General features: G+C 35.2%; 12 protein-coding genes and 3 pseudogenes across 14 annotated transcripts; 9 read left to right on the plus strand and 6 right to left on the minus strand.

Annotated features, from left to right (window-relative positions):
- The first annotated feature begins 277 nt into the window (after positions 1-277).
- Positions 278-4,132, plus strand: LOC140809300 (probable fatty acyl-CoA reductase 4). Its single transcript, XM_073166885.1, has 10 exons — positions 278-473; positions 590-693; positions 851-1,050; positions 1,677-1,777; positions 1,975-2,173; positions 2,273-2,434; positions 2,686-2,767; positions 2,975-3,259; positions 3,584-3,711; positions 3,817-4,132. Exons 1-10 carry the CDS (start codon positions 395-397, stop codon positions 3,968-3,970), a joined length of 1,494 nt encoding a protein of 497 aa, XP_073022986.1. The 5' UTR covers positions 278-394; the 3' UTR covers positions 3,971-4,132.
- Positions 4,133-25,175: 21,043 nt separating this feature from the next.
- Positions 25,176-26,889, plus strand: LOC140810678 (cytochrome P450 94C1-like). The gene has a single exon (XM_073168548.1). It carries the CDS (start codon positions 25,275-25,277, stop codon positions 26,769-26,771), a length of 1,497 nt encoding a protein of 498 aa, XP_073024649.1. The 5' UTR covers positions 25,176-25,274; the 3' UTR covers positions 26,772-26,889.
- Positions 26,890-31,666: 4,777 nt separating this feature from the next.
- LOC140810430 (tRNA-specific adenosine deaminase TAD3-like) lies at positions 31,667-35,583 on the plus strand (annotated as a pseudogene).
- Positions 35,584-38,290: 2,707 nt separating this feature from the next.
- On the plus strand, positions 38,291-55,314 carry LOC140810431 (DNA polymerase epsilon catalytic subunit A-like). Its single transcript, XM_073168291.1, has 36 exons — positions 38,291-38,521; positions 38,617-38,682; positions 38,772-38,831; positions 38,912-39,007; positions 39,201-39,361; positions 39,509-39,597; positions 39,704-39,921; positions 40,985-41,071; positions 41,144-41,278; positions 41,909-42,031; positions 42,524-42,607; positions 43,777-43,941; positions 44,331-44,507; positions 45,045-45,158; positions 46,685-46,789; positions 47,499-47,617; positions 47,715-47,856; positions 47,941-48,035; positions 48,196-48,301; positions 48,390-48,469; positions 48,560-48,736; positions 48,963-49,047; positions 49,198-49,278; positions 49,421-49,564; positions 49,904-49,999; positions 50,438-50,638; positions 51,792-51,846; positions 51,954-52,096; positions 52,174-52,628; positions 52,924-53,047; positions 53,158-53,355; positions 53,449-53,523; positions 54,393-54,583; positions 54,740-54,923; positions 55,004-55,068; positions 55,260-55,314. Exons 1-36 carry the CDS (start codon positions 38,360-38,362, stop codon positions 55,312-55,314), a joined length of 4,713 nt encoding a protein of 1,570 aa, XP_073024392.1. The 5' UTR covers positions 38,291-38,359.
- A 661-nt stretch (positions 55,315-55,975) lies between these two features.
- LOC140810433 (uncharacterized) lies at positions 55,976-57,347 on the minus strand. The gene is made up of 3 exons (XM_073168292.1): positions 56,893-57,347; positions 56,498-56,685; positions 55,976-56,406 (listed from the first exon to the last, which is right to left on the minus strand). The coding sequence occupies exons 1-3, from the start codon at positions 57,345-57,347 to the stop codon at positions 55,976-55,978; spliced, it is 1,074 nt and encodes a 357-aa protein (XP_073024393.1).
- An 8,112-nt stretch (positions 57,348-65,459) lies between these two features.
- On the plus strand, positions 65,460-71,781 carry LOC140810434 (DNA polymerase epsilon catalytic subunit A-like; annotated as a pseudogene).
- A 1,682-nt stretch (positions 71,782-73,463) lies between these two features.
- Positions 73,464-75,277, minus strand: LOC140809285 (uncharacterized). The gene is made up of 6 exons (XM_073166864.1): positions 75,149-75,277; positions 74,748-74,897; positions 74,550-74,623; positions 74,329-74,447; positions 73,989-74,072; positions 73,464-73,814 (listed from the first exon to the last, which is right to left on the minus strand). The coding sequence occupies exons 1-6, from the start codon at positions 75,153-75,155 to the stop codon at positions 73,718-73,720; spliced, it is 531 nt and encodes a 176-aa protein (XP_073022965.1). The 5' UTR covers positions 75,156-75,277; the 3' UTR covers positions 73,464-73,717.
- Positions 75,278-75,394: 117 nt separating this feature from the next.
- Positions 75,395-76,994, plus strand: LOC140809286 (large ribosomal subunit protein P2-like). Its single transcript, XM_073166865.1, has 4 exons — positions 75,395-75,486; positions 75,584-75,671; positions 76,460-76,695; positions 76,792-76,994. The coding sequence occupies exons 2-4, from the start codon at positions 75,584-75,586 to the stop codon at positions 76,816-76,818; spliced, it is 351 nt and encodes a 116-aa protein (XP_073022966.1). The 5' UTR covers positions 75,395-75,486; the 3' UTR covers positions 76,819-76,994.
- Positions 76,995-92,542: 15,548 nt separating this feature from the next.
- LOC140810150 (serine/threonine-protein kinase D6PK-like) lies at positions 92,543-96,712 on the plus strand (annotated as a pseudogene).
- A 267-nt stretch (positions 96,713-96,979) lies between these two features.
- Positions 96,980-104,551, plus strand: LOC140810152 (uncharacterized). 2 transcript variants are annotated; one of them, XM_073167995.1, is made up of 5 exons: positions 96,982-97,455; positions 97,653-97,788; positions 97,934-98,001; positions 103,619-103,705; positions 104,267-104,551. In XM_073167995.1, the coding sequence occupies exons 1-5, from the start codon at positions 97,090-97,092 to the stop codon at positions 104,336-104,338; spliced, it is 729 nt and encodes a 242-aa protein (XP_073024096.1). In that variant the 5' UTR covers positions 96,982-97,089; the 3' UTR covers positions 104,339-104,551. The 2 variants fall into 2 exon arrangements, with proteins under 2 accessions (XP_073024098.1, XP_073024096.1); XM_073167997.1 differs by lacking the exon at positions 103,619-103,705 and having other exon boundaries at positions 96,980-97,455.
- Positions 104,552-104,627: 76 nt separating this feature from the next.
- Positions 104,628-110,254, minus strand: LOC140810151 (neutral/alkaline invertase 3, chloroplastic-like). Its single transcript, XM_073167994.1, has 7 exons — positions 110,036-110,254; positions 108,808-109,516; positions 108,163-108,328; positions 107,875-108,086; positions 105,787-106,280; positions 105,650-105,698; positions 104,628-105,213 (listed from the first exon to the last, which is right to left on the minus strand). Exons 2-7 carry the CDS (start codon positions 109,459-109,461, stop codon positions 104,890-104,892), a joined length of 1,899 nt encoding a protein of 632 aa, XP_073024095.1. The 5' UTR covers positions 109,462-109,516; positions 110,036-110,254; the 3' UTR covers positions 104,628-104,889.
- Positions 110,255-110,861: 607 nt separating this feature from the next.
- Positions 110,862-113,492, minus strand: LOC140810153 (uncharacterized). Of its 2 annotated transcripts, none has more exons than XM_073167999.1 (3): positions 113,365-113,492; positions 111,227-111,363; positions 110,862-111,117 (listed from the first exon to the last, which is right to left on the minus strand). In XM_073167999.1, the coding sequence occupies exons 1-3, from the start codon at positions 113,487-113,489 to the stop codon at positions 111,101-111,103; spliced, it is 279 nt and encodes a 92-aa protein (XP_073024100.1). In that variant the 5' UTR covers positions 113,490-113,492; the 3' UTR covers positions 110,862-111,100. The 2 variants fall into 2 exon arrangements, with proteins under 2 accessions (XP_073024100.1, XP_073024099.1); XM_073167998.1 differs by having other exon boundaries at positions 111,207-111,363.
- A 4,675-nt stretch (positions 113,493-118,167) lies between these two features.
- LOC140809837 (uncharacterized) lies at positions 118,168-119,279 on the plus strand. The gene is made up of 4 exons (XM_073167585.1): positions 118,168-118,518; positions 118,674-118,784; positions 118,870-118,950; positions 119,039-119,279. Exons 1-4 carry the CDS (start codon positions 118,264-118,266, stop codon positions 119,111-119,113), a joined length of 522 nt encoding a protein of 173 aa, XP_073023686.1. The 5' UTR covers positions 118,168-118,263; the 3' UTR covers positions 119,114-119,279.
- Positions 119,280-119,709: 430 nt separating this feature from the next.
- LOC140810435 (UDP-glucosyltransferase 29-like) lies at positions 119,710-121,205 on the minus strand. The gene is made up of 2 exons (XM_073168293.1): positions 120,575-121,205; positions 119,710-120,542 (listed from the first exon to the last, which is right to left on the minus strand). Exons 1-2 carry the CDS (start codon positions 121,100-121,102, stop codon positions 119,781-119,783), a joined length of 1,290 nt encoding a protein of 429 aa, XP_073024394.1. The 5' UTR covers positions 121,103-121,205; the 3' UTR covers positions 119,710-119,780.
- A 4,733-nt stretch (positions 121,206-125,938) lies between these two features.
- LOC140810436 (toMV susceptible protein tm-1(GCR26)-like) lies at positions 125,939-127,401 on the minus strand. Its single transcript, XM_073168295.1, has 2 exons — positions 127,201-127,401; positions 125,939-127,117 (listed from the first exon to the last, which is right to left on the minus strand). Exons 1-2 carry the CDS (start codon positions 127,399-127,401, stop codon positions 125,939-125,941), a joined length of 1,380 nt encoding a protein of 459 aa, XP_073024396.1.
- Between the last annotated feature and the right edge of the window lie 827 nt (positions 127,402-128,228).

Below are 128,228 nucleotides of genomic sequence, written 5' to 3' on the forward strand. Positions count from 1 at the left end.
TTTTTTATTGGTAGGTCAACTAGAAGCATCGCTCGCCATAAATATTATTGTTCGTTCCAGTAATAATAATAATCTAATATTATATTATACTATACTATACTAAAGGATGAAATTTTATTTATATACGTGTGAATATTCTCTCTTTATATATATATATATATATATATATATATATATATATATATATATATATATATATATATATATATATATATATATATATATATATATATATAAACAATAAAACATGAATTAGCCAGCCAACCTTCCAACCAAAACGTCAATATGTGTTGCATCTAACTTGTATATAACAAGGCATAAGTGCACATCGAAATTAATAAAATTTGTGCATTCTAATTACCATTTTTGTGCATGCAATTCTCTTTAATTTGCAATGGAAGAGATTGAAATTGTCCAATATTTTGAGGGCAAGACCATTTTCATCACTGGTGCCACTGGCTTTCTTGCAAAGAGTTAGATTCCTTTGCCATCAATTTCCAAACACGAGATTTATTTTATTTTTATTTTTGTATAGTTTGGGGGTGATGCCCTTTATTTTTAACCCTTTTTCGATAATTTGTTTGCGCAGTTTTCTTGGAAAAAATTCTTCGTGTGCAGCCAAACGTGAAGAAATTGTTTCTTCTAATTCGGGCGACATCCGAAAAATCTATTGAACAACGCCTACATGAAGAGGTACTACAAGTTATTGAGATATCGACTCATGTCGATATAATAGCCAGATATAACACAACTTGAATTTATCATATATACATACATACACACACACACACACTCACACACAACTCCTCTTTATATGAAAACATACTCAATTATATTGTTGTGTTCCTAGATCATCGGCATCGATTTGTTTCGTGTTCTACGAGAAGGGATGAGAGACGACCTGAGCTCTTTGCTGGAAAAAGTTATCCCAATCTCGGGTGACATTGCTAATGACAACTTAGGAATTCTCGACTCGGAGTTGAGACATAATATGTTACAAGAGATTGACATTATTGTGAACTCAGCTGCAACCACCAATTTTGATGAGAGGTACGATAAGATGGGGCTCATTCTTTTGTTCCTACCAGAAATTTCGAGACAAAGTATAATATCTGAAAATAGTCAAAATTTGCTTGAGAAAAAATTATCAACCCTTTATGATTTTCAATATTTAAGATGACGATGGAGCAACTATATAATATGGTGTACCTAGAAGTATAAGCTAGTGTTACAAATGTTCTTCTCGATTTTATATTAGATATGGCTTATAAACTTTAAGAATATTACGTTGCGTCTTTTGGATTGACACTCTTATGGATTTATAACTTAATATTAGTGCTCTTGTTGAGAGTCTGTATAGTGGAAGGGGCGACATAGAAAAATGTTACCATCAGAAAATGTGAGTGAAAGCCGTCTATAATGGGTCACCGCGGACGTCGGTTTCTCAAAAGGTCGACAATGTTATAAATGTCTGACGTTGATATATTAAACTAATAAAGAATTACTTATAAACTCTAGAATATTACTCTACCTAATATGCAAATCTTTTGGGATGGTACCATTGTGGAATTCATAACCTAACAGCTAGTTTCAAAGCATAATCAAAATTGTTGGATGCCTCTAATTTATTGAATACCTCTAATTTCTTGAATAGAAAACTTCTAGTATGTATGCAGATATGATGTAGCGTTGGCGATTAATGCTTTGGGAGCCATGCACGTGGAAAACTTCGCAAGAAAATGTTCAAAATTAGAGACACTACTCCATGTCTCCACGGGTTAGTAATACCATATTCAAGCTTTTAATTGATTTGAAAATTTGAAACATATGAATAGGCTTTATTTTACCAGTACTCTGGTAAAATATTAAGGCTGAAAGCCAAAAAAATCGAAGTTAATACACCAAAATCAAACTTTGAAACTTAGCAGACCAAATAATAACAGCTTGCCTTTTTTTTTTTATTACCATGAATAGCATATGTGCATGGAAATGGTGTTGGACTCTTACCAGAGAGAGCATTTCATAAGGGAGACACCCTTGATGGAGCTAAGATATCTTATTTAGACATTAACACGGAGACGAAGATCGCGAAGGAAAGGTTGAGGGAACTTCAAACACAGAATGCAACAGAAAAAGAAATCACAAGGGCTATGAAGGATTTAGGCATTGAAAGGTTGTAGCCATTTCATATTTGAGTGTGGATGGGATATAAAAATTTTGATGAATCGAAACTTCTTAATTATACAAATTTTGGGATTTTTGAATTAATCAGAGCAATGCTACATGGATGGCCGAATACGTACGTGTTTACAAAGGCAATGGGAGAGATGGCTTTGGAGAATTTCAAGGAAAAGGCCAATCTTATTATATTACGTCCAACTATAATAACAAGCACCATAACAGAACCATTCTCTGGTTGGATTGAAGGTTTGAGGTAGTAATTTTTCTCATATTGTCGCGTTTATTGCATCGATGGATTTGATTTTCGGAATAAATTTCAAATTACGTACGTGCTACAATTATTAATGAAATTGTTTAACTAGATATAAAGTGGATTTTAAAATTTAGCCGGATTTTCTTCATTCAAAAAAGCATATGAATTTGAAACCCTAAAACTATTTATTTTTATAATTAATTTGCAAACAATTCACGATTTTTAATTGTTAATTAATTTGTTGATGACAGAACTTTGGACAGCATCTTTGTTGCCTACGGAAAAGGGAAACTGAAATTTTTCGTAGGTGATCCTGGGTCAACACTTGACATGGTAAGTTGGTCTACCTATATATCTAACGTATTATATTTATAATTTTAAGAAACATTGCATGGTTCCTCAAAAGCATCGATTTATTATAAAGGAGAAATTTTCTAAATATGTTATAGTATTTTCAACATTATTAGGACATAATTTTGGCAAATATTTAAGAATTTTATATAGTTCGATTTTGTGTGTAACTGAAACAAAATTTAACAGATACCAGGAGACATGGTGGTAAATTGTATGATTACAGCAATGGCAGTAGCAGCCGCGCCACTTCCAAAAAGTGATGAATCAAGATTATCCATATATCATATTGGTTCATCGAAGTGTAATCCTCTAAAATTTGCAGACATAAAGTGGCTGATGTATCGGTTTCTAAGTGAGAACCCATTGTCGGATGGCAGAGGAAAACCTATAAAAGTAGGCCAACCTACAACATTAAATACCATGGCAAGCTTTCACAGATATATTACAACTCATTACTTACCATTTGTCAAGGTTAGTATCTATGTACTTTATAGCCCAAAAATATTTCTTATTGTTTATGCAAATTTTTTATAGGAAAAATGGTATGTTAACTCTTTGAAGAACCAAAATTTCGCGATTCACCACTGGTATTTTGGTTCAGTGCAGCCATATGTCTGAAAAATGAGACAGATCTCGACTTCGAGAACCTGTAAACCTCATGTTATTAGTTGTGTTTTCGTTTACTTTTTTCCTTCTTGTTTACATATGCTATATGATGAACAAATATATACCACTCCTATGTTCTTACAATTATTGTATTATATATGTTTATTTATATATTTGATTTTGCTGCAGGCATTGCAATGTGTGAACGTGATATGTTGCAACCATTTTGAAAGTGCATACACCAGTGCCAAACGACGTATCAGTCATGCTATGCGTCTAGCAGAGCTCTACAAACCTTACATATTCTTCCAGGGAATGTAGGTTTTCTTAACCTTGTTCTTTCTTACATACTAATTAGGTCAAGTTTTCAAATTTTTTTGTCCCCGAGCATAAAGGGTATTATTTGATGTTCTTGTTTTCAGATTCGACGACGCTAACACTAAAAATTTGCGAATGAAAATAAAGAGCTCGCAAGCGAGTATGAACTTGTTGAATTTTGATCCGAAGTATGTTCAATGGGATGAGTACTTTTTGAAAACTCATTTTGTTGGAATCACCAAGTATGCATTGAAGTGATCTACTCTCTCCAGCAATATTTTATTCTTGTTGTAATTGCTGAAAAATGTGACAATTAAGTGTTATTACTCTCCACGAGTTTGTTTGTAAACTGTAATTGATCGATATTTTATATTCTTCCTTCCACGACTAGTTTTTGTTTAAAGAAAAACCAAATGCATCTGATCCTAAGAACATCTCCAACTGTGCCATTTTGGTACATGGAGATGTTCTCCAATAGCACAGCCCCATTTCCTCTGCGCGCGCCAATTTGACGCCTTCTATTTATTTGTTTAAATTTTTAAATTTTTTTGTTATTATTTATTATAAATATTTGTATTAAAGATTATAAATATTATTTAAATAATAGTTTAATATTTATTTTATTATTTTAATAATTAGATATTTAATCATAAAAGTATAATGTATAATCGAATAAATTTATAAATTGATTTTTAAATTGGGTGGTTTGCAAGTTAAGAATTATGAAACAAAAGATTTCTTGGAATGTGTTAATTCTGTTGATTTAACGGACCTGTGTTACATTGGATGCTTCTATACGTGGCTTAGTCCGCTTGTTCGTAGCAAGTTAGATCGGGTGCTTGTGAATAATCATTGGTATAATTCGAATGTTATGGGCTTGGCAGAATTTGTGGCACCGGGGTGTGTCTCGGATCACACTCTATCTGTTGTTTCTTTACTTGAAGAAATGAAACCAAAGAAAAAACCGTTCAAAATTTTCAATATGTGGACTTTATGTGAGAACTTTGAATTATTGGTAAGGAGTAAGTGGAAGTGCAGAGATAGGGGATCAGAGCAGTTCAGATTAAAGCAAATGTTCAAAAATTTAAAGAAGCCACTTCTAGTGCTAAACCGTAATCAGTTTAGCCATATCTCGGCCCGAGCGAGTCAAGCAAAAGATGAGCTTGTTGCATTGCAGGAAACTTTATTGATCACTGATACTATGAATGATGAGTACAAGGCTGTTAAAAGGAAAGCAGAAAGATTGTTGGAAGCCGAGCGATTGTTCATTGCTCAGAAAGCAAAAATCACGTACACGCAGCAAGGGGATCGTTGTACAAAATTCTTCTATGATCTAATTAAGAGAAACAACAAGCGTAATGCTATTGTGGCTCTTACTAATTCTGATGGGTGTATTTCCACTGATAAGACTGAAATTGCAAATGAGTTCATTATCTATTACAAGAATCTATTGGGTACCAATGTTGATACAGCTCCTTTCCTCTCCGGAAATCTGTTAGATGGGCCGAAAGTTCATATGGATGATTGGCAGAATCTAGTAAAAATTCCATCTCGGACAGAAGTTGATGATGCATTATTTGATATTGACGACGACAAAGCTCCGGGTTCCGATGGGTTTGGTGCTTTTTTCTTCAAAAAAACTTGGCACATAATCGGTTCAGATGTTACTAAGGCTGTGTTAGAGTTCTTCCATAATGGCAGACTTTTGAAACAGTGGAATCACTCTATCATCTCTCTGATTCCGAAACTGACAACTTCCTCGACAGTTCATGAATACCGTCCTATTTCATGTTGCACGGTGTTTTACAAGATCATCTCCAAGATTCTTGTCAAAAGACTAAGGCAAGTGATTGGTACTCTTGTTGATAATGCGCAGGCGGGGTTTATTGAAGGAAGATCGATTGGGGATACCATTCATTTAGCACAAGAATTATTACGGAAGTATACTAGGAAACGTGGATCTCCGAGGTGTATACTTAAAGTTGATCTACAAAAGGCTTATGACTCGGTAAGTTGGAGCTTCTTGAAAGATGTTTTAAAATACATGAACTTTCCGAATACTTTTATTGAATGGCTTATGGAGTGTGTATCGACTACCTCTTACTCGATTGTCATCAATGGTCTTTTCCACGGCCACTTCGAAGGCAAAAGAGGGCTGCGCCAAGGTGATCCGCTTTCCCCTTACTTATTCACTTTGTGTGTTGAGGTGTTGGCACGTGATTTAAAGCAAATGGCTCGAGATACTGCTTTCGTATTCCACCCGAAATGCAGGAACTTGGGTATCACACATTTAGCTTATGCTGATGATCTATTGTTGCTTTCTCGAGGTGATGTCTGTAGTGTATCTATGATTTTGCGATGTATGAATGACTTCGGTGATATGTCGGGTCTGCGGGTTAACTTGTTAAAATCAAATGTGTACATTGCAAGTGTCTCTGATAGTGTTAGACAGGAGATCATTCGAATTTCTGGCTTCACTCCGGGCACTTTGCCATTTCGTTACTTGGGAGTGCCACTTGCGGCAAGAAAGCTTACAGCTGCGGATTACAGTTTGTTGGTGGATGCAATCTCTAACAAAATCAATTCTTGGCCGAGAAGCACATTGTCAAATGCAGGAAAGCTTGAGCTTATACGATCAGTGGTGTAAGGTATTGAGTGTTATTGGTTATCTATTTTACCTCTCCCTATGTGTATTATCGACAAAATTTATTCTCTGTGTCGTAAGTTTGTGTGGCCTACTAAGCATCCACCTATCGCTTGGGAGGTACTTTGCAAACCACTTGATGCGGGAGGTTGGGGCCTAAAGAATTTAAAAGCTTGGAACAAGGCATTATGTGCGAAGAATCTGTGGAATATTCATAAGAAGAAGGATAGTTTATGGATAAAGTGGGTGAACCATGAATACATCCATTCAGATGTTTGGAGTTGGGACTGGAACAAAGAACAATCACCTCTTATAAAGCAAATCATTGCTGTGAGAGATGAGTTGATTTCAGCACATGGGTCGAAGAATGCAGTGATTTCGGTGATGAATAATTGGTTCGGGGAAAGTAAAGGAGTGACAAATGCTTATGATTTCTTTGTTTGTAGGTGGACTAGATGGCCGTGGAAACCTCTGCTTGCAAAAAACTGCATTTTACCGAAACATAAGTTCACTTTGTGGCTAATGGCTCACGGTAAGTTGCTAACTAGAGATAGGTTGGGTTATCTTGATGATAGATCGTGTGTTCTGTGCAACGGTGCTAATGAATCGATTAACCACTTGTTCTTTGATTGTCCTTTTACTCGTGGAATTTGGGGTTGTATTCGAGATTGGCTTGGAATGCGGAAACTCATGGGATCTCCAAATGCTATGCTAGCGGCATTTCGAGGTGTGTACAGAGGAAGTTCGGCCCTCAACAAGATGCGCTGTGTTGCTCTTGCATCGACGGTGTACCAAATATGTACTATCAGAAATAGGAAAATTTTCGAGAATGAGGAACCGGAGATCGAAGGAGTGATAGTGAAGATCAAGATTCATGTCCTAAGAAGTGTGCCAAATGCTATTCATATGATTTAATTTCGGTAGTGGTATTTGAGTTGTTCAAATTGTAATATTGATTGTCTTTTTCTTAGATTGTCCCTGGGGATGTCCAGTGTATTTGTATCCGTATAAACTTTTACCTACTTTTTAATGAATTTAACATTAAAAAAAAAAAAGTAATATTATAATAAATGGTAAACTTAATGCTTTTTATATCTACAAGCTAAATCAAATGAGTACTTTCAAAATTTATGTTATTTGATTTGAGATGTCCAATGGGCCAAGCAAATTGCCTAAGGATATAGGCAGAGACCGATATTGGCTTGGGCTCGGGCTCGGGCTCTGAGTATGGATAATTATATTTAAAATACAATTTTATTTTATTTGAATAGGTTAAAATCTTAAACTTATGTGAGACGACTGATCGTATTTTATGAGATATATCTCTTATTTGGGTTATCCATGAAAAATTATTACTTTTTATGTTAAGAATATTACTTTTTATTGTGAATATCGGTAGGATCGACCCGTCTCACAAGAGATCTACTCAAAATATTTGTACGCATAAATTCAAAGATTTATCTTTTAAATATTAAATTAACAATAAATATATTGTAAATTAATATTTTAAAAAAATTCCCAACTTTTTTTTTAACTTTTGTAATCAAACATGACATTTTTAAATTTTTCTAAAAAATGAATAAATAATAATTTTAACCCACGAACGGGCTCTACATATTTCTTCTGAGACAGTTAAAAACATGGTGTGATGTACCAAATCTTGGAGACCGACGTACACGATAAGGTAAACACGTTTAAGGTTGTATTGCGGCAGTTGCCAACCAATAAAAGACAATCTGGTAACTCATAAAATTTCTTTCATAAAAGCGACAATGGTCGACACCTCGACCCATATTTTTTTTTTTTTTTTTGACGCACCTCGACCAATACTTAAACGTGCAAAATGTGTTCTTTCGTATCCTATATTTTTAACGTGGAGTAAGGAAAAAATATTGAATTTCGGTATATCAAGGTTATCGTACAGAAAAATATTGAATTTATCGAAATTTTCGGTATAATAACGATATGAAATTTGAAAATTTGTATATATATATATCGAAATATTGAAATAATATATATACATTTAAAAATATATGTTTTTTAAATAATAAAGTTAAAATTTTAAAAAATATAAAGTAATTTTTCGATATAAAATTACATATATCGATATCGTACCAAAGTCTCAGTGGTAAATATTTTTTTAATGATACATTATATGTATTTTTTGATATTGTAGGATATATCACCACTATTAAGCCTCAACCTCTACCTAGTACCTAGTACGCTTTTCAATTTTTTTCTGACGCGTTGTGAATTTGTGATGTCCAAATCAAAGTTATATCATCGAATTCTTTTATTAAATATTTTATAAATTTTAAATGAATTTTGGAAAATTGTTTAAAACTTATTGAAAATAATATGAAAATGCTCTTTCATTTGCAAAGTAGAAATTTATCGTACATCAGATTTAAGTACATACTTTCCCACATATATTCTTTTAAATTTTCAATTATATATTATTGTCCAAAAAACCCAAACACATTTTTTTTAAAAAATTCAAAGAAACATCAAATCAATTTTGGAAAAAAAAAAAGGGTAAATTGTGTATCAGTACATTTTGAAAACCAACTTTGGTTTAGGTACCTGGAGAGAGAAAATAAGTTTCAAAATGCCAAAATTGCCCTTCTTTTCCTATTAAGTTTAATTGATTTAATTGATCCCCGCGCTCCCGAAAATGGTATCAGAGCATGGTTAATTTATTTCAAACACAAAAATTTTATTATTACTAGCAACTAAATGTATGAGAAGGAGAATTTCGAAAATTATGAATCCGAACTTTAGTTCGAGAAAAATAATTTACAAGAACTATTCCAATATTTTGGAATATACACAAGTTTATCTAACTATTGTTAGAGATCAGAAACGGGGGAACAGAAAACCTCATCTCCTGACAAAAGAAAGCAATGTTTGCAAAACGTTGCATACACAAAAGGTAGACTCTTACAGGCCAAAAAGACCAGATCTTCATTGATCTGTTAAATATGCCAGGAACTACCATCCAGTTCGAAATTGAACTTATTTCGCTAAAAATAATTCAATTAGAACAAGAATTACAGCGAAGTACATGCTTCACTGAACTCAGCACAAAAGGTATGCGTTTACAAGGTCTAAAGAACCGTAAAAACATACTTCAAAATCTACTCAGAAGAAATTCTTCAGAGAACAATGGATCTGTATAGACAGCAGATTTACGAAGCGAAGCTACTGCACCCTCAGGTAAAATCCCAGGTAAACTTATGATACAAAATAATAAGTTTCTGGAGATAGTCCCAGACTCCTCTAAGCTCTCTTTAGATCTTAGAGAAATTCAAAAGACAGTCCAAAATTATGGCAATATGCTGTATCTTGTACCACAACGAGTTGAGAAAATCCTTGAAACCCAAGAAGAAATTCTGGGATTAATAAAGGATATTCAAACAAGAATTCAGAAACTAGAACAACAACCAAGTTCTAGTAGAAGAACTTCCGGAGGATGGTTACCACCATCTTTTGGCACTGAACCTTTGTTACATCAACAAGGGAAGGCCAGAGTGGTGTCAAAACCTTTGACTGAAGAAGAAAAGATGATCAATCTAATCAAGGCTGTCTCAGAAAAGAAATTCATCTGATGACAACTTTAGAAAGGATTGGTTTGGAGGATCTAAAAGAACTTGCGGAATCTTTCGCAAATCTCAAGGTAGTAGATCTAAAGATGAACACAGCAGTAGGTGAAACACCACCTGCAATAACCTGGTCATCTTCTCAGGAACCAAGGGAAAGTATGGGATCTCATAATGTAAATATGAGAGAATCTCAAACTGATTTCCAAACTGGTGGAGGATCACACCCAGCAGGGACAAGGGTAAGGAGAAGTCAAATTCCCTTGCACCAAACACCCTATGGAAAAACTGTTTTAGATCCTATACATCCTTACGGGGTTATGCTTAACCTTGATGTATTAGACTTCAAAAACAGAGAAGACCTCATAGACGATTGGACATCTGCTATGAGAATTGCAGCAGGAACACTTGATCTCAACAAAGAAGGATTCATTAAACTTTTGGAAATGAGTCTTATGGGATCAGTGAAAATTGCTTGGGACATGACTTCATCAGACATGAAAGAGTCAGTCCTAGTTGGAGAATCTCTTAGTGAGATCGCAGGAAAAATGGCTACCCTATTTAAAGCACACTTTATAGGGGTAGACTATTTCAACAGTCAAGATACAGAGAAGAAGAAGAAATACACTCAAGCTCTGTATAGTCTTGAATTACATGACATATGTTTGGTGGATGAATACATTATGTTATTCACTAAATACAGATGGAATTCAGGAGTCGAAGAGGATATAGCTATGCAGCTTTTCTTCGCAAAAATGCCGAGCCCTTGGAGAGAAATGCTCATAAGGGAATACGTACCTGGTAATCCAGATACGTTGGCAAGAAGAGCCTCTTTCCTTAAAGGAAAATTGGCAGAATGGTGCCATATGGCAGCATTACAAAAGAATTACAAACGCTTAAGGGGTATCAACAAAAGAACTCCTTTATGTTGTAAGGAAAATGATCTTCCAACAATTATTGGAAGTAAACCACAGAAGCATAAAAGGAAAAGCTTTAAGACTCATCCTTATGCACGAAGTGGGAGAAGTTCTTGGAAACCAAGAACCGTATGGTCTAGATAGAAAGCCAGATCTTATAAATCTGGACAAAGAAGCGGACCATCGAGAAGTAGGATATCATCCCAAGCATCGAGTTCAACTCGAAGCACAGGAAGAACACCTACAAAGAAAACTTTCAGAAGAGCTCATACTAGAGCCAATGAAAGTTTCAAGGATTGTAATTGCTGGACATGTGGAGCAAGAGGTCATATATCGACCAACTGTCCAGAAAATGAAAAAAGAGGTATTAAACGCTTCGACCCAACTTCGGATATAGAAGATGCAGTTTATTACCAAGATCTCATTCAAGTATACCGATTTGAGGACATTGCCTCAGATGAAAGTATATATGAAGAAGAGGAAGTCTTAAGTCAGGAAGAATCTGATGGAACAGAATCGGAATCTGACTGAAGACGAGGTGTTTCGACACGAAACACATGAAGATTTGTCGGGGTTTTTCAGCCAGACAACTATATCTCATAACATGGTTCAAAGAATCATGAGAGAAAATCCAAGTCTACAGAGATATCAAGGTTTCTCCGCAGGACAGGTAGAAAAGTTCTTAGGAAGTCTTGGCCTAAGAAACAGAAAGCATCATCTAATCTATAAAGTTTCTAGAAGGGAAATGGCAATCCCAATGGAACTTACAGGAAATAGAATGGAGATGCAGTTAATTCCTTCCGAAGAAATTAAGGAGGAATTACAAAAACTAAAGATAGAAGTAGCAAGGACTATGTCCTGGATTCATATCGGAGCAATCCAGATTATGATAAAGGCTACTTTCAAAGAAGGAATAGATTCACCAATTGATATTGCTATATGCGATAAAAGAATGGGGAATCTACAAGATTCAGTACTGGGAACAATCTCAGGAAATCTCTGTGCAGGAAAGATTGTAGGAGTAATCTATCCAAGGATAGCCTACAACCTGGCAGATCGAGATTTCAGCCGAGCCTTGACATTGCATCAAAACTTTAAGGAAAAAAGGCTGATGAAAGAAGGTAATAGGCCATATTCTATTACCTATCAAATTTCATATGCTCTATCTAATACACATCATTCTGAACTGTTTATTAGAAATGAGTTTATTGAAATCCCTGAGATATTTGGAAAAGTTGCTCAGGCAATTTATCCAGAAAGAGTCGAGTTTCCTTTAATACAGGAAACAGATATCCAGATCCAAGACAAACCGATTCTACTAAGGAATCAAAATCTCAGATTGGAATCGAGAAGACTATCTTTTCAAGGAGATAGAATTACAAGTTACAGGTGGGGAAAAACACCTGTCATAGAAACCCAACAGGAGCCAAAAAGTTTTTCTACAATAGGAAAACTTAGATGCTCAGAAGGTTGGAAGGAAATAGAAATAGTATTTGATATTACAAAACAAAGGAATCAATTTCCTTGTAATACCATATACTATTTGGAACAACCTACGATAGGAACTTACCAAGGATTGATTAATATCGGAGAATTGGAAGTCCATATCCAAGGGATTCCAGGGAAAAAATCAGATCGACTGATTCTTGGACTAGAGTTTCTTGAGGAACACAAACCTTGGAAACGTCTAGAGTATGGAATGGAGTTTATGGCAGAAGAAAAGATGTGGAAAATCCAATGACCACAAGTCCATTCTCCATATACATTCCAGTAGGAATGTTGTATGAACAATATAAGACAGAATATTTTGCTGCTTATATTGATTCAGGTGCTGGAATATGTACAGCAAAACGAGGAGTTTTTCCAAGTAATTTGGAAGAAGAGTTACCCAAGATTGCTGGAAGAGACTTTTCCAGGAGAATCTTAATCCTATGTAAAGGTATTAAGATGACTGAAATTATGATTGGCGGTGCGGGACAAACACCTTGGTACAAGGTAAAGACACCACCAATTTATTTTCATGATACAGGAGCTGACATATTGTTAGGAAATAATTTCCTACAAATGTTCAAGTCCTATACACAAGAAAATGAGACTAGAAGATTAGTGTTCACAACACCATGTGCTCACAAGATCATAGTCCAGCGACTTCGAGAGGCGTTTTACAGAAAATTGCCGATCCAGTTTCGCAGCAAGCGTGGTGATTCAGGAAAACTTCTGAACCCAAAAATGAAGGATTCAAGACGGTTTGGAGAGACAATGCTCCAGTTGAGAGCAGATAAAGAACTCCAACCAGAAGATATAGAATGCCTTAAGATAACTCTACAAACAAATGAAATAGAGTTCGAGTCTAAGGTATCATTGGAAGATGTCAAGAAGAGGATCAAAGAAAATTACAACGAAGATCCCTTGGCATGGTGGGACAGAAATCAACTCAGGACTTGCCTTAAGATTAAGGAAGGCAAAGAGTATGAATTTGTCCGTTGTAAACCCATCCCAATGAACATCATTGATCAGAGGGATATGCAGATTATAATCAAGGAACATTTGGACCTTGGATTGATCAAAGCAGAAATGTCACCATATAGCAGTCCAGGTTTTCTGGTAAGAAATCATGGTGAGATTAAACGAGGGAAACCCAGATTGGTTATTAATTATCAAGAAATTAATAAGATTCTGGAGTTTGATGGATATTTTATACCTAGTAGAGAACACTTGATTAGTTGCATACGCAACGCCAAGATATTCTCTAAGTTTGATTGCAAGTCCGGATTCTATCAGATTCGGATGCAGGAAGAAAGCAAGAAATTCACAGCTTTCTCCACACCACAAGGACATTATATCTGGGAGGTATTACCAATGGGATTGGCTAATTCACCACAGATATTCCAAAGAAAATGGATAATCTTTTTAAAGATTATTTTAAGTTTATGTTTGTTTACATCGACGATGTTTTGATAGCATCTAAAGATATGAATGAACATGTTAAACATTTGGAGATTTTCTCTAATGTTTGTAAAAAAGAAGGACTGGTTTTATCGGAAAAGAAAGCAGTCATTGCTACAAGAAAGATTGAATTCCTCGGAATTGAAATCGATGAGTCAGGAATAATTCTGCAAGAACACATAGTGGAAAAGGTGCAGAATTTTCGAGAGAATCTCAAAGACAAGAAGCAACTTCAAAGTTTTTTAGGGGTTGTTAATTTTGCTGGGATGTTTATCAAAAACCTAGCAAAACACAGGAAAGTGTTCAGTCCATTGTTGAAAAAAGATGCTAGATTTATATGGACAGAAGAACACACAAAAGGACTTATCCATTTAAAGAAGGTTTGCAAAAATCTTCCAAAGATGGCTATTCCTCAAGACGAGGATGATCTGGTATTATATACCGATGCCAGTGATCATTGGTGGGCTGCAGTACTAACCAAGCTCACACCAGATGGAGAACAACCATGCAGATATTGTAGTGGGTTATTCTCAGATGCAGAAGCTATAAGATGGCATATCAACGAAAAAGAATTCTATGCAGTAAAAAAGGCTTTTGAAAAATGGCCGTTATTTTTACTTGCAAAGAAATTCACTTTGAAAGTTGATAACACTCAAGTTAAAGCCTTTTTGAGGAATATAATTGAGTCTAAACCCGAGAAGGCTAGATTATTACGATGGCAAGCTTTATGTCAAAATTATATTTTTGATATTATGATAATAAAATCTCATGAAAATATTCTTGCAGATTTTTTAACAAGAGATGGACAGCATTGACATTGATGCTATTATCAATATGCAGAGGCATTTGAGGGAACACCTTGAAATGCTTCAAACCGAGTTCAACAAGTTAGCTGTTAACGCAGAAGTTGCGGGAAGGCTACAACAAGCTGATAAGAGAATTGTCTCTGATCGAATTACAGGATGTTTACAGGCATATACTCAGTTATGGTCTGTAACGCAAAGGCCTATCCTCCAGGGCATTGAGAGACCACTGGTTTCTCAAATGTAGAGTTTTCGAGTACAGGACTCTATACCTGTAGCGGGGGATTCAAATACCCAATCCCCCTTGCACAAGTGTTAAGTCGGGATCATCACCAGATGAGTCGACTGAAACAAAAATTGAGACTCCTGATCCTTATCTTGAGTCTTCAAGTCAACCCTTCACCTCGGGGATTGAAGAGGGAGAGATTAACCTTAGGCCTCGTATTGACAAAGGCAAAACTAAGGTTGATACTAATGAAAGTGTAATTTCTCCATTTCAGGTTTATCAGCAGAATTGGGAGAAATTAAAAACACGAATTGGCATTAACCCAGCTACAAACAGGGTTGATGTTTCAGGAAAATATCCAAGGGTATGGATGAAACAAAATTCATATCCAAAGGAAGTTAAAGCATGATATGAATTTGGGGCTCTTGCCTCAGTTTATACTACATCACCCAGCTTTCCAGAAATTTCAGGTCTACCAAAATGGATCCAGGAAGCTGTTCACGAAACTTGGGCGAATAATGATTATTTGTCCAGAGGAGATGTTTTGGAGCTATACTTTTTTAGTACAGCACCAGAACCAGCAGGGAAGGGTTCTCACGAAGCCTTTCATTTCATCAAGCTAAGGAGGCCAGATTCAAATATCCAGAAATTTTTCAAGGACCCTCCGACAGAAGAAACACCCCTAGTATCTTCAATTACTGAAGATGACATTTCTACCAGAAGAGCTTGGGGTATTTGGGTCTGTCTCACTGAGATGGACAAAGTCCAGTTTCCGTTCAAATTCTACAATCATTCAGTGAACGGATCATTCCTGTTAAATACCATGACAGGAAAAACAACAAGTTTTGCAGAAGATCTATTTGAAAAGAAAAGAAATCTTTTGTGGAATAGCAAGCTGCCGGCAAGTAAAGAAACTCGTCGGAAATTCTGTAATATGGCACATGTAGGAAGATGGTCTGAAAACATCTGTCCAGAATGCCAAAACCAGAAGGAACCGGAATTTGGTAAAGGATTCAAGCCGAGATCTGATCGGAAACACTTTACCGATACCAGTACAAGTGGGGATGAACCACATTCACGTTTTCCTCGAGGAAGCCGAAAGCCGAAGATTCCTCGACAAAATTAAAAGGGACAGGTGACCCCCCATTACAAAAGCAGGACCACTACCATGTGAGTGGTAGAAACAAGACAACCACTAATTAGTGGAAAAGGACAAAAGGAACCACCAATAATAGATGGTGGATGACACATTGGATACCACAAAAGGAATCCAATGAATAAAATAAAAAATAACTGGTCCCGAAAATTCATCTATAAATAAAGATAGAATGGAAACCAGTTAACACACCAGAATCAAAACTTAAAAATGTACCGGGTATATTTGAAAGTTTTGAAAAGAAGATTAAAATACAAGAGAAAAGAGGCAGAAGCTCTTAAATGGTTAGTAAATCATTTCCAAGAATATGAAAAGGATGAAATTACTGCCGATATATTGGAAACTCATCGTCAATGGTATCTGAAAGAGATAAAAGAGGATGAGAAGTTGATGTCAAGATTAATAATCTAGACAGGGACCCCTCAACCACCAAATGGTCCCCAATGCAAGCTGTAAAGGCTTATGAAGATTTGAAATCCGAAGTTCAAATCCGAAGAAGCCTTCTATAAATAAGGCAGGAAGAAGGAAGTGAAGATCATCAAATATTTTCTCCATTTCTTTCATACAAGGTTGTAATATTTTCTTTTAAGTTTTATGAGTATCAAGAGTTCAGCTACGATAAGTAGCTAAACAAGTTTCTCCTCCTCTACAGGAGGTTACTATGTAATAAATAAATGTTTGTGTTTGAATAAAAGAGATCTTTGCTCTAAGCCCCTCTCATGTATTATTTTCAAAATTTTATTTTATACCGTACACTCTAAGGTAGGAAACGAATTAGAGTTGTGCCAAGTGCTGCTGAAGGAATCTACGTCTGTAACCATCGGTTGCGATCGTGTGGTTGAACTGTGAGGAGCAGTTCGTAAAATACGGTGGATATAACCCGGTGGTACTCCGGTCAAAGAGGTATAAGATTTTATTTTATTTTACGGAAGCATGATGGGCCTTTATTTATAAAAGAAAAATCAATTATTTAAAAAAGTAAAGGATGAAGGGTATTATGGGAAGCTAGGTACTAAATTTAAAGTTTGAAAGATTCTTGTACTGATACATAAGTTGCCCAAAAAAAAAACTAAACACGTTTTTAAATAAAAGTTAATTTGGATATTTTTGAAATGACATTAAAAAAATCCAAACATATGTGACATTAACTTTTGCCCTCTAGACAAAAACTTGTGTGAGACGGTCTCACGAGTCTTATTTGTGAGACGAATCTCTTATTTGGGTCATCCACGAAAAAGTATTATTTTTTATGCTTAGAGTATTACTTTTTATTGTGAATATGGGTAGGGTTGACCCGCCTCACAGATTAAGATCCGTGAGATGGTCTTACATAAAACCCACTCTTTGCCTCTAATCTTTAACATCTTACGCATGCTTTTTTTAAAACTAGTTTCCTTAAATAAAAAAAATCCACATCTACGGTCACGTTACAAGTTCTTACATTAATTTCAGCCGACATCGGCCACTGGGACGATGAATTTGGCTCATGTGCAATTAGTTAATTACAAGTTTTAAAAAGAGTTACGAATAAAGCAAGAGTTCGCAATTAACTTCCTTGTTCTTAGTATATTTGACGTTTATTTCTTTTACAAAAATTATTTATATTATATTATTAAATTTGAGATCTCGTACTAACTAACTACGATATGTCAATGTTATATCAAAATTTATTTACGGTTTTACTTTTTATAATAGTTGTTAACTAACTTTGATGATATAATTTTAGAGTAGGTCTCATGTGAGACCGTCTCACGGATCTCAATCTGTGAGACGGGTCAACCCTACTCATATTCAGCATAAAAAGTAGTACTCTTAGCATAAAAAGCAATATTATTTCATAGATTACCCATATAAAGATCCGTCTCACAAAATTTGACCCGTGAGACCGTCTCACACAAGTTTTTGCCATAATTTTATTAGTAATTATTGTGCATCTTGTTATCTTTTTTCGATTTTGTTCGACATCATCAAACTTAATGTGTTATCAGTAGGTCTCTTGTGAGACGGTCTCACGAATTTTTATCTGTGAAACGGGTCAACCTTACCGATATTCACAATAAAAAGTAATACTCTTAGCATAAAAAGTAATATTTTTTCATGGATAACCCAAATAAGAGATCCGCCTCACAAAATACGACTCATGACCATCTCACACAAATTTGTGTCATGTACCATTCGTCTCATTAAGTGCCTCACTAATAATTGAAAGTAAAGACTAGATTGCTCCAATTTGGGCTAATTTCATATGTTAAAATAGATAATAAGCAATTCAATCCATTTGTCAGAGAAAGTGTTTGACACCTAAAAAGGCAATAAAGGAAAATTGGCCATAGTTTAAATATCCACGAACTACCACACTACCAATCTTTATATAATTCGTTCATGTCAATGTTATAATTTATTATTAATATTATACTTTTGAATAACTCGATATTTTGGCAGTTCAACTATATTTATGAAGAAAATATTTAGCCACCCCATGTATTACTTTTATATATTTTAACTACCCAATTTTTTTAAAAAAAATTTAGATCATATTGTTTATATATATATATATATATATATATATATATATATATATATATATAATGATTGTGCTTTTTTAAGTAAATGATGCTATTTAATTGTGTTTTATATATATATATAAATCAGATATGATCTAATTTTTTTTTAAATATTCAAAATGAAATTGCATGTGCTTTTTTAAGTAAATGATGCTATAAACATATATATATATAAAATGATATTGCATGTGCTTTTTTAAGTAAATGATGCTATTTAATTGTGTTTTATATATATATATATATATATATATATATATATATATATATATATATATATATATATATATAACACAATTAAATAGCATCATTTACTTAAAAAAGCACATGCAATATCATTTTTATATATATATATATATATATATATATATATATATATATATATATATATATATATATATATATATATATATATACACAAAAGGTTAGAATAATACAAATTCATTTTCCCGATGATTTAACTATATGATCATCAAACCACGTACACTCCATTTCAAATATTATTATATTTTATATCGTATATTTTAGATGACTAACATCTATCTATTTTGAAATAAAGTCGAAATATATTCTATAATTATTTTTATTGTTAATCTCGATTAATATTGCATGTTTGCACTTGACATAGTCAAAAAATAAAATAACTAAATAACGCTCATATAAATTGGACGTTTTTTGAATTGATTATTTTTAAGTTAAATACAAATGTCTGAAACTAGGGGTGTGTATGATTTCGGTCAAACCGAATTAACTGACCGAACCGAACCAATTCGGAAATTCGGTTTTCAAATTAAAAAAATTCGGTTATATCAGTTAATTTGGTTCGGTTACGGTTTTCAAAATTTTGAAATTTGTTAACCGAATTAACCGGTATAATAAATATTATTATTTAATAAATTTTTTATTTATCAATTTTTATAAATATTTTAATTTTAAATCGATATAATATGTATTAATTTTGTTCAAATAAAACTTATACATTTGTGATGTGTGTGATTTTATGTTTTTATTCATTTGTGTAAACTATAGTGTTAAAAAAAATTACATATATAATTAAAATTAAATCCCAATTTTTTTTTAAACTTATCGGTTAATTCGGTCGGTTAATTTGGTTCGGTTTTCATCGGTTATGAAAATTAATTCGGTCGGTTCGGTTATGACTAAATATTTTGGTTCGGTCGGTAACCTAATTAACCGAATGCTCACCCCTATCTGAAACAAGGTTCAAATGATAGCAAGATTCATTTTTTGTGTTGTTTGAGTTGTTACTAAGAGTTTCGATCTAGGCAGTGATAAGTTCTAATAGAAGTGAGTTTATTCAAGAGTTGTATAAATCAAATTCTTTTAGTAGTTTCCTTCCTAAATAGAATAAGTCACTTAGGAGTTGCTAATCTCCGAATATCCGTAAATATCGTGTCTTATTTATTTACACTTTATATTTGTCTTTTTCATTATTATAATCTAGACATTTAGTTAAACACTTGCTTATATTGATTATATATTGTGTCACTAGTCTAGCTAGATCATTTCAACACTCAAAATATTTTAAGTAGTCTAGTTAATTTTAGCCGAATTCATGGGTTTAACAGCCCGAGTCATTAGCATTCAAGTAGGTGCACTATACACTGTCATGAATATAATAAAGTTGTACTTTGATTAACAACTATGACAAGTACTTGATCTTAATAATTGATATCAGAGCACTTCGCTCACTTTTTACCACTTCAAGGAACAAGCTCTCAAGGTATATCAATTGTATGCTAGCTAGAATCCAATATTTCTTATTTATAGCTTCCTATTTTACAATAAATCATATTTAAGGGACGACATTCCCTAGATATTTAGGGGGCGTTTGGTAGGGGTGATTAGGTGGGTTTATTTTTTTTAACCCACCTAGTCACATGTTTGGTACGGATGATTATTTAACCAAGTCTATCCCTCCTATGAATGATTAGGTTATATTAGGTAGGTTAAAATAATACCTCCTCACCCCCTAAGATTATTTATCAACCTCTTAATCCTTCCTATTTTTCAATTTTACCCTTCTCCTATATCCAAACTCACCACCACTTCCCACCACGGCCGCCGCCGCCGTCGCCGGACCGCCGCCGCCGCCCGCCCCCCGTCGCCTACCCGCCCCGTCGCCGGACCGCCGCCGCCGCCGCCGCCCGCCCGGACCGCCGCTGCCACCGACTGCCGCCATCGCCGCCGGAGTGGAAAAAGAAAAAAAATAAGAAAGGGCAATTTTGTCCTTTCATCAAAAATTCAAAATTATCCTACACTTAAAAATCATACCAAACATAACACCATATATTGCATTCCTACAACAATCATTTTCTTTATCATTTACTTACTAATCATTAGTTTATTTTATTATTCAAACCAAACGCAGCCTTAAGGGAGCGTTTGGTTCGAACGATAAAGTGGGATAGATTATTTTATCTCATTTTATCCGGCGTTTGGTACGCGTGATTATTTAACCAAGTCAATCCCTCCTATGAATTATTAGGTTATATTAGGTAGGTTAAAATAATACCTCCTCACCCCCTAGGATTATTTATCCTACTCTTAATCCATCCTATTTTTCCAATTTTACCCTTCTCCTAAATTCAAACTCACCACCACTTCCCGCCACCAACCGCCGCCGCCACCACGACCGCCGAGCATCGGCCGACCGCCGGCGCCAGTCGAAATTTCCGGCCGCCGCCCCCCGCTGGCCGTTTCCGGTCGACCATTTCCGGCCGGCCGCCGTCGCCGAGAAGGGGAAGGGCAATTTTGTCTTTTCATCAAAAAATTCAAAATTATCCTACACTTAAAAATCTTACCAAACATAATATTATTTTACACCATATATTACAATCCTACCACAATCATTTTCTTTATCATTTATATACTAATCATTAGTTTATCCTATCCTTCCAACCAAACTTAGCCTTAAGATTGTTTGGTTCAACATTTTGAATATGTAATTAGCTTTTAAATATTAACAAATTTACTATCATACCCTTACTAAGTTTACTTATTTGTTGTACACATCTCGAAACAATACATAATATTAGATAATAATAATGTTAATAATAAATATATTTATAATCTTTGAATTAATAAGTGTAAATATCATAAAATTAATATGATAAAAATAAAAATATTATTGATAAGCATAACCAATATTAAAATTTAGTTTTTATTATTTTATTAAAATATATACAAATAAATTATTATTTTTCAAAATAATAATATATCTTTATATTTTTTAAAGTGTGAATCAAATTAAATAATAATGATATATATTAAATATATGATCGACATCTAACGTACAACATTCTAAAATAAACTTTTTATTCAATAAATAACATTAACACTTTAAGAAATAAGAGGAGAAAAATGTAATTTATTGAGTTTTGATAGTGTATCTCACTTGATTTGTTAGATTAATAATCAAATAGTTCTCCACAAAATTGGATCTTAAACTGAGTCAAAATAATTATTAAAACATTTTAAAATTTTAACCAAACATTGGATAAGTGTTTAACTATTAATCTATCATTATTTAATTCACTCAACCAAACATACATATATATAAACATTATCCAAAACAAAACTATTATTTAAAACAATATATCAAACACATATATTTTTCTGAAGTGCTTTGCTAGTATTTTTGGTGTTACACTTTCCTCCTCTATCTCCTTACAATCATGTTCAACGTGCAGAGGCTTGTCAAGTACAACCCGAATATCTCTGGGCTCTACAAGTCTGACATCGTGCTTCACGGTAGGTCGTAGGTCATTCAAGAAATGTCTCAACTTCTCTTGTGACCTCTCTCCAAGCAATGGGACGAAGTAACACCCAATGAGAGTCATATGTCCATCTTTCAACGTCAAGAGCTAAGGAGTCAATATGGATCAGGCATCTTCAGTAAAATATTTGATATAGAACACTCTCTTGAAATCATCCCAATTAAGGATAGCCAGATCCAGAGTCAGTTTGGCGCCTTCCCTCCAGATCCTAGCATCATCCCTCAACACATATATAGCACATCACACTTTTTCAATATCTGCCAGTTGCATGTATTCGAATATAACCGCCAATGACTTGATCCAACCTTCGGCCTCAAGTGGATCAGCGGTTCCTGCAAACTCCTTCGGCTGATTGTGCCTGAAGCACTCCTGAATCGTGTCAGGGATCGCACCCATGCTTGCTTTCTGTCAACTACATTCAGTTGCTTGGCTCACTAACTATTGAAGCAATGTTATTCAACTCAGTTCTCGCTCGTACGTTTGTACACTAGCCAAGTAATTCCCATTGCAAATCGGGCATTTGATTTGCACCCCCTAAGTGGGCGTACACGAGACATAGATTCTTGACTAATCATTCTTAAAATTTTATAAAGTGCAACTTAATATAAGCTCACTCATGCTAAACTTATTTTCTTATGTCGAGTAATACTATACGTCAAGTTAAGTTTACTGAATGTGTTCATTATAAGAAAAGAGAGAGTTTTATATTGTTTAAATTTTTATATGATTGCAACTTTTGAAGATTATGGAATTTTTTAAGTCAAGTGGGTTTACTCGATAACTGAATATATATAGCCTCATATTTATAGATCTTTCAACCGAACTAACATTAAAATCTTGATGTTCTAGTGTTATTTTGTTACCATTTACGTACACTACATTTCATAAACAAATTAAAATTGAAAACGACAGACGATACACATTTTTTCAAGTTAAAAAAATATTTTAATAGATATATTGTATATCTACAAAAAGAGAGAGTTACGCGGTGACACAACAGGACTTTTTCAATGATATATATATATATATATATATATATATATATATATATATATATATATATATATATATATATTGAATTAGATTTTATTTCATAATTATATATTTGGTTTTATGGAATTTCATAATCATATATATTCAAACGCTAAAATTGAGAGAACATTTCAACCGTGACTTTTCCAATGAAATGAATGGAAGTGTCGCCACGTTGTCGTTACACTTCTATTACGTACGCCGCAAGAGTTATATATATCTACTTTGTCTTAACTCTAGAACATCGACGCACACGTGCAAAGAATTCAAAGGCTTTTGCGCACGCGTTACTTATGCTCATTTAGACTTAATGGACAGCACGTGTTTAAATGAAAATACGCGCGCGCGCGTATAAACTCGAAACCACTGTGTAGAGCCAAACTGTGATTTCCCCACTACAACAAAATGTAACAGCTAACTAATCTCTGTATCAATCAAATATCAATATCCACTTTCTTTATAAAAAAAAAGTATTGTTTTCATGTAGGTCATCGTTGGCCCAAAAACTTTCGTTTTTATACGAGGTCAAGCGTGAATTTCACGTGTTTAGTTTGATTGTGATGGTTGAATGTGCGGTCGAGATAACGACTAATCTTTCTAGTATCTCGGAATTAACACTAATAAAATATGCATACGTATTACACGCGTTATTATTATTTTTAATTTTAACAAATAAATAACAAGAAATTCTTTTCAAATTTAGAAAAGTGGTTCGATTTAAAAAATAAGTTTTGTTTAGATTTTTTTCTGTTTAAAATGTGAAGTGATTTGAGAAGGATTTTAGTAGAGTAAGAAAGATAATTATGAAATTAAATATTTTGGTGTACTCTAAGATAATTACTCTAAGGATCTCAAACTTAATAATATAATATATATGAAGTTGTATTTGTATGTAATAGGTTAAAATAAAGTAATATGATGTAACGATCGTATATGAAAAAACTTAAATAATACATATTTAATGAATGATATAAAAAGATAAGAGGAATATGGTTATTATGTTAAAATTCTGCACTCTAGAAGCCAAACAAACATAGCTATGATGTTTTTACTTTCTTATACATTATCTTCTTCTTCTATTTTTTTTTTATTTTAAAAAAAGACTTTTCCGAAAGAACCTTCTCCTTGAAAACGTGAATGTAATTTCCATCTTAACGATCATAATTTATCATCACTATTTTTAAACAAAAATGATAAATAACAAAAAAATCAATTTTCGACTACAGCTTATTTATTCTCTCACTCCTTAGCACTCCATTTATAATATGATTCTATTTCCATTAAATGAACAACATTAAATATATTTTAAAAAATTCCTTAGGACACATTTCGTTGTTATTCTCCATTCGTATTAGGTACTTGCATTTAACGATTGAGTTCATGTTATTTACATGAATAGTATATCAGTTGATAAATAACGTCCATTCATATAACTATATTGTATAGATGCGTGATCATGATTCATTACTCAACACATATATTATATATTAATTATATAAAAACACTGTATATTTTAATAACATCTATCAAACCAGATATTTACCATTGTCGACTAGGAAAAAAAATTGATTATTTTCCTCTCACATACATAGAATAAAATGTTAAATGTCATAATCTCATGCCATAAAAATCCAAATTGAAATTTTAATGTGTCGATTCCCTTCAATAAAAAAATAAAATTGTGCCGACTAGAAAAAAAATTTATGTTCCCCACACGCTTCTTTGTTAATTACGAAAAAGTACAGTCGATCGATCCGTATAAATGAGAGCCCCACTCTCATTCTTCTAACAGTCATCTTTAATTTCCTCTTCTTTTCTATGATCCTAATTGTCTCTCTATTCTATCTTGTTTCTCTTTAATATTCCACAAACATATTAATGGCTTTTGAATCTTCTTGCACATCTCCATTACAGATGATTCTGGGTTTCATCTTCTTCATTTTCACCACCCTTTTCTTCGTCTTCTCCGTTTTCAGTTTCATTTTGAGGCTGAAACCATGGTGTAGCTGTGAAATTTGCCAGAGTTTTCTGACTTCAAGCTGGTCTTCGCAGTTCAATAATCTCTGCGATTGGTACTCTCATCTTCTTGCAATTTCTCCGACTGGAACAATTCATGTTCATGTCCTGAATAATGTTATTACAGCTAATACTGAGAACGTGGAGCATATGCTGAAAACAAAGTTCCACAACTACCCGAAAGGGAAACCCTTTTCGGCCATACTCGGTGATCTTTTGGGCAGAGGGATTTTCAACGTTGATGGTGATTTGTGGAAGTTCCAGAGGAAAATGGCGAGTCTTGAACTGGGCAGCTTTTCTGTAAGATCGTACGCTTTCCAGATAGTCACTTCTGAAATCCAGTCCAAACTCATTCCTTTGCTATCTGTTCAAGCAAACAAAGCTGATTTACTCGATTTGCAAGACGTTTTCCGACGATTTTCGTTCGAATCAATATGTAGATTTTCGTTCGGATTAGATCTTGGTTGCTTGAATTTATCTCTACCCATCTCGGAATTCGAATCGGCCTTTGATCTGGCGTCGAGACTCTCGGCAGAAAGGGCCATATCTGCATCTCCATTAGTTTGGAGAATCAAGAGGTTTTTCAATTTGGGGAAGGAGAAGCAACTCAAACAGGCCATTGAATCAGTCAACGACCTGGCAAAAGAGGTGATAAAGTATAAAAGAAATCACCAAGAAATCTCATCGCAAAATGATCTTTTGTCCAGATTCATGGCTACCGTTGATGACGACGAATTTCTCCGCGACATAGTCATAAGCTTTCTTATAGCGGGACGCGACACGGTGTCCTCGTCTTTAACCAGTTTCTTCTGGTTATTAAGCAAGAACCCGAGTGTAATCCAATCCATAATTGAGGAATCAGACCGGATAATGGGGTCTGCGACTCAAAAATGCCCCACTTTTAACCAGTTGCGAGAAATGCATTACTTGCAGGCGGCGGTACACGAAAGCTTGCGGCTTTTTCCGCCGGTACAATTCGACTCGAAGTTTTCCGATGCTGATGACGTTCTGCCAGACGGCACGATTGTCTCGGGAGGCACTCGGGTAACTTATCACCCCTATGCAATGGGGAGGATGGAAAGTATTTGGGGCCATGATTGTGCAGAATTTAAGCCCGAAAGATGGTTGGAGAATGGGGTTTTCAAGCAGGCGAATCCATTCAAGTATCCCGTTTTCCAGGCCGGGCCAAGGGTTTGTTTGGGCAAGGAAATAGCACTTGTGGAGATGAAAACGGTGGCTTTGTCTTTGATCAGGAAGTTTGATATCCAAGTAGCTATGGCGGATCGGTCTCTGAAATTCGGGCCGGGCATCACGGCCACGATCAGAGGAGGATTACCCGTCGTAGTTCGGGAAAGATGACACACACATACGGTGAATTCATCAATTAGAATATAGTATTTTGCACATTTTGTATGTATCTATTATCTGGCCAAGCTAGATCAATTCCAAGGAATATATTTGAATGATTAACCTGTAATTTCATTTCGTTCCGGGCGATCGAAGAGATGTATGTTAAATGAATCCGCAAAAAAAAAAAGGTTGAAATTTCATGTACAGTTATGCATCGTAATCGTAAAGTCTTCTTGTGTTCGTTGAGCTGAAGAACAAATCAAGAATGTCGTTCATGACTTTTCAATAAATCTAGAATCCTCATCTGCTGCTGTATATCAATTTCAACCGACACTTTTGATTTTTCAATATTTTAGTTTGCCCTACTCTCACAATCATATAATGGGTCTAATGTGAAACCGTCTCACGGATGGTTTCACACGGATCATAATCTGTGAGACGGGTCAAGCCTACCCATATTCACAATAAAAAGTAATATTTTTAGCATAAAAAGTAATACTTTTTCATGGGTGACCCAAATAAGAGATCTGTTTCACAAATACGACCCGTGAGACCGTCTCACACAAATTTTTGTCATTATATATATATTAACAGTAAAAGGATTTGTTAAAGATTTATCAAAGAAATTAAACATCAGAGGATTTTACTGAAGTCTTTAGAAACATAAATTCATAAAAATCACTCATAAATGCCTTAAACGAGATCTCTAAACAGATTGAAGAGATACAACGTGGATTTATTATTTTTTTATTAAACTCGAATTTTATGTTCACCATTTCTTGGTCACATGTTTAGGATGGATGTTGAATCCAGGGCCGGTCTTAGACTTCAAAGGGCCTGGTGCAAAAAAAAAAAAAAGTCCTTTGTATTTATATAAAACTAATACTAAAATCAAGAATATAAAGAAAATTTCATTATTTGATTACATAAACTAATATCTATAATAAAAAAACATTATATTCCACATTGTTAATAATCAGTATCGTTACTCTATTTTGGTGGTTCTTTTTAGATGTAAGGATCAACATGAAAATTTGAAGTGTCCGATTGATAAACACACTACCCACTATTAAATTTTAAAATATTTGATTTTAAAAAATTTGAAGATAAAATCCAAAGTCCAAATATTCAACCTAATATACTCATAACCCCAATTTAATTGGGCCCTATTCAGTCCATTCCAGCTGAGGGCCCTGTGCGGTGGCCCCATGTTGATCACCCCAGAGCCGCCCCTGGTTGAATCCATGGTAATCACAATTGCAGTGAAATAAATTCATCCATACATCAATCATTTGAAATTATAGCTTCAACATTACAAAAAATATTGGTGTTAGTCAAACGTGCATTTACTATATATATATATATCCTTTTTGACATTTTGGTGTCAATTATATCTGTCTGCATGTATGACTTGTCACAAAAATTAATTAGACAAGTGACCATCTTGATATTATGTTCTAACTTGCAAAAAACAAATTATGACAATCATTCTTAATTAAATCACGAAAACTCTTGTGAGATAATTTCGGTATAGATTTTGTGAAACAAATATTTTATTTGGGGTACTCATAAAAAAATATTAATTTTTTATATTAAAATTATTGTTTTTTATTATAAATATGAGTAAAAAGTTGACTCGTCTTACGTATAAAAAAATAAATATACTATAATTAAATTAAAACCATACTGAAGAAACCAGCTACGCGAGTTAGGTGACATGGAGTAATTTAGGACACGATTATTCTAGTTGTTGCAAACGAACCCAACATAAGGAGAGAGAGACTTCAAATATATATATATATAATAATAATAATAATAATAATAATAATAATAATAATAATAATTATATATATGTGTCTCGAATATATATATTAGAAGGCCGATGGTATTAAGAGAAACGTGGGGCGGTACTGGATCGACATACTTTATCAACCTAGGAACTCGCAACTAATTTTGTTTTGTTTTTATTATTAAAAAAATATGATTATATAATGAGATGGTAATATCTACGTGTATGAGAAAATATAAATTCGAAGCAAGTGCCTTCGCACGTGTTCCTCTTTCCAATGCATGGATTTAATTTAATATTTAAACAAGTGAGTAACACATAAAGTTCAAATTAAACGATTTGTAATATTATTTTGGTTTTAAGATGGAGAGAGGAAAGCTTTATATCATAAAATTTGCACTTTGCACATATATATTGCTTTACTCCAAACTCCACCATCGGCCAATTATAAGGTTCACTGATGAAGTTATTTAAAGTCGAAGAAAAAACTGATGAAGTTATTTAAAGTCGAAGAAAAAACGACTTGCGATGGATTTCAAATGACATATATTTTAATAGTGATCAATAAATAAGTTAAAGAAAAGGAAATAATTTTAGATTCAAGAGTGCTCGAACATGTATAATGAATTTATTTATATGATTTTCCACATTAAAAAATTAACAATTATGTGATTTTTTTTTTCAACCCAAATATAATATAACAAATCATCCGTCCAAATTCTCGAGTGCGGAATGCATATATGAGTTGATGAGACCAATAACGAAATAAATGTTCATCGAGTGTACTGTCGGACTCAATCCACTCAAGCGTCAGCGCCTCCCTCAATCTCATCCTCACCTGTAATCATCCAAACCTAATGAATTTAATGATTCAGCAAGTTCTAACCATGAGTAACAAATAATACATATACCGACACATGCATAAAAATCATACTTTTATTTAAAATAGCTAGCATAAATTTGTAAGCATAAATAAATTATAAATTGTTAAATCGTAAACCTTTCCATCATCGTATGTCATTTTTGGGTGAAGTTTGATCCTTGAAAGTGACTAGCTGTAATCGTATCATCATGTGGTCGACTGATCGGTCTTAGCTCACATTGCGCATGGGAATGGGTACTAGGCTTCGTCGTAAGTGGAAATACGATCGTCGGGCTCTCTCTGGGGCCTTCTGCTATAAACGGGCTTCCTCTTAGGCCTTCTCCCTCACGATATTCCCAATTATATCATATCATATTTGTCACAGTCAATTCACATATTTCAAAATATTTTCTTTCCTTTTTATTCATAAAATATCGTGTACTTCAAAATTAGTAAAATAGCATTTTTTCAGGAAAAATCGTACAGCTTTAGCATATATCATAAAATTCCATATTTTCATCATAAACGTTTTAAAATATCATTTAGCTTGTATTATGATTCTTCGGGACAATGTCAGACCTTTCGTACCCCGTGAACCACGGTTCGAACTCTTCTTATTTCCTAAGCCTCATCCGAGCCCTAATCTTAAACTAGTCACGTTCCTTCCCACATTCTCGAACCACCCTCAAGCCACCCTGGACCTAACCCCGACCAGAGCCTCTTGGACCTTTCCCAACCTAGCCTAGACTAGTGCATCAGCATCAGCCCCAACCCTAAGCCAAGCCACGCGCACCCATGCGTGTAAACTCTTTGACCGCGGCCTCCTATCTTTGAGCCATCTTATCCCAGCCGCCTAGGAACCCAACTAGGACTCTATTAGACCTTGCTTGACCAGCCCTAACCTGGCCTCACCGAGCCGCACTCCTCTCCTTCCAAAACAAGCCACGCGCACAGCCCTAGCTACCCAAGTTGGCCGCGGCTCCTCTTCCATGCACGTCCAAGAGTCCAGCGTGCTAGGACTCCTTCTAGCCCTTACACGCAGCCATCACAAGACCGTGACCACGCTTGGTGGAGCCCTGGTGAAGCCTCCCTCATAGCCGAGTCCTTATGTCCCAAGAAAACCCTAGAAACCCTAGGTTCACCCTCCTTCCTTAGCCACCTCGGTTCTGGCTTCCGTGTTGTCCCCTAACGACTCTTTTCCTAGACCTTTAACGTCTTATATTGATAGCATGTCCCTTAGAATTCATAACGTTCTCAAACAAATCGTAAAATCTTCAAAATATGAAAATAATCATCCAAATGTTAAACGATCTGTACTCAAATATTTTTCATGCTAAAATATATAAAACATGCATGATACGATTTGAATAGAGCAAAAAATGTTTAGTAGCGTGTCTTTGTGTTTAAAATGCTCGAATATTCGATCGTTGGCGTGGGTTGTGAAGAGAGACGAAAGGACGACGAAAATCCTTGAATTTTTGCTCTCAAAATTTTGAAATCTTGTGTGTGTTTTGTGTGAAGTGTGCGGCTGGTATGTCTCTCAAGAACCCTAGTTTTCTATTTTATAATTTTCGAAATTTGGGTGTTAATGGGTTAAGGTTTTGGGCTTTTTAGTTTAGGAATAATTCGACTCACTAATCTTAGGTAAATTATGTCCATTAAGACCTATTTAATTTAAAAAATAAATGTTTACAAAATTTGTTTTCAAAAATAATAATTTTTGGGCTTTTAAAAGTCTTTCGTTTGACCAAAACCGACTTTTCGGATAAAATTGAGCTCGTCTCGTTGAATAATTTGGGCTCCAACATTTTTATAAAATTTTAATCATATTTAATCATTTTATCAAGCCTCAAAAACATTTAACAAATTGTTTTTTATTTTGGTCGTCATCGGTCTCTTTTCCCCAGCCTATTATCGAATATTCAGATAAAATATTTAATTTTTATGAAATCATGCACTTAGACTTTCAATCATATACTATGTATCATTTAAACATTTAAAATCAATTAAATAAAACATTTAAGCAATTTAACTAATTTGTATGCATGTGGTTTATGTGGACTGATATTTGGACGTTACACTAATATCAGTCCAGTAGATTTTGAACTTTGTGACGAAGACTCCAGTCTTACCTTTAACCTTCAAGTAATTTCAGTGTGAGTTTATGCGGCTCAAAATTACTCTTTACGTACTGCTTCATGTTCTAACTTACCTTGAGTTGTTGCGGTTTCACTTTTAAGACTACTACTCAGAATGTTAAATTTTTCTCAGCTAAACTCAGTTGATCCTTATTCAGGCGCAACTCTGTATGTGCATCACCATTTCTACATTGGTTTTTTGTTACGCAGTATCTCATTATAATATATGATTTTATTTTTTTGATTGACTGCTGCAATTTTTGTTAGTTATTATTTTATTTATCAACCAATTCTTTTTGGCAGGTTGTCAATGCTGTAGTTATAGTGGATCCTTCAACTTGCCAGGTTATTGCTTCCGCATGTGACCAGGTCCAATCTCGCAATGCTACTTTAAACTTCACTAGCAAGAAAGCTAGCACTGCAGAACAGCTTGAAGCAGCTACCATGCATGAGACCGCTGAAATTAAAAATAATCCATTATTTCTTGTCAAATGCTCATCTGATGAATTAAACCTAAAATATGACAATGTTTCTTGTTTAAATCCTTTGGCTTGGATTGAGCCCCAATTTCATTCAAGCTCTGATTCTTGTCACCCTTTACATCATGCTGCCCTTATGGCAATTGAGAAAGCTGCTGCAAGGGACGTGCATCTTTTTCCTTTAAATGGACATTCTGCATATTTCAGTAGCAAGGATCATGAGGTGTCTTCTCCGACAGGGTCTCCTTTGAAAAGATCGAAGACGGATACAAATGTAAGATCCTCAATTGCTCATTGGTGACAAGCATTAGCTTTATGTATGGTATTCGAAAATCTGTATGTAATGCGAGCTGATCTTTATTGTCCTGAAAGCTTTCAACTAAAGCCTTAACTATGGTAACTTCAATACACTTGTGTGTAGAATCTTTCCATCTAATTTGTTGAATATGATTGTGCTACAATGTATCATTCAGGTTAAGGATGAGGTGGACATGAATGAGCACGCCGATGGGTTTGATTGTGATGCGACGAGGCCTTATTTATGCACCGGCTATGACATATATTTTGTGTGGGAACCATGCATCATGTAAGTTTACTTTATCTAGATTACTGGCACCGTGTATGCACCATGTCTATGTTGGATCTCGGTTTTTTACGTGCCCAAAAACGCAGCGGAAGTTTAAAATTTTTATTTTATTTTGAAAAACAAAATAATTTTGGACACTCGTATAGTTGTAACAAATACATAAACATGCATAAGATGTTAGAAATTGTTATACCTTTGGTGAATATAAATCACCGGGCTCCAACTATTCCGGGGTTAGCGGAGATAGCTCTTCGTGAATCCCCTACGAACGGTCTTCGATCTACTAATCAGGTCCACGACCAGAATATATGTTCCTCTTCTAACTTGCACTAGAAAGTGTAGAAGATTTTGTAATTGAGATAGAACACAATTTTGAGAGCACACCGAAAAATTAATTGGAGGAGCCGAAAGTTATGTTTTCTGATAAGGAGAAATTTTTGGGTGCCTTATTTCTCAATTCCCTTTCCTTAAAAATCCACCGAATGCATGCAATCAATTTTAAGAATTAATAAAATCCTTTTTCCATACTAATCATTCCTTTACTTAATTAATTGGATTAATTAAGTTAATGAAAGATTCTTATTGCATTTCCAAAATTGGTGATTCTCGAAATTGGCACAACTCAATTTAGTGGAGACTATGATTTTAGGTCAAGATTTTTATTTATTTAAAATTCCATGATCTAATAATCATAATTAACATTAATGGGCTTGATTAATTAATTGGACTAGTCCAACTTGTTTAATTAATTAATCAAAGTCCATTAAGAACTTTAATTATTTAGTATGTTGGACTTGTACCCCTACAAGGCCATTAAACATACTTCCCACTATATTTAATTTAATATTTAATAAACTCAACTTTTGAGTTTAATAAATTAAATTCTTAAACTTTACAAATTCAACTCCTTGAATTTATTATCTCCAAATTTCATAAATTCAACTTCTTGAATTTACTATCTCATAAAATTCAATTCCTCGAATTTATTTTTTCAAAATTTAATTATCATAAATTCAACTATTTGAATTTACTATATCATAATTTAAATTCAACTTCTTGAATTTATTATCTCAACGGGAACAAATAATCCAGTACTTGTGTGACCCTCAATGGTTCAGGGATACAGCTAGCCGTGGGTTCACAACTCTTTGTGATTCAGGACATAATCCTTTATTCGGGCTTACCCCAGTTAGCCCCATTCTTTTCATCAACACCTTGATCAAGAATGTCAGAACTCATTTCTGATTGCACCCATCGGATCAATATGGTAAGAGCGTCCAGTAGCATCGCCCCATGATCCCCTAGGTATCACTGATAGTGCCTGCAAGAACCAGTCGATTATGATTAATGTACAATACGGTCCCTTCATCTCATATATCCCGATCGAATCATCAACCATTGGTTCATCGAGGATTGCATATTAATTCGATAACTATGTGATAACTATAATAGTGGCACCGCGTGTACTATTTGAGAACTCCTTCTCCAACGTACATCTTATACTCTGGCCAGAGATTCCATGCACTATTATTACATTAGGTCACATAGGATATCCACACCCGTAGGTGAACGGTGAATTCCCGACTACAATGCACTGGCTCCTATATGTGTCGTAACTGTACCCAACCTCGCCACCTGATGACTCTCCTGGAGCCGGTAAACGAGTCAAAGCACAGCCTTCGCATGTAGAGCCTCAGTGTTGTCCCGGGTCGTAAAGACTAATGATGTACAATCATAACCACGGACTTATCCTCTCGATGAATGATAACCACTTGGAAAGTCCGAGGGAGGGTTGTTCGGTATAATCATCATATGACTACCCATCTGCATGTTTGGACATCTCTATGCCCTTACCAAGAAACGCAGTACACAACATCACAGATACTAGTCTCAAGCTCAAGTGACCTTTATCCATGTTTTAGGCGGCTGAATCGACTAGGAACGAATTTAGATTATATAGTGTTTACAAACGAGTTTCAACATCGAATTACGATTAATTTGTATTAAAGTATAATCAAGGTCTTTATCTATGTTTGATAACATGGGTATACAGATAAAGAGATAACAAACCATAAAATAATGAATTATATTAAAATAAAGATTATTCTTTACAACTGAGTCAATAAAATCCCTAGCCACCAGTTGGCTTGCAGGGCATCTACTCTAACAGTCTAGCCCTTCTCTCTCCCTCCGATCCTCATGTCTTGAGTGTGCTTGCAAATGGAGCTTTAACGAGTGTTTGTCACGGAGTTAGGATCCTAGGTAATATCGTTTTCAATGGTCATCCAGGGTTCAAAATGAGTGTCGCAAGATCCTATCAAATTCATGAATGTAGGCCTGCAATGCAACTTTTTTATGAATATTGCACGCTTACATATCATATAACAATAAAATATATCATCATTTCAATCTACATGCACTATAAAAGGGAGTTTAACTAACATATTTTCCCATGTCTTTCCCGGCAATCTTACCTAGGTCATGAACTACATCTCAATTTTACATTCCTTCGAGGACATAATCATCTCCTTGACTCTGTGATTTAGGTGTGCAATGGCCGTTGTCCATCAAATAATCAAACGTGTATTTTATGCGTTCCCGAATCCAAAGGAAGGAGGGTGCTCTGGGCAGCGTACACAGGTTGCAAGGGGAGAAAAGCTTGAATCACCACTATGCAGTTTTCAGAGTCTTGCTGTCTGAACAGATCCTTAAAGACGATACATATGCGGCATTAACAAAATCTCCACAACATCAATCTATTTCTACTTAGTTTTAGAAGATATTATATAATTGATCCGAGGAAATCAAAATGTATCATTTATATTTCGAAAATTAAGATTTCTTGGTTGAAAGTATCGCATTGGTTGTTGGGGTTATTTGGGAGTAAAAAAGAAGGACCTTGCAGGGGTTGTTGCCTCATTCTGATGTAAATTACTTGAATTGCATATAGCTTTGAAATTAGCTCGAATACAATTATTTTTCATCGACGTTTACATCAATTTATTAAAAATTATGTACAATGTGTTCACGAAGAGTTTAACCACCAGAAGTTTGATTCTCTTATCAACATTTTTTTATGTGAGTATGTTGCACAAGAATTGTCTAATATGGTTTATCAGTTTAATTAATTTTTGTGACAAGTCATGCATGCAGACAGAAATAATTGACATCAAAATGTCAAAGGATATATGTATATAGTAAATGCACGTCCTGTTGACTATCGATTTATCATTATTAATATGACCAAATATATATATAAAAAAAAGAGTTCCAAGTACTCTGTGCAGCAACATCCGGGGGCAGGCCCAAGTGCCAAGATTGCAACCGTTAAAATCGTATAATTTATATTTTAAATAGGACAAAGTCGGACATTGTTTCATTATTCCACCCACAGACCACCCAAATGTCTACTCGTGTATACTACATATTATTATTATTATTATTATTATTATTAATTAGTCGGGCGTATGAAATTTTCGAACAACTGATTTAAAACATTTTTATATTGTGGGGTAATTAATATAGTTGTATATGTGTATATACCTACACCACAATTAAAATGGATTGATTCCTTTATTAAATAAACTAACTGGTGATCGATGCATTATGTAGTCTGTGGAAATTATATGTAGTATGCATGTTTACGTTCACTGACTGACTTGTTGTAAATCGCGTTTAATTAGTAGGAGGTTGGTTACTAACATGGTTCGCCGGAACGGCCGTTATGCGACCGGAACGGGAACGGTGACCACCGTTCCAAAGTTCCAGGGCAAAACGGTGATTGTTTTGTAGCGCTGTTCTTCGACGTTTTATCGGCGATTTAACGGGAAAGCGGAACGGAACGGGAAAACGGAACGGTTTGGTGTTTAAAAAATATGATTATGAGATATTTATTGTTCATTACGGTGTATGGTAATGGTTGTTATAGATGATTATTATTTATGGTTTATTTATGGTTATGGTTATGGATTGGGGGGATATCGACAAATTCAAATGACCGATAATTATGGATCGATGAGTTACAATTGGGACTCTCAGCATGTTTGGTATGATCCGACTGGATATCAATCAGGTGGATATAGATATCAGGGTAATTATAATTCTACACACGAATATTTTGATAGATCATTTGATTTTTCAACATCTGGTACACATGGAATTAGACATCGTGAATTTGATTATGGGTCGTCTCAGTATATTGGTGATAGATATAATGAATCTTCATCATCTATATAGCGTCGTGTTGGACGTCATGGTCCCGAGTATAGATCTTCAAGTACAGCTGATAGTTCTACTGTGTATCGTGGATTCAGATACTATAATCGTCGTGACGAAACACTATTACAAAATTAGTCATCCCATTCTAATGATCTTTCGTCATCTCAATCTAATCAATATCCCTATGAACAATCACGTCAATATCCAAATGTTCGAAATCAATTTAATCTACGTGATAATGATGAAGAATATAACAATGATCTCGCTCCTCCGCGTCACACTTCATGGTATTAGCTTTGGTATGTTATAATTTTTAGTGTGTATTTCTTATTGTGCTATTATTGTAAAATAGTTTTGTATTGATATATTAATTTGTAATAACTTCATATATTTTATTTTTTAGTATGATGTAATTTATATTTAAATTTTTTTACCAATTTTTTTGAATTTATTAATTTTTTTATACAACCATTTCGCAACCGTTCTGCAACATAACATTGGAACTGGAACGGTCGTTGCCGTTCCAAGCACCGCAACCGTTCCGGCGAACCATGGTGACTAATGTTAATAAAATTGCGAGTTTATAGAACATATTGAATTTATCAAGATGTAATTCTCGTGGCGTTCGACACTTGACTTCATTAAAATCGCGTATTCGCGTGCGTGGATGTGGCGTTTTCCATACCAAGGTTCATTTTCAAGGCGTGAGTTTGGTCTTGTGCATCCTGAGCGGCGGGCCGAGGTGAGGTTTCACGTGCCAAGGTTCTCATCTCGGTTATAGACAACATTTCAAGAGAGAATTATATATATCGAGGTTCTTGCTAGAATTAGCAACAGATCAGAGTTCTTCCTAATGATCACGTTTTTTATTTTCGTGTCTTATTTTAAATAAATCGTTATTATTTGTTAATTTTGAGTCTTGCTTGATTTTTTAAGTCCTAAGCAAATAAATTTTTAAATACTATTATCGTGTTTCATTCTTTTGAGTTTATCGAACAAAATCATTTGAGGATCGTATCATCTAGTTTAATATTGCCATGACTATAATAATTATTTTTTTTAATGAATTTAAGTAAATAATACATGTGTTTGTATAGAGATAGAAACACGTACATGAGCGGAATTAGGTGTTTTTTTTTTAATAAAATAGAAAATAAAAACCTCGGACCTTTTACTTATGTTTTTGGATCGGAATTCGAAACCAACGTACATCATTCACAAGGCTCGGCAAGTTGATCCAGTCCATTTAGATATTGGAATGGGAGAATACTATACAGTGGCCCCATGTAAGGCCCAAATGCGTAATTGGCTAGAAGATTGTAATCCAAATGGGTTTCGCAAAGGCCCAATGTTATATACTAGTGGGCTTTGAACTCCATCGGTCCAGATGGTCGGCCCACGAACGGTAATTGTTCTAATTCACGAACTAGGTGCCAAAGCGCGGGAAAATCTTTACCTACTGCCCGATTTCCTCCCAAATTTGCATCCATTTCCCTGACCAGGTACTGATCTTTTGGTGGAAAAGATGAATGGCGGCGATTATCGGAGGAGAGATAGGAAGGATACTCGAATTTCAAAAAAGCAGAAGCTGATACTTAACGCGGAGGAGCAGCTTGAATCCAAACTCGGCTTCAATCTCTTCACTGAAGGAGACAAACGCCTCGGATGGCTTCTTACTTTCGCTTCTGTTAGTTTCACATTCTTCCCCCAATTCTCCATTTTTTCTTATGCGGGTTGCTTCTGTTTTAATTTCCAAATTTTGACGTGGTTTTGTATTATTAGTCTTCTTGGGAGGATCAGGAGACACGTAAAGTGTATAGTTGCGTTGATCTTTATTTTGTTTGTCAGGTAATTTTCTGTAGAGATCAGTTCCATCGTTGTTTGACGTGTAAGTATTGTTTCACTTATTTGTTTGATGTTTGTATCTTTGACTCTAGGATGGTTCAACATTTAAGGCAAAATATAGGTTCCGGCCGTACTTTTTTGCTGCCACCAAGGTGAGTGAAATGCGATTTGAGTATCCAAAAATTGGATTGAATGATCCTTTTGCCACACTTGAGCGTTTATGTGATTATAGGATAAGATGGAAATGGACGTAGAGGCTTATTTGAAAAGGCGTTACGAAGGTCAAATTGCAGACATTGAAATTGTGGAGAAAGAAGATCTTGATCTGGTGAGGCGCCATTTTCTTGGTAGAACTCCATTCAAGCGCTGTTTTCTTGGTGCTTTATGCCACTAGACTTATCAAATAAGTTGAATTCCTTCATCCTTATTTACTGGCCCTTTTTCTTCATGTCCAGAGGTTCAGTATGCGCCATCTAGTTTTCTCAAAATATTATTTTCTGATGCATTACTATTTGTTGCAGAAAAATCATCTGTCTGGCTTGCACAAATGTTATTTAAAGATCTCTTTTGACACTGTTCAACAATTGATACAAGTGAAAAATGATCTAATCCATGTAGTCGAAAGAAACAAAGCAAAGTTGGTTGCCGAGGATGCTTATGAATCTATATTGACAGGGAAAAGGTAGTCTGCTACTGTTGAACAACTACTTGTGGTTTTTATTTATAATCAATAATCTCATCGTCCTTGTTGATAGTTTACAGTTGTGTAAGATCATCTAGCATAATTCTTGGTTAGAACTTATTTTCTGAATTTCTAACTGATTTTTAGCAAACAACGACCACAAGATTCCATGGACTGCATTATTGATCTTCGCGAGTATGATGTGCCATACCATGTTCGCTTTGCCATTGACAATGGTGATTACTTTCTGCAAATAAGTTTTGGGGATTATATTCATTCTTCCTATAAATTTATAATCACCATTATATTCTTCTAACTCATTCTGTTGTTCTCAAAATTTAGATGTAAGATGTGGGCAGTGGTTTGATGTCAGTGTTTCTTGTGCTGGTGTTGCAATGGACAGGAGATCGGATCTATTGCAACGTGCAGAAGTTCATGTCTGTGCTTTTGATATTGAGACGACAAAGCTCCCTTTAAAATTTCCAGATGCTGAATATGATTCAATCATGATGATTTCGTACATGGTTGATGGTCAAGGGTACCTCATCATTAATAGAGAGGTAAACAGAACAGAAGATGATTCTGTTGCTTTGAAGAACCACTGTTATTAACAATAGTTTCTGGAGTCCATTCTTTTACATAATATTCTCCCAGGTTATTTGATTGAACTGTATAATATTCTCTCTCTATTTTTTTAACAAAAGTTGGTCTTTTCTAGGATGCACATCTGCTTTTTGTACAAACATTTAGAAGTCAAAGGATGATCTTGACAAAGACATGGTTATTAGAGGCGCAAGGTGCATGGTACCATAGAGATTAGGCACAAAGCATTAGGTGCAACTGTGCAAGGCAGGCATGTCCCTCATTGAAACAAAGCATGTTAAGGCCTAACATTTAGGACCTAAATAGATGGCTTATAAACTACTGAACTAGAATATAAGATAAATGAATTAAATTTAATTCACCACAAAAGTATAATGGCTCCGGAATATGGATGAAATATGCTTACATAAAAAGTATCAACCTATCCCCATACGTTGAATTATTTATTGATTTAGTTATTAATTAATTCTATGGGTTTTAATTTTCAAGGCATGCCACGATGCATCTTTGTGGCCAAGGTGTGTCATCGGGCCTTAGCTTGTTTTTAGGGCCAAATGCGAGCTATGCAACACTTTCAGCATAACCACAAGTGTCCTTGGAGTTTGGACGTTTATTAACTTTGAAATAATGTATGTAAAATGGATCCCAAAAGCAAAATCTTCTTGCACAGGTTATGTTTTGAATTTTTCTAGAGTCCTTCTAAGAGGTATACATTGATATTTTCCTATTCACCAAAGTAATAACAATGGATGATCAATGGTGTATCCATTTGAGTTTTTGAGTCAATGACATGAATATTTACATTTCAAAGGTGAGGCAAATACTAAATAATTGCATCTATGCTGATATGAGTTCTTTATTCCCGGTGATACTTTCATGAATTCTACAATCAATTGAACTTCAAAGTTATTGATGCGACAGTTAAAATTTGTTATTCTTTATTTGTAAAATGATGTATGTCACTTAATCAAATTGTCTGATGACATTGTAGTTTATGAGTGTCATTTTGTTGCTGCACAGTGTGTTGGTCATGATATTGAGGATTTGGAGTATACACCGAAACCAGAATTTGAAGGGTATTTTAAAGTGACAAATGTGAAAGATGAGGTAAATATTGTGCTTCTAATACATGCTATTTTTTCTTAAAGACATTAAATTTCTACTTTTATTTTATCACAGAAAGGGCTTCTGAGGCTGTGGTTTGCCCATATGCAAGATGTAAAGCCTGGGATATATGTCACATACAACGGAGACTTTTTTGACTGGCCATTCTTGGAAAGGAGAGCAGCCCATCATGGTTACAAGATGAATGAGGTATGTAACCTATTTACACCACCAAATCAAGTGCCTTGTGCTCTAGACTATCATTGCTAATGTATCAAGTGCCTTGTGCACTTTATAATTAACTGTCGATCGAAGTTCCTTTATCATAAGTGTCCAGACTACCTTTTAAGTTCTAAATTTTCCATGGCAAAGTTAACCGTCCTTATAAAGTTGGGAACATCATGATTTAAGCTCCAAGCTACTTTTGTAGTCACAGGATGGGTAGTTTTCCATCACTTTTTACATGTTTCTGGGTCTGTACCCTCATGCTTAGTAAAATTAAATAATATGAACTGCTGTTTTTCACCTTTGTAGCTCTCCGTCTAATCCGTAAAAATAATTAAAATTTTTGACGGAAATATGAAAATTGCTATTTTTTTTGGTTATATTGTCTTAGCGTTAGCTGCATTTTCTTATCAGATCAAGTCTCAACGACTCCAGATACTTATTCTCATTAGCTTGTCTACATTTCAGTTTTGTCAGACATTTGAGAATGCTGATTTAGTTAATACAGTATAAATTTAGTCCACGGATTGCATCCTGAATTATTTTTCCATGCATATGAAATTTTAACTTGTATTTTTTTTATTTAAAAATCTCTGTTTCACTTTCGAACCACAGGAACTTGGATTTCAGTGTGATACAAATCAAGGTGAATGTCGAGCCAAATTTGCCTGCCATCTGGATTGTTTTGCATGGGTGAAGCGCGACAGTTATCTTCCCCAAGGCAGCCAGGGGTTAAAGGTACAATTTTGCTCCATGAACTCCTGATTGCTGCGTTTAAGAGCTTACTTCATATATCATCGTGCTTTTAATGGTAAACAGAACTAGTTTTCTTAAGTTACAAAATAGAAGATGTTTCTCCCGGTGATTATGGCTTTCATTTCCTCTTCTTTGTAATTAAATGTTTATTCTAAAATTTTTCCTTGAGACTGCCAATATAATTTTTGAAGCACTTATTCTACAACATTTCCTTCTTAATCGTAATATCAACAGAATGTCATACCTAAAGTTTAAAGTAACAAACTGTAGAAACTGATATTTTAATCGAAAAAAGCTAAACCTATGAGGTATCCGTTCTTGGTGCAGCCGGCAGTATAGGTATAAATAACAATTCATTTTCTGATAATTAACAATCAAGCATTTCTGGATTCATCAGTGGATCTAGTGAGATTGCATGATTTCTTGTTGTGTCGGTGAACAAGTTATTTATACACCACTTTTCCTATATTGCAGGCTGTTACCAAGGCAAAATTAGGTTATGATCCGTTGGAGGTCAATCCTGAGGATATGGTTCGATTCGCCAAGGAAAGGCCCCAGGTATGATTGGTTCGACAACGGAAATTGACATATTGGTGTTTTTTTATTGAGAGTTTCAATGATGATTAAGTACTTGAGTGGAGGACTCTGCATTATAATCTGACAATGTTAGTAATATTAAGTCGGGCAGGATAATGTCTCAAGTTCATGATTTTGGTTAAGGAACAGAAGTACTCAATGCTTGTACCATAAGAGTAATAGGGCAAGCAGATACTGGTAAAAATTGATGTATTTATGTTAGCTTTTGAAGGGGCTGTGTTTTAACTAATGATTCTTAGATTTCATTGAATCAAAGGCGAATGTAGCAACTTGTAGTTTGTAGAACCAGTGTTTGTTGACTGCTTATAACTTATAACTTATGTTTAGTAGGAGTCCTCCTTTTAAGGTTGCAAGAACATTATCTTCTCATACATAATATCTACTCCAATTCAAAAGATGAGTTTTCTTATGGTACAATATCTTAAACTTTCAAATTCATACTAACACTCAGATGCTGTGAACATGATAATTTCATGCAAAATTTGAATGGAAGAGTTGATGACAGAAAATCACAGTTTTATAAGAAATGCTAATTGCAAAAGATCTGTTTGAACAAGATTTGGATCTACAATGGTTTCCTCACAGAATTAACAGCAACTGTCCACAGTATATGCCCACTCCGGCACTTTTCTCAGTGATCAGATTTTCTGTCTTAATGAGTACTTGTAAAGTTCACAGATTTCCAGCCTCCTGATATTTTAGGTTGATCAATTTAATTGGGGAGTCAAAACACTGCTTGAACTACTCTTTTTATTCAAAGAAATAAAATATTTACGTTTCCTATAAAAAAAACACTGCTTGAACTAAGTGTGCAGATAAACTGCCTTGGGACACGGTTTATTGATTATTGGGTTTTACCTCTCATATTAGGATTGAAGCATTGAATTGGAAAAAATCCTCTTATGTTTTTGGTTGCCAAAGGGGTCAGCATATCTCATCAAGAATGATGTGTCAAAATTAGTGCCTTCCCATCTTTTTTATATATTTAATAGTCAATTCTTCAAAGTTAGTTACTTGATGATATCTGATTGGCATTTTTTACATTTAGTTAATTCATATCGCAAGATATGTGTTTGTTAAGGATACTCCAGCAGATCTCAAAATTCTTATTATTTGCTATGACCATGCAGATGATGGCATCTTATTCTGTATCCGATGCTGTTGCAACTTACTACCTGTACATGACTTATGTTCACCCCTTCATTTTCTCCCTTGCTACTATAATACCCATGCCACCAGATGAGGTTCTCAGGAAAGGAAGTGGGACTCTCTGTGAAATGCTTCTCATGGTTCAGGTGGATAATTGACATGCTATACAATTGAATCTCTGTGTCAAACCTTTTTACATTGCCTTTTTTCCTGATACTTGGGAAATCTTGGTTTGCTTGAACTTATTTATGAATGAGTTGGGTCTAGAATAAAATCTACCTCGCTGTACTACAAGCTGAAATCCTTAAGGCATCAATATTTTTTCTACTTATTCACTGCTCTTTTTATGATTTTGCCTTCTCCAACCTCCTATCCTCACCAAACACCCCAGAAGGGGAAAAAGGAAAGGAGAAAAGGAAATAAAATATGGCAAAATGCAAATATACAACATAATAAGAATCCTCTGACCTCTCCAGTCCTTCCTAAATCCTGTTTACTGAAACATCAGTTATTTTTGTGTTTATGATTCTTGCAGGCGAACAAAGCAAATGTAATTTGTCCTAACAAACACCAATCTGATCCTGAGAAGTTCTTCAATAATCATCTTCTCGAAAGTGAGACTTATATTGGAGGACATGTGGAATGCTTGGAAAGTGGTGTTTTCAGATCTGATCTTCCAACTAGTTTTAAACTTGATCCAACAGCATACAAAGTATGTTTTGCGTTGCCTCTACGATGGATATTCAAAATTCTATTGTGATTGAACTACTAGTTTGAAGTTCACATCTATCAAAGGTTCTTGATATTTCTCGTAGGCTCGATTATGAAAATTTAAAATATATGTAAATAGTTTTAAAAATGATATATTTATGAAACTTAGTTATCTTTTGCATTTTCTAGTGGTGATAAAGGTACTTTATGTGCAATGTGTTTTGTGTGTCTATCTTCTCATTCTCAAATGGCTGGTCCTTACACCAGACTATATCTTATCCACTGTATTTTTATAGTGTAAACTTACTGTGATACTCAATTCAAGAATCACCGTATCTGGGTTTATTCTGGAACTTTTCCACCATGTTTTGTTGAGGGCTGCAGCTTTTATGTTGGAAACAGTTTTTCTATAATTACCTCTTCATGTCTTCTGGTACTTTGTTTGAAGGGAATGCAGGCTTTAACAGCTTCCATGCTTTCTATTTTCCCAGATTTATGTTTTCCTAAGTCCTAACAGTTGGAATACTTTATCCTACAGCAACTGCTTGACAACCTAGACCGTGACCTGCAATATGCTATTAGAGTGGAGGGAAAAATGAACCTGGAATCAGTTTTAAATTATGACGAGGTGAAGAATTCCATCATGGAAAAGGTACGGGTTGACCTTCATAAACCCTTCATAACTCAAAGCATTTTTGGTTGGCTCTCTATATGTTTATGGTTTGCTTGTTTTCATATTGCATGCTTTTTGGCCATATTGAACGTACGGCATTTTGAAGTCGGCAACTGTTAACAATCAAAATAATATTGTTAAGATTTTAAGGAATTTTTTCTTGATTTTGTAGATTTCTTCCTTTGATTACTGACACTTGTTGTAATTGTTCACGCATCATGGAGATCACCATTGAGATTTAAAGTAAGAAAGAAAAGTTAAAGTTCATGTGCCACTTGGGCATTCTAGTGTGTTATGCCTATATATTCTCATTGCATTTTGATGATATTTTAGCTTGGTATAGAAGCATTTATGGGCCTTCTTTACTTTTATTTCATCGACATTCACAGTGCTTATTCATTTAATTTATATCTTTGTTTGCATGTTACATACATTATAGCACAGGGCATGATGTATGTTTCCTTATTAATTCTAAGTAGCAGACATAAGTTGTCGGTCACCTGAAGTACAAATCCTTATTAATTTTAGAGGGGCTTGTTGGTCATAACATTTGGTACTGTTAAGATTATGTGAAAATGTGATTTGATTTTATGCATTTGTGATATGGAGCCGATTAATATACTCCCTCGTGTATATGGACTCCTCAGCAGCAGGCCTTTTGACATACACCTGGGTCATGCTCTGATGCTATCTAAAGAACCACTTGCTACCACAGGATGGGTTGGCCTAGCAAGGGGTTCACACCACATGAATGCATGCATTGGTTGGGTTCTGGAGTAATTGATGCTCCCTGTCTACGAGGGTTACGGAATAATCATGGACCAACTTATATTTCAGATATCCTTCCTCTTTAATAACCTATTTTCTTAGGGTGATTCCAATTTCCATGTATGGCAAATCAATCACACAAAGCTATAATTGTCCATTACTCTATTGTAGTATTTTTTTAATTTAAAATAAGTAAAATTGCAATCATTGAGCCCTTTGGGTATGTATATTTGAACATAAGCAATGTCATAGGACCACAAAGCTCTTCTGTATTGTATCTATCTCCCTTCACCATCTTAATTCATGTACAAATTTAACCAAGTATGCTTGCAAATAGGTAAGGCAGGCAGCTCCTGGAAAACTAGTGATAAAACTAATAGAAATTGGAATATTTGTGTGTGTACTGCATGCTCAATCTGTTGGATGTGAAGCCTGGCTATGAGAAATAGAGAAAATTATAGATGACTAATAGGGTTGCACTTATCTTTCTCAACTCGAGGATGCAGGCATATCGCAATACCTCATTAAGTATATTATTATATCTGTCTTCCCGCTACGCCGACTTGCATATTAATCATTGCATTATTATGCTTTCTGTGGTTTTCTGACTGGCATGTGTAAAAGCTGATTGCTTTGAACCATACCAAAAGTTTTCTGTGAACCAATTTGCTTAGCACGTGTAAATGACATATCATTCAACTTGCCAACTTTTATTTCTTCTGCACATCAACATGCAGCTTATGACTTTACGAGATGAACCTATACGTGAAGAGTGTCCTCTTATTTATCATCTTGACGTTGCTGCAATGTATCCAAACATCATTTTGACGAATAGGCTTCAGGTACTCTTCGTCTTGTGTATCTCCTCTAATGAAACATTATCTATCGTGAACTTTAAGTATTATTTACATTAAGGAGGATATAAACGTTGGGCCTTGCTGATGTATAAAATCAAGATTCATTACGGTTTTATAATACTATGACCTATTTGGAGGTTCAGTCCTCTGTTGTGTACCAATAAAATCATGTAATGTCTTGTTAGCCAGTAATGAAATAGAGTGTTGATTATTGATACTTATACGTAGAAAGAACATATACCTAAATGATATAACAGAATCCTAGCTTTGTGTTCTTTAGCTAGTAATCAAATTTTTGTCTAGATGTTTTTCTATTCTTTGCAAGTGAGCCATCTTCTGAATTTTCAAACTCTGAATTCTCTTTTATTTGTAAATGGCTTTAAACTTTTAGTTTGCGGTATAGGATAGCATTTAATTGTAATATTTCTTATGCTATTGTTGAATTGGACTTCATGTTTGATTAGACACAATGAAGTTATGTCGGGGCTCCTTTTGAATTGGGTAGTACAAATGTGATCTTTCAGAATAGCGTGCGTAGATTTGAATTATTTATTTTTTTGCTGTTTTCTTCATATTAATTCCATTCTCAAATATTTCACTTTCACTGACATTTTCTTAATTAATTTAGTTACTGATGAAGATAAAATTTCAGACTTTTGTACTATTAACTTGAGTATGTCCTTCCTATTTCTAGCCACCATCAATAGTTACGGATGAAGTATGCACTGCATGTGATTTTAATCGTCCAGGCAAAAACTGCCTTCGGAAGCTTGAGTGGGTTTGGCGTGGGGAAACATATACGGCTAAGAGGAGGTTGGATTTCATGTTTATCTACCGCCTTCGCGTTTGATGTGAGAATTCTACTGAAATATATATATTCATCAAGTTTTTCGCATTAACATGACTGCAGTGACTACCATCATCTTAAGAGACAAATCGAGTCTGAGCTTGTCGATACCATGAATGGGCAATTATCGAAATCTTTCCTTGAGCTACCCAAATCAGACCAACAAGCGAAGCTCAAAGAGCGGCTGAAGAAATATTGCCAAAAGGTTAACTGTTCGTCTGCCTCTTTTATCTTAAGCGAAACAAGTTTCTGGGATAAAATTCACACGGTTGTTCTTTCCTTTTCCCAGGCATACAAAAGAGTACTTGATAAGCCCGTTACTGAACTCCGTGAAGCAGGGATCTGCATGCGCGAAAACCCTTTTTATGTTGATACTGTTCGCAGGTAAGCATCTAGAGTGTCATCACTCCTTTGCCGGGTATAATACATATTTTCAAACCTATTGTCCAAAGAAAACTGCTAAAGTTTCGTAATTTAAGTTGACAAACTCATGCTAAGTCGTCTCATTAGTAATTTTCCTCTCTCTGTCTCCTCCCTGCTAAAGTTTTCGAGATAGAAGGTATGAATACAAAGGCCTCAATAAAGTTTGGAAGGGAAAGCTATCTGAAGCAAAGGCCAGTGGGAATTCTATTAAAATACAGGAAGCACAAGTATCTCTTCCTCTCTCTCCTCTCCTATATAGAGAAAAAGTCACATTGTTGTGAGGAAATTAAGTAGAAGGATTTTCAACTTTTACAGGACATGGTTGTCGTCTATGATTCGTTGCAACTGGCTCATAAGTGCATCCTCAACTCCTTTTATGGATATGTGATGCGCAAGTGTGTACTGTGAACGACCATCTTTTGTACTTTTCGTCTGTCCAGGAAATATTTTTGGCATACATATATTAGTATTTTTTAAACTTACAGGGGTGCAAGATGGTACTCGATGGAAATGGCTGGAGTTGTGACATATACTGGTGCAAAAATCATTCAGAATGCTCGTTTGCTAGTTGAAAGAATAGGAAGGCCATTGGAGTTAGACACAGATGGTATATGGTGTGCATTACCTGGTTCATTCCCTGAGAACTACACATTCAAGTCCAAGTATATTTTTTCCCTTTTGTTGTTTTTTTCTTTGTGGAGATAATATTGTTGTTTTTATATTTTAAAGCCAAATGTGCTTGATTCTTCAATCATTGTGCATTTAAATAATTGTGGGCATGTCGTAGTATAAAATTTAGTAAGGTACTTCTAGACAATAAACATATTTTTCATTTGTTTTAATGTTATCAAGAGATGCTGATGATATTCTGTGAAATTTATGCATCAGAGACTCAAAGAAGTTGACCATATCATATCCTTGTGTCATGCTTAATGTTGATGTAGCTAGGAACAATACCAACGATCAATACCAGGTTGGCTAATGAACCTTTGTTACATTTCTGTATCATCCATCCTCAGATTAATTATGATTCTGAACTTTAGTGGCTTGTCTTAAGTTTTGTGCATTAAAAAAAATAAAAAAATCATGCAGATGAGAAACTAAGAACTAATGTTTCTTGCAGACACTACAAGATTCTTTGCGCAAGACATACACGACACATAGTGAGTGCTCAATTGAGTTTGAAATTGATGGTCCGTACAAGGTATTGCATATGCACCTCACTCATGCAATCACAAACTATTTTAATCTTTCATGTGATTGACACTCTGATTGACTGGTTTCTTTGTTAATATAAATTTTTGAGCCTTGTGTATTAATCTTGATGTTCTTAAACATGAATTTAGGCAATGATTCTTCCAGCTTCCAAGGAAGAAGGGATATTGATAAAAAAGCGTTATGCTGTTTTTAATGATGATGGTACCCTTGCAGAACTGAAAGGTTTTGAGATCAAACGAAGAGGTGAGCTAAAGCTCATCAAAGTTTTCCAGGTAGTCCCGTGAATACTTATCCCTTTATCGAAACTGAAGTGAAATTTTTACTGCATCAAAATGTATCATTTTGTTAGTTGGAACTGTTGAGATAAGTGAGACAGCGGGATTCTGACTTTTTTTTGGTTGTAGAAAGTCCTTGATTTCAGCCGTGGACGCCACTTGACTTACTGTTTTTCCAAAAAAAATTTGTCTAAAGAGTGGAGCTGGGGGGCTAGGGGCCAGAATTTTATTATATGAATTGCCACCAAGAACTATGCAATTATTATAATGTATTTTTGGCATATAATTTAGAGTAATGTTTTTTTTCCATGCGTCACTTTCATTTTTCTCTTGCAGGCTGAGCTATTTGATAAGTTTCTACATGGAGAAACATTGGAGGAATGCTATTCAGTTGTTGCTTCTGTTGCAAATCGTTGGCTTGATCTTCTTGACGTATGTTGCTTAGTCTTACTTGAGTTTTTCCTAGTTTTCTGATTTCAAATGTCTGCCAAATTATGCGCTAATCAGTACTAGTTTTGTTTTCAAGTACCATTTAAATATAATTATCTCCTTTAAAGTGGCTGGAACTTTAATTGAGTACCTCTATCTACTCTTTTTCCTCTGTACATTCTGTATATCATTGGGAATTTTATGTGAAAGGAATTAGGTTTGAGCGTGTATAGTAGTGTACAGTAGAATTTCATGAAGTATATAGTAAAATGATCCAACAGTTTGATACCCTTCAATGAAAAAATATTCGATTTTAAAAATTGTAAGTGCAATCTTTGGAATCGCCAATGAATCAATTGCATCAGTTATTGAAAAACGTTTTTAACAGCGAAACAGCGAAGTTACACTGCTACTTATCATCCAAATCTTTCATAAATTCAGAATCAAGGACAAGACATTGCAGACAGTGAATTACTAGATTTTATATCCGAATCAAGCACAATGAGCAAGTCTTTGGCAGACTATGGCGAACAGAAGTCATGTGCGGTGACCACTGCGAAACGCCTTGCAGATTTTCTTGGGGATGCTATGGTTAAAGATAAAGGATTGCGCTGCCAGTATATAGTTGCACGTGAGCCAAAGGTACAAAGTAATCTGACTGTAGTAAGCGAAAGGCTTTCTGCTTCTAGATTCCAATTAAAGCGTCAAACGAAATAATTGCCTATCAAAGTACTTGATTTGAATTGTCACCAAGTATCAATCATTCAAAAGTTGTTGGTATGGAATAAAATTCGGTCGTCTCAAGAAAATATTTGCAAGTTCGTTTGCAGTAGAATTCCAATATACCATTCTGAGTTTCATTTGGGGAATCTCAATGACATTAGTGAGTTTTGGAAAAAAGTCGACAACCTCTCCCAAAGTTAGTTTCTAATTACTTTCTCACCTCTATTTGTTCGAAAATATATATTATTTACTTTTAGAAGAATAAAAAACGCAATTAATTAAGATAATTAAAAGATTTTCTTTTTTCTTTAATAATTCTTATAACCCCAATGTCTAACACTTCGTACTTAAATTCAAAATTACCAAAAAATTTATTGCCATTTTGGTTTCAGTAATATTCAAAAAAGTTGATCTAGACACGATAACATCATGTTATTTGTTTGGTCTAGTAGGAAATGGTTATTTAAAAGTAGCTTTGGGTTGGATGTTGAAGAATAAATTTAGATGGAAGAACTAATATGTTATCCAATAGTATCAAAATTTGATTCTTTTATTTTTTAAACTTATATGTTGTTTGTCAAATAGAAATGTGTTTGAACGAATCTCATATTGTTGGGGAGTTCTTGGGTGTATAATAAATTTACTGCTTGGCTGTTTTGGCGCCAAGTGGCTTTTCAACTAGGATGTTAAAATATTATGAAAAAATGACGCGTGCATTCAATTCAGAACAGGACATATGAAGTGTCACTTTTATAACTTTTTACACCTGGAAGATATGAATGATGTGGACTATTGATATTAGACATTGTCGTATTACTGTAACCTCATAATACTTGTCTGACATTCGTCAATTTCATGTTTCTTGTGTTGTTTATGCTCTATCCCAGGACATTGCTGTATTACTGATACCTTATAAGACTTGTCTGACATTTTCAATTTCATGTTTCTTGTGTTATTTATGCTCTATCTCAATACTTTTCTTCAAGTAGACTTTGATATTCTTTCACTCGTGATTTCTTCTTTTTCAATCCATTTTTTGAACCTTAAGGCTATTTCATCCTACATTGAGCAGGGGACCCCAGTAAGTGAGCGTGCTGTTCCTGTTGCGATTTTTGAAACTGAAGCTGGTGAGCTTTCATAGCAGCTTTCTTGTAATTTTTTCTTCAAAGGTTGCTACATGCATCATTTTATGTATGATAATGTTTCCTTCACAAGATTCACTGTGGCCTTTCAGAAATTATGAAGTTCTATGTGAAAAAGTGGTGCAAAGTCTCATCAGAAGTTGGTATTCGGTCCATTATTGATTGGTCCTATTACAAACAAAGGCTTAGTTCTGCAATTCAAAAGATTATAACAATTCCTGCTGCAATGCAGAAGGTGGAGATGCTGCTTATTAATTCATTATCACTTACTGAAATTTTCTGGTTCCTCATGTGGAGTTGCTCATTTGTCAGGTTGCAAATCCTGTACCAAGGGTGGTTCATCCTGATTGGTTGCACAAAAAGGTTCGTGAAAAAGAGGAAAAATTTCGCCAACGAAAGTTGATTGATATTTTCAGTTCGCAAAAGAGTGATGAGGCCTTGAGAACGAATAATGATCCCTTTGCGGATAAGAGTGATAATGTTAAAGACATGGAAGACTTTAGGAAAGCTGAAAAAACACCTCTTGTTGGGCCGCAACCTATTGTTTGCACTTATGGAGTCAATCACAAACCATATCAAGTCAAAACAAGTCAACCAGTAGAAAGTTCAAGGCTACATGATCGTATTGAAAACGGGAATATCCACTTAAAACAATTGTTTCAAAATGATTTAGAGGAGAATATTGATAGCAATGAAGATTATCTAGGTTGGCTGGAATTAAGGAAAAGAAAGTGGAGAGAGACACGAGAGAAAAGGAAGCGTCAAAGGTACTCCTCCACGGACTTTATTACTTCGAGTGAAGCTTATAGTTGCTGCATGGGAGGGGGACGATGATATTATGTTTGATTGGTGCAACATCATTTGTATGCTTTGAGTCAGTTCAAGCAATTAAAGGACATGAGATGATTTTTTATTTCCCTTTTAAAAAAAAATTCCCATTTTTTTAGTTATTCCCACACCACTCCTTGGTGTTAATTCTTGCAATGTTTGTTCCTATAAAAACCTTGCTGTTAATTGTGTTGGTTGTTGTAATAATCATAATGGGATCTGTTAAAATGGCAGGTTGAACCTGGTTAATGGTACTGATATCCCGAGCATTCCCAATCATGAACGGACTCAAGGCAGAGTTAGAGTCAATTCTTATTTCCGAAGACATGACTTAGCACTTACCCGCTGCCATTGGCAGGTGATAAAGTTAATAGGAGTTTAAATGCGTTTTTTTTTGGCTTCTAATTTTGTATCTTAATCTGTTGCATCTATTGTGAAATGAAATATATATCATTCTTTCCATCTCAGATAATTCAGCTTGCAGCAGGTTCACAGCCTGGCCAATTTTTCGCTTGGGTAGTTGTAGAAGGGACAATGCACAAGATTCCCATATTTGTTCCCAGAGTATTTTACCTGAATTCCAAAGCTACTGTAACAGAACAATTCCCTGGAAGGCGTGTGAACAAGATTCTTCCTCACGGACGACGAAGTTATAACCTGATTGAGGTACTTCTCTTATTCCTTACATGATAGTCATGTCTAGCTCATTGGAGTTACGAGTTGTTTTTTTTTATTGGTTAAAATGGTCTGTCTACAAAGGTTAAAATTGACGAGGACCAGTTTAGGGCCGAAAGCAAGAAATTAGCTGCTCATCTTGCAGATCCTGAAGTTGAGGTATTTTTTCCTACCCCTGATAACATGTAGCAGAAAACCTTTAATATCTTTTCTGATTCCTTATGTGGTTGTAACTTGGAATATAGTAATTATTTTAGTTACTCACTTAGAAAACATGTCGTGTGCTGTGGTCCAATTAGATTTACTTTTATAATAATCCTCCTATGTAATTCAGAGCTATTTACGAAAGATCCACCTCAAAATGTAACCATGTCATCCAGTCAATTAATAACCAAAATACAACCACCATGAGATTTACTTCATTCTTCCTTTGATATTCTGCAGTTTTTCTCACACCAACGCACTTGTCACATTGGTGTAAAATGATATGCCAATTTTCTCATTTTGTGATCCCATATAAGTGAAGCATAAAATATTTGTGTCTACCTTCCAAGTTCGGTATGCAGTGTCCCTTTTAAGAAAGTCAGTGCAAGGGCACAGGTCATTGTGTTTTTGTCTAATTTGTATGGTCACGACCTCGCTCTAGAATAAACCATAATATGACACTATGCACATCTTTTGCATGTCATTTGCAAAGAGGAGATTGAGGGAATGACCCTCACCATCAGAGTAAATGTTTCCTCTGGACTAGGAAAGTAATTTTTGTTACATTGAAGTTTCTACCTTATTCTTCATTCTCAGATCTCTACAGTGAAGAATTTTTTTGGAGTAACTAGTATGTTTTTTATTACATCACGTGTTCTCTTGTTGGTGGTTAGCTAAAGGTCATCTCTTGCATTTCATGTTTATGTATTGGGTGATTTTTGAAAATGGCTTGGTTGAATATTACTAAAATCTACTCTTATAACTTGCTTCATTTCTAACTCTTGAATCCTTTCACATGTCATAATACCCAAAAACTTTGATAGGGAATATATGAAACGAAGATTCCACTGGAATTTAATGCTATCCTTCAGATTGGTTGTGTCTGTAAAGTTGATAAGACGGCGAAAAAGCGAAATTTCCAAGATGGTTGGAATGTGAATGAATTGCATATGAAGACAACGGCCGAGTGCCCATACCTGGAACAATCAATTTCTTTCTTCTATTTGTATAATAGGTACTATGTTTGCTAGGCACTTATTCAACTTTTCTGGTACAAGTTTACTATAATCTCTGGTTAAAGTGTAAAATTGGCATTGCTTTTTCATTTGATTCTGTACTCCATTTTGTTGCATTACCTATGTTTGACATCTAATATTCCCATTTTCTGCAGCATTTCTGATGGCCGAGCTATGTTTGTTGGATATTTTCCTGTATCAAGCCAAATTTTTGTTGTGGTTGCCAGTCCTTTCCTAAGTAAGGAGTTATCAACTCAAATGCTTGAAAGGCAATTTCGTGAATCTACCCAAGCATCATCTTTTCTACCTCCCATGCCAAACGAAAGAATTACTTTCAAGGTAAAGTAACCAGTCATAAATATAATTTCTGATATAATATTACACTTCAATGTTTTTTCTTTGAATTTGCCGTGATTTAGGTGGATTACACGAATAATTTAAAGGATGCTCAAATGACCTTGCAGAGGATAATAACTGAATACAGGTGTTTCTTTCACTTTTTCAATATCTTATTTGTTACTTGTCGAAATTGGGTGGCAATTTGTTTTGATGTCTCTTTCATAGTTTGCTATGTTTTTGTCTAAGCAAAATCTTAACAACTTCTGATCATTGAGGAGATTTTGTTGCTCTTCTGCTTTTTTAAAGATAATTCTGCCCTTTAAACCAATAACATAGGTGGACTTCTGTTGGCTGCAGAAAACATGGATATTACAAAGTGGTAAGCTCCTGAAAGTTTTTAATGCTTGCGTGGATCTCAACAGAATATTTTTTAGCAGGATGCAGCAGCAGATGATGTAAATTGGCTACATTATTTTTCTATGCCATGCTTGCTAGATTACATACTGTTATCAACTACGACAGTAGAGAGGTGTGAGATGGAATGTTGTGCTAACCCACTAGTCTCATGGAATTGAAAAGGGACCTCATCTTCCCATTTGAATTTATGACTGACATTCAAAGTGCAATATGTTTGTTAAAAATTTGAATGGGAAACCATGTTAAATAATTGGATTGGTCTTGGGAGGACATATGTCGTCGGTTGGTATTCCTTGTTTCTGCGTAATTCTATGTATATCTCTGTAAAATAATAATACATGATCCAAATATGATTCTATAACATGAGGAATCATTTGTTTATAATAACTCTCAACCTACAACAAACCCTACAGTGAGAGGTTTTTTGAAATGCCTCTCCCTCCTGTTCCAGGCTAAAGCCGATCGGTCTTTAACTTTCCTAGCTTCCATCCCCTTTCTTCGACCGGTGATGCTGCTTTTTTCTCTTTAGTTGTCCTCCGGTTGCTTTTGTTTAGTCAGAGGTTGGTCGTTTCTGTTTCTATTTAGGTTCCCTTTCCCGTGGTCCGTCGGTCCTTGTCGGCAGCCTACGAGTGTCTTCATTTGATACTTAGTCGATTTCTGGTTTCTAGCTTATCCAAGCCTTGTTGTTTCTTGGCCGCCCATGTCCTTTTTATTCCAGTTTTCCACGGGCTTCTAGATGTTGCATTCCTTGCCAATCCCACATCCCATCCATTATCTTGGAGACCATAAATGCTTGTTATTACCTTTTTCCACAACGGATCTCTTTCTACCGACCCTCTCCACCACCATTTCCCCAACAATGCTCTATTTCTTAAACAAATGTTCCCCAAACCCAATCCTCCTCTGTCCTTCGGTCTTGTAACATATTCCCATCCAACAACATGACAATGCTTGTCCCCGTCTGCCCCATCCCACAAGAAATCCCTCATCACCTTTTCCATCAATTTCTCCACCTGTCTTGGCACTCTAAATAAGGACATGAAATAAGATGGCAAAGCGCTCAACACTGATTGTATCAAAGGCATTTTTCCATGAAGTTAACTTTCTTGCCATTTTTGACAAGACTGGTTCCCAAAAATTTACCTTTGTGGGATTACCTCCCAATGGTAACCCAAGATATGTTATTGGCCAAATCTCTTTCTTACAGCCAATTGTCAATGCCAAAGCATCTACTTCATCTTCCGGAAAATTGATTCCCAACACCACACTTTTATCCAAATTTATTTCAATCCGGATTGAAATCCAAAGCATTTTAGTATTTCCACTAACGCGATGACATGCCTCTCTGATTGAACCAAAAACAAAGTGTCATCTGCGAACTGAATATGCGAAATCTCCAATTTTCTCCTCCCTATTTCGAGTCCTTCAACTTCATTTAAGCCCCTTGACTTATCTACCAACCTTCCCAACACATCCACGACTAAATTAAAAAGGAAAGGTGATAAGGGATCCCCCTATCGAAGTCCTCGCTCCCCTTTAGATCCCCCCCGACCTTCCATTAATGAATACTGAGAAAGACACACTCGAAACACAGCTCGTAATCCACCTCCTCCATCTTACCCCAAAACCTTTCATATGTAACACATAATCCGAAAAATTCCAATCAACGTTGTCATAAGCTTTTTCCAGATCAACTTTAAGTATCCAAACTTTCTTCTGTTTTCGTCGATACTCCTCAACCACCTCATTTGCAATGAGGCAACAATCCAGAATATGTCCCCCCTTAATAAAAGCGCACTGGTTTTCCTTGATGGTTTTGCCCAAAAATTTCTTAAGTCTATTAGTCAACACTTTGGCCAAAATTTTGTACAAGCTCGTCGTCAAACTAATCGGTCTGAATTCCTTTACCTTAATCGCATTGTGGTTCTTCGGGATTAGGCAAATATATGTTTCATTCGTGATACCATTAACCACCCCGCCCTCATAAAATTCGTCGAATACTTTCATTAGATCAGCTTGGACCGTATCCCAATTATGATGAAAGAAAGCCAATGTAAATCCATCCGGCCCTGGCGCTTTATCTCCATCGCAATCAAACACCGCTCTTCTAATCTCTTCCTCTGAAAAGCATTCTCCAACTCCTCAGCCTCGTACAATTCTAAGGGACACCAATCCACTCCCTCCATCCCAATTCCCGCAGCACCCAACCCTTCCATTTTTTTGTACAGATTCCTAAAAAATTAATTATATTCTCCTCAATCTGTCTCTCTTCCGTAACCATAGTCCCGTCATCCAACTGCAGTTTATCTATCATTGCTATATTCCTCCTATTTGTCAACAGTGAGTGAAAAAATCTCGAATTTTCGCCACCTTCCTTTAACCATTTTAATTTTGATCTCTGTTTTTCCATTCGAAATTTTGTAATCGTCAAAGTTTCCAATTCACATCTTACCGATTTTCTTTCCTCGTGTAGAGCATCCGACCACTCTCCCTCCGCCTTTAATGCATCAAGCCGCTTTATCCTTTCTGTCAACTCCTTGTACTTGACTCCTACATCTCCAAATACCTCTCGATTCTTGAGCCTTTTCCTTTCGGTTTGTTCATAAACTTGTATCCTTCCCACCCCCTACAATCCATATTATTCCACCACGAGTTAACCAATTCTTTAAATTTGTGGTGCGAGAGCCAAGCATTCTCGAATCGAAACGAAGTAGGACCCCACAACAACTTAGCGGTGTCAAGTATCACGGGCAATGGTCCGAGGTGATTCTGGGTAGGACCGATTGTCTAAAATTGGGAAACAAGTTCCTCCAACCCCCTGAGAATAAGAATCTGTCAAATCGGCAACAAATCGGATTAGCCCTTAAATTTGACCATGTGTACTTTGCATTCAAGAGTGGAGGGTCATGAAGTCCCAAATCCTCTATCAATCTGTCAAACCACAACATGCTCGTAGTAACGGAGTTGCTATTCATTTTTTCTCCTGTATTTCTTACCATGTTGAAATCCCCTCCTAGGCACCAATTATCACCACAGATAAAGCTCAATCCCACTATTTCCTCCCAAAACAACTCTCTTTCTCTTGGTTTTACAGATCCATAGAACCACCATATGTTGTCGACACTTCCACAAATCTCAACGGACACCGAAAAATTTCCAATCATATTGTTTCTCACCACCACCACTCTCGGATCCCACATGACAAGAATACCCCCCGAACTCCCCACCGAAGGCAAATAAACCCAGTCAACAAATCTGGATTTCCACACGCTGGCCACAAATCTTTGATCCACCATCGCCCTTCGAAACTTTTTGATCATCCGCCTCATCTGTGTGCATGGAATGTATTGGTGACTGTCTGAATTCCTGTACATCTTTTGGAACGACTTTCCCCAGTATTTTTGATACTTTGCCTTCCAAGTTTGTACCCACTGTCTCTTTAATTGTTGCAGATTGTTGTTTTGTATCCCTTACCAAAGGTGTACCTTGCGTGCAATGAATCTTTATTCCAGCGTCTTTGTTACCAATTTTTTCCGCTGGGTTTTGTGCAGTTGTCTTTCCATCCGTAGTACAATTTGGTGGTGCCTCCTTTCTCATCATCTTTCTGTGAGTATTTGTGTTGCCCTACCCCGCCACTGTTTTCTTTCCATTCACCAGTACTTGTGCATAAGTTTGACGTTCGTACTGATCGTAAGCTGATGAATCAAAGGAATCTACCCGAATTCTGATATCTAAATTACCCTCTCCCATCTGAACCTTCATCATGTTATTAATAAAGCCACCAGCAGTGCCCTTCACCTTTATTCTAGCCGCTTCAAATCACGAAATTGCAATGTGTCGTTGCTGATGTCCAACAAGCCCCCGCATTGATCTCCAATAACGTGTCCCTCGACCATTGGTTCCAGGGTATCCTATATATACTAAGCCAGCTGTTGCAGCATCTGTCCACCGAATCTGTAGTATTAATATCTGGTCTCCATTCGTCAAACACAAAGACACCCCACCGTCGAAGAATCCTCTTTTGAGCTTTAAGAAATAAGTATACTCCTCTGAATTTGAGGGCCACCAAACTGCTTTGTTTGATTGAAACTGGAAATAATTCGACTGCTTTGTGTGAAGGTTTTCCAAGTACTATTCGAATCAAGTCCCAGGACAATATTTACCCTGCTTTTTGTAACAATGAGAGCCTCGTGCCATTTCAAATCTTGTCTTACCGTGCTAATGTCTTCCTTAACTGTCATCGGTCCTCGTATACCATCCCTTCGTAATGTTCTATCTTTATGTTCCAATGTGATTCTTCTGAAAGTGTTTTTCCATTATGTAGTGAAGGCCGAGTGTCCCTTCTTGAGTAACTTCCTGACAGCAGCCTTTCCAAAGCATCCGATAGATTCTTCCATCCCCATGAGTTGAAACCGCTTGGCACTATTGTAATTTGCTTTCTGCCCTCGAACTGAATTTGTTCACTTCAACAAAGCCTCCACGTTTGTTATTAAATCTCTGTGCCGTGAATAACGCGTTCTTTCCCCTATATCGATGAAAGTCCACCCTTGACTATGTAGTATTGATGAATTCCTTGAGTCTCAAGCTTAACCATCTTACCTTCTCACGCTCAAAATCCATCATGTAATGCGATTTCCTAGTTTTTTACAGCCCACCAAACCGAGCTGCCCCCTATTCCCCAACCTTAATGTAAACACTTTATGTTCAAGTTTTATCACCTCTTCCCTTGCTTCCAATCCAGAGACCAACCTCCTTCTGCTAGATGCATACATTAGTACTAAAACTATCAAAAACCCCAGCGAGGGTAAAGTAATGGAAGCTAAAACTTGGACAGAACTTTCGGACGAGAAAACAGATGCTCTGACAGAACTTTCCGGCAGAGCTTGTTGAATCTCTATGAAGAGACTAATATGAACGTTCTAAGAAGAAGAACAGACTGCCAGCAACGATAACAAGCAATAGAGAAATGACGAACAAAAGACCAAGTAAACTCAGCTAATACGTCGCGAAACTAAGAGAAATGAAGGACCGTCGTCGGCCGACGGCCGGCGCAGGAAGTCTGGGCTAGGGAAGATCGACAGAGCTCAGTAGTTGAAGGCGATGAGTGAACAGAAGGAGGACTGCAGTTGCTGGACGATTGGGAGAAGGATGGAGCATTTTCAAAAAAATTCAAAAATTTAAAGTAATATTTTATTATGGAATGAAGAGGTTTTCGGGAACGTAGGAATGAGATGTGCGGAGTTGGAAAATAAAATCGGATGAGCAAGAAAATGAGGGTCGGGGGCCAGATGAGTAGCAATCAAAAGAATGGTAGTCAAATGTGCATCAGAATTGTTAGTAGTCGTAAGAAGCTGATAGATAATTAAAAGGCAAAAGTGAAATGTTGCGAGAAATAATAGAAAATTTTTCATTCCTTGTTTAACCATCGTACAGGTCATCTATTGGTAAGTTGGAGCGAGTGGATGTGTTGGTAAGTTGGAGCGAGTGGATGGGTCGATTAAGTTAGATGGTGAGCAGATTGAATCGACCATTGTAGAGTTTTTCAGAAATTTATACCACATATCTGGTGAAAAGGTTGATGCATAGAAAGAGTGGAATGATATTCCATCACTAGAACGTTCATAGTAGAGTTGGACAAACCTTTATCAAGTGTTTGAGAGTGATGGAGAAAAGGCTCTGGACCTCCAGATTGTTTTACATTGGCATTTTATCAGCAATATTGGGATATTGTAGAAGAAGATTTAATAAAGGTGTTTGATGACTTTTTTGAGGGTGTGTTATAAATGGTATTACCGATGAAACATATATCTGTTTGATAATGAAGAAACAAGGTTCAATCAAACTACAAGACTTTCGGCCTATCAGTTTGACAATTAGCTTGTATGAGATCATAGTTGTCAAAGGCGTGCCTGAGCGCGCCTCAGGCGCTAGGCGAAGCTTCAGCGCCTTATGGGCAACCAGGCGACGGTGCATGGGTGGGCGAGCGCCTTTAGCGCCTTGAAGCCGCCTTTCTCCGGGCGATAGGCGTTCCTGGCGTTGCGCCTTTTTTTCAGAACCATGATCGCATCGCATAAGCAGGTTTCTCCTTTATTTTTTAATGACCTAAAGCCCAACTAAATAAGCTCATAACTAATTTCAGCCCGCAAGTAATTTATTTTTAAAAAAAGCCTAGTTTTGCTTTGCATGTCGATACGTATTCTCATTTCTCCCTGCCGATTGAAGCTTCTGCCGCACACCATTCTCCCCTGCCATTTCTGCGCACACCATTCTCCCCCTGCCTATTGAAGATTGAAGCTCCTGGACCTGTTCTTCTCTGCCACAAGCCGCAGGCTTCTGTTTTCAGGGCAGATTCTTCATTCTTCTCTTTCAGGCTTTTGTTTTGCATTTATTTTTTAAAAAATAGCCTAGTATGGCTTCTCATCCTCTCTATATTATCGCCTCGTGGCTAGGCGATCGCCTTTTGTCGCCTAGGCGTTCGGGCGCTAGGCAGTGGCTCGTCGCCTTGCCGTCGCCTAGCGCCTTGACAACTATGTATGAGATTATTGCTAAGGTCTTGTCAAGTAGATTAAAGAAAGTTTTATCCATCACAATAGCAGAAACTCGAAGTGCTTATATCAAAAAGAGACGGAATCTCGATTGTCGGCTTATAACGAATGAGGTGGTGGAGTTGACTTTGAGAAAGCTTACGATAATGTCGATTGAGGTTTTTTGGATCATGTTCTGCTGAAAAAAAGGGTTGGAAAGAGACGGAGAAAGTGGATTCGGGGATATGTTTTGACTGATTCATTTTCAATTCTTATTAATGGAGGGGTAAATTTAAGGGTGAGAAAGCCTGAGACAAGGTGATCCACACTCACATTTCTTGTTTAATTTGATAGTAGACGTGATGTGTAGATTGGTTGATAAGGCCAAGGCAAGAAACCCCATTCGGGGTATGCAAGTTGGTAAAAAGAGAGTTGAGGTGTCACACATTCAATTTGTGAATGATAATCTGTTTTTTGTCAACAATGAAAGTTATCCGCGGTTTTTGGTAGAGATCTTGTGTGATACCCTTGTCCCACATCTGAAAAATTAAAGATTTAAAATGAGTTTATAATGGCTTACAATGGACTTCTATAGCAGGGTTAACATTTTCGTGCAGGTACGAATAGTTGCTATAGGGCCCATTGTGATCAGCAACGCGGCGGGTCGGGCGTGACAGAATGTATCAGAGACCGCATGAACACCGAAATAGTGCTAGGCGGGGCAAAGTATGCATGGAGCCACCTGGGCAAGTTACATAGGACCACTCTTGGTAGAGCCACTCTAGATTCTCGGCTGTGATCGGGTCAGGCCCGACAGGATCGCGTTCAGGGGGTGATTGTGAACCCTGACTCTGAAAAATAAAGATTTAAAATGTTTATATGCTTACAAGCTTCTTAGCATGGGTTAAGTCATTTTCGTAAAGCGAGACGAAACGTAGTTTATAGGAGCCATTGTGCAGTCAGCAACGCGTGCTCGGTCTCGGGCGTGACATCTCATTTGGTCAAATGTCAGGTTTAAAAATCAACATGGCAAAAGAGTGCCTTGTTAGGCATTAATTGTCTAGGAGCAGAAGAAGAAATATTAGCTCGACAGATTGGCTGTGGGAGAGGAAGTTGGCCTCTTACATATCTGGGGGTTCCACTATGCAGAAACCAGATGAAAATGTCGTTCTGGGAACCTGTTTTATCCAAGATGTCTAAGAAGCTGGCAAGTTGGAATAAAGTGTTTTATTATAGGGGAAGATTAACTTGATTTATGTGGTGCTGAATATGGTGCAATTGTACCTTACGTCTCTTTTTATGGTCCCAATGGGGTGTAGCAGAGATTGTAGAGAGGACTATGAGGGATTTCTATGGGATGGAGTAGATGGAGATTCACATAGTCATATGGTTGCGTGGAAACAAGTCTGTAAACCAAAATTGGGTATTGGAGAACATTTGTATGAGGGATAGGGTTTTTCTGGGGAAGTGGTGGTGGAGGTGTTCTGTTGAGGAAGAACCCCGTGATTCTATTAAAAGCGAAGGCAGCTCTCTTGGATCCTACCGATGCTGGGGTGCGAAATCAAGACTCCATAGCCATATTTTTTAGGGAAATAACGAAGCACATGGGCTAAAGCTGAGTATGCTAGCTTAAGTCGCTAGTCAAGTAGTGGAATCCAGTGAAAGACAGAAAGGAGAGTTAGACTTGAATGCAAAAATGAATCTCAAAAATGTTTGCTTCTGCAGTTAGGATTGCTACTTTGTATATTTTCAGCAAAAGGTAACTGCAACTAAATATTGCCAGAAAGAAGGTTTTTGGGTGAAGCCTTTTTTCCAGTAAGAAAAAGACAAAGCCAGCTTGCCCAACTAATGGTAAACACGTGAGTGGTGAAGTTTTTTTATTGTTATGGAAAAAAGTTATCGTGAGCAAATATGAGTTACATGATAATGGTTGGAATGCAGGTTTAGTAAGAAATGTTATTTTTAGGGCCCTTTCTAGTTTATTTCAAGAATTTATCAGGCTTTTCACCCGTTTGTGAGGGCAATGGTGATAGGGGGCAATAAGATCAGGTTTTGGGGGATAAGTAGTGGGGAAATTTTTTTTTTTTTTTGGAGGACTTCTATCATATTTTATTTCAGTTGTTATCGGTTCATAATAAATTCATTTCTCATTTTATCTGGTGGGAGGGCTCTTCCTCTTCTTCTTCTTCTATGTCCTCGGTTTTGCATCTTCGGAGGGATATGAAGGATGAGGAAGTGTTTGAGCTGAGCTCCTTGTTAGGGTCTTTAGAGAGGATCATATTGGTTGAGGGACTTATGATCTCAGGGTTTGGGACGGGGATCCTTCAAGTTTATTCTTAGTCAAATCTTTCTACGAGTATTTCTTTATGATCAGTGGTTTTTCTTTATTCCCTCTCTTTCATGTCATTTGGAAAGCTCCGATCCGATCAAAGGTTCAACTGTTCTCGTGGACCAAGGTGCTGAGTAAGCCGTCAACTTGTGAGTTAATGCTAAACGGATGACCTTCGTGTAATTTTTGTCTGAATTGGTGTGTTGTGTCGGAAAGAGGTGGAGAATCGGGATCATTTGCTTATTCATTGTTATTTCACAAGTTGTCATTGGTTTATAGCTTTGGAGGAGATGAGTTTGGTTTGGGTAGTTACAAGATCTCCGCACGAATTATTTGCTGCAGATCTTTGACGCGATCTTGGCCGGAGAAGTAGGATTTCTTGTACAATAATAGCTCATTGTATCTGCTGGTCAGTATGGTTGGAGCACAAGAAGAGACGTTGAATGAAGAGTGTTAGGACAAATGAAGATTCAAACATCTAGCTCGATTGGGTAGCATGTAGAGTTAAGAACTTCTTGATCTCATATTTATTGAGAGATTGGATTAGAGTTATATTTGTTGTTAATTTGAGCAGTGCTTTTGTCTTTCTTTTTTGTTAATATACAGATCACTTGTCCGCCAATTGTTAAATACTTTTAATTAATGAATATAATATTGTTTCTTATAAAAAAAATATATGATTGTATTATATAAAGGTGGTTTTTAATATTGTATTGGAATAAGTTTATAAATTTTAGGTCCACTCTACATGAAAATAATTTTCCCAAGACAAGCAAAGTCTGCCAATTGGTTAGCACTTTTATGCTACAGACTCTTTGCTCATAGTTCTTGTCACCTTAGTGCAAGACTATTTAATTTGATTAAGTTTTTATTCTCCAGCTGGTCCACCCCTATTTGGAGGTTGGAGGTCAGCATTGATCATTGATCCTCCTCAAAATAATGGATAAATAATTTTTTCCAGGTTCTTTAAATTAACTTATCAAAGATTTTTTTGCCAATTTAGCCCTCGCCATTCCACCCGTCTCTGAACAAACTGGAGGGAAACTGAAGCCTCACCTACGAACTGTGATATAGAATCCTTACACAGTGTAATTAAAATATCGATACATGAAAAATTATACATGTTATTAGGAATATAATATTGGACATAAAGTGACAAATAATGAAAATCTCATGAACCAAGTAAAAAACTAATTAACAGAGTAACTTGTTTGTAGTACTGTTTAAATAAGTGACTCCGCCATTCATCTGGCTATAATCAACGATATGGAGTCCAGAGAGTATGCTGAGATGGTTTGACTGATAACTGGTTTTGTCCAGTGTACTTCTATTTTAGGCTTGGGTAAATAACTATATGAACAAATTGAGTGTTGTGTATAATTATGCCTCAATCCTCTCCTCCAGTGGACCAAAAATGGTGCAATGTTAGTCTTGGAGGTGTTCTGTGATTTTCTGAAGCTTTCACAATCAAATTGTACTCACATTTTTGTTTTTGGTACCCTTATCTCTTGAACAAGTAGTTGATTTTTGTTTTTTATGTTGAAAAATAACAGAGTGGGTAGATCTACATTCACCATTATCTTCGTATATACTTTTGGCAGGCAACGACATCAATGGGCCTGTAATTGCTGTTGTCGAATGCCCAAATATCCAATTATTGAAGTCTGGTCTACGGGCATTAGAAGATTTCCCCTGTGTCACCATCCCAGCTAATCTTCGTGATAGCCAATATCAGGTTATCCTAACTTATTAATCTCTACCAATGCTTTAGGTTTGTAAATTTTACCATTACATGATGTAACAAAAGACGTAGTTACACTCTATTGTATAGGCTATTGGTTGGCAAGTACTTGCAGCGAAAAATGGAATTCTACGTTGCGCTTCGTCCTCCCAGTGGTTGAATGCGAGAGTTTCACTTTCACGATATGCTCATGTAATACCTGCTATACTTGTTTTTTGTGAGCTACAGTTATTGTGTAAATTGTTTTTTTTTTTGATAACATGACAAAATAATGGTGAATGAGCAGGTTCCGTTGGGAAATTTTGAAAGTGATTGGCTTATCCATACAGCTGATATCTTCTTGTCGAGAGCTCTACATGATCAGCAACAGGTTTCTGCTTTCATCCTGGCAACATTGAAATTTTATTTTCTTGCTTCTAATAACTGGATTATTATCTTCACAACCTTTTATATCTTCCAAAATGTGGTTAGAGAGTTTGATGAGAGCAAAATATGTTGTTGATGTCCTTAATTTCTCTTAAGGAAGGTGCAGTGTCAGGGAAGCTGTAAAATAGTACTGTATATCTGAGAGCAAGGAGAGGTGTATAATGTTGAAAACCAAATGAAAAGTGTTATATGTGTGTGTGACTAACATTAGGGGAGAAAAATGTAGTTATCCTTGTTGAATTATGTCATCAACTAATAAAGCAATCTAAATGATTCTTAGCTGCTTCAATCAGGTTTGCTTGCTTGATGAAATTGTATTTATCCTAATAGGTCCTTTGGATATCTGATAATGGCATTCCGGACTTGGGAGGCATTGACGAAGAAGTACCATGTTATATAGATGAGGTGAGTGATATAGGACTTTGGACAATGTTATCTTTTTCTGGGTGAATGATTTACTTTCCACCAGTTCTAAATATTTTAGCAAGATATAACAGAGGGAATAATGTCACATTGTTGCAAGGTGTGTGACTTAACCACTATTTTTCCAACCAGGTCACTCAACCTGTTCTCACTTATCCTGGTGCATATAGAAAAGTAACCGTTGAGCTTAAGGTCTAAGTTTGCACATGTTCTCTCTCCTCTTTCTTCTGTTTGCGATGTTATTTAACCATATGACAGTAGTTTATTTTGTACAAATTTTAGATTCATCACCTTGCAGTCAATGCTCTGCTAAAAAGTAACCAAGTGAATGAGATGGAAGGAGGTGCTTTATTTGGTCTAGAGAAGGAGTTGAATCCTCCACCATCTACTTCTGATGAGAGTTATTCCTTTGATGAGGCTATCTCATGTGCACCTGCATTCCGTGTCCTCAAACAGTTGATACAAAGATGCCTTGCAGATGTTGTTTCATCTAGAAATGTCTTTGCAGACACTATACTGCAGCATTTGTACCGATGGCTTTGCAGGTTGCTGAAAGTTAACCATTTCAAAGTTACACTTTTCTTTTCAAATAATTACACCTTTCTTCGCTAAATGCAGTCCAAAGTCTAAACTTCATGACCCTGCTATTCACCACATGCTCCACAAGGTAATTTCTTATTCAGGAAAACATAATGGCTGTTTGAAGCTAAAAAGAAATATCAATGTACCTATGAATGAGAGATCGATCGTTATCTAAATATCTGCCTCCATGTTTCCTTCTTTTATTCAACAATGTTCAATTTTCTACAAGTTCACAGTTGAACGATAATACTATATTTATAATTGTCCGTTCAATATAATGTCAAGGGTCGAGCATTTGTTGCCAAATGTTTCAATGAGAAAAAATGCCACTGTGCTATTTTCTTTGCATAATTTCATTTATCAAAGAGTGTCAAGAAACTTTTTGATCTGTTTCTACGCAATTGACAAATAATGTATCTATGAACAGGTCATGCAGAAAATTTTTGCTTTGCTGATGGCTGAACTTCGTAAATTAGGCGCGACAATTGTTTTTGCAAGCTTCACTAAAGTTATTGTAGACACAGGAAAGTCAGATATATCCGCAGCCAAAGCTTATTGTGAGAGTGTTCTCAAAACCTTGCAAACCAGGTTAGTCTTTTAAGAACCTGCGGAGTTGTTATTTATTATCGCATTTATTCTTGAAGCTTCTTCGTGGCAGGGACTTATTTGAGTGGATTGAGCTCGAGCCCTTCCAGTTTTGGCATTCCTTGCTCTTTATGGACCAGGTTTGCACACTATGCTTACAATCCGCCACCGTAACTTTGAATGCCTATTTTTTTATTGATAACATTTGGTATGATTGATTCAGTAGGGGAGTGTTTCTCTTGCTTTGTAAATTAGTAAGAGATGAAGAATTGCCTTTAGTATATTGTATGATGCAACTTATTAAAGCTTTGGTTTTCAATTACGTAATTATCATTATGCGATTTCTTCCATATTGTTAACTGATTGGCATGGTGGAATCATTACTATGCCTCTGTATGAGAGTCTGACACTTCCCTTAGCATATGCTAGGCTTTTTGTGTTTCCTATCAATCATATGAAAGGTACTTTAGAGTTCATTATCAGCATGTTAGACAGTCATATTTATGAATATATTTAAGTCCTTTTTAAGCAAAGCATTGACGTCCAGTGCTAACTTCAGATGAATTGTGGGTGGTTGAAGTGTTCCATGTGTTAATGTAGGTTTTGTGGCATCACATGCTACTTTTTTTCTCGACCCTTTTTTATTTGTTGGAGATGGATATTGGGTTTATTTTAACTACGTTTATTGTTTGCAATTGTATGATTCCAAATTTGCAACTCAAAGTAGACAACCGATCCAATTTTTGTATCATGATTTTTTGTTCCTCCCTCTCTGACGTATCCTTCTCTTTTTTTTCTCCTTATCTTCTCGATGTCACAGTACAACTATGGTGGAATTCAAGCAAGACTAAAAGATGATTCCACAGAAGAATTTTCAGATGCAAGTGTAGAAAGCATGCTCAACAATTCACAAATAGATATTGTCTCCAGCTGGACAATTGCGGAAAATTTGCCTAAATCAACCCAGGTGGGGCATCCATTTATTTAACAATTGACGTAGCTAGTTCAGTGCTCGTGCAGGGTCCAAAGATTCTTCACCTATATGTCTGAAGTATATTGCATGTCAAATAATACTTTTTTCCAAGTCTGTTGTAAAAAAACCGTATGAAAGCCTGTCATTATTGGGTTCATGGCAAGATGGAAATGGCCACCACCTTGCTATGAGTATATCATCAATATATTAATCAATGTTGTATGTTTCATGAAAAAAATCACTGGCTCAAGATTCTTAATCATGGTTGTAAAAAAAATTGCACATAGGTGTCTTTCCAAAAATGGTAAATGAACGTCTCTACTTCAATATACGGCCAATTCTCAGCAATCTTAGGCTACCTGCCTCCAGAGGTCAGCAACCGATAAGAATAGGAAAAAAAAACCTTTTTAGTGGAAGAACTCTGACAAATTGTCATATCCTAAGGTGATGTGGAATAAGTAGAGAATTTCTTCTTGTGATAGGCTCATGGATTTTGGTGGCGGCTGCTGTGATTTAAGGCCTTTTCTTGTATTTTTTTCTAATTTGTCTTACTAAAAGTTTCTCTTTCCAATTTTTTCTTATTAGGTGGCAACATAAATGTGGTATTTAATTGGTCTCAATGTTTGATAAGAACAAAGCTTTTCCAAAAAGTCAACATTAAGTTTTTTTAGAGAACAAAGCTTTTCCAAAAAGTCAACAATTAAATTTTTGAGGAGAATGTATGCTAAAGGTACTTGCTTATCTATGTGCTTCAGGGATTTGTCTCACTGATGACATGGAATGAAAAGCTTTTAAGCTCTCTAAACAGAATTTAGAAGTCGCAATTAAACATCAAGTTTTGATCTCTGCCTTGTTAAATTCTATTTGTTGTTTTATGCAGGATCACTTCATCTTAATTGTTTCTGAATTTTTGTACTTTCCGTGGAAGAATGCTCTAGAGGAATCTGAGAAACGAGCATCTGCAGTGGGCAATTTATGCACTCCATCGATCACAGCAGTCAACTGCTGAAATTCTTGAATCACAGATGACAGAGTTTCTGAAAATAAAGGTATTGAATATTGATAGATTTAATTTTAGGACATCCCTCTATTCCTTTCTTTGTTTTTTCTGGACAATGTGAAGGCTGATCCATGTTTTGTATATCGTACAGATCAGATCTCACTTTACAGAGAAACTTCTTAAAATTGTCTCTGATCCAAGTCTTCATATGGATGGAAGAAACAAGTCTCGAAGTGATCATAACACCTTGACTAGAAGTTTGCAATCTATAAATAGTAGTTACAAGGGGGATCCTGCTTTAGATTTCATTAAGTATGTTTGTGCAGTTTTGGCACTGGACCAAAAAGTTCAGCATGAAGTCCTGGTAACCATAGCTGTTAAACTTTTTTCTTATGCATATCTTGGTATTCCTACATATTTCCCTTCTCTAGTGAGCTTGTGCATATTTGCCTGCAAAGTCAGTAGCAATGTTCATACACCTGCTCTGCTCGTTCAAATTATTTAGTTATGGATATTAGAATCAGAGGAAAATAGGTATGTCTAAGATTGTGATTGTGTGGCACTAGAGAAATTGCATTTATGAAGTTCTTTGATTCCTTCTTTCATATTTCCTTATGGCATTCATAGGATTTTTTGTTTGATGTGATCTTTCAGTGTTTTCATAATCATAGCATTTTTAATTCTTTTTAATTTTGACGTACTAAAAGTCGATCTTTTCTCTTGATTTGAAATATCATTTGAAAGTTGTAACAAAAAGTGGAGTCTCTACATAAAAAACGAAAAGCATGAATCTTTTTATTTTTAAGCTCATATGGTATTTGGTCATGTTTATATCGTTGTGCGATTGAGATGCATCATAGTTGTCTCTACTTATGCTCACATTCAAGCTAATATCTCACATTTAATTAATTATTCTAACACGCTGTCAGAAATCCATGAAGTCGTACTGTAAACTCTATGATTGTTTAGTTACTTCTAATAATGTTTTTGTGGTTAATTGAAGAGCTTTGATCTTTGGAAACCAATGTCTTTGTTATTATGCAGATAATGAGAAGAAATCTTTTGAAATTGGTCAGCATAAGGGAATTTGCTCCAGAGGCTGAATTTCATTATCTCTCTTTGTCTCTAACTCTACCAAATGTCATTTGCAGGTAAAGTTGTCGAATTAAATATGTAGTATAAAGGAATTGTAAACAATGGTCTTCTTTGGGTTTTCTAATCTTATGTATAGTTTTATTTCTCATTATTCCATTTCTTTTTTCTGTCTGCCAGTTACTGCAACGACTGCAGGGATCTAGATTTATGCCGTGACAGGACCCTAACATCTCAGGAATGGTGTTGCGCGGCGCCTCAGTGTGGGCAACCATATGACCGTGAAGTGCTGGAGAATTCTCTTCTACAGATATTACGACAAAGAGAACGACTCTACCATCTTCAAGACCTGGTGTGCCTCAAGTGTAGCCATGTCAAAGCTGCACACTTGGCTGAATATTGTACATGTGCTGGGTCCTTCACTTGCAAGGAGGAGTCTTCCGAGTTCCACCGAAAAATGCAAGTTTTTTGGAATGTTGCACATGATCAGAAATTTCAGCTACTCCAAGAATGCATCTCTTGGATCTTAGAGGTTCGATAATTCTGAAAACTAGCTCATCTTATTTGATCTTACAAGGCATTTTAGGTTCCGGCTCTCCATTCAATGCAAGATCTTAACCCATTCAATGCAAGATCTTAACCAAAAATTGTTGGGATCTAAGCCCATCTTGTATGAACTTGAAAATGTTGAATCTAAGTCTATAAAGCTAGTGAAAGGCCGTCGATCCTAACAATTTTTGGGCATGAGTTTAAACTTTAAAAAGAGGCCCATAAATAATCACGTGTTCACAACTTTTTTTTATAATTATAACATTTTTTCAATTTAAATCAATATATTAAAGACTAAAAATTAAACAATACATAATAGTCAAATTTTTTATTATAATTGAGTAATAATATCAAATATGTACAAAAATATCATAGAAAATAACTTGTCTTACATTTTTAGAGTTAAAAATACTAATCAAATTGTTCAATATTTTATTTCTCAATTGACAACATAGTCAATCCATTCAATATTCTCTTGTGGTATAGTTGATGGAAGAAATTTTTAATGATCTTTAATTTTGAGAAATTTCGTTTTACACTTATCATCGTGACTAGGATAATTAAAAAGATTTTATAAGCAATAGTGAACATAAAAAAATATTCATTTATTTTATTAAAATAATTCACTACACAAGTATCGATTTGTTTCTCTTGATAATGAGAACTTCAAAAATGTCAATTTCCAAAATAAATTATCTCATTAAATATCATAACCTTGTGAGTCCTTGAATATGTTTTTATATTGGTCCAACTACATTACTATATAATATAATAAGATTAAGGAATAATATATTTTTTTAATATTGAGCTCAAGAAGAATAAATTTATATTAATAAAAATTATCATGAGACCTTGAAATAATAAATCTAACAAATAAATTCTTCAAAAAGCTTGGGAATAACAAAAAAGTTTATATTGGACGCTGAAAAAAAATATTTTTTTGTGATAATAAATTTATATTGAGGCAATTTATACGTAACAAGTGTTTTTTTTAAAAAAAAATTATGGGTAAAAAAATGGACCCGAGTCGGAACACTCTTTTGCCACCAAATAAAAAACGTCATGCACGAGAACATGGAGATCCTAATGTTGGCATGGTGCATAAACAGAAGGATCCAAAAGCGAAGCATTTTTCACTCGAAAGCAATCTGCGTTGGAGATCAACAAGGATCTATCAAAGTTAATCCTTAATCCTTACCACCACCACCACTCATACTTAACACTAGTAACCGTGGCACACGCGTTGTCCTGAATACATGTGACTAATATATTAAATATTCATGATATTACAACATAATGACGTCACAACATAAAGAAGAGAGTTTATTTTTCACGGTGGCTAGTTTGGAGAAGAAATAATATTATTTTTCACGTGAGCAGTTTCTTTATGACGGTGAATGTAATATTATTTGTTAAGAAAAAATATAATATAAAAAATGAGAAAGGATAAATTAAGAAAGAAAGTTGGTGTCTTCATAGAGCGGTTATTATTAGGGGATCAACTATAATAAAATAGTAAATAGTAAATATAAAAAATAAAAAGAGGTAAAATAGGAAAGAAAGTTGATGTCCTCAGTAGAGCGGTTATTATTAGGACCTCATATTTAATATAATAGTATAGATGATTACGGAGGTTAATTTTGAATAACTTGATTTTAGACATTTAGTGCTTTGTGCGTGCTCAATGGAATACTTAGAAACAACAAAAGGACACAGAATTACTTGTCTGTTTAATTTGCTACACGTACTACAGTACCAACTTAGTAATCGAGATAACAAAATTGTATGTTTAGACCAATTTACACAAATATTGAATATGCACAAACATGTCATGGATGGTAAATTTGTTTTTTAAGCCCAAGAATATTCTTTAAAGGAAACTAGATTTAGAAAGGAATAAAAAAATGTTTACTCGCATTTTATGATCCACCCGTAATTTTGTTCAATCTTCTCAAAAGTTTTTCTTTGAGAAACAAGGACAGCTAGACTGCATTGCCCCAAGATTCAACATTAATGATATAACACGACATTACACATAGATGCATAAACTGCTATACCCAATTGAGCTACATTTAAAATCCACAAGCTGGTAACGATCACATTAGGTAGTAATAGGCAATAGGTCAAGTAGCATGAAAAAATGGGTTCCATGTTCACCAAAAGAACCATCTTTTCTTGGTCGTTAAATCTTGAACTGACTCATCTTTCTTTCTGGTCTCCACGCCAAACTTCAGGGCTTCCAATCTCCTCCTACAATTTGACGCACACGTACAAATAATGTCATGGAATATCTAGAATGAGAATGAACTAACCGTTTTTGTTTTACTTATAACAGAGCAGATGTAGAGGACTCTTATATAAGTTGGCACAATCTCTATGCTACCCCCTATGACTCTTTAAAACATGAGGATCACTTGGTACTACTTTGTATCGGTAAGGCGACCATGCAAGCTCCATCTTTGTCGAAATCCTTCGATGCCTTCAACCCCACTTGCCAAAATCAAGCGCCTACACAACCAAATATTTTTAAAAGAGCCATAAACAACCATGCTAATGTGGTAAACATTGTAATCGATAATTTTGAAACTTCCTCACATTCCATGGGTCAGGGAAATGTAAAATTTAATATAAAATATCACATTTATTTGAATACACATCAGAGTGTGCGCAGAAGCAATTAATATATAATGGACATCATTGATATTTGATCATTACACAAGCTTCATGAAACACATCACAAAAACATAGAAAAACAAACAAGGACCTCTCCAACAATGTGGCTTCTGATTCCAACTGATTACATCTCTCCTTTGCTTGTTCTACAGGCATGGACATCCCTAATTTTCGCTCACTATCCTCTAGCCGCTGTCTCAATTCCTTATCCTGCATAAAAGAAAAGTGACCGCAGAGAACTGGGGAATTTAATTACACAAAAGAGAAATAAGCGAAGGAGAAACATATAACGCAATGGTGAAGCTGACGGACCCTCCTCTCCGCACATTCCTGATACAACACAATCTCATCTTGACAGAATGGCTCCACATCGTTGATGTGTAGACCTATTAACCATAACGATCAAAACAGGACAAACCTTTAAGACCTGAACATAAGATTACTCCCTCACAATCCTCCCTTGCCCTCTAAGGTAAAAAAGTTGAAAAGTTCATGAGAAGAATACTTTACATAGGAACAGATTCCGCAATATCCCATCACACAAATCAACACCTTCCAGAACATGAGAAGCTATTTCAGGTGGAATTAGAGGTGATGGAGGACCCATCATTAGATCATCACCCACCAACACCGTGTCCTCCATCGTTTGCTTCGAATCCACTATACACACAAACAAGAAATCTCAATTGCTAGCTACTTTTTGAGAAACCATGCTTAGCAATCTGACCAGAACATTCAATTTGAGCTCAAATGCACAAAGACCAAAGTACTGCAACTCTTCATATTTCTCCAAACAAAACCATAGTTTCGATAAACTAGAAATCACAGTTTCCACCCTTTCGACTATAACATATAAACAAAGCAAATGTGAATCGAGAAGGGAAAGGGCAAAAAGTAAAGGACCGACGTACCATCCATGGCGTTCTATTGCTCGACGAAATCACTCTTCAGAAAAAGTCCTCACCGAACAAAATGCTTCAGAAACTGAGAGACTGACTAGAGAATTTTTCCGAGGGAAATGACGATGCTTATTGGGCAGCTAAAAACAGCTTAGGTGGGCTCTAGTTCGTTTTTTGCTCATTGGGCTGGGAATAGGACTCGAGCCCAAAACATAAAGCAGGGGCCCATAACACCTAAACCCTAGCTATGAGCACTAAATATTTCGATCTTTTTTTAGTGGCTCCCATCCAATCGCCAGCAATTTTTCACAACCCTAGCAGCACCTTCATCTCAGATATTATCATCCCAAGTAATTCTTCTCCCTCTTCCTTGATAATTCATCTGCTTTTGTCTCTGCCTGTGGTTTTTTGATTTTTTTTTGAGTGTGTTGTTTGGACTACATACAGATGAAGATATTAGCAGCTTATTTGTTGGCTCTGTTGGGTGGCAACGCCAATCCTTCCGCGAAGGACTTGAAGAAAATTCTCAACTCAGGTTAATCTCCATCCATCTGTGTCTGTATATTTTTGTGTTTTTCTTCTAATTTTAGTTACATTTTTTCAAGTATTGAATCTTCATATACACTGTTATTTGATCTGATTATGCATATCGGAATGATTTTATGTTTAAAAACGGGTTTAGAATTTTACATCTGCTTAACTTCTTGTACGAGGAGTCTTGTGATCACTTGGAGCCTACCTTTTTTATGCTATTGAGTTTTTTAACATTGGATGAGGGAATGCTTTGTAAACTCATTTCTGTTAATTATGAAATTTGAAGGTTTGAGTAATTTCTTTAGTTTAATGGTTAATGGATGACAAGATATAAGCAAAGCTTTCTTTGTTACATTCGAGTTCTTTTTGAAGTTCCAAACTTGGGAACTTGGTAATGAAATATCGGGAAAGATGAGAGAAATATTTGATAATGTACGTGTATCTGGTCTTCCATTACCTAAAAGCTATGTTTCTGATTGACATTAGTGCACATCATGATAAGCCATGACAGAGGGATGGATCTTCGTTGCATAGTCAATGTACAAGATACGAAGATTGGAGGATGTTTATAACATTCGCTGTTTTAAATATGAACAACTAGCTCACCACTAGAACCTTTTGGCTTTTGCCTGATTGTGGGAGAGGGCGGCTTCTGCCAACCCCCTGATATAGTTGCCAAAGAGTTTATCAATGAACTTTGGAGCATCTTGTTTCACGCCATTAAGATTTCAGACCCTGGAATCAGTTCTTTGACTACGATTGTATTGACCTACTACTTTCTCGGTTCAGTTGGAGCTGAGTGTGATGATGATAGAATCAACTTGCTATTGTCTGAGGTCGAGGGCAAAGATATCACTGAATTGATTGCTGCCGGAAGGGAAAAGTTGTCTTCAGTGCCTGCAGGTGGGGGGGGTGCAGTTGCAGTTGCTGCTCCTGCTGCTTCTGCTGGTGGTGGTGCTGCACCTGCTGCGGCTGCTGAAACCAAGAAAGAAGAGAAAGTAGAAGAGAAAGAGGAGTCAGATGATGTAAATATTTGGACATGACCATATTAAGCCTTATTTATTATGCAAGATTTGGACAAATTTTACTTGTCTCTCAACTGATATTTTGTTTGATTGCAGGATATGGGCTTCAGTCTCTTTGACTGAGAGGGTGTGACAATGGCTTTTTGCCTGAAACAGCAATCTTCGGAATCTTGTTCTTCAATTTCCGGTATAAGGGAACGTTTGTGTAATTTTGCTGTCTAAATGAGTCGCCGACAAAATCCATCAGAACTTTAGTAATTCAACATGAATTTACATGTCAGTGTCGTTTCCTTATTTTATCTGACTTTTGTGTTATGCTTTTGCAAACATGTTCTCATATTGATTATCCGCATGAAGGTGTCATGAAATTGTTGTTTAAATATTGAAGTATCCCGTTTACATACGTCTGAGTTGCACCCCGCGAAAAAATTTATTTTAACGACTCAATGAGAAGATGATTGTCAGCTGCAATAAAGAACATGGAAAAGTAAAAAAAAAATTGGAGGCTGACGCATTTATTTTAAAAATGTTTAGTGTTTTATAATGGAATAGTTTTGTAAATTTATGTGTCTTAAAAAATATGTTAGTTGAAAGATGTTTTTGACAATTAGAATTTTTTTAAAAAAATTTAATATACAAATATTTTTGTTTAATAATTGTTTAAATATATATTTATTTTTAAAACAATTTTAAAAAGATTTTGTAAAAACCGTTTTTATAAAAACATTTTGTAAATATTCGATTGAAATCATATTGTTTTATGAGTAGGTCTTTTTTATACGATTTCATGAATCTTTATCTGTGAGACCGGTCAATTTTACCGATATTCACAATAAAAATTAGTGCTCTTAAAATAAAAAATAATATTTTTTTATGGATAACTTAAATAAAATATATGTCTAACAAAATACGATTCATGAGATCATCTCAACAAGTTTTTGCCTTCGTCTTCTGAATAGCATCAAAGTCTTGGGGTTTAGAATTTGGGACGAGCCGAATATGTGTTCTCTGTAGCAACACTTGAAGAAAGAGCCCAAAACTCGGAGAACCAGCCAGTGAACGATGCAACAGACCGTCGAATTAATGCGTAAGCATCGTGTAGGCCATGGCTCCTTATCCCTTATTAAATGCGTCATAAATTATGCCCCAACAAGAACGAATAGATTAAGAAAAATGCAGCAAATTTTCTTTCGTCCAAAAAAATCAGGAAAAACATGTTACTTGAACATGTCGATTGCATTAGTTGTATGTAAAGTGAAAATTTTATATAAAATAATTTTCCAACTTTTCATGATATTGCATTTAATTAAAAAAGCAAGCGAGCTATGATTCAAATTCCTATTTGTTTAGATAAATCATTTCACACGAGGTTTTATAATTTTGAGCAGTTGTATTTTAAGTCATTACAATGAATTTTAAATCAATCTTATGTGAAGTTTGTTAATATTAGGACTTGAACATAATTCAATCAAAAAAGATTGCTCAAGAGAGGAGGATTGTCCAAGTCTATATTTACAACTTCTAGAGATTTTTATCCAACTGATGTAGAACTCTCCTACTCCCTCGAGCGAACTAGTTTTTAGGCAGAGTAAAATTCAAGTTACAATCTTAATAAATTTATTAATAAAGTTATTTCAAATCATTATATTATATACAAATCTTTCTATCCAAAGGTATTGAAGTGACATTCTCCTTTCAATAAACACTCTCAGTGGACTAAAATTGTTAAATGAAAAAATGTAACGTCATTGTCAAAGATTCTCGTCCATATGTAACTCTATACATGAATTTGTGTCTATTTTGAGAACAAAATCAACCATACTCCTATTATTGCAAGTTCATAAAATGTAACAATTAAAACTAATTATTTTCTATTTATGATTATATTATCATACGACAACTCAACCTCACATCCTTCCCTCACATGCTGGGAGAGCTTGCTTTCTGCAACCAGCCACATCTCGGTCCTTCGTCTGGGTTTAGTTGGTGCAAGGGTGAGACCGAACATTGGACAATTATCGGGTCGAATAAATAAAGTAAATAAACATAATATTCTTAAATAATTATAACAAAATCATTATTTTAATCAAAATTATTGAAATAGTTACATATCAAATTGTCAGCAATATGGATTAAATGAGGTGGGAACAAATACTTTGAACATGTTTTGCAGCCGTTGGCAAATTTGATGAAGAAAAATTCAGACAGAGAAAATGCGTTTTTATCACATGGACAAATTTTTTTATAAATAGAGCTTCCTCCACATCCTGAAATCATCATTTTTTCGAGTTTTCTTTTATCTTATAGTATTTGAATACTTAGTTCTATAATATTTATGAGATACTTTGTTCTCCTGCATTAAGAAAGTATGTGTTCTCTTTGGAAATACAGTGAGTGGTTATACACCATAAAATATTATAGTAAAATTTTTTTAATCTTGCCTGTGGTTTTTACCATAATAATTTTTAGGGATTTTTCACGTAAATATCGGTGTCCAATTTATTCTTTATTTTCATATTTATTATTTCAAATTGTCACACGTGAGACCGACAAGTGGTATCAGAGCCTTGATTTAAAATTTCTTAAAATTCTAAGTATGCTATGTGGTTGCAGTCTAGATTGATCTTCTTTATCAGACATTTTTTTAAAGAGTTTTTATTAAGGCGTGATTATTTTGTCAAGTCTACTAAATTGTTGTAGATATAATGGCGAACAGATACGAGGCAACAAAGTTCAATAGAAGTAATTTTAAGATGTGAAAAATAAAGATACGAACAATTTTAAGAAAGGAAAATTGTTTGGCGGCTATTGGAGATAGATCGGTGGAAATGACATACGATGAAAAGTGAAATGTGATAGTATCCTTGTGGATGATAGCAATGCAAGAAGAGCTGGAGGCATTAGACAAAAATAAAACTTGAGATATTGTTACACTACCACGAGGAAGGAAATCGATTGGCAACAGATGGGCCTGTAAGATCAAGCGTGATGACAATAACCAAGTGGAGTGGCATCGTGCTAGATAGGTGGTAAAAAGATATGCTCGGAAGAAGACATTTACTTCAATGAGATATTGACATTGTGTACGGTGTTTGATCTACATCTAGATATGAAAACATCATTTCTTCATGGAGGTCTTGAAGAAGAAATCTATATGCTCCGGTAGAAGGTTTTGCGGAAAAATACAAAGAGAATTTGGTTTGTAGGTTGAACAAATCTATGTACGGTCTCAAACAGACGGTGAAATATTGGTACAAGAGATTTGATTCCTATATCACGAGCCTTGAATACAACAGGCTAAATGCTGACCCTTGTACATATTTCAAGAGGCCTGATGATGATTATATTATTTTTCTATTGTATGTGAACGAAATGTTGGTAGCAGACCCCAAAAAAGATCAGGTTTGAGGATTGAAATCACAGTTGGCTAGTGAATTTGATATGAAGGACTTGGGACCAGCAAACAAGATTCTAGGAATGCAAAGTTTACCGAGACATAAGTAACAGAAAGATTTGGCTTTCCCAAAACAATTATTTAAAGAAATTCTTGTAACACTTCAACATGCAAGATAGTAATCCAACTTCGACTTCTCTTCCTGTTAACTTCAAGTTATCCTCCGAGATGTGTCCTAGCAGTGAAGCAGAGAGGATGAAGATGTCTCGAGTACCATATGAGAAGTTTGATGTTCGCCATGATCTGTATAAGACCGGACATTGCTCAAGCAGTTGGAGCAATTAGTCGGTATATGGCGAATCCTGGAAAAGAGCATTGGATTATTGTTAAGATGATCCTTAGATATATTAAGGGACCTCAAATGTTGTGTTATGTTATGGAAGATAAGATTTTACACTCAAAAGCTATGTCGATTCAGATTATGCAGGTGATCCCGATAAGAGAAAATCTACTAAAGATTATGTGTTTACATTTGCAGGAGGAGCAATAAATTGGGTTTCAAAACTTTAAACAGTTGTGATGTTATCTACAACAGATGCAGAATACATAACATCTACTCAAGCTTGCAATGAGGCAATATAGATTAAAATGTTATTGGAGGAGATCAGATACAAACAAGAGAATGTTTCTTTGTTTTGTGACAATCAAAGTGCTTTGCACATTGCAATGAATCCAGCATTTCATTCCAGGATTAAACACATTAAAGTCCAATTTCACTTTGTACGGGAAGTAGTAGAAGAAGGAAGTGTTGATATGCAGATGATCCATACAAAAAAATAATATAGCTAATGTTCGACCAAGCCAGTGAACACTGATAAGTTTGAGTGGTGAACATAAACAACAATTGATGGCAAGATTGAAAGGATGAGTGTAGACATTTTTTATTCTCTTTCAAATCTTCAAGTGGGAGAAATGTTGGCAATATGCATGAAATGAAGTGGAAACAAACACTTGGTTTTACAGCAGTTGGCAAAATTGACGAACGAAAATTCAGACAGATAAAATGTGTTTTTATACGTGTTTTCACACGGACTAAAAGCTCTATTTTTCTCTCCTCATTCTGAAATCATTCCTTCTTGATTTTCTCTCATTTTATGGCATTTGAATGCTTAGTTTCTATAATATTTGTGAAATGCTTTGTTATCCTGTATTAAGAGAGTATACGTTCTCTTCGGAAACACAGTGAGTGGTTGTATACCATATAGTAAAATTATTTTCATCTTACTCGTGGTTTTTATCCTAATAAGTTTTAGAAATTTTCCACATAAATTTAGATGTTCAATTTATTTTTTATTTTCATATTTATTATTTGAAATTGCCACATGTGGACGAACACAAATCACAATCATATATATATTAAGCAAAAGCAAAATAAGATTTTTTTTTTTAATCTTAGAACCCACGGCTGCTCTCTTTGATATGTTCTCGTAAACTCAATAAGTCAAAAAAGGGATTTTGCATTGCATGCGTGGATGCCTGCATCTTGGAGAGAGATGACGAAGGCACCGAATGCACAAGTTATTATTGCAACAAGGCGTGGATTAGCAAACAATATGGGCCAAACACTAATTCTATCATATAATCAATTTTGCGACATATGTACATATATGTCAAAGCTCTCACGTGATATTCATTTGTTTTGCCTACTCTACAACCAACTAGTGGAGCCCTATGTTTTTATTTGAAAATTATACAACACAACTAATTGTCTACGACACACGACAAATCAAGCTAGGCAATAAACTATTGGTCATTAGACTGAACCAACATGGGTCTCGGCCCATACACATGCACCACTATTGGTCATGAGTCGTTAGGATGGTCCAGCATGACTTCTAGCTCATGCTCATGCACCGTCACTCATAAAATATCTCACCCCTGAAAAGTAGTTTATTTCGCCTCGCCAAACACTTGAACCCAAAAACTCAATGCATAAGTAGCTAGATTCTTAAAGTGTTGGTACCCGATGCTAATTTTGTTTATCTGTACTTTCTCAAGATCTCCGGACATAAGTACCTAGATTCTTAAAGTGTTGATACCCCATAAGCCTCGGATATCAACACTTTAAAAATCTAGGAACTTATGTCCGAAGATCCCGGAGAAAGTATAGATAAACAAAATTAATTGGCTGAAGGATGTATTAAATGACCTGCATATATGTCTCGTTGAATAAGGAAACTGGCTTGTTACTTGTCCATTCATTGTCAGGTATGGGTGTATGCTCATTTAAAAATGAATTCACCTCGTCTCAGTAGCAAAACATCGCATCGTCACATGTCAATTCTATCCTACATCGGGTGAGATACTCCCTTACTTTTTTTTCTTACGTGTGTCTTTTTTTTATTATTATTATTACATTTCACACCGCTTTAACCAAAAATGACTAATCATTAAACTAATTTCGTTTAATGTATATAACATGTGTTATATCATTATATTATTATTATTATTCTCAAAATTTAAAACTTAATATTTTATATTTAAAAATTACTTGAAATTTTTTTTGATAGTAATACTTTTACGTTTGAGGTTTGAGATTTTCATTTCTATTATTCTTATTTTTGTGGTAGAATCATATGCAATGTAAAAAATCAATATTTTAAAATTTAATTATTATAAGAAATTCTATGTTCTACCCATTTATAAATGTTAATAAAATTATTGTAGTAATTTTTAAATGCTATACATGTATATATTATTTAGTGATAGGGAGTAAATCTCCCAGAGTAGGATAGAATTGCCCTCGTCACAGTAAATAATTAATCTATCACTGAGAATATCGCTAACCACTCGATTTTTTTTTTTAAGTTAGATATTAGTATAATATATTTAAATTTCGAATCAATATCTTTTAGCCCCTTATCGCCGTGGGGGAAAAATCGGACTGTTTGGAGGAGCTGGGGTTGGTAAAACGGTACTCATTATGGAATTGATTAACAATATTAATATGATATTTTGATGTCATATGAGTTGTATTTATAGACGATTTTTTTTAAATCAGGTCTGAAATATGAGAGTAAGTTTCCAGACAGCCTGACATATTTATATATGTGAGATAAATTGACATGATCCATATTTATAAAAAAAGAAAAAATTGATACTAAAAAAAATTATTTTTTCAAGGATTGGGACAGATACGGATCGAATATCTGTTTCACATAATTGACCTATATAAATTTTTATACAAATATGATATTTCCCGAATTAATATTTTGGTGTAATATGAGTTGCATACAAGCTATCGGCAATCGTTTTTCTTTCTTTCTTTTGATATTATCTTAGAACATCATAACAAAATTTGATTGTTTAAGTAGATTATATTATTTGATACCCCTATAAGGGCCCGGGTCATGGAGGACCCGGGAAGTTTCATTGAGTAGCCCATATAGAAAACGGGAGAGCGATTGTTACCCACGCGACTGGGCGCTTCATGCATGACCGGGTATCTACTTACCTCCTGGGCAACAAGGGACCGGGCTTTCATGCTAAAGCCGAGGGCTCAATACTCGAGTAACTTACTTAGAGGATCTTATAGATTGTAGGGAAGAAAACGACTGGGCGGGAAGTCAACGTCTTTCGCCTGAACATATCCCCGAAAATATGGAGAAGAAAGGGACTGTACATGCAGTCAACGTCCCTTATTCTTGGAGTACCCACGAAGCTATCGGGTAGAAAGGGACCCGACAGGCCGTCAACGTCCGAGGGTACAAGTAGTAGGTGAGCACGCGCATCAAGGTAACCCTAGCTCCTCTTCAAATAGCAGGTACCGTTGACATTTTACAGGTCTGAAATTTCTTCACTCTCAAGCGTCCATACATATTGCTTTAAGTTTCCCTCTCGACAACCCTGCTGACTTAAGCATCGGAGTGGTCACGCCGGACACCCTTCCGGCGCCCATTCACGAGTTCCTTTCATTGTTTGCAGGTCACGATCGAAGCCATCTACCTTGCTCATTTTCCTAAACAACACTATAAATTCTTGATTTGACCCGGTGGAGCACCCGACCCTGCTCATCCATTTTACCCGGATCTTATCATTATTATTTATATATTTTCTAACACACAATTACACATATATTTACTTATTGTATATAATAATATTTGATGTCAAGTAATTTTTTTTATAATAAAATGCATAATTTCGAATATGAATTTCCAGAACATTTTTTGCCATAGTTGATCAGGATAATTATTTATATTGAGTATATCTATACTATTTATTAAGGCTGAGCACCTTATAAAAACTGCCAAGGAAGACACCATCTTTTTTTTTTCAGTTTTACCCTTACAGTTATAGTAATATTATACTTTTGTTTTTTTGTTTTTTTTATTTCAACACACTTTTATTTTTATTTCAATCATTCAAATATCAATTTAGTCCCTCCATAATTTGTCAATTTTCACTTTAGTCCATCGATAATGATAAAAAAGATTGTACACACACGCAACGCGTGTGCAAAGTAACTAGTATATATAAAAGCTGAGTTGTGCTTAACATAGCAAGTTCCCGCCAAAATGACAATGCTAAAAAAAGAAAGATATAGATATAATAAATCTCGAAATAGGTGTAATGCAATAAATGATAACTTCAATTATTATTTGAATTTTATTATTTTTATATCAATTTAAATGTAACTTATTATTTTCATTACCAAGAGGCTACAATTTTTTTCCATATATTTTATTTTTTTGATATATATGTATTATTTATATTTTTTTATTTTATGTGGTTCACACATATATGAAATAATCAAGCGTCCGATCATGAAAAAGAGTGAAAAATATTCTCAAATAATGTCATATATATATATATAAACATAGTTTTTGTTCTATTTAAAAAGTTTCCGCCAACACTAATATGCTAAAAAAGAAAAATGATAATTATTAATATATGAATATTTGAAACAAATAAGAAATAAATATGTATTGAAATGTGATTTTTTTAAATTTATTTTTTAAAATTTAAATTTAAATTTGATGTTTTTTGAAAAGATAAACTACATTTAAGTATTTGCATTGATTATATCATTTTATTTTATTTCAATTATGTTTTTAAGTTGTGTGTTATTTTATAGAGTTAATTTTTACTACTTTATATCATATTAAATAAAATATCAAATTTTAATATAATATTAAGTTTTCAACTATTTTAAAAATTGTCATTAATTTTTGGTATATTAACTGCCTGTGAAATGTTATTATTATTATATATCTTAATAGAATTTTATTATATGTATCTTAATAAAAATTTAATTTAAATATTTTTAATATTTTCAAAAATTAAATAAATTTATTCATCTAAATAAGTGACATAAAAATTTAATTTCAAAAAATTATTTATTTATTATTTAAAATTTTGATAAACAAATAATATATGATTTTTTAAATATTTTTTATTTTTTATTTATTAATAACAGTTTCACTTAAACAAAATAAATAAGTCAATTTAATGACAGAATATTATTTTCATCATTTGAGTGTTATCTCAAATGACATAAATATTTTGATATGATAACTTTTTATAATAATATTTAAAATTTAAATATATTCATTATATTATATTAAGTATTTTAAATAATTATTAAAACATTAATACTTACTAATTTTAATCATTAATTATATAAATCAACACTCCGTGCATCGCACGGGTGAAATGCTAGTATATATATATATTTGAGGATAACATATATTTATTTGAACCGGTATAATAATATAGACATATACTTGAAACAAAAACTTGGGCTTTTTTTTAAAAATATAATAAATTTAAAAAGTTTTTATAAAAATATTGTAATTTGAAAACGTTTACAAAACTATGGCAATCCGTGGGAATCTGCTACGGATTCTACAGCGACGGTTTTTTAATCCGTCGCCATTAGCGACGGTTTGTCATCCGTCGCAACGAGCGACGGCTTAAAACCCATCGCCCATAGCGTCGATTTAATAATCCGTCGCTATTGGCGACGATTATTAACCGTCGCTGTTTCTCTGCCCCTTTCCTTTTATATTTTTTTTATTTTGTTTTAATCCGGTGCAGTGAAATCCGGATTGTACTAGTTTTATAAACACTTTCATTTTACAACATTTTTATAATGTTTTATTTAATTTATAATATTTTTAAAAAAGCCGACAAAATATTGCATGATATTACTGTAAATAATAATATTGACTGCGTGCGATTAATGTACTCCGTTAATGTCTAGACACAATTTTTTTTAAAATTTTTTACCACTAACAACAGCGCATATAAACATGCACACTTTTAGTAATACTATTAACGACGTGTTTTTATTGTGCGTTGCGAAAATTGCATATGTAATTTTAACAGCACAGGAAATTGCATAGTAATATCCGCAAAATGCATTTATGTGTGCTGTTAAAATAACATATGCAATTTTCGCAGCGCACAATAAAAACACGTCGTTAATAGTATTACTAAAAGTGTGCATGTTTATATGCGCTGCTGTTAGTAGTAAAAAATTTAAAAAAAAATTGTGTCTAGACATTAACGGAGTACATTAATCGCACGCCGTCAATATTATTATTTACAGTAATATCATGCAATATTTTGTCGGCATTTTTAAAAATATTATAAATTAAATAAAACATTATAAAAATGTTGTAAAATGAAAGTGTTTATAAAACTAGTACAATCCGCATTTCACTGCACCGGATTCAGACTTATTTAAAACAAAATAAAATAGAAAAGGGGGAAGAGAAACAGCGACGGTTAATAAGCGTCGCCAATAGCGACGGATTATTAAACCGTCGCCTAGGGCGACGGGTTTGAAGCCGTCGCTATTTGCGACGGATTAAGAAACCGTCGCTGTAGAATCCGGAGCAGATTCCCACGGATTGCCATAGTTTTGTAAACGTTTTCAAATTACCATATTTTTATAAAAACTTTTTAAATTTATTATATTTTTTAAAAAAAGCCCAAAAACTTGTGCACCTGCGAAAATGGGCGATTACAAATGGACCTTAAAAGACTATAAAATATCAAAGATGGCCCGCTTTTTATAAAAATATTGGGCTTTTTCTGTACACTGCGACGTTAATTTTATTTTAAGCTCATCGAGCTTTATTTTTATTTAAATTTCTGTTTCCAAATAAGTCCATCTTTTATTCAAAATCTGATTTTTTTTTTTTTTGTCAAAAAGTAATTTTTGAAATAATATTCTTATTGTCATTAATCATTAATAAAACTTGTTACAAAAAACCGGGTTTTTAGCCCAATGATCTCATTTGTCCGCCAACTTGAGGGGGACTCAGAGTTCGTCCTGTCCCCCTCCCCAGTGATAATAATAATAAAAATTTGTTACAAAGTTATTGGATTATTTACGTCGTCTTTCTTCAATATAGATAATTAAATGTCAATAGCAAAACTTGCTTCCTTGTTATTGTTATTGTTATGGTGATCATATTAATAGTTTTAAGTAATTTTTATTCGAATTATTATTAATATTATACGAGTAAGTCTTTTCTGAGACAATCTTATATATCTTTTTCCATGGAACAGGTAAACCTGATTCACACTTTAAGTGAAAAATAATATTTTTTTTGTAAATCGAGTCAGATTGAAGATCTGTTTTATAAAATTAACTTACATGAACATGAGTTTTTTGTTATTATACACCACTCATGCATGACAGTTTTTTTTTATTAATTTAAAAAATCAAAACTAAAATAGTTGCTGGTGTTTAGAAGTATACTGCAAAACGCTACTCAGACCCTGTAATTTTTGCAGGGTCCAGTTGCTGATTCGCATGCTCAAAACTTGCAGCATCAACTGTGTGTCCGTTTCAGGATTTTTGACCATGACTGATACTATATAACAGGTGAATTGAATGATTTTTCCAACCCAACTTCGATTATCAAAGCATCCTTGATTTTTTTTTTTTTTATAAATAAAGCTTAGCATCCTATTCATATTCACAAAACTTTAGAAAATAAGTTTTTATCATATATGTCTGCTCCTATGCGTCGATACACCGAACGTCTAGTTTTGACAAATTGTCAATGACTCTCCTATCTCAATGTTTGTATATAAATCTATAAACACAGCATTATCATATCAGGAGATTTGAATATAATCTATAAACGAATCAAAACATATCAAAACATAAACAATAAATCTAGATGTGATTTGGTTGAGAAACTCCAATCAGATCTGATTCGAGTCGTGTATTCCCTATAATCACATGAATTATACCTTTGTCGTCCTGGTCTGACGAAGAGGAAGTCTCGAAGTCTAATCTGTTCATATCAAATCTGAAATGACAATATCAAATACACTGTATCAGTGAATAACTCCAATCACAACCTGTTCTTGATCAATACTCAAATCAGTACATAATCTGATCAATGTCTGAACAAGATACAATCTGATTCATATCAACGATATCACGATGAAATCTAAATCATTACTGAATCTGATCAATCTAAATCAACTGATGTTTCGACGGTATAATAATACAGTCTTGATAAACTCATCAACTCAACATCGCCAATATCATATCAAATTCATACTCAATACCATATCATTGCCATTCTAATTCTAGCATGTCAATATCTATTCAATTCAACTCAAGATATGCTGAAATTCATAACACAGACATACGGTATAATTTCTTCAATCTGATTTGACAAATATACTGAATAATTTATCCAGAACACATAAGAATAATCATCTCTCTATTCTTAAATCAAGAACAATACAAATCTAGTGTTCCATCTAAATCAATATCTTTCGAAATTCGTAATAATTGTATAAACAGTCTATTCATCAATCTGATTTCGATTACACAACGTCTACGGTAGCAGAAACATCATATCTGAATCATATTCAGTTCTGACAACATCATATTTCCAAAATATCTCAAAACGTAATAAAACTTACGTCCTTGTGTAGCCCGTAGCAAGAGGAGTACGATACTGCTTTCTGATTCAAATTCTGATACACGGATATCTCAAAATCCTAATTTATATCAATGAAAAGCTCTAAAGAGAGGTTTGAGAGGAAACTCACGATTTCAGTCTTCTTCTGAAATCGTGAGAATCAGATATATATATATATATATATATATATATATATATATATATATATATATATATATATATATATATAGTTCAGTTGCATGTCAAACAAGTGGCTAAAACTTCATACTGCATGTTGCACCGCGGGTGCGCTCAAGCTTCGGCAGCCCTTTTATTTTTCAAAATTCAACGACCGCGGGTGCGCTCTGATTATTACCGCGGGTGCGCTCTGTCTACTGTAGCCACACCGCGGGTGCGCTCTGTCTGGCACCGCGGGTGCGGTGTTGCTATGGTAAAAAAATACCCCACCTTACTGCCACTCCACCGCGGGTGCGGTCTCTTCCTCACCGCGGGTGCGGTCCATCAATTTTCAAAATTCAAATTTTCTGTCCATGAAACATCTCATAATCTTGTCTTATCAATTCTATAATTCTTGGGCATTACACAACCCCCCTTCTAAACACTTTTTATCCGTATAACCGATCCTTTCACTATCCTTTCCGAATTCAAGACGATTTTCAAATTTCTTAGCCAATTGAGGTAATTAGGTCCAGTTAAAATGTGTTTGTCGGGTATTTCAGATAGCAGATTGCGAATCGAAGACATTTTCAAAATTTGTACTGAAAAGTAAAACAGATAAATGTTAATGACTATTTTAAAATATTTAATAAGATATAAAGTATGAACTCTTACTTCAGAAATTTTCGTTCCCAATGTTTTGACATTTTTCACTACCTTCTAGTGAAAATGGAAAACTCTTTTCCTCAGAAGGTACGTAAGGTCCAATTAGCAAATTATGATACCGAATAATATCAGCCAATCATAATTTCCAAAAGGTAGTTTCCCGTTGCATCTCCATGCAACCCTTAACGTAAACTTTTGTCTCACGCTTGATTAGGACCCAATAATATGACTTTGTTTATCTTTATGTGTCAAGCCTTACCCATCGATGTTGAACCTTAATGGACGGTCGTCATGAGTTCCCTCAATAATATGAGACGAAATAATGGGAGTTCCACGTAGTTCATATCACCATGTCAATGGATGTCACAGCTTTCCGGTGTCCAGGTCCCCCCAATAATATGAACCGAGCCCCGAGAAAGGGTAGCGTTCATCATGCATCCATTGTCGATGGAAGACATGGAAATTATAAACACCTTTATAATTCTCTTTTTCGGTCTTGATATTAATTTTGAATCTTATTCAAAATGAGGGTTTTTTAATTTTGAAAGGTCTCATCATTAATTTTGTTTAAAAGATCGCCATGTTTCATCGTATGTTTTCCGGATTCATGCAAATTTGTTATTATCAGTAAAGTACTTAAACAGAAAAATAAGTCTTCGTGCAGTTGAAAAAAGAAATATTCAATTTTTTATTGCACATTACATTATTATTTTTGATTTTTTCTTAATAACTTTTTAATTTTTAGTTTTATGTATATTATTTCTTGTCTTATTAGAATATTTGTACTAACCTACTATATTGACAATTTATTTTAAAATGTAAGAAAATTGAGGTTTAGAAGATCTCAGTGTCCTCTATTTACACGCAAAAAGTGATACATATATCAACAATAATTTCTTTTGAACTACTGATGATATTGTAAGAGTTATATGTTGGGAATTGTTTACACAATCGTGTTCTTGCATACTTAAGAAATATGAGTTTTACAATGTGATTTTCTAATGTTTGAAAACCAGTTGATTATTGCTTTTGTTGAACAATGGTGATGCGAGACACACATTTTTAATTTTGATGTGGCGAAGCAACTGTTACGTTATAAGATGTTTCGATAATTTGGGGTCTAACAATTGATTGTGACTAGTGACTATAATAGATGTTTTACATATATGAGGATGTTGAACATAAGGTAAATTCTCAGTTGTTCGCACGATTCCCTTATGCCTATAAAAAATCACGCATACACCATTAGTACCACCAACAACATGTCGACCAAGATTCTCCAAGAACCATTGTCAGGAATCAGATGTTTCTTCATCCACAATGACGAATGCTAGCAGTAAAACCTGATTGTTCACATCCAGAGTGACATCGATCAAAATTTTCTATATGTATTTTGTATATATATAAATGTGTACCATCGACGCTAAATTTTTTTTGAAAGTGCCAAAACCCATCTATGAACGTCTTATATGTCTAGAAAAAAAATTGTTCAATGTCTTTTATCGCTTTTGTATTTGGTCTGAGAAGTTTCCACTTCACAGTTGTTACCTAATTATATTTGGACATGACACACATATATTTTGGAAGTTTTTGCACGGAGCTTTTCCATAGACCATAAGCAATTTTCACTGTATATTTCAAACTTCGTCATGCTTTTATATACGAGATTTAATATCCATATTTATCTTTCACATTTTATATGATATACTTAATCTCGTATGAAATATCTCATCATACAACTCTCAATAGCGTTTGTGCTACCATATCACTGTTCAAGTTGTGATAGTCTATACCGACAGTGATAAATATACATGTGTGAGACACGCCATATTTTGTTATTTTCCAGTAACTCGTTTTCGACTTGAAAAAAGTTCGAAAACCCCATCAACATATGACCGTAGGAGAATCATTTCTGCACCATAATTTCCATAAAATGCATGTGCCATCAACGCCATGATACTTACGCCTGACAACTCTAACAGAGTAGTCTTTCACAGATGTAATAAGATCATTCTTATCCTTAAAAAACATATTTACGCATATCTCATCTCTCCAGATTATAGTAGCTTGTTCACATTTCAGAAGGTACACCGACAAAATTATGATGCTTTTCCCCGAAAACTTTATTAAAAAATGATGGTATTTCGGAAGTGTTGAAAAGAAATTATACGACTTGCTTCTGTAACGTTTCACGAGGTGGTTGACAAGATGATGTCACATCATCAAGATTTGCATGTGTATTCACATCTTCGTCGGCATTCACTTCTTTTCTTCTTCAGACTCGTTATGTGACATCTCCGATTAAGTATCACTCCTAAAAACATCCTCATCAGTGGCTAGATTTGTAAAACGAGCCCCATATCTAAGCCAACATTGTTTGGCTCACGATTATATCTTTTATGGATTCCAACTTGCTCTATCAACGTTTAGGTCTCAACCTAGTGTCGTATTTGGTCAACATGTAGCAGAATTTGGTTTAGATGGGTTAGGAGACGTTGCGACGCTAAGAGCGTCCAATGTCAGCTGTCAATAAAAACGGATGCCGCCTTTACCACTTACAGTGGATGCTACTACTATACTACATGGGCAACATCCACTAATGCTGGTGTTTTGAGTTTTTTCAAAAAATTTATACTAAAAAAACTCATGCATTACTCCTCCAACCCCCCTACATCCCACACTCACAAGCCTAGCATAGTGTGTATGATTTACTGGAGACAAAATCTGGAAGCTTATTTATTTTGCGGCATTTTTCAACTCCACTTTCCGCCAATCTAGTGCCAGCACAAATTAAATGAACATCATCATAATTCACGGTGCAGGACCAAAAACAGACCACAGTGTTTCTTCTCGTGAGTTGAATCAAGAATTTCCCATTCTCATACGCTCTTCTTCCTTATATCTCCACCACTCAACGTACAAAACTTGGGCTGTTTCTTTTTACTCCCCTTTAATCAATTTGCCTGTAAACTCGACCCCTCCGTTCCTCGTGTTCTTAATGGAGGGAAAAGCTATGAACTTTTCCAAATATACTGGCGGTTCTGCCTCTGATCTGTTTCAAATTTGAAGAGAGCATTGGAAATTTGGTTCTTGATGCTTTGATCATTTCATCAGGTACCATTTTGAGTTCTGTCTCTCTGTTTCTTTTTTCAGAATCAATATCTATTATCTTTGTGTGTCTACTACGTTTTTAGGTTAATTGGTAGTAATTTTTTAAATTCGGTTTTCTTGTTAGTTTCTTGCTTTTTTGTGCTTAAGTTTTTTTTTTATAGCAGTTGGTCTGCAAGTGCTCCAATTTATTGGTTTATCCATGTTACTGCTCCAGAGATGGAGCAACAAGAAATAATGAGCGATAGTGGTTTCTTTCTTCTCCTTTCCATCTCCGGTTATTTGATGGGCATTTGTTGTTTCGAAGGAAGAAAATAACTTAGTTGTGTTATTGGTTAATGCTGTTTTTTTTTTTCCTTCTTTTTTTTCCCTTAATATTTTGTTCACGAATTTTTTATATTTTTGCCTACTATTATCCTATTGTTGGTATGTTTTGGCTTTCGCTAGTTTTCTGTTAATTTCTCAAAGCTGATGATAGATGGTTAGTTCATTTTAATCAGCGGAGGACTGTTTTTTAAATTCCTGAGTTTTTTACATGGATACATATCAAATTTTTGGAGAAATTAAGAATGAGACCCAAGAAACTAGAGGAAATGGATGGGTGAGCTTCATGGTCAACAGCATATGTTTTCATGGAAGATTGTACAATATTTTAAGAAAATCTGGGAACAGAATGAATTATTTGAATTGGAGCTATGAATTTCAGTTTTAACTAAGTCGTGGGAAATTATTCAAATAGCCAGTTTCACGGCATTTAAAACCATTTCGAGATAACGGAATGAGGGTCAAATTTCTTAATGTGAATGCTTTGTGCAATACAGTATCTGCTTTTCTATTCTTGATTTATATTGAAGAAGTAAGTTTATTATCTGCTTCAATTGATATACAATTACTTTCATTCTCTGTTGTATTCATCTATGGCAAAATCATTAGAAAGTGAGAATGGAAGTGCAAAATATAGCTGTATAGCATTTCTTAATCAACTAATTTTAGCTCATAATTTCCTGGAAGTGTTAAACTTTAACCGATATTTTGTGCTGTAAAATGAATACAGCCTAGGAAGTTTGCCTTGTTGAGGGCTCCAACATTCAAGATGATTGAGGGATCCCCTGTAGTATTTTGGTTTAGCTTTCCAGACCCGGGCTTCTTCGTCACTTGAGCGCATGTCTGAGATTGATAGACGGTTTCTTTTGTTTCTACGACTAAATTTTGTTGGTATAGATGTCTCTAATCACAAATGTGTTGCCTGGGAGTTGTGAAATAGTAGAGTTAACCGAAAAAACACAATCCCGAAACTGAAAGAGTCGGTGGAAATAATAGAAAGTGGCATTCAGGAAAGGCTCGGAAGAAGTACTACTCTATAGAGGATGAAATTAATGAACTTTTTGATACGATTGATATTAGGCGAAGTTCTAGTCTAGATGTTGACTGGCTAGAGCGAAATGCTGGAGGTACTTTTAGTAAAAGAGCCATGAAAAGACCGATGAGAATCGGCCCTTCTCAAGTTTCTGGTGTCGGAACTTCAGAGTCTGGGAGCTTGAAACAAGCCTTGAGAGGATCATGCATCTCTCAAGCATCAGAAATGGCCGCAATGAGGAAACGAACGTCAAAACCGTCAGCATCACCTGGCGCTTCATATGCAGGAGCTATCCATAGGTTATACAGGGCTGCCTCCAGTGAATCTGATCAACCCCATGATGAAAGCAAAGAGTTATCCTTAATACCGGAAAGAATCTCGTTAAATATTTCAGAAAAACCTGAATTTGGACATTCATTCATTACAGGAATATCTGAGAGAAACACACAATTTTCTGTTTTGAATGAGACAGTTCCTATCTCTGAGGAGGGTTCAATCACGAGGAGTGCAAAGGACAAGGGAGAAAGGTTACAGTCTGTATTTCTATCGTCAAGTTTTACTTCAAAAAGCAAGTTTATCGAACATTCAAGCAGGGTTTTTGGTTTTAACAAGCAACGTCTAAGAAACAAGAACAATCTTGGTCCTAGTATCATAAGCAAATCAAAGATTGTATTGACAAGAGCTGATGAAAGATCGAGATCAAGGGAAAGAGGGGAGATATCTCAAAGCTCAAAAAGTAGCGTAGGGGAATACAGCAGTACGACTAGTAACAGCGACGAAAGTTATGTAAGTATGTCTAGTCGCAGTGGCTATAGGCCTCACATGTCGAAAGACTTGAGATGGAAAGCCTTACACTCTGTTCAGAAGCAGCACGGAAGCTTGGGTTTGAAACACTTCAAGCTGTTGAAGAGACTTGGAGGTGGAGATATTGGGACAGTTTATCTTTCTGAGCTGATTGGCACTACTTGCCTCTTTGCTGTGAAAGTAATGGATTATGATTTTTTGGCAAGCAGAAAGAAAGTTATGAGGGCTCAAACTGAAAAAGAGATACTAGAAATGCTGGATCACCCATTTCTCCCCACACTTTATGCGCACTTTACAACCAAGAAATTCTTGTTGTTGGTTATGGAGCACTGTCCGGGAGGTGATCTTCATGTGCACCGTCAAAAGCAGTCCACGAAGAGTTTTCCTGAGCAGGCAGTCAGGTAAAGATTCAAACAGTAGTTTCCCAATAGCCCTTTCAGACGTATAATTGGAGAAGTAAACTTCACCATAAACTTCAATGAGCATGCTAGAAAGTATAGGACCCGAAGTCCTCAGCTTTTGACTTTGTACTTTCTCACAAGAGCTTTTTCGTGTTTGCAAAGTTCAGAGGTTTATTAACAAGGCTTGTTAAGGAATAATAACTGGATTTGTGTTTCAACACTCTATGCAGGTTCTATGTTTCTGAAGTCCTTCTTGCACTGGAGTACCTTCATATGCTTGGCGTAGTGTACAGAGACTTGAAACCCGAAAACATATTGGTTAGAGAAGATGGGCATATCATGCTCTCAGATTTTGACTTGTCTTTTAGATGCACCGTAAATCCTGTGCTGCTCAACTCATCGTCGCCACTTTCGGAACCCCCAAAGAAAATGTCCAGTCCATGCTCTGGTTCTAGCTGCATCGACCATTTTTGCCTCCAACCATCATGGCAGCTATCTTGTTTTACACCAAGATTTTTACTCGCAGCCTCCAAAACACGAAAACTAAACCCTGACCAATTCATTCCATTGCCGCAACTTGTAGTCGAGCCCGACAAATGCTCGGTCCAACTCCTTTGTAGGAACACATGAATACCTGGCTCCAGAGATAATCAAGGGGGAAGGCCATGGGAGTGCAGTGGATTGGTGGACACTTGGGATTTTTCTATACGAGCTTTTATATGGCAAGACGCCCTTCAAAGGATCAAGCAACGAGGATACTATATCAAATGTGTCGTCCCAATGCCTCGAGTTTCCTGCTTATCCTATGGTGAGTTCTCGTGCTCGAGACTTGATCAGACAGTTATTACAGAAGGAACCAGAGAATAGACTGGGCTCGACAAAGGGTGCAGCAGAGATCAAGCAACACCCATTCTTTGAAGGTCTGAACTGGGCTTTGATTCGATGCGCAACGCCTCCTAAGTTCTTCGATTTGGGAAGCACCATCCCTGAGTTTAGAGCGGATGAAATAGAATTTGAGATGTTTTAGCAAATTTTAATGTGGAAGTATTACAGCTAGGAATTTCCATTTTAACTCAAGTTTCTTCTTACAGTTACAGTTTGTTACTGATATATAGAATATGGTGCAAATGTATTTCAAAGAATATGCTACCCGTGGAAAATAAAATAACTGTTATTATCCAAAGTTGTGGTGAATCACACCTAAAATCTCTCAAAATCTTGGTTCATCTTCCAGCGCAAGTCACAACCGAAAACCGATATCAAGGAATGATGAATATGGCATTCAAACAAATTTGAAATGATTATTATGAAATTTATTTTCCTGAAATTTCAAGTCAAACGCGAGTTAAAAAGGGGGAAAAAGAAATGCACTCGTAAAAACTAAAAATATTTTTGGACAAATTTACAAAACTAGAGGCCTTCGATTTTCAATCTCTCGTGAAATTATATGCGTATGAAAAAATAAAACAAGATTCTCCCTTGATGGGACAAGAACACACCACCACCATTACAAATTCATTATTCCTCTAGCACAGGGGAAAAACATCTTCAATGAAATCCTTATGCACAGCTACTATTTTAATACCAAATACCTCGAAGTTACCAATTTGTCACTACTTTCCTAATCTCTCCCTCAAATCTTCGCCATTGCTCCGATATTCAGCCGACCCTTCACACACACACACAGGAAAATCAAGAATACCCGAAAGAATCAAAGCTTCATCAATGGCTGCCACACCATCTACGGCCTCGAGTGATCGTTCACAAACCCCTAAGCCATTCTCAGTTCTATTTGTTTGCCTCGGTAACATTTGTAGAAGCCCAGCTGCTGAGGGTGTTTTCAGACATCTTGTCAAGCAGAAGAATCTCGATTCTATATTCTATATTGATTCTGCGGGGACCATCAATTATCATGAGGTTTATATTTCGTCGCTGTTTTTGTTTGTTTTGCGTGTCAGAGATGTCTGAAAGTTGAATCAGTGGATTGATTGAAAAGGGTTCTTGTTAGGACTGACCACATTTAGCATAATTTTTTTTCATACCTGTATTGAATCTGCGGATTCTTGGAATGCTAATGATGCTGTGTGTGTTGTGGCGCTTCTTTGAAAATGAAGGGTAATCCAGCAGATTCAAGAATGAGGGCAGCTTCTAAAAGGCGTGGAATTGAAATAACTTCTATCTCGAGGCCGATTAGGCCGTCTGATTTCAGGGAGTTCGATCTTATTATTGCTATGGATAGGCAAAACAGAGGTATATTTATCCGTAGAACCTTTTTACTCAATTATGAGTGTGCTTTTATTTCTGAGTTTCTTGCTTTATGATTCTGTTGGTGTTCAATATCTTTCAATAATATTTAGTATTTGTTTAATGCTTCAATCGATCTTGTTGGATGAAGAGGATATACTAGAGGCATTTGAGAGGTGGAGGCACAGAGAAGCATTTCCCGTTGATGCGGATAAGAAGGTTGGTTAGTGGACATCGCTCCAAATTTAGTTTATTTTTTTATTTTTTTTTAATCTTGAACTATGCATGAAATAATTATCATGGAATAAACTGTTAGGTGAAGTTTGCCAACTAATTTGAAAAGTTTGTTAAAGTGTGACACAATTGTCAATTGTTGCAGCGTGAAGTGTGAATTCCTCCACAAAAGTTGGTTGCACATTCAATTGTTTCTAAGAACTTGCATCTATTTACCATTTCAAGATATCCCAACGAAAGAGCAAAAGTTTTTTTTGGCTGAGTGTAGAGGTTCTCTTTGGTGAGTTAGATAAAATATATTATTGGTTATTCTCTGGGTTGAGATAGATCGAGTTTTCTGTATATATTTGTAGTTTAATATTTTTTTCAATAAAGATTTGAGGTAGCTCCGTGGATATAGCTTATAGTGGGTAAACAAATTGTTTTAATTCCGCGTTTTTTTGGGCACTATATTATGATCATGATCCTCATTGCTTCGGCATAATCCACAACAACGGCTATCAGAGACTTGTTGTAAAATATCTTAGAATTTTGAGTATGTTATGTGGTCACAGCTTTGTCTTATCTTCCATGTTAGAGAAGATTTTTTGAGAATTTTTTGCTAAGGCTAGAGAAGTGATGACCAAATATCATAGTTATTTAGGACACAAGGCGCACTAAAGCGCTAGGGTGCCTTGGGGCCTGAGGCACATGGTGCAAGACGAAGCGTCTGCTTTATCGAAAGAAAGCGCATTTGACTCAAATTTTAAAATTCAACATATATAAAGTAATTTATACTATTTAAATTAAATATTTTTCACAAAGATAATAAATAACATAAATAAAAATCCATTAAAAGATAATATAACATAAATCATAATTAGAAAAAAAGCTTCAGTTTAGTAAGTCATAAGTGCATCGTAGTATATTAAGGGAAAAAATTTCAAAAATCTAAATCGTCAAATTCATCTTCATCCTCCTCGAAAGATGTCTGCACGAAATTCAAGTGATTTCAAGTTGTTCAAATTCATATTTTGCAGCACGTTCAATGGCAAAAGACGCTGAACCGATTTTTAAATTATCTTTTGAATAATGAATCCAATCATCCGGGAAGCAATGGAAGTTGATATTTGTGGCTAGCATTATCATTTTGTATGAAGCACAATATGTTGATGGAGCTAGAAAATCAAGAATCGAGAATATATTAAAGTTTTAAACGAACAAAATTTTGTAATTTGGATAAAGTAGAAGTAGTAGCACCACGCCTAGGCAGAGGCGCACACCTGTTTAAAGTGTTGCACCTGGGTAATAACCCAGGCACACACATTTTATGACTATGCCGGAGATGATGGTTCGGAACTTGGTATCAACAAGTTCGACGGAACATATTTTTCATTCTTCCGTTACTTAGAGATTATCTATACAGCAGCAAGTAGTTGCATCAACCTCTATCTGGAAAGAAGCCGGAAAAGATGGAAGATGATGACGGGGAGCTCCTTGACTGATAGATGTTAGATGTGATGTGATTGACCCTAACGAAGAACGCGACACATAACATGGCGGATACACAAACCACAGAACAAATGATGTCCATTTTATTGGACATGTACGAGAAGCAATCGGCAAACAACAAAATACATCTAATGAAAAATTGTTCAACTTGAAAACAGGAGAAGGTGTTTCGGGCTAAAAACATCAATGAGTTCAATACGATTGTTTCTCAGGCCTCAGCTAAGATCGGTTGAAATTAATTTGATTTTGAGATTCGTGCACTTATTCTTTTCTCGTCTTTACCCAATGTTTGGGAATCTATACGGGCAACAGTTAGCGACTCTATTGGAAAAAGAAAACTATAATTCCATGATATCAGAGATCAAATTCTTGCGGAAGAAATTCGCAGGATGAATTCTGGTGAAGGAACATCATCGAGATCTTCTCTGAATTTCGAAAACAAAGGCAGGGGCAGAAGTGGCAAAAAGAGTGTTAACCGATGGCGTGCTAGAGATCCAAGTTCAGAAATGTAAAAGACAAAAACACATTTGAAAAGAATCCGAAGTGGTGGAGTTGTGGTGAGACCGGTCACTTGAAAAAGAAGTGCAAATCAACAAAAAACAATGCAAATGTTTTTACTGATGAGGTATATGATGTTCTACTACTATCCATAGAAAGCCCAGTTGATTCTCGGGTTATGGACTCGGGATCTTCGTTTCATATCATTGGTAGTCGTGATGTTTTCGACAGTTACATTGCTAGTGATTGCGGAAAAGTTTTCTTGGCAGATGGAAAACCTTTTGAAATAATTGGTATGAGTGATGTCCGTATGAAGATGTCAAATAGATTTGTCTGGAAAATCAACAAAGTCGGGCATGTAATTAAAATTGACATGTAATCTGATCTGAGTGGGACAACTTGATAACCAATGCCATAATGTGACCTTTGGTGATGATTCCTGGAAAGTGAACAAAAGAGCCATGATTGTCGCTCGAGGAAAGAATTGTAACATTTTATATGACTACCAATTGTAGAGATACATTAACAGTTGTGGATGTTGGATTTAATTCAAGTCTACGACATTGTAAACTTGGGCATATGAGTGAGAAGAGAATTAAGATGTCGGTGTCAAATGATAAACAACTGGAATTAAAGATCATTGAACACAAGCTATGTGAAAGCTGTATTTTCGGAAAGGAGAAAAATGTGAGCTTTTCTAAAGGCGACAGAGAACCGAAAGCAGGAAAATTGGAGATGGTTCATACTGATGTATGGGAACCATCTCTTGTGACATCTCTTGGAGGCTCCAGATATTATGTTACATTTATTGATGATTCGAGCAAGAAAGTTTGGGTTTAATTTATGAAAAATAAATATGATGTTTATGAGACCTTTAAAAGGTGGAAAACCATGGTTGAGAATGAGACAAACTTGAAGATGAAGTGCTTACGGTTTGATAACGGTGGTGAATATGAAGATGATGAGTTCAAGAAATATTGTGAACAGAACGGGATCAAAATGGAAAAAACTATTCTTGGTACACCTCAACTGAATTGTATAGCTGAAAAGATGAATAAAACCCTGAATGAACGCGCTAGGAGCGTGAGATTGCACTCTGGATTACCGAAATCATTCTGGGCTGATGATGTTAACATTGTAACATATATGATAAACAGATGACTTTCGGTATCGCTTGAATGCAGAATACCCGAAGAGGTTAGGAGTGGCAAAAAAGTAAACCTTTCTTTCTTGAAAGTGTTTGAATGTTTATCTTATATTCATAATGATTCAGCTAGCAGAGCAAAACTTGATCTGAAATCAAAGAAGTGTTTCTGTATTGGTTATGGAGATAATGAGTTTGGTTATCGTTTTCGGGATGACCAAAATCGGAAGATCATTCGGAGCAAAGATGTAATCTTCAATAAACAAGTCGTGTACAAGGAAAAGTTAAGCATTGGAGTTGGATATTAATGTTCTGAAGTCAAGAAGACTGGTGAATTATCATTGACAAATATTCATGTGAATGAATCGAAAAGCAGTAAACAGTCTGATTGGATGACAGTGAATCCATTTCATCTTGCATGGCTAACTTCCACTTGGTTGAATTATCATTTTGCATTGCCACTTCATAATAATCCAGTTCACCTTTGTCTGTCACAAAATATAGTGAAGTGCAAGGGGTTATCTTTCAGGTGGTGTAATTGTTCTCGAAGATCTCTTGATTTCAATCACCGGGAGTTGACACAATTTCTGCAAGAAAAAAACATTACATAAAAAGTGGGGGTACCGGTTAAAAGAAGAACATAATGGTAGCAAGCAGTACAAAAGAAGACTTGTTATAAAAAGTTTTTGACAAAAGGAAGACATTGATTATACTAAGATTTTCTCTCAAGTGGTTAGGTTAACCACTATCAGGACCATTACTTGGATTAGTGGCAAAAAGAGACTTACATCTAGAGCAGTTAAAGGTAAAGACGATGTTTCTTCATGGTGACCTAGATGAAATTTATATGAAGTAGTCACAGAGATTTGAAGTACTAGGAAAAGATAAAATGATGTGCAAACTTCAAAAAAGCTTGTACGATCTCAAACAAGCTCCAAGACAGTGAAACTAGAAGTTTGATGGTTTCTGAGGTGTCAGGCTTATGATTGTTGTTATGTGAAGAAGTTTGATGGTTCTTATATCATTCTGCTATTATATGTAGTTGATATTTTGATAACAGAAGCTTGTTTGGAAGAAATTGATAAACTCAAGAAAGAGTCATCAAAAGAATTTGGTATGAAGGATTTGGTTGATGCAAATCAAATCCTTGGAATTTGGATCTAAAGAAATCGGGTGAATGAAATCTTGAATTTATCTCAAGAAGAGTGTGAAAAATGTGGTTAGCAGATTTAATATGGATCAAGTTAAACCCGTGAGTATTCATTTGGCTAGTCATTTTAAACTAACCAAAGCACATTTACCATCAACGGAGCAAGCTTATATGAACAAGGTTCCTTATGCTTCTACTGTCGGAAGCCTCATGTATACAATGGTGTGCACAAGACCAGAAATAGCACATGCAGTGGGAGTTGTGAGCAGATTTATGAGCGATACAGGAAAACAACACTGGGAAGCAGTTAAATTGATTCTTGAATATTTGAAAGGTAATGCTAGTTTATCTTTAGGCTTTAAGAGGTCATATTGGGGCTTACAAGGTTTTGTTGATGTCGACATGAGTGACCTGGATAGCAGAAGTTGCACTTTCAACTCCTGAGGCTGAGTACGTTGTAGTTAAAGAAGCTAGCAAGGAGATGAAATGGTTGAGACCATTTCTAGATGAACTGGGTCAGAAGCTTGAGAATAGCACATTATATTGTGATAGTCAGAGTCTTATTCATTTAGCAAAAATCCTGTTTGTCATGATAAGACAAAGCATATACAGATTCTGTACCATTTTATTATATCAATGCTGGAAGATGGAATCTCGATGCTTGAAAAGATTTTTGGTAGTAAGAATCCAACCGATATGTACAAAAAGGCTGTGACCATTGACAAACTGTCAACTTCAGTTTGACTGCAAGTATAAAAGAGGAGATATGAACTATTGCATTGATGGTGTAAAGACATGATTGAAAACAAGTCTTCAAGTGAGAGAAATGTTAGATGAAATGGGTCAACTGGTTTGAAAACTTTGTAGAAGTGTGACACAATTGTCAATTGTTGCAGCGTATAGTGTGAATTCCTCAGCAAAAGTAGGTCATGCATTCAATTGTTTATAAAAACTCCCATCTATGCGTTCTTTGACCATTTCAAGATATCCCAATGAAGCTTTTCAGCATCGTAAAATAGAGAGCAAAGAAAAAGTTTTTTTCCTTGAGTGTAGAGGTTTTCTTGTGTGAGGTTGGAATTGTGAGAGATCGAGTGTTTTGTATACACTTGTAATATTTTTTCTTATAAAGATTTGCAGTAGTTCCGTGGATGTAGTCTATATTGGGTGAACTTAACAAATCTTTGCGTTCTTGTTGATTGTTTTAATTCCGCATTTTTTTGGTACTATATTATCATCATAATTGTGAGTGCTTTGGCGTAATCCACAACATAAAGCTCACCTTTGGTGCTTGTAATCAAACATGCCTATGGATACTACAGGTTGAGTTGATGTGTTCCTATTGCAAGAGGCACGATGAAACCGAAGTTCCCGACCCCTATTATGGAGGGCAGCAAGGTTTTGAGAAGGTAATGTTATATAACACTCCTCTTTGGGAATGATATGTGATATCAAAAACTAGATTGCAGTTCAAAATTTGTACACTCTGATATAGAGTTCCTCAACCTAATTTTATCGTACATGTGCTCCTGCATTTGTGGTCCCTTCTTGTGAATCGAGACTTAGTTGAGCACTAACCATTACAAGCCAAGGTTGTGTTTGAGCCAGAACAAGGGCTGGTTTCTGTTTTGGTCAAACTTGATTTAACAGATTCGATTGTAGGACTATATTTCTCAGATACTATAGATGTTCCAATACTGGGATTATATTTATTAATCTACAGTCTGCTAATGAACCGTGACCGTGAAGCTATTATGGATCTCATTGAATATTGGAAAACATATCTCTTATTGTCTAACGCCAGAGAACATTTTGAGTTATCAAGTAGTTGTCATCTGTTGACACGAGTTTAAACACTCTAGCAACAGCGATATGACTGTTTAGCTGATTCAACCGAATGAGTTACATGTAATGATATTGTGAATTCACTTTATTTTTCTCCTTGGAAATATTCTACACATCTGTGGCAGGTTCTGGATTTACTTGAAGATGCTTGTGAGTCGCTACTAGATAAAATTGTGGCCAAGGGTCGTCAAGTTTGAGCTTCTTAGCTTTTACCCAAGATGCTGTACATTGTAGATCTTTAGTCCTTATTATCAACTGCTTGATTCGAAACGTTCATGCAAACTGCATTGTTTGAGCGAACAAAGTAGAGGACTCTACATCCCCAACACCTTGATTTCTTTGTGCACTTTGTTCACTGAAAATTTTATTGCATCTGTTCGGTCCTAAGATTCTAAAAATATAATTTTTTATTATGTTTCCATTTGTTAAATTATCTGAAGGGATGCCAAAGGCTACTATATAATAGAAACTCGAGAGAGCTACAAATGCATCTGAACTCAGACCTTTATCCTGGAAAATAATTCTGATATCATACAGCTCGCAAAAGTCAACAAGTATGTGGCCACCTCTCTGGTGTGCCACGATCTAAGTCGACTGTTTGAATGGTATCCTAAAATTTGCTTCTTTCCCCTATGAAATCTGGCACAACAAAAATATAGCCAGCATAGGAGAGCGGTGGACTGACAAATTATAGTGGTATTCAGACAATGAAATTCTGGCTTGTTCACGAAACAAATTATAACGGTATTTAGATAATGAAATTCTGGAATGTTCCTTTTCGTGGTCGGTTTCTCCTTGGAGTGGCTAGTGCGCAGGAAAAGGCATTCAAAAGTGCTGTGTCCGCGACGTTAACCAAGATATTTGCTGCAGTTGGGTTGGCAATAAGGAGTTTTGCTACTAGATATCCTGCAATGGACCAAGTTTGAAAGAGGTGTGCCTGTTTCCCGATGAATCTTGCTCCTTGGGTGTCGTAGTATTCGGGCCATTTGTCTCTTGCTAATCTTTTTTCGGCAATCTTGATTGCATTTTCAGCGATCTCTGGTCTCTCCATTTTTATGCATGCCACAGTTAGCTGAAAGAGCACATATATGAATCAATAAAAATTACAAAATCTAATAAATCAAATAATTGTTGGAACAAAAGCCTGATCACGGAATAATCTATGGTTTTATGCTTTCCTCGTTGAAAAGCGAGTATGACATGAAACTAAAAAATGTCACCGCTCGTGATTTTTCATATTTGTCGTCCTCTGGGAAAAAAATGAAACTTGGAACTCTTTTCAGGCCACCAGTATTAACACTACTCCTAAGTGGAGTAAACTGAAAGCAGACCTCAAAATGGCAGAGATTAAAGCAATAGTACGATACAATCCTTTTTTTTTTGCAACTCAAATCCATCATACGTATAAGTTCTATAAAACCATATATTCTACCACAAAACTGCTTGGTTAACACAACAATTCAAACAAGTGATACTAGCCAAAATAAGAAGAGAAACAAATAACTAACCTGCCAAAGCAAAGTTGGCCAGGAACCTCCGTTATGGTAAGACCAAGGACTGCAAGGAAAGCAACAACATGTGTTATTAACCTGTTCACGAAATCTGATTAACAATACAAGACGAGTCCATTAAAGTAGAACTGTACGTGTTCTTTGGATCGCTGCCTGTAATTATTCGCCATTCCTTGCCCTCTAATGCTGGGTAACAAAGTTTCATTGGCATGTCTGCTACCAGATCAGACCATTTTGCTTCAATAAGATCCAAAATCGCATGAGACTGTTCGGTTGTAGCAAGACCGCATACTATAGCCCATAAGTTTCCTAGTGAAAATAAACGGAAGTCCATGTGTGCCGGCTGCAGGTTTCCAATAAGATAGCCCCCTTTTTTGGGCATCCATTCTACAAGCCAGGGAGGAATCTGATCTGGGTAGATATTGAACTTATTAACTGCATCAAATGAGTACTCTTCTACCTTGTATCGATATATTTCATTCAGTTTCTTCAAATCAATCCAATAGTATTCTCGGATGTGAATGGATAATGCCACTAGACGATTGTTAAGCGCCTGCACAAGATTAGCTGAAACCTCCTCCGGAACAAGCATCTCACGAGCACAGAGTAGAGCTGAATAGAATAATGACTGCAACAAAAGGCAGCATATCAGCACATATGTGTGACACACCTGTGCAATAAATATTCTTTGGCCACTTGTTCTTGTGACTCCTTTTCATGTGTTAAATGCGTATCATTGAGCCTGGAGGACATCTCTTGCTTACGGTAATTTTTACGCTTGCTAATAATTCCCAGGTTTTCACCAGTAAATGTCACTGGTCATCCCATCGAACATAAGCATGCACAACACTTTGATATTCCATAATTTGTATAAATATACCCACACCTTGTAAATAGAAAATAGAGGGAAAGGTATAAAATGAGATCAAAGCCAACCGGTGTTCAGGATATTTTAATTCAAATGCCGCATAAAAATACGTAGTTATGTTATTCTCAAAGGCCATCATTCAATTGCTATTGCACGGAAGGTGTCATGATGTTCTGAGAGAATTTAATGGCATTTCAAACATATGTTCCACGTAGACAAACGTTTACTCAGCCATTAGAATATTGAAACACAAAAAAGGCTTCCAAGAATTGTGACGACCTAGCTTTCACACTTAGATCACAAGGCTCCACTGGACATTATGAAATTCGAATACTATATAGAAAGACAAATATTGGGCAACCTGCCACCAGTAGAAATTTTGTCTCAGTTTCAATCCTGAGAGCAGTATGGACTGTATGGTTTAGAGATAGTAGGATTGAAGTAGGACAAAATATATCTTTCTTTGTCCAGTTTGATAGTGTCTCACGTTATCAATCTTGGGTTCTTCAGTTTCGTAGGGAGGTGAGAGATGAGGAACTTGATCAGTTGTCAGAGTTACTAGGAGTCCTAGATTCGGTTAGGATAGTTGAAAGGGTAGATGATTTTATTCAATGGAGTGGGGATTCTTCGGGTATTTTCTCGGTCAGATCATTCTATGAGTTTTTTTTTCCCAAACAATCTTTATCCTCCTTTCCAAAGTTTCCAGGCCATTTGGAAAGTTCCGGTTCCAAGCAAGATCCAGATTTTTTCTTGGACAGTTATTCTGGGTAAGCTACCTACCTCGGAGATAATTCAAAAAAGATGTCCGGAAGTGCTTTGTCTCCAAACTGGTGTGTGCTGTGCAAAAATGAATTAGAGACTCAGGATCATATGCTTATCCATTGTCCATTTTCGATATCATTGTGGGAGCGAGCGTTGCAAGAACTACAGTTGGTTTGGGTTATACCTAAGTCGACCAATTATTTATTCAGCATGGATTTGGGATGCCTTACAGGTAATAGAGGAAGAATATTTTGGCAAGTAGTTGTCCATTGCATCCGTTGGACGGTTTGGTTGGAAAGAAACAGAAAAAAATTTGAAGATATTGAAGCAAATTCAGAGATGTGCTGGGACAATATAAAGACTACCATTGCGATGTGGATCGGAACTCATAAAGATTTCGAGAATGTTGCAGTTTTTGATTTGATGAGACAGTGGGATCATGTGTATCACTAATTTATTTTCAATATTGGTTACAAACTTAACTAAGTGAACTTCTAGTCCACTTAAGTAACCTCTTATGTATTCACTTTATCATTAATAAAATATCGTTTCCCATAAAAAAAAAATAGAAGGAACGTCTGAGACAAAACACCTGAATTTCAAGGGGGTGACCATGGACACCCATGCGACGATCGATCATGCATGACCCATCTGTTACCAACAAAGTTGGAAACATATCAAAACCATCTGCCAAACAAAGTTTTAAAATCATTCTGATTCCAGTCTGCACATCAATCCGTTCCTGGACTGAAAGGTCTCCTGAACATTTTCCATATGCTCGTAATAATATGATCCACCACAAACCTGTGAAACCAAGTCTTAAGCTTCTATATGTCCAGATAGTCAAAACGACAAGCCTGCCAAAAATGACAAAACTAACCAGAATCAACTGGTGCCACCCGACCAATTGCTGCCTCACCAAAGTCAGGATCTAAGATCTCTTCAGTTGCAGATTCATCACCATCAAGTGGTACAGTACGCACCTTGAAGCTTGCTGGCATCAATCCTTGCCCAGGACTATGGCAATCCATGGTTTTCTCCCAGCTCTGAGTCAAACAAAAGAAATCATCCAGTAGAATCAACAGCTATCGCCCCAAGCAGCATTTTCATTCAGTAAATAGCCCTAGTTGTGCAAAAGACTCGGGGATGTATTGGTGTCAGGTGCAGAATACCAAACGTGATTTTACTCAAACAGGAAAGGAAAAAAATAGAAACGTTTAAAAACTCAAATATCACTTGGTGGATCCACACAATTATGAGGAAGTCCTAACATCTAGAAGTAGAGGCATAGGACAACGAAGCCATGCACAACTACAAACTAATCATAATAGTTTCAAATGTAGCGACAGAAGAACAGACAAACAAATGACACACAAGCAAAGATACTGGTGCAAATATTTTAGAGAAGATCAGAAACAATCTTAATTTTGCTTTTCAAGCATAGAAATAGTTGATATTGCAGTCACCAAAGTTAACCAACTTGAGAAACAGGAAACTTTTCATCCAATTAAGATAGTGATATTACCTGAAGCTGAAGAGTGTGCAGAATAAAGTTCCGAACAATTTCATACTCTCCTTTTAATAGGAAAGCAATCCCAGAAGGTATAAAATCACGCATAAACACTTGATCATAGTTGAGAGTGTTTGCGACGCATGGATCATTAGCAGCAATGGTTCCAATGGGGTTGCCACAATAATATACCATTGATTCTCGCAACAACTTCCAAGCTTCGTCCTCTAAAGATTCTGCAACTCCTGTAATTGTCGTCTTATTATTTTCTGTAGCATATGCCGATCCATTGTTGGACGAAAGGCCTTCCTTTTCAGAAACCAAATGCTCTGTTGCCTCATAACTTTGATTTTCAATCATCAATATTTTACTTCCATCTTTCGAAAATGTCTCTCTAACACTCTCGGCCCTAATGCAATTGCATTTGAAAGATTTTGACCAGTTACCTGGTTCCTGCCCTCTTACATGTTCTACACCTTTCATCACACGGTTTCCTTCATGATATCGAGTTACCCCACGGCCCTTCCGCAATATGGTTCTATAATCTCCTTTTTTTGCACTTTTGAGACTATATTTAAAGGGGAGCGATGAAGTAAAATTTAAATTTGGGTAAATCTGACATGGCACTGCCCATGATAGAACTTGTAGGGATGTGTCTGAAGCAGCCATCAGAACGGGAACTTCAAAATTTGGTATTTGCGTTGATTAGACTAGTCTGGCTTTCCTAAACAAAGCAACATTCAACTCCATAAGCATAATAATTAAAACATACATTTCTAACTGTATAGAAACACATGAATTTCTAAACAAACCCAGCCTCTTCATATACCAGGCTGAAGTGGACAACATTAACATGAAGTAAAAACAAAATAAACTAAAAGAGAATATAAGAAGATAGCAGAGACTCAGCAGACAGTTTTCAACTTCTCATTCTACGTGCCCGTCTTTGTCGTTCCCTCTCCAGTCTGCTCTAAATGATCGCGATCAAACAAAACAATTAACTAAGAAACAATGTCCATACTAACAATCGCAGCATGTTTACCAAAAATATTCCTCTCCTTATTTTCACGAAAAATTATTCCCCCATATAAACGAAAGAACACCGAGAAGAGGAAACGAAATTCAACGAACCAAAAACGAAAACAAAATCCAGAACCGTGTACGATTAAAGAGATTCTTTCATCACAACTATGCACTAAATAAATATAATATCAAACAAGCCCAGTAAACAAATAGTACTCACTTTCTTACTAGACTTATGAGGGTAATTACGGAAATAATTTAGAGAATCGGAGGAAAATCATGCACAGCGACGGCAGGTGTGGTACGGAGGAAGCCAACTCTTGGCGGAACGAAAGATACAGGTTGGGTTTCACCGAGTTTGCGTGATACACACGACTTTCGGTGCACGTGGACCTTCCGAATTCATTAAAATAACATGCAATTGATACACCTATAGCAAATGGCAATACATTTAGGCTTGTTTTCTGTGGAGTGGATATATATCAAACAAAGAATATTACGTTTTCCTTTTTAAAAATTATTATTATTTATTAGAAATGAAATTTTAAAAATGTATATAAAATATATTATTGCTTTTAAAAATATCGATAAATATATGATTGAAGATTTTTTTAAAATGACTATTTTTTTATTAAAAAAATCATTAATATAATTATATAAATAAAATTTCACCGAATTAATTAGGATAAAAGCCTCAACTTTAGTTACTAATTGTCTTGTATGAAAATCAAAAACTTGTGTGAGACGATCTCACAGATCATATTTATGAGACAAATATCTTATTTGGGTCACCCATGAAAAAAAATTATTTTTTATGCTAAGAATATTATTTTTATTGTGAATATGGATAAGATTGACCCGTCTCACGGATCAACGGTATCATATGAGACTCACTCTGCATGAAAAAATAGACATGGATCCTTAGAGCCACTGGATTGGATGGTAATGCGGGTTATCAATTGCCAAGGATAGAGTCGAGGATTGGAGATAGAATTTATATAGGGCTATTCTGTAGTGCTTCCAAACCAGGATCACTGAACCAACAATTCTGTAAATGTTATAGGCACTTTTTTCAAAAGCAAAATCTACCAGGAATAATAAAGTGGCGTCATTAACGAGGAAGGAAATGTATCAGCTACTGTTAATACTTCTGAAATTCAGAAATTATTGACAATGAACAAGCAAATACTTCAAAAACACAAAAAACCATTTTCGAAATGGATTTTTCCATGAACAGAAGACATTATTATATCCTCATTCCTTCTTCCCGATTCCATGGGACATATTATAGATCCCTCTTCCCTGCACGACGTTGTCGCTAAAAATTAGTGCTTACGTCAAAGAAATGGATAGAAATATACAAATCGTATGAAGAAAAGAAAATAACTCACAATGAGAAATAAAGAGGTGCCAGCCAAAGCCAGAGGAATGGCAACTGAGGTGATCTTATCAACTGGTCCTTTCAAATAAGTATGCTTGTGAATACTTTGAAAATACTTTTGCTTCTCGATGAGCTTCTCTCGGGGCCTAAAGGGCGTTTCTGACATCCTGCATCATTTGAACGCTATTTAACTAAAAAATGTCAACAACCTTGCACGATTCTTCTTCCCTCCAGATCCTCGAATCTCTCTCACACAACAAATGGGGAGAGGATAAGAGTGTGGTCGTGGCAGGTAGACAATAGATATGCAGAAATTTTGAAAGAGTGAAATCATCATTTTATTTAACAAAAAATTAAAAATTTTGGGGAAATATTATGGGAAATAGTGGGGTTGAGAAGGAAACAGATCTCGTGTATCTCAAAAGTACACTAAGGTTGCGGCTTTTTTATACTATGGCAAAGTGAGGGATTTGAGATAGTCCCCTCTTCTTCTGAGGGAAGAAAATTGGAACATTTTGCGCATGTACATAAATCCACACTGCAACTAGCCAAAATAAAATCAGAAAATAACAACCTTATAGTTTTACCTAACTAACCGGATACCTTCTCAAATATATCAATCTTGGTATAAAAAATTCTAGACAGAAAAAATTACAATCAAGCTCGATTTTCCTTGACGCAAAACTTGGCTTGGCATAGTGAGCTCTTTTACACGATTATTTTAACATCAAATAATGTATATATTTTCGGAGCAGAAAAAGTTAAAAAAAAATTGACAACAAATTTCAGCCAAGAAGTTAGACTCGCTACTTTGTGTCTCCCTTGCGGAGTAACATAGGGCAGTTTTCTAGATATTTGAATCCAGACATGCACAAAAATGCACAATATGATTGAGATGCATACATGGCTCTACGACATCATATATTGGTCAAAGGAATGGAGATTTGGGTGTTCAATAAGTTACTATGTGTTGTAACTGTGGTAGATATATCAAAATTAATTACTCATGAGATTTAGCATCCAAAAAATAATGCATAAAAAAAACTCTCATTCACTTAAACTAATAAATAATCATCTGAAACAGAAGAATTTATTTAATGAAAGTTCGTTGATGCCACCGTGCCCTTACAAATGCACGACTATACAAGCAGTCGAACCATTAAAAAAAAGCCAACCAGTTTTAGGCAGAGGTTACGCAATACAAGTTCCAGTTTATTACCAAAAAGCACGAGTACACTGAAAGGAAAGGGGATGGAGAGAGGCACACTGATGAAGCAGGAGGGCTATGGTAACGCTCCCCCCGAAGAAAATATCAGGATTTTGATTAACTATTTAAAATATGCAAATTTTGAGACTCGACTTTTTTATATTTTGATAAATATTATATAAATGTTTAGTCTCCCCTGATTAAATTTCTTAGGTCTCCACTCACATGGTACCAAGCTCCACTGAAAAAATTGAAAGAACAACACTTAAGTGACAGGAACAGTCAAGTGATGTCATGCACCATGCACTTGCTTGTAGAGGATCTCATCTTGGGATGCTTCTGGAAGATAGGAGAGATGAGCTCTGTTACATTGTTATAACAGATTGGGAACTTTTCCCACTTTTATTCATTTACTTTTATTCTTATCAATTGTATATAAATACGTTTGTATTGATTCATTTGTGGATATAGAGAATACATCATCTTTCCCACAACACGTTTCTTCAGTATTGTTATCTTCTTTATTTCCTAACTGGAACAAGTGAAAGAAAATTAAAAATATATGAAGTCTCCAAAATACTGTGAAGATAAAATATATTAACAAATGTAGAACGCAAATTAACATGAAAAGCGCAGGCTGGAAAAGTCTCAGGCAATCAAATAAAAAAAATTCAGGGAAAAGAATGATAAGCTAATTGTACAACTTCCAATACACATTTATATGCACATGAGGTCAATAAGGAACTCCAAAGAAAGGGAAGAATCCAAAAATTTGCGATCCAGACGAGTGGATCCAACCAAAAAATAATACAAATTTCAAGCCAAAACCACCGATAATCATATCCCATTATCAAATCCAGATTAATTGACCAACAAAGCTCTTCACTAGCAAAATAATCATGTATGCAAAAAAAGCTGCAATAAATAGAAGATAAATAAAGATTAAGAAAGAAATTTATACCTGATTGCGAGAATTGAAAACCCAAGAGTAGGCGAAAAAGTGCGAAGCGAGAGAACAAACAGAGGGAGGATCAAGGATGAGCCAAATGTGGGAGCGAAGGGCAGAGCACTTGAGAATATTAACATGGGCCGACATTTGGGGTAACATTCTGAAATTGGGTCAACATGTAAAACTTTGAGCCCATTACCCTTGTTATTAAGCCCATATCTTTTGATGATATTTTGTTTATATAGTAAGCATGCACTTGAGATTTAGACATGCCATGAAAATTATTCCAAACTTAGGTTATGTTTCGACAAGTACTTATAAAATATTTTTTTAAAAGTGTTTTTTTTTATTATAAAAGATTTTAATTTTTTTAAAAAAAACAAATATATGTTTCGACAACTATTTTGTAAAAATGTATTTACAGTTAAAAAATAATATGTTTTAATTTTTATCATCGTTTTCATTTCTAAAAACATCAAAAAACGTATCTCAATTGTTCTTTAAAAATTATAATTAGAAAACTCTTTTTTAAAACTATTTTTCAAAACAATTTACAAAAGTTTATCTAAAAAAATACTTCAAGTTTTTTTAACTTATAAAACACTAAAAACATTTTTAAATATATGTTCGTTCAAACGAAGCCTTAAATTTTAGAAAACTGCTCGTAAAATGCAACCTTTATTTTTTTTTTTTTCAATTTACAATTATTTATTTTCTACAAAACTTATCCTGTAAAAAAGGAAAATTGGTCCAAAAATGGACAAAATATTTGTCTTCAGCTAATTATGTAAAAATGGACAAAATATTTTTAGGCCAAAAAAGTTGACTATATAAATTTATTTGGTAACCCATTTGTAGAAATAGTTGGATAATGATTTTATTTGATTTAGGTCATGATTGATACATTGGAATGGAGTAAAATAGGAAAGAATCAACCATGGAATAAAATAAGAATGGGAATGCAATTATTGTTTTATTTCATTCCAATTATTGGTATCGGAAAAAATTGAAAATGAATGCAATAAAATTATTTTTAATAATTAAATATTTTTTAACTAAAATTCAAATAATTGCTACTCAAGAAAATATTTTTATTTTATCATTATTATAAAAATTAACTTTATTATACAACTAATTTTACTATAAATTTTTTTATTTTATTTATTAATAATAACTATTAATCTTTAAAATATAATAATAATAAAGTTAAAATAATTATTAATATTTGTTATTACCATAACTATTAACTTATTGTCTTATTTTAATTATATTAGCATTATTATTAAATAATCATGTTATTAATAAATTATAATATTAATTATTAATATTAAGACTGATAATATTATTCTTTTTATGATTATATTATGATTATTATTTTAGGTTTTTTATTTTTATAATAATAATTATTATTATTTTATAATATATTACTTTTTGAAAAATTACATTTTTGTTATGTAGTTTCCACTTTTCATTTTTGATCATGTTAAAAATAAATTTGTATTTTTAGTTTCGTAAATTGCATGTTTTTTTTCATTTTTTGTCATGTTAACGACGTGATTGCATTTTTCGTCCTGTAACTTGCATTTTTTTTTTGACTTGCTAAAGATGAATTTGCATTTTTAGTCATTTAACTTAAATATTTTTTTTTTGCCTTTTTATTGGAGTATATCAGGGATGCTGACATGAAATTTTGGAAGGAAACTTTTATATTTGTTGTGATTTTTTTAGAATATTATTTAAAAAAAACACGATAGACTTTGGTAAAAAAAATTCAAAAATAAAAAGACATGCAAGTTGCAAAACTAAAAATGCTAATTCACCTTTAACAGGAGGAACAAAACATTCAATTTACTGGACTAAATATGCAAATATACAGTTAACATGACCAAAAATGAAAAAAAAAACATATAAGTTAATAGACTAAAATGCAAATATATTTTTTTACAAGATCACAACTAGAAAATTTCACGTTACATGACAAAATATGTAATTATCAATTTATTATTATAATTGTTATAAAAATAAATGCACCTCAAATAATAATAATAATAATAATAATAATAATAATAATAATAATAATAATTACCATTATTATTAAAATTAATTAACAAACGGAAATATTTTGTACAATATAAAAATGGAGATGTCATCTAAAGTGGATGAAATTATTATTATAATGTATGAAATATATAACAGAATTTCTAATAGTATTACCATGGATATGAGAGTAACAATTTTCATTCTAATTAAGGATGACATATGAGTCGAGTTTAGGGAAGATTTCATATCTTATATCCTCATCCTCATCCTCATTTATTATATTCATCTTCATCTTCATCCTCATTTACTGGGTATTCAATTTCATCATCATCCTCATACCCGTCGGAAGATTGGACATTCATATCCTACCGAAATATCATATTATCACATATAATTATATTTTCTCAAATTTGAATTATTTCTAATAAGCTATGTATATATACTAATTGTTGAGAACAATAAATAAAAAATATAAAAATTAGCAAATTAAACATTGTAGAAAAATTGCAAAATATTAAAAATAATTTATCATAACATCATTATCCAACAAAAACAAGTAAATAACACACACACATACCAGAATTATTTAAAATTGACCTCCATCCCCAAAGTCGAAAATCCCCATACCAGATTATCAATTTATTTAATTGGATAAAAATATCATCCATACTCTCTTCCATTCGCGGTAAGATATCAGATTATTTGTCAGATTCGAAGGAATTTATCATCCCTAATTCTAATGTCCTACCAAGAATGAATGTATTTACTATATTATAATGGGTACCCCTTAGAGAGAGAATATTTGGTCATTTTTAATGGTTATCAAATTTATCTTTACCATTTTTCTATAATATATAATAATTAATTAAGGGGCAAAAAATAAATTGATCAATAAAAATTTCTCACATTCTATTCAAATTATTTCACTATATATCTATATATTATGCACATGCAAACCATGCGTTTGGTTCAGTAATATGGAATGAAAAAGGGATGTTTATTCTATCATCATCTCATTCTCTCCTATCAAGCATGACCTTAGTTTTCGGGTGTAAAATAGAATTATAAATTGTGAAAATCTGTGGTGGTTGATTATATATTTTTTATATTATTGAAATATATTTAAATAACTTAAAAATAATTTCAAACTCGAGGTTGACTTGTTATCGGCATTCAATGTGCATGTATTCCTACCATTCTAAAATATCCAATGCACGTGAGATCTCGAGCCAAAACAAAATGGATGGAAGGGGAAATTTGAAATGCGTAAGATGTATTTAATTTGCTTTCAAACATATTGAGCAAACAAAATCAGTGTGGGGCTAACATGATCGATGATGAATTAGTAATTCATTCAAACGGCAATCTTGCGTTGAACAAATAAAGCTAAGTCTGCTTTAAGCAAAGCAAAGTTCTCAGTTAATTCATTAGGTTGAATCCAGGGACGGAGCCACGTTAAAGGCTGTGGTGGGCTTCAACCCAGGCTAGAATTTAGGATTAGCGACGGTTTTACCACTTCCGTCGCTAAAATTTTTGAATCTGTTAAAAATTTTAGCCCATAGCCCACTACAAAAAACGGATGGATTAACGACGGTTTTTCTACATCCGTCGCTAAAATTACGACGGTTTTGTTCAGCGACGGTTTTGTTCTAACCGTCGCTGATTTGCGACGGATTAATAAAATCCGTCGCCGATTAAGATCGACGACGGTGTTTAGAAGAGCCGTCGCTAGTAGGGCTATCATTCAGCCCAGTCTCGGTTTAATTCCTGGCTACGTCCCTGATTGAATCTCATTTGTCATGTCTATGTACATTGTTAGAATATATTATTTTCAACTCTTAAGGGTAGATTAGTCATTTTATTCTTTTTGTGTTTACCCTAACTATATAATTAAACATATTTCTTTGTATTCTTTATTTAGTTTTATAATACTGCGACTTGAGCTTTTCGCTCACTCTCTATTTCTTCATACATATATGTGGTGTAGGCACGAGTATGACCCGGATCGTCACCTTCAAGCATAAAAAAGACATTGATGTTTCATGGGTATATTTATTTTCAGAATACATGTTTGAATCACATAAATCCTTGTTCGCTCTGATTATTTAGATCTCCTAATTTTTATTTTTATTTTCTTTAACTCTTGTGAGTGAGGACGTAAGTATACTTTATTTAGATCTCCTAATTCTTGGGTAATAGTGTCACAAAAGGTAGCGCAGAAGTAAAATCCAAGAAAGTGAAGTTTCTTGAACATGTCTCAGAGAATAAGGTACAAATACTAGCTACTTTGTCTTGGCCCCCAAGGCCATCATGTCTCAGAGAATAAGGTACAAATACTAGCTACTTTGTCTTGGCCCCCAAGGCCATCATTTCATCTGTGTGTTGGTGAACTTTAATTTTCTACACAGGCAACGAAACTTTCACCCCAAGCCCCACTGTACAGATAAATTAATTGAAGAAAATATACAAATAAAGACCCTTCAACCGATATCTGCAGAATCATTCTTGTAACTGTCGCAAGCATATGATTATCTATCATATACCCTTTAAACTTTTCAAAGTATTTAATTTATAATGCAAATGTAACATGCAAGAAGATATAAAATAATAATTCTATGATGAAGTAAAGTAGAAGATTATTTTTTACATTCTCATTAAAAACGACATAGGGCAGTATGGTCATTACCCTCATTGCAAGATTTGTTGTCGAGAAAGAAAGATGGTTCCATATATAATTCCACAGGTTGCCTTGTTTTAAGAATATGTAAACAGGAAAAAAGAGAAGAATTGAGGAAGCATCGATCATTCGTAAATACTAAAGCAAAAGTACATACAAAACAAGAAAGAAAAAAGGTTTTTAAGGATTTTGTAATGACAACACAAAAACAACAGATGTTTGAACAGACGGTTCCAATGCCGCGTCCCCAGAACTCTAGTTCCATCAACCATATCGACGGTGCTTTCCTAAATGAAGACATAGATGAAGAGATGACAAGATCAGCTTTAACCGCCTTTCGTGTTAAGGAAGAAGAGATTGAGAGGAGGAAAAACGCGGTCCGAGAGAAAATTGAGGCCCATTTAGGCCGTGTGGAGGAGGAAACGAAACGCTTGGCTGAAATTCGTGAAGTAAGTTTGATGAAGAAAACCATATATATTCACCTTCGTAATTTTTATGAGTCTGCAGTTTAATTTATTTAGTTCAAAGCTGTATTTCAACCTACTGCATACGTATTGATTCTGTAGTTTGGGATCCTCTATGTTTGTATGATAACTTATAATAGGAGCTACAAGCTTTAACCGATCCGATGAGGAAGGAAGTTGCGATTATTCGCAAGAGGATCGACTTGATTAACCGGGAGTTGAAGCCACTGGGACTTAGCTGCCAGAAGAAGGTGAAGTACTCCACAATGTTTAAACGTAAATTTAATTAGAGTGTATCACGAAAATGTGTCTTCGTCGTATAATGTAATAACATAGGAAAAGGAATACAAAGAAGCCATTGAGGCGTTCAATGAGAAGAACAGAGAAATGAGTCAGCTTATTGGCAAACTAGTTGAGGTAATTTCGTTCTTCTTGCAGAATCTTGACTTAATTTAATTTCACTGATTCGGAATCTTTATTTTCTTCATGTATCTTTGTTTGTTAGTTGGTGACTGAAAGTGAGAAACTGAGATTGAATAAATTGGAGCAGCTTAGCAAGAACATAAACTCCCTTTGCTGAGATCCAAGAATTCATCCACTGCTCACTACAACAAAAACGGCTTTCCGCAACGCGCATATGTTACATATTTATCGATTGTTCATGATTACGATTAAAAAGTATACTTGGTTTGAAATACAAATGTAACAAACTCGAATATGACATTTATTGGCTTGAAAAAATGATCCCAATACTGTGCATGCACGTCATTGATCATTACTTGCTTTTGTGTCATTCAGTACCCCAAGTATCGGCCTCAACTCGCAAGGCTCTAACTTTGCTGGCAGGTACCTTTTGCATGTAATATATTATTATTTGCATGAGTTAATAAAAAACAAACTAAACAAAAGGATATTATTTTATTATTTAATAAAAAAATTTAAAAACAATTCACAATTTTCAAATTCATAATTCTCAAACACTGACTATTTTATAAAGATAATAGACAGATCAACAACAAACTAAATAAAATAAAGTACTTCATATATATGATATATTTAAATAGAAATACAATCGATTATTAGACCCCTTACATATATATATAATATAATATATATACAAAAAAAGCATAGCATATATAATATTATTATTTTTAACATATATGCAGGGGAGACTATATTTCATACATTATATACTAAGCTCACTCCACTGAATTTGGCCCTACCAAAGAATCGAACTTGCAATTTTATCAACCTTGAGCAAGCTCCACGAGCCTTTTTACAGCTGCATTCATTTCAAATTCACAATTCCCTCTAACCTCAGTACTCAACTTATCCACATTCTTCTCCATCTGTTTTCCGTCTTCTTCCACCAACACTTTTTTTATCGCCTTCGCGATTTGTCCTCTAGTATACCTTCTCCCATCTCTCCGAACCTCAATCCCGATTCCAAGTTCGGTAACCAACCTCGAATTCATCGGCTGATCAAGTTGCACCGGAATTGTAATAACAGGTACTCGACATGTTATCGCCTCCAGAATCGAATTCCAGCCACAATGGCTCAAGAACCATCCAACACTCGAATGACTCAATATTTTAGCTTGTGGTGCCCACCCTTCAACTATCATGCCTCTATCTCCGACCCTCTTCCGAAACCCCTGTGGCAATGCCTCGTCTAGATTCATTTTTTCTCCCACGGGAAACCTAACCACCCAAATAAAAGACACCCCACTTATTTCTAAGCCTAAAGCAACTTCTTCTATCTCTTTTTTTGTTAGAAAATACTCACTTCCGAAGGATACAAACACGACGGACTTGGTAGTTTTCTCACTGAGCCAATTCAAGAACACAGAATCGTCTGGTTTTTTAACCGGTTCTTGAACAAGAAACCCAACTGGGACAACCTCTTTATTCACTAATTCAGACAAGTAATTAATGTAAGTAGCTTCAATCTGATTCGAAGAGTTTATTAGTATAAAAGAAGCCGATGACATTTCGAAGCATCTTAGAATCTCTCCTTACTCTCATTACTATTTATTATAGCATGTATAATCTCAGAATTCTCTCGGTCGGTCTCTGGAAATCTGAGTGGCTCAAATGGAAACTCCATCTCAGGATGAATGGAGTAGTGGGCTACGAACGAAAAGCATGCAGCACCACAAGGGAGAAGAACAACGGAATTTATCCCCTCTTCAGAAGCCACCTGTGGCGCCCATGGCTGCAAGAAATCATAGATTAAAATGTCCGGTTTAATGGTTTTAAGAATGTTTCGAAAATTTTCTTTGGATTCATCGAATGCAGCTTTGAGAGTTGGCATCAAATGTGTTGGTAGGTTCTTGGTAGTATGGTATTTTTTGGGAAGTTCGGTGGAAGAAAGGTGAAGATCCACGAATTCTAAAGAAGGGTCGAAGGTGAACTTTCTAAATGACTCTAGATTCACCGGAGTTGAACATAAAAACACAAGAAAATTTCTGTGAACGAGCCTCTTGGCGAGCTCCGTGAAGGGGGATATATGGCCGTGAGCTAACCATGGAAACATCAAGATTTTGTAATTTTCTTGCCTGCCCGACATTATAATTTGGATTCTGTTGAATCAAGATTCGAAGGTGTGAGAATGGTTTGATGGGCATTTGGTTTTAGCAAGATTTGCTCCTATATAATGCAGGTAGATAGTTGGAACCCGCGAGTTCTTGATGACAGTCAGACGTGTCAAATATTTCACATCAAAAGTGCAATAATTTTACTTCGTGGCGCGATTCAAATCATACGTGCATGCATTTGAAAAAAATCATACGTGCATGGATATAATATCATGACGTGTTCGGTTACAAATGCACGAAAAAATATTTAAATAATTTAGGCATGGTTCGGAAGAATGAATCATACAAATTGTTAAAAACAAAACGAAACTTGTTGGAACAACATAGAAGAATCTTTAAGAATCTTTTTAATACTGAAAGAATAAACCAAAATTTTGTTTTTAAAATAGAAAACCAAAGTTGTGCTTGTAAAGGTCTCTTGGCTCAATAATGTTACGTAAAGTGGATCTACTGGATTTAATGAAGGTCGGTGGCAGAAGAAATTTTGACCCATTTGGAAACTATTTTTACATCATTTTTTGTTTCTATAAATAGGTAATTTATCATTTCATATCAATCAACCCAAATGGAATCTTCTTAAATAAAAGATAGCAAAGAATTGTGAGGTTCTTTCGTGAGAATCAGAAAAAAATATTTTATTGGTTATACTCGAATGTCGGGTTTGTGAGAATTTGAGTGTTTTATTGTTAATACTTATAATATTTCTTCATGTTATAAAAGATTTGTGGTAGTTTCGTGGACGTAACATATATTAGATGAACCACGTAAATCTTTGTATTCTCGTTGTTTATCTTATTCTATTTTTTGGTACTATATTATCATTATGATTATCATCGTTTCGGTGTATTCCCTGACAATTGGTATCAGAGCTTTGTTGTAAAATTTCATAGAATTCTGAGTAATCTCTGTGAATTCATTATCTGAAATTCCACATCAGAAAATATTTTTAAGATTTTCTATGACGACTAGAGAAGATATGGATGGAGATGATGGATCGGGACATGGAATCAACAAGTTTTACTTTACAGATTTCACGTTCTGGAGGTTACAAATTATAGATTATCTGTATAACAAGAATTTGCATCAACCTCTATCAAGGAAAAAGTCGGACAAGATGGAGGATGATGACTCGGAGCTCCTTGACTGATAGATGTTAGGTGTAATACAATTGACCTTAACAAAAAACGTGGCACATAACGTGGCGGAGGCACAAACCACAGAGGAAATGATGTCCATTTTTCGGATATGTATAAGAACTCATCAGCAAACAACAAAGTACATCTCATGAAAATGTTATTCAACTTGAAAATGGAATAAGGTGCTTCGGTGGCTGAACCATCAACGAATTCAATACGATTGTTTCTCAGCTAACATAAGTTGAAATCAAATTTGATGATGAGATTCGTGTACTTATTCTTTTGGAGTCTTTACCAAATAATTGGGAACCGATGCAAGCAGCTATTAGCAACTCTGTTGGAAAAGGAAAGCTACAATTCAATGATGTCATATATCAAATTCTTGCGAAAGAAGTTCGCTTGATTGATTCTGGTGAAGAGACGTCATCGAGATCTACTCTAAATCTCGAGAACAAAAGAAGGGACATGAGTAGCGAAAAGAGTTCTAACCGGTTACACGATAGATCCAATTCAAGAAATGGAATAGACAAGCAACTTCAAAAAAAAAATTGAAGTGATTGAGCTATAGTCAGACTGGTCACCTAAAAAGAACTACAAATCAACAAAGAATAACGATAACTTTGTTACTGAAGAGGTACATGATGATTGGTCTCGACTCTCCGAGGTCCATCATTTGTTTGAGATCCTGGGGAAGATGACCAACTTCTCCCAAATAGCCTGATCCCCCCATCCCCCAAATAAAAAAAATGAATTGATCGATAGTAAATTTTTGAACAAATAAATAAAATTATTACAATCCATGGAAATCCCAATTGATTATTGGGTTATGGACTTGGGATCTTCGTTTTATACCACCGATAATCATGATATATTCGATAATTACATCGCAGACGATTACGAAAAAGTTTTTCTGGCTAATTGAAAGCCTTTAGAAATAGTTGGTGTGTGTGAAGTTCGGATGAAAATGTCAAATGGATGTGTTTGGAAAATCAACAAAGTCATACATGTACCAAAATTGACACGCAATCCGATCTCAGTGGGACAGATCGATGATGAAGGTCAGAATGTGACCTTTAGTGATGGTTCTGGAAAGTGATAAAGAAATCCATGATTGTTGCTTGAGGAAAGAAAATCCGAACATTTTACATGACTTCCAATTGCAAATATACATTAGCAGTTGTGGATGCTGGAGGTATTGTAGACTTGAACATATGAGTGAGAATAAAATGAAGATGATTGTATCAAACGGGAAGCTGCCGAAATTAAAGACCGTTGAACACAAGTTATGTCAAAGTTGTATATTTGGAAAGCAGCATAATGTGATCTTTTCAAAAGGCTGTACAGAACCAAAAGCAGTAAAGTTGGAACTGGTTCATATATATGTATGGAAGCCATCTCTCATGACATCACTTGGAGGCTCAAGATACTACATCATATTTATTGACGATTCGAGCAGAAAAGTTTGGCTTTCTTTTTTGAAAAATAAATATGATGTTTACGAAACCTTTAAAATGTGGAAAGTCATAGTTGAGAATGAGACCAACTTGAAAGTGGGACCATTTCATCAAATCAGTACTGGAAGATTGAGTCTTGATGCTTGAGAATATTTTTGGAAGTAAGAAGCCAGTTGACATGCTCACGAAGGTTGTAATCATTGACACGTTAGACTGCAAGTATAAATGGAGAGATATAAGCTGCTGCATTGATGAGTGTGAAAATATGATTGTAATCAAGTCTTCAAGTGAGATAAATGTTAGGTAAGGTGGGGTCAAATGGATTTAATGAAAGTATGTGGCAGAAGAAATTTTGACATGTCGGAAACGCGTTTTCACATCATGTTTGCACATATAAATAGCTAGCTTACCACTTCATTTCAATCATCCCAAATCGAACAATTTCAAAGCTACTTAAATAAGAGACACCAAAATGTTGTGAGATTCTCTTGTGAGAATAAGGGAAAATATTCTCGGTTATACTCGAGGGTTGGGAATGTGAGTGTTTTCTTGTAATATTTATTCATGTTATAAAAAAATTATAGTAGTTCCGTGAATGTAGCCTATATTGGGTGAACCACATAAATATTTATGTTCTTGTCGATTATAATTTATTCGGTTGCTATCTGAATTTGTTTATTTTTAGTCTATTATTACCTATCAAAATGGATTAAAGTAGAGACAAATTCGGGCTTGAACTTACTGTCCAAAGAGAACTCTACAAATCCTTTTAAACAATTACGTTTTTTGTAAACTAAACCAGGAAGCACTTGTGTGCTCTTTAGGGTTCAGAAAAATATCGATGAAAATGTGTCATTAATGTTAAATTTAGGAACTATAGTTTAATCTTTGTTTCCCGATGCAAAGCGAAAATGTGTCATTAATGTCTAAATTAATAAATTTAGGAACTATAGTTTAATCTCTCTTTTCCCGATGCAAAGCTAGATTTTATTAGATTAAAAACTACGTCAAAATTCGAATATATTTTTAAAATAATTCGCAATATTCAAAATGAGAAGCTCGGCTTAATGACAATGAATTTTTTATTTTTAACAATGAATTTTTATTTTGTCTTCTAACTGGCTGTTTGCACAATATTTGGTGTTGCGGGCGTGCCAGGTGCGAAAATGCACCGATTTGTGTGAAAATGATAAAATCTAACTTCTAAATATTCAAGCGACGTGAATTCTAAATTCGACCGTCAGTTATAGTCTCCTAAAACAAATGCAATGCCAAAAATAAAGAAAACTATTGGAAATTGATGCAAATAAATCCCTGACATGATTTTGAATTTACAAAACTGTAGGAATTCATTAATGACATGAAAAATATAATAAATTGTTGCTGAAATCTAGAATGAGAAGACGTAAAATGCTAGAAATATACTGAAACGCTTGAAACTAATGCTTGAAGATTGAAAATTTTGCAGAGAGTATTTTTGCAGATTTGTCTGTAGAGTTGTCTGTGTGTCGTAGAGTTCTTTCTGTTTGCCGATGTCCTCTTTTTCTTCTGCAAACTGTGCGGTTCCTCCCACTCCCCCATGAGCCACGTTCTTCCGCCCACCATTCCACGATCTCCCTCTATTTGCAACGCTTTGTGATCGGTTTGAATCGATGAGAATTAATCTGATACACTTGATGGGCCTATATAATTTGATTGGGCCTCCCTAATTTCATTTGAGCTTTTATAATTAAATCGGGCTTTCATAATATAATTATTTTTAGCCCAAACAATTGCTTCCCGCAAGCATTGGCCCGTGGGCCAAAATGCTTGTATGTAGCCACATTTAATTTGTTCATTTGGAACGGCCTGCAAGAATTTATTGTGAAGTGGGCTAGTAAAATTGGGCCAAGCCCAATTCTCCGTTGGATTTCTTCACGCCCAATTTCATCTCAGATTCAAATTCCCAATACTCGGCTCTGTCTCTTCTTCCCGCTTGGCGCTGTTGCTCATCACTCCCCGCTGCCGCCGGAGAATTATTTTTCTTTGAACCTGTTCGCCCCTCATTTGCCATCGTTTCCCCCACGCCGTTGTTGCCAAAGATTTAACGATGGCTCAAGGATCTTCTCCGGCGCGTCCATCTGAACCGAGCGATGTGAACGCCTCTTCTGTTTCGGCTGCCGCTTCTGCCTCACCGTCCGCCGCGTTTGCTGGTCCTGCCACGGTTGCTGAGGGTTTATCATTGGTTCGAAGTTCTTCTCCGTCGCCACTCCCTGATTCCAGCGCCGCAGGTTTGTCTCCTTCTCAAGCCAATTTCTCCGCCCAAATTATAGTTGCTATCGATGGGTTGCTGTTGAGAAAATATTGCTGTGTTGATGGGTGGAATCGATCGCGTTGAACCAAATTCAGTAGTTGACGGAGGCTTCGACGGAAGATCCACGGCAACCACCGTCGAGTCAACCATTTTCCTCTGCATTTCGTGTATAAGAGCACCAGTAGCCTCTGGACCATAGAACGCCTTGTCTGGTTCATCTAAGGCAAAAACTCCCATCTTTGGCAAGTAGACACGAACCTTTGATGATGACTTGTTTAACTTCTTTGCTTTGAAGGCTGCAAATTTCACATTCTCATAAATTGTAGTTTGCATAAGTGTAACCTGTTCATTGTGTTCGTAAATATTTCTCTGTTGAAAATTTGAAGGTACGGTGGCTCTGGGTCCAAGGTTCACCATATCTAAGGCACCAACCCTTAGAACCAAGGGTATCTTCTTATCTAATATGGCATCAAAACGTGAACTGTCACATGCCATGTTTCCTCCTACAGTGTAATCAGCTACCTCGGTTGTGGTGATATCCAAAACACCCTGTATAAGTCCGGCTTTGACAAGATCTTCCATAGCCCTTCCTCCTGATGTAGGCTTCTCATTATCAGTGGCTGATTCTTCGGAAAGTTTTAGCTGTCCCATCACCATTCCAACAAAAGCAGCAACGACATTAGATAACACCGATCTACTCATATTGTTAATGCCACAAACATCCACCACTGATGGAAATAACACCAAATCAGATGTTCCAACATATGGTTCAGTATTGCCACTGGCCTCAATTGATACAATCAACTTTGGGATTCCAATGGGAAAAGATGGAAAACCAGAGGAAATTAAAGATGTCCCTCCACTGCCACCAAGCCCGATAACTCCAGCAAGAATGTCATCACTTTGAACATTGCTGAGGAAAGCCTCGAGAGCTTTGTTCATGACAACAGTAGCTTTGCCTCTATCATCTGGGAGCAGGGTACTGGACTTTTCCCCGTCTGCTGCAGAGCAGGAGAGGACATCATTTCTCGACACAAACTTGAAATCCCCACAGGTTTTAACATCTTTTGAGCTGGTGGACACATCAACTACAGCCACCGACACCTATATTGCATGTTTGCCCTCTGTAGCTTCCATTTCTCCTTGTATTTGGAATTATCATGGCCATTTTTATTGATCTGAAGGACCTTTGGGGGCCCAGGAGACCAAGAAAGTTCATTCTGCATGCATTCTTCATTCCGGTGCCATTTCCACCGGCGGTGAAAAGAATAGGTATGTAGTCTCTTGTTGTATATGCGGTTCGCATGTTTGCTCTTCACAGGTTTTGAGATTGGCCATGGGTTGGCCTCAGTTTTCTGGTGTATTGGACGCTTAAGCATTAGTGTCATTTGGGGTATCTTGCAACACAGGTACTTCTCAACTCTAATGTGCCCTTACGTGCCCTTACATGTTGCATCCACTCAAGACGACTCCCTTATCCCTATCATTATGCATTGCACTTCAGTCGGATCCCTTTCCCACATACACGTATATGCATCTGCACTTCAGTCGGATCCCTTTCCCACATACACGTATATGCATTTGCACTTCAGTCGGACCCCTTTCCCGCATACACGTTTACTTACTGTTCTTGCATGCGGTGACTCCGCTTTTGTGATTTGTTGACTCTTGATTTTGTGTTGTGGTTGTTGGGTGATGGATGTGGAATGAGGGTGGGGTATGTGAGGTTGTGTATTGGAGGTTGGGAAGGAGTTTCTGTTCGTTCTTAATCCATTTAACCCAACTCATTTCAATAGCTTCAATCAAAACCATAGGTTGGCTTAAAACTCCCCGCTCGCGATTATTTCTTCCCCTGATCTCTTATCAAAACAAAATGAATTCAATATGATAAAAGTGGCCTCCTGGCCAACTTGAATTGATCATCTTTATTTTTAAACCATAACGAATATTTACACTAGTGGCCCTAAGGCCTACTTCAAACAAAATCCCACAACATGAAGCTAAAAACATGCAAAAATGGCTGATTAGCCTATTTTTCTTCCAAAGTCAACTTCTAGTTCATCTTGGGGTTTGCATATTGCCTTTGTTATCTTCAGTTCTTCCTTTATTACTCATTGCCCGCCAGGTGAGCTCAACTCCCCGCTCGCCTTTCCTGTCATATTCTAAGTGGCCTCAAGGCCTACTTCATGAGTTTGTCACTGCACATGCAAACAAC

This window comes from Primulina eburnea, chromosome 13 (assembly GCF_022965805.1).
Source record: "Primulina eburnea isolate SZY01 chromosome 13, ASM2296580v1, whole genome shotgun sequence".
Classification (NCBI taxonomy): Eukaryota; Viridiplantae; Streptophyta; class Magnoliopsida; order Lamiales; family Gesneriaceae; genus Primulina; species Primulina eburnea.

Excerpts from the sequence above, each read along its gene's own strand:
- LOC140809300 (XM_073166885.1), top strand. The coding sequence starts at position 395 with ATGGAAGAGATTGAAATTGTCCAATATTTTGAGGGCAAGACCATTTTC. Across the intron at positions 2,174-2,272 it reads AAGGATTTAGGCATTGAAAG|AGCAATGCTACATGGATGGC; the intron begins GTTGTAGCCATT and ends TGAATTAATCAG. Across the intron at positions 3,260-3,583 it reads ATTACTTACCATTTGTCAAG|GCATTGCAATGTGTGAACGT; the intron begins GTTAGTATCTAT and ends ATTTTGCTGCAG.
- LOC140810678 (XM_073168548.1), top strand. The coding sequence starts at position 25,275 with ATGGCTTTTGAATCTTCTTGCACATCTCCATTACAGATGATTCTGGGT.
- LOC140810431 (XM_073168291.1), top strand. The coding sequence starts at position 38,360 with ATGAATGGCGGCGATTATCGGAGGAGAGATAGGAAGGATACTCGAATT. Across the intron at positions 38,522-38,616 it reads GGCTTCTTACTTTCGCTTCT|TCTTCTTGGGAGGATCAGGA; the intron begins GTTAGTTTCACA and ends TTGTATTATTAG. Across the intron at positions 48,302-48,389 it reads TTAAAATACAGGAAGCACAA|GACATGGTTGTCGTCTATGA; the intron begins GTATCTCTTCCT and ends CAACTTTTACAG.
- LOC140810433 (XM_073168292.1), bottom strand. The coding sequence starts at position 57,347 with ATGAAAGTATTCGACGAATTTTATGAGGGCGGGGTGGTTAATGGTATC. Across the intron at positions 56,686-56,892 it reads TCAGTATTCATTAATGGAAG|AGAGGCATGTCATCGCGTTA; the intron begins GTCGGGGGGGAT and ends TGGTTCAATCAG. Across the intron at positions 56,407-56,497 it reads TCTTGGGTTACCATTGGGAG|TGTTGAGCGCTTTGCCATCT; the intron begins GTAATCCCACAA and ends TGATACAATCAG.
- LOC140809285 (XM_073166864.1), bottom strand. Across the intron at positions 74,448-74,549 it reads AGGAATGTGCGGAGAGGAGG|GATAAGGAATTGAGACAGCG; the intron begins GTCCGTCAGCTT and ends TCTTTTATGCAG. Across the intron at positions 74,073-74,328 it reads GAAGCCACATTGTTGGAGAG|GCGCTTGATTTTGGCAAGTG; the intron begins GTCCTTGTTTGT and ends TTGGTTGTGTAG.
- LOC140809286 (XM_073166865.1), top strand. The coding sequence starts at position 75,584 with ATGAAGATATTAGCAGCTTATTTGTTGGCTCTGTTGGGTGGCAACGCC. Across the intron at positions 75,672-76,459 it reads GAAGAAAATTCTCAACTCAG|TTGGAGCTGAGTGTGATGAT; the intron begins GTTAATCTCCAT and ends TTCTCGGTTCAG. Across the intron at positions 76,696-76,791 it reads AGAAAGAGGAGTCAGATGAT|GATATGGGCTTCAGTCTCTT; the intron begins GTAAATATTTGG and ends GTTTGATTGCAG.
- LOC140810152 (XM_073167995.1), top strand. The coding sequence starts at position 97,090 with ATGAAATCCTTATGCACAGCTACTATTTTAATACCAAATACCTCGAAG. Across the intron at positions 97,456-97,652 it reads GGACCATCAATTATCATGAG|GGTAATCCAGCAGATTCAAG; the intron begins GTTTATATTTCG and ends TTGAAAATGAAG. Across the intron at positions 103,706-104,266 it reads GGCAGCAAGGTTTTGAGAAG|GTTCTGGATTTACTTGAAGA; the intron begins GTAATGTTATAT and ends CATCTGTGGCAG.
- LOC140810151 (XM_073167994.1), bottom strand. The coding sequence starts at position 109,461 with ATGGCTGCTTCAGACACATCCCTACAAGTTCTATCATGGGCAGTGCCA. Across the intron at positions 108,329-108,807 it reads TGCACACTCTTCAGCTTCAG|AGCTGGGAGAAAACCATGGA; the intron begins GTAATATCACTA and ends TGTTTGACTCAG. Across the intron at positions 105,214-105,649 it reads GGCCAACTTTGCTTTGGCAG|CTAACTGTGGCATGCATAAA; the intron begins GTTAGTTATTTG and ends GTGCTCTTTCAG.
- LOC140810153 (XM_073167998.1), bottom strand. The coding sequence starts at position 113,489 with ATGTTAATATTCTCAAGTGCTCTGCCCTTCGCTCCCACATTTGGCTCA. Across the intron at positions 111,364-113,364 it reads TTTTCAATTCTCGCAATCAG|GATGTCAGAAACGCCCTTTA; the intron begins GTATAAATTTCT and ends CAAATGATGCAG. Across the intron at positions 111,118-111,206 it reads GCACCTCTTTATTTCTCATT|GGAAGAGGGATCTATAATAT; the intron begins GTGAGTTATTTT and ends AACGTCGTGCAG.
- LOC140809837 (XM_073167585.1), top strand. The coding sequence starts at position 118,264 with ATGACAACACAAAAACAACAGATGTTTGAACAGACGGTTCCAATGCCG. Across the intron at positions 118,519-118,673 it reads GCTTGGCTGAAATTCGTGAA|GAGCTACAAGCTTTAACCGA; the intron begins GTAAGTTTGATG and ends AACTTATAATAG. Across the intron at positions 118,951-119,038 it reads TTATTGGCAAACTAGTTGAG|TTGGTGACTGAAAGTGAGAA; the intron begins GTAATTTCGTTC and ends TTTGTTTGTTAG.
- LOC140810435 (XM_073168293.1), bottom strand. The coding sequence starts at position 121,102 with ATGTCGGGCAGGCAAGAAAATTACAAAATCTTGATGTTTCCATGGTTA. Across the intron at positions 120,543-120,574 it reads AGAATTCTGAGATTATACAT|ATTCTAAGATGCTTCGAAAT; the intron begins GCTATAATAAAT and ends GAGTAAGGAGAG.
- LOC140810436 (XM_073168295.1), bottom strand. The coding sequence starts at position 127,401 with ATGACACTAATGCTTAAGCGTCCAATACACCAGAAAACTGAGGCCAAC. Across the intron at positions 127,118-127,200 it reads GGTCTCCTGGGCCCCCAAAG|GTGTCGGTGGCTGTAGTTGA; the intron begins GTCCTTCAGATC and ends CATGCAATATAG.